Consider the following 142,476-nt stretch of genomic DNA (forward strand, 5'->3'; position numbering starts at 1 on the left):
TCAGAAACATCCCACCGGGTGTGTTTAAACACCCACCAGCCTCTCACAGACAGTGGGAAGGAGCCGACTGTGTAAAACATCAAATCGCTGTCGTTAGCACAGGCTGAAAAACCCCCTCCAGGAGCTAATGCAGGGGAAAAAGGAGCTAAGACAAGGAGAGAGTGGTGGCACATGTGACTGATAATCCCATCTGCCCGTTTCTCTCTCAGCCATAGGTCTTCATCCCTGCTGGCGTCGCTGAGATGTTGCAGGGTGGGAATATTTCCCTCTTCCCAAATCAACACCAGGCAAAGCGGGAATTTGCCAACATTCATCACGAAAATGCCCCCAAGAAGCAAAGAGGAGCGGGTGGGCTTTTTCTGCCTGACTTGCACCCTTCCTTGCTCTCCTTCCCTGCTGCCTGACCCACTGGAACATCTTCCATCCCTAAGTGATCACTGAGACCTGGGGATGAGGATGTTTGTCCTTGCAGAGGGGTGATCCATCCTCCATGTGGGACATGCATGGCTGGAGACATCAGGCATGTGGGGACCACAGCAAAGCCCCTGTTCCCAGAGCTGGTGTGGATAGCCCAGGCTGTGGGTGGCAGACTGGCGGTGACCCAAGGCTGTGTCCTTGAGAGGATGCAAGGATTCATGGCTTGTCCCGTTGCCTCCCCCCCATCACACCCTCTCTGCTCTCACTTCTGCTGCAGAAAGCAGCTGTAGCTATTCCTGCTGGGAGGTGTAAGACGAGGCTTTGCCAAGGGGCAGGGGAGGCTTTGCTAATTCACAGCTCCTTCGCACAGCTCACGCTGGTTTCCTAATGTGCTCCTGGCTGTTAAGGAGGTGAGACTTGCTGATACAGCACAATATCACATGCTGGAGGAAGAAGGGCTCAAGCTGGGACAGGTCCTTAAAAAATTATGGCTGTGTAAATGGGGTCCACCTTTTGATCAGTGAGAAGAACCTAAAAAAAAAAAGCTTGATTGCACTTTTTTCCCCCTAGAGTAAACTAGCAATGAAATAAAGATATTTTCAGGCCTCTGTCAACACTTCAGAGACCAAGGAAGTGGGCAGCTGGGAGTTGTTGCTCTGGCTGATGGTCCTGCACACTCCATCCCTTGCCCAGAGGACCCAGAGATGTGACACTGTTGTCCAAAGCCCAAATACCATAGGATTAACCTTTGATGGGAAATATAACCTTGGATTTATTTTCTTCTCTGTTCTTCCCCTTTTGGAAAGCGAAAAAACTCCTCACATCATTCGGGATGGCCATGATGTAGATCTGTGAAAATCAATCCGAAAATCACATCATCTATGGCAGATTGCTCCATAAATTGACTGACTGAGTCCCAGGGGAGCATGTGTGGGAGGGAGAGAGAGTCTAGCTTAGGCCTGGCTTTACAGAATAGCTATCCATCCTTAAACCTTATCACCAATCCCCTCTCCCTTGCACCCCAAGCATCACCACCACCTCTGCTGAAGTCTGCTGGAACAGCCTGCAAGGTGTGTTGCACCCACGCCAGGGTCTCTACAGCAGCTCCCTCGTGCACTGAAACGCTGCAGAGACACCCAGCTCAGCCCTGCCATGGCTTTGGGCTGAGCACATCAGGTGATTTTGGGTGATCTTGGCTGCAAATTGCCACTGCTGGGTTTCTGCCTACTCGCCCAGCTCCCCCAGCACCCGACTACCTGCTGCCAGGGACACCTGGAAAGCCCTGTTTTGGGGAGAGGGTGATATCAGCTGGGGAGGGAGAGCAATTAACATTTTTGTCATTCATTTAGAAGTCAGAATTGTGTTGATCTGTTGTGGTTTTTTTTAATTATCCACACAGAAATAGCAGAGGTAAATGAACAGTGGGCTCTTTCCTGCTCAGTGGCATTTAACCAGGAAATGGGATTGTGGGTACCAAGACAAGACAAGACCATGGGAAAGGCAGAGGTGAGACCAGCCCTGCCCATCCTCTTTCTCCCTGCTGCCTGTTAAAGCTGAAGGAGACACTAAACAGCTCCCAAGAACCTTGTGGGAGACAGTATGTACCAGCTGGCTCTCCTGTGCACTTGTAGGGACCAGTTTCCAGGGAAGTCCATGGTATTCCACCTGCTCGACAGACTCCTTGCTCGTGGAGTCTGACAAATACAGCCAATGTAGATGTGCAGCACTACATCACTGAGCAGAGCAGATCATTGTCAAGAGACATAAATAAATGAAAAGAAGAAAAAATAGAGGTGCTGAGCCAGGCCAGGATGTTCCAGCCCTTCGGGGAGGACAACCCTCGCGAGCACATCCCACTAACTTTGAAAGCCACGCTGGTTCTGGAAAGGAGTGAAGATTGTATGTGCTTGTTTGTCAGGGTGATCCTCACCTGTGGGGTGATGCTCACCCATGGAGGGATGCTGACCTATGGGGGAATGCTCGCCCATGGGGGGGATGCTCACTCGGGGAACTGCCGGTGCTGCCAGCCTGTGAGCCAGCAGCTCCACGTGGCTCCCAGCATGAGTAAGCACCAGCCCCACTTCAGAGCCCACACACATCCTTGGCACTGTGAAAACGTGCTTGTAAGTGCCACTGGAGGAACGAAAGGGAAGGAGGGGGATGAGAGCCACCCCAGCATTTCCCCTCTGAGCCATCAGCTGTGCCCCCTATCAGGAACAAACCCCTGCCCGCTCATCCTTGAACATATGGATTTTAAACACCTCACTGGGACTGAAGAAAGGAAGACAAAAGGTTTCATTCTTTCAAGACCCTGTCCCCTCCTGTTGTCCTTTCTACCCCCACAGGACTTGAGTTTGACTCCAGCATCTTCACATCCAAGTTTCCCTTGTTTTGTCAGAGGAGTGAGCATGGTCATCACCAGGCATTTGACTGAGGGTGTGTTTGAGTCCCAAGGACCAGAGCCTGGCTTCTCTTGCAAACTCCCAGAGGTGGACAATTGCTGACATCCTGCCCAGAAAGCCTTTAGGGAAGAGCCAGTGCCCACAGAGCTACAGATGCACCCAGTGCCACGGGCCTCCATTTGGCGTTGCAGGAGGAAAGCAGGGCAGAGACAGAGAGAAAAAAAATCTAATAAGATGAGGCTTCTTCCCAGGAAGGGTCTTTTCCCAGGAAAAAGAGCCAGGTTATGGGGGGATAATCTGCAGCAGTCCCAGAAAAAGGACTATTCACATCCTCCAGGTACCTGGATGCAAGACAAGCCATACACAACATTCTCTGCAATGCTGGTACCGAGGGGAGGGACTGCTTCCACATCCCGGGAGCCCATGAGCTGCCTGGGCAGCTCTGCCTGGGACCTGGGGCTGGAAGGGTCCTGGAGCACCCAGGGCAAGGTGAGGGGAGCACACACAGGCCAGGCTTTTGGGTTTCTAGTGAACCTGTCCCCCACAGCTCTGCAAGCGCCGGCGAGGAGGAGCAGCCCCAGCACTTCTGGCAGCCACACACACCAGCAGCATCTGTTTCTGGGGTACTTTTGTTCCCAATTTATCCCCTGTCTCCTGGAGCTATTATAAGCAGGTACAATCTGCATTGCCATTGTTATTCAGATGATGTACAGATAATTTTAACCTTTCTGTTCCATTTGTCAAGGGGCTTTTTTTAGCCTCTGCGCCTGCCAGGCAGAGTGCTGGCTCTCCGGCAGCGGAGGCTCCCCGTTTTGCAGCATCAGTTTCCCTTGCTGGGGTGAAGCTCTGTCTCTGTGCATTGCTCATGGGCGTCTTCATAGCCCCAGATATTTTGAGGGTTTGGGGGAAATGTGGTAGAGGTGGTTAAGCACTCAACTAGCTACATCCATCACTCTTCCTGGTACCAACCTCCCAAGCAGGGCTCCATGGGATGTCCATCAGAGACACCTGCATACTCCATCCTGCTTTCAAAGCCTTTGGAGCAGCTCATACTGAAGACAATCACTTCAAAGAATGTCAGTGCAGGACTCATGGCTCGCACAGGAGGAGGTCCTCTCCTCAAACTGCTTCCAGCACCAGTGCAAAGCCCTCATCACCACCCCACAGAGCCTTTCCTACAGTCAGGAGTGCAGAACATTTTCTTGGCTATAAAGTGGGAACTTACTTCCCAGCCTGAAAAAATGCTGGGCTGTCACTGCATCCATCGCCTCAGGAAGTGCTCTCAAAGCTGGGCCATCTCCTGGAACTGTACACTTCCCACTGAAAACATGCTTTTCATCACTTCATGAGCCAAAGAACTGAAAACTAAGCCTGTCAGCATTTGGGTTTCTGGTGACCCAACAGACAGAATAGAAAAAAGGGAAAGATGCACAAAGCAAAGAGCAAGACAAAGCCAATTCTTACAGGTCATGACATTTGAGCTTAGTCCAAGTTGGCACCCCAAAGAGAGGGACTGCAGCACATGGGAAACACACAGGATAAAGCTCATCTCAAAGTGGTCCAGACAAACAAGGCGACTGCTTTCAGCCTTCCCTGAGCTCTATTTGGCACCCTCCTGTCACTGGGAAGAAAAGGAGTCCTGTTGAAAAGCCATAAACCATCCCTGTCACCTGCGCTCAGCCTGGAGGCTGCCACAGGCTGCTGCCTCACCTCTGACTGCCTGAGAACTTTCTGTGCTTTAAACAGCTCTGCAAAAAAGAAATATAAAACATGATTTCAGCATCTTTGCTTGACAACTCACCCATGAGCTTTGGACCAGGCAACAGCATCAGCATCCACTTGACGTCTCCTGGGCGCAGGCATGGAGAGGTGGCCAAGGTGTTTGAATTCCCCAAAGCAGCGGCTCCCAGCAGGGTTTCCAAGCCCTCAGTTTCCAGGCTGATGGTCCCTTGCATTTCTTCAGCAATAAAATATCATCATGATGCTCTTGGCTTCCCCTGGAGGTTTGCTGTGGTGCCAGTGTTCACAGCTCCTCAAGCTCCTGGTCTTGGACCCCCAAGATGCCCAGTACCCCCCAGCTGGCATGTCTGGAAGCAGCCAGGCACAAGCCACAGCTCCCCCAGGATACCAACCCTTCTCAAACATCCTCCCCGCTTCTCTTCTTCACAGCTCCCCACCCTCCTTGGGGACATAGGGATGCCCACGCTGGGTAACACCCCATCCCATGTTGATGGGACTGCCAGCACAGGCTGTGTACCACCCCTTCCCTGCCTTGGGGACCTTTTGCAGAGGTTCATCATCTCACCCAGAGTCCCCATGACCCCACCAGCATGGGGGGGTGCCAATGAGACAGGGTCTACAGTGGTTCTTTACAACAAGGTTTTATTTTTCTTTCCTTTTGACAAAAAACATTGAAGTTGTACATTGTTTTCAATTGGTTCAGTTCCCTGTTTGGGTCCGAACGAGCATGTTATGTTACAACATCCCACCCCCGAGCCTGGGAGTGAAGGCAGAGCATCTCCCACCCACCCTCTCACAGCCCCAGGAGCCACCAGCCCCACACCTGGGGGGCTCTGCTGTCTGAGGCCTCGTGGCAGAACAGGAGGACGGTGCTGGGACAACCAGCCTGGAAGGGACAGCAGGGCCCTGTCCTCATCTCCCCACAAACCCACCACAGTCTCCACCCAGGAGCTTTGCAGGGCTTTGAGTCCAGTCCCAGCACCAAACTGGGAACCAGTTGCATGCTACTGGTGAACTCCTGCCTGGGCAGGGGCATGTCCTATGCAGGGAGAGGTTGAAATACATCCCCCGCTTCTCATCCTCCATGGTCAAGCATGGCCAGCAGCCACAGAAGGCGAGGGCATTGGCAGGTCCTTGGTGTCTGGGAGGAGAAGGGAATGTCCAGAAAGCCACAGATAAGAGATTGTACCACAGCAAAGCGAGTCCAGAGCCTTGGAAAGCAAGGCACAGGCTGCAATGGCGTCTTGGGGCTGGTTTTCCTTCCCCCTCAGCACAGTCCTTTCCGTGGTTCTCCTGGGGATTGTTTTTGGTTTCAGAGACGTGTTTTGGAGGTGCCGCCTTGTCCTCGTGGGTCCCTGCCTGTCCTCCCACCATGGGAGCAGGACTGTGGCTGTTTCAGGAGACACAGAAGCAGGGCATTTTTTGGGCCCTTTCAGGGTAAAAAGGGGCTCTGTTTTGTTTCACACAGTTTTTGTACGTTAGTTAAACGCGGGGCTGACATGCCAAGAAGTTCAGGTTTGGACACTGCAGCCCAGTGCCACCAGGGGTTGTGCCCCAGCCTGTACCACCACTGTAGAGCATCACCACACACTGCTCACCCGCCCCACTCCAGGGCTGAGGAAAGAAAAACGCTCAAAGCCTGAAATCCGTATGAAACGTGCCCCCGCTTTGAGAGCATCACTCCCTTCCTCCCACCCGCCAGGCAGAGACACAAAAAGCCGCCTCCTCCCCTCCCCGCGGGCTGTTACTCAGAGCCCGGTGCATTGTCAGACACCTTTCTGCATTTAGAAGGAGACGATACCACCACCTATATTTAGAGCAGGTACGGCATCGCCTCCCCCGGCCCTCGGCACCACCACGGCCCCGGTCCCGGATCCCACGCAATCCCACACTGCCCGTCAGACCCGGCTCCCCCAAATGCCGGCACAGGGAGCAATGCTCCCACAGCTTCAGGTTGAAGCCATGAACTGCTCAGGGATGGCTGGAAGGGGACAGGTGATGCCTACGCCCCCAGCCAGCACCAGGAACCTTCCCCACAGCTGAATGGGGCATGGTTTGTCCCCAAATGCCAAGATGGGGGATGCAGGATCTGAGCCAGAGGAATGGAAAGGGCTTCCTGGGGAATTTTTTGATCCTTTGGCAGGTGCTAGTGTCTGTTTGGGAAGCACAGGGCGAGCAGGGACAGCAGAGGTGCAACCCACTAGCAGGGACCAACGGAGGCAGGAGCAGCTTTGGGCCCCATAAGCAAACCTTCAGTGCACAGAGGGCAGTTTGACCACTAGAAGGAAGGATTTTGGTCCATGCCCAAGCCCTGGAGTAGGCAGCCTTTGGAAGTGGTGGGACTTGCTTCTCACAAAGCAGAGCTCCATCATGGGAGCTCACAAAGCAATCAGGGCAGGGACTGATCTGCACATGCAGGAGGGGGACACTTTGTGCCCATAGCATCTTTCAGTCAGGAGAAGACATGAGTTATCCAGGACCAAAGCAAACCTTGGCCAGAGCCACTGCTCTGCAGAAGAACAGCCTCAAGGACTCACACCACAACAACCTGCAGCACAGCACAGCCATGGGCAGGAGGAAGGGCAGGATGAGGACTGCACTGCCTCCCCCTGCCCATCTCCTCAAACACGGTCACGCCTGGTCCAAACGCACCGACCAGCCCCTGGCCCACAGAGCAAGCCCTTCCTGAGGCTCCAAAGGCACAGCACCCTCTGGATCCCCAGGACCACGCTCAGGCTGACGAGAGACACAACTCATAGCAGAAACACACCACTGATCACCAGGGCGAGCCACACATCACCACGAGGCCACCAGCACCTCCCTGGGCTGGCAGGCACAGTATTGCACCCACAGCCGAGGGTGTGCACGGATCCTTAAGAGCTGACAGCACATAATTATCAGCTAAGTTAATGACCAACACTGGAAGGTGGCCCTGTTCTGCATTTTCAGTGTTTGCAGGAGGGGTGAGCCACCCTGCTCACCCCCCAGGCCATGCTCCTCTCTCAAAGTTCCACCAGCTCTCAGACACCCACCTGCTCCGGCACTGGGGCCATGGGGTTTGCAAACCCAGCCCCCTCATGTGGCAGCCCCTCTCTCCAAAGGAGGTGCTAGGCCCCAGGAATGGGCAGGAGCCATGGCTGCAGGGGAAACTGAGGCAGGGGTGGTGCCAAAGTCGGGCTCCTCTCCCAGGAGGACAGATCTTAAGGCACCATCATGCATGCACATCATCTTCACTCCCCTGCAGACATGGATATCTTTCCCTGGGAAAACACAGCAAAGAGGCCTCTGAGAGGCTTGCTGTCACCATCTTGGCAGCGCTGGTGCCAAGTGAGCTGTACCCCCAGGAACAACCCCGTCCTCATCCCTTGGGCATCCCACTCCTGCAGGCACTGCCAGCAGCTGAGCTGCCCAAGGACCCTTTGCCACAGCCATCTCTAATGGAGAAAATGCAATTCCCACCACTGGAAGTGCCAGGAGCAGGGTGACATTCCCAGTGCTCTGCTACAGAGATGGGTGCACAGCAGCCCCCTGGGGAGGCTTGGTCCTGCCCCCACCAAAGGGGGTGCAGGCAGCAAAAGCCCCAAGGGGCTCCCCAGCATTGTCAGGTGACTTAAACAAATCCATGTATGTGTATATCTTTATATATACAGCATATAAATATATATACACACACACCCACCCGTATATACACACAGAGGCACACCTAGAGTTCTCTGTATATAAATAAATATATGTCGGTGGGAGACAGTAAACATTCGGCAGCACTGAGCCCCCCTGCCCCAGTACAAACCAGTTGGCTTCAGTTTTGCCCCCACTGGCAGACAGAGTTGCTCTGGTCTGTCTGGTGCACTCTTATCCCCTGCACCTCACCATCACACCTTGCCCCTTTTCCCGGCAGGCTGAGACCCCCAGGGAGGGTAATTCAAAGCCACAGCAGCACAAGCCCAAGCAATAGAGCAAAGGGGGCCCCTGGTACCCCCTTGCTGGGGCTCTCTGGCCTTGGGGAGCAGAAAACCATCAGGATGAGCCTTCCCGGGGGTCCCACTCGGGGCAGGGAGCTGGGCTGCGGCTGGGGGGGCTCCCCCTTGCCCCCCAGCGCGCACACCCGGCCGGGCCACTCCACCGCCCATTAAATGCTTCTCTGTGCAGAAAAAAAAGTGATAGTAATAAATGAAACTCGACAGATTTTAATTTTTTTTTTGCACAAAGACTTTTTTTTCTTTTTTCTCCTTTTTTTTTTTCTTTTTTATCCCCCCCCTCCGTTCCGGTCGGTTTTGATTTTCTCCTTTTTTTTTTTTTTTTTCCCCCTGCATTTGGTTTCGGTTTAAGTTTCATTCCCAGGCGTGGCAAAGAGCATGCATTGGAGGGGGGGGGTGGGGGGGCGAGGGCGGCGGGGCTGGTCGGGGGGCAACGGGGGAGGGGTTAGGGCAGCCGAGATGGGGTGCGGCGGGGGCAGCTTCTAGCACTTGTCGTCTTCCTCGGTGTCGCTGAGCACGTCGATGCTGGCCCCGCACATCACGCCCTGCCCTGCCCCTCGCCTCCGCCGCCGGTAGTGCCCGTTGGGCATCTGCCAGCTGTGCCGCAGCGGCGGCGCCGAGCCGATGGTGTTGGAGCGGCCGAGGCTGGTGGCGACGGCCGCCTCGAAGGTGAGCGTCTCCTCCTCACCGCAGTCTGAGGCGTGCGAGTCGTCGTGCAGGGCCAGGTAGGGCTCCGAGATGTAGCGCTGCGGGGTGGACTGCCGGCTCTGCTTCCCCGCCGGGGAGCTGGAAGACTCGGTCAGGCCGGCGGTGTTGGGATCCAGGGCGGAGGAGAGGAGCGGGGAGCCCCCCTCGCTCTCCTCGGCGGGCGGCGAGGCGTCCCCGGCGTGCCGGAGCATGGAGGCGTAGGACAGGAGGGGACGCGGTTTGGGGGGCACCGGCGGGAGCTGGCGGCGGCCTCGCCGGGGGGTGCTGGTGTCCGAGATGGAGGGGATGGAGCTTTCGCTCAGGGAGCCCATTCCCTGCAACGCACCGAGACGCGCCGGGGAATACAGAGGATACAGAGGCAACAGGGAGCACCGTGCACACATTTCCCCCTCCCCGCCCGAGCCTGGGCTTCCCGTAGAATCCTCCCTCTCGGATGGGGGCCCCGCTGTGCCTTTGCCTGCCCCATCCCTGCCTCGGGATCTGCTCCAGGGATGAGGATGATGCCTGCTGAGGGCAAACCTCATCGGGGTCTGCAGCTTCCTCACAAGGGGCAGGCACCAATCTCTGACCAGAGACAGGATCGGAAGGAACAGCATTAAGGTGTGTCAGGGGAGATTTAGGTTGGGTATTAGGAAATGGTTCTTCCCCAGGAAGGTGGCTGGACACTGGAATAGGCTCCCCAAGGAAGTGCTCACAGCACCAAGCCTGACAGAGCTCAAGGAGCATTTGGACAATGCTCTCAGCACATGGTGGGACTCCATGGCCAGGAGTTGGACTCAATGATCCTTGTGGGTCCCTTCCAACTCAGGATATTCTATGATTCTATGCTCTTGGTGGTCAAAAGCAAAAAGCACCCACAGACCCACTGCAGGAAGAGCTAATGGCTCGCCAGCTGCTGCATCTCCGTGGGCTTCAAGCTGACTCAAGCACTGGCAGCTCCAGGCTTGTGTAGCTGGGACACCTTGACCTTGGCAGGGAGCAGATGCCATAGCAGTGAGAGGACCAGTGTGAGATCCACCCCTCTTCCCAAATGCTCTGCAGGGTGCCCGAGCAGCCCCAACCTGCTCAGCTCTCAGGGGACACGGAGATGCCACCACAAGGAGGAGAGACAGTGCAGAGCTCCCACAGTGAGGGGCTTGTCTTCCCAGTTTTGGCTAGGAGCTTTTTTTATGCTTCCCTTTGTGCTTAGGGATGGGTTTTGTCACTCACCTGCCTGCTGGGCGTCTGTGACCTGCCCTCGCTGGGTGACCGGGACTCGCGCCGCCGCTCTGGCGACTCGTCCTGTGCCTGGGGACTCCTCTCCTCGGAGTTGCAGCGGGAGATGTCGGGGGACAGCAAGTGCTTGCGCTCTTTGGATCGGCCCCGCTCCCTGCCCGAGCGGTGCCCCTCGGACCGGTGGCCTGCGGGACATCCACATCAGTCCACACCATCCCCTTTGCAGGAGCAGGGAACGCTCACGCTGGAGGTTTTTTTGGGGATCTGGTGTGGAATGGGGCCACCTGCCCTTGCTCACCCGAGTCAGCGTTGAGGCGCCGGGCGGACAGCTGGAGCGAGGAGTGGTAGCTGCGCCGGCGGGACTTGTAGGTGTTCTCGCTGCTGCGCTCCATGGAGAACTCATCCAGCCAGGAGCTGTTGGGGCGCTTGTCCCGGATGGTGGAAAACGATCGCCGCATCGAGCTGGTGTCTGTCACCACCTGCAAGCAACCCCGGCCAGCCGGGGAGGGGATTAGCACCAGGCAGGGCTGGGGACCACGGCGGCCAAGAATTACCAGTTCACCCCCATCACTGGAATCACCAGCCCTGCAGGATGGGGAGATTTAGGGTGGGGAGCAGCCAGCCTGAGCACAGCCCCTCCATATGATCTCTGCACAAATCAGGGGTGGCAGGAAAGTGGCGTTCAGCCTTGGTGCTCGTGGGCTCCCCTTCCCCAGCCGGCTGGACCCGTTCTGCACAAGCCAAGCCGGCTGCCCCAATTCGAGCCAAGGTGCTGAGTGCTGGGGGGGGAAGGTGGTCAGCAGCATCTCCCCCAGCCATGGTGACATGGAGGGTACCAGACCATTTTCCCCAAGGCTGTCTCAGCATCCCTCCCCGCCTGAAAAACAGGGTCAAATGGAGCAAACATTGAAGAAATCATTGACAGAGAGGAGATTGTCCAGTGCCACCAATTTTCCAGACTTCTCCCTACTCTTCCTTTATTCCCACATCCTCATCCCTTTTCCCCTGCACTCATTCCCTCTCTCCCCACTGATGCTGTTGTTTTATCTTCCCTTTCCTTTTCTTTCTCTATCCTCTCCTTCTAGCTTGTGTTCTCACCATCACGGAGGAAACATCACCCCCTTCCATATTTCCTTTGCTTTATTCTAGCAGGTCTTTGCCTCTGCAGCCTCAGGCCATTCTTCATCTCATCTCCTTTCCTCTCACCTTTTTTGCTCCCATCCCCTCCTTCTAATCATCTCCTCCGCTGCTGAATGGTCAAGAAAGCCCATGAGGCTTCCCCGTCACACCACCCCAAAGTGCCAAAATGTGTCACACTGCCACCAACACCAGGACCCGGTGCCTGCACCAGCACCTCTGGGAGAAAGCAGACCCAGAGATTTCACAGCAACACCAAACCCCCTAAAAGCATCAGTTTCTTGGTGGAGGCTGAGCACAAGACATAACAACAGAGAAACCGGGCAGACAAATGAGGAGGTGAGATGTGGCCCGAGTTCCTCTGGACAGACAGAGAAGAACATGTGTTGGGACAATGGGAAAGGACGGAAAATGCATTTCATCACCTGTGAGACCATCTGAAGTGCCCGGAACCGGAGGAAAGGAGAGGTGTCCCACTGTGAGGAGACCCTCTCGGCACGGTCCTGCTCCACCATGGACCTCCCCCCATGAGCCAGGAGATCGATTCCCCAGGCTGCTCTCTGCTGCCAGTGTCCCCCATGTAGGGGAACAGCAGCTCTCCTACTTGTGCAGCACCCCAGAGAGGGGAGATGCTCCAGTATCGGGGTGTGGGGAAGCCACGGGGCTCAGCACAGAGAGAAGCCCCAGTGTTACCTGGCAGGCTTTGAATGGACCCAGCACCCCTGGGGGCTTTGTTTGGTTTTACCTGGGGATCCACAGTGAGACGAGGCATGGAGGAGGCCCTCCCAGAGACAGCGTGGTCCTGAGTGTCCACGGGAAGGTAGCTGCCACGGTTAGAGGGCTGCACTCTTTGAAACTCCCTAACCTCTGGCTCCTGGAAACAAACACACAGCCAAGCTCTTGGGATGGGGTTGGAGCAGGGCAGTGCGCTGCTTCTGCCCTGTTGGCAGGGGACAGCCCTGCTTGCTCAACCAGGGGGAGAATTTAAGTGGGACAAAAATGGGTGGTGAGACACCAGCACAGGTTGTCCAGAAAGGTGTGGATGCCTCGTCCCTGGAAACACTCAAAGGCAGGTTGGACAGGGCTCTGAGCAACCTGAGCAAGTTGAACTTGCAGGGGGGTTGGAACTAGGTGAGCTTTAAAAGTCCCTTCCAACCTGAACTATCCTATGATTCTATGAAAAACAGAGTCTAAGACTTTATAATTCACCATGTTGCCATCAAAAAATAATCTCCAGTTCACAATCCATTGCAGGTGAGCCTTGATGTGGTGCTTCAGGCTTGCCTGATGGCCAGTTCAACTTGTACCTCTTTCAGTGACAGTGGTAACCCTGGATCTGGTGATGACTTCCCACACTTGAACTCCTTCTTTTGCCACGAGGGGACAAATTTATGGGATTTTCTCTCTGACCATGCTTTAAAGGCTTCCTGGACACATCCTCATTAAAAGAACACATGCTGCCTACAGCACACTGCTTTATTCCCAGCTGAGAGGAGCCTTTGTACAGGATAAGGAGACGGGCAGGCAGTAACTCTGGAGAGATCTGCTATTAGGTGACTTAATGGGGAGGGGGAGAGTCTCATCTGCCACTTTCCCATGTGGTGGGGGTGGCTGGGGCAGGGGTACACAGCTCACACAGAGTGCTACAGACCCCAGGGACACGGACTGGGCTGGAGATGCACAGTGGTACAACACTGCATCCGACAGCGTCGGGTGGTGCACGAGGGCACACACAGACATGGAGAGATATATATAGATATGTATATATATACACACACAGACAGACAGGCCGGCATGTGTGTGGGGCCAGAGGGGTGTGCTCCCCTTGGAAACAGTCTGACAGCTTGGTTTGGGACTGGGGACACCAGCACTGACAACAAAATGAACATGAACCCGAAAACATCAGATACCATCACTCAGCATGGGGTAACCCACTGAAATGAGCGCTCAGTGGAAAAAAGAGCAGCCTGTGAAGAGAAGGACATTTTACTGCAGGACATCGGACTATGGTCACAGCTCTTGCCCCAAAAGCACTTGCTGCTGCCTGACCCCGCTGGCCAGGGCCGGTCCAGGGATGGCTGTGTCCCCAGTGCCAGAGGCGAGGGGCAGAGCACACCTGGGGACATTTATCCCGTGCTTTGGATCTGTGTATGACCCAGCAGCTGCCTTCCCTGTGCCGTGCCCATTCCCCACACCTCCCCGTGCCCACCAGTATCCGCGCCGGGACTGCAGGTGAGCGCCCGTCAGGCAGTGGGTGACTTTACCAGAGACTCGTGCTCCTGGAACTGCTCTTGGGCTGGATCCATGCAGGCCAGCTGGAAGATCTCCTGTGGTGAGAGCGGGCTCAGCGAGGGGAAACCACTTCGGCTGCTCCTGCAAAGACAGCCCAGCTTCAGGGAGGCCACAAGCCAGGTGCTGCCATCGCTGGGCATCGCCCCTCCAGTGGCTCAGAGCTGGGGAGCCCCCATGCTTGCCACCCAGGCCGTCAAGACCCCCAGGACAAACATCACGTTCTGTGGAGGGCTGGAGTGGTGCCAAGGCAGGAGAGGACACCAGTGCCTCGGGTCCCCCAGCAGCAGTGGGGACATACCAAGCTCAGTGCCAGCAATTCCCATCATCTCATTCCCACCAGCCTGGGTGCTGGGATGCCCCACTGACCCTGCACCATCCAGGGACCCACTGCTCAACTGCTCCCAGGGTTTAGGTCCATCCCAGACCCTCCTAGGTAGAAGTGCTGGCACTTGGTGCTGGGATGGTCCTGCAGCAAGAACGTCCATGCAGACCCTCGGCCATCCCTCTTTGCCACCTCTGCTGCTGTTGGTGATGCTGAGGCACACTGTCTACCTGGAATCCTGCAAAAGCTTTGTGCCCAGGACTGGGTTTTCCCTGCTCCCAGCAGCAATTTAACCCTCTGTGCATCCCAGTGCCAGCTCCAAGAACAAAACAAGCGCTGCAGGAACAGAAAAGAGCCAGGACTACCTCTCTTCTCAGGGCAATACTTACAGGCCCGAGAGGGTGTCCTGCTGGAGGTACGGCAGAGCCTTTGCGTTGGAGATGATTTCCTGTGGCAAGGAGGATGGCTCCATGCGCTGGAACATGGGGGCATTTTTCTGTATTGAAGAGAGGAAGAGACTGAGCCTGCGGGAAATGTAAATGGACATCCAGCACTTCACCAACCAAGCTCCCACCACTTGGGAAGGGGACATCATGCTGTGAGGGACCGAGGATACCAAGGCACATACACGTGCCCTGTAGTCGCCAAACCCCAACCTGTACCACCATCTTCATCCCCCAGCTGCATCCCACGCAGCTTGGTTGGGAGGTGGTGGGAAGCAGCAAGAGGGATCTGCCCACCTCATGCCCTCACTGAGCCTCACCTGCTCCTCCAGCTGCTGCCGCTGCTTCTTCGCTTTGCTCTGCTTGTAGTAATCCATGATCATCATGGCTGCATATATTTTCCCAACAGTCAGGTCAGAGGCTGAGAGCATAACAGGGAACAAAGTGGGAATGCTTGTGTTGTAACAGAAACAGCAGGTTTGAAGGCATCAGCATGGACCTCCGGAAGAGCCCTGCTGTGGGATACCCTGGTGACCCTCAGACTCTGCTCGCTGCTCCAAAAGAGAGAGCGCTGAACACCCAGACACTCCTCATAGAGATAAAATGAATGCAGATGGCTTGAAATCATCACCCTAAGCCACCAAGGCACACACCCTCATCACGTCATCAGACGTAACAGCACAAGTGATGCGCATCCTCCCTCCCTGATATGCTCCAGAGATGATTTACAGGACACTCTGGGTTTGGCAGGAGTAGATCCCTGCAAACTGGGTGATTTTTCAAGAGAGTTCCCAAGCAGCCAAGCAGATCAAGGGAGAAGCCAGCCTGTAGCAACGAACCCTTTCTCTACTTCTCCCCTAGCTGGGGATGGGTCTGAACAGTCCCCACCTCCCTTTGGGAAGAAGTTGCTGTGAGGATGACGGGAATTTGAAAACAATGACAGCCCCCGCAGAGACTCACTTTTTGGCATGGGTACCAACAGGTCAAGCATCTTCTGGGACAGGTGAGGCCAAATGGTCAGGATCTCCTTTTGAAGCTCAGAGTCCAACTGCTGCCAATCTGCACCACCTAGAACAACAGGGGGGAAAATGGCCCACACACATCAAGACGTGGCACCAGGGTCCAACTAATCCCCCCTCTCCCAGCCTGAAGGGAGGCTCACAAGCAGCAACCAGCTCTCTGGGCTGGGAGGGCCATCTTGCATCAGCAAGCCTGGTCTCCTGCTCTCACAGGGAAACTTTCAACAATCCCTTCCATATGTGCCTCCATCTCCCCATCCCCTGCCCTCCCACTCAAAGCTGCCACCTTCAAGCTTGCCTTGGGTCCGTCTCTGCAGCTCCAATCCTACTCCTGCCCACACACACCTGCTGCTGCCCCACTTTCCTGGTGAGTGGATCATGTGCTGGTGAAAGAGCAGCTCCACTTGGTAAATCTTTAAATGCTTAGTGAGGCTGTGCATGGAGAGCAGAGCTCTCTGGCCAGTGGTGAAGGGGGTTGCTGAGCTTAGGAAGACCCAAGCTCATCAGGAGCTGTCAACACGGATCAACCAGAGATACTCAAGCCCAGGGCAACTCGAGTGAGATGCAGGAGACTAAGGTTCAAACCTCTGCTTTATCTCAAGGGGCTTGAACCCATCATTTCAACATTCAAGGAGTTGTCTGAGGACTGGGCTTTGGCTGATATCTTGCCCTGGGTTGGGTTTTCTTCCAATAGCTGAGCTGTTCCCAGGAGATGTGTTATTGAAAATGCCATGTTTCTGCAGGAAGTTTTTGATCTGATGAATCACAGCCTTTCCAGTAACAACAACAAAGAAGGTTTTCCTGCTCTGAACGTTTTATCTTCCCTGAGAGAGAGATTTCTTTCCCCACAGCCTTCGGAAGCCAAGGACATTTTACCCCCCCTTGGTTTTGTTTTGCACATGGGGAGGAAGGGGAATTCTCTATCTCCTCTATTACACAGTGGACATCAAGCTGGTTTTACCCTCTAGAAACAGCTTCAAGCGAAAAACTGGCCACCTCTTCCCTAAAGAAATACATTTTTTTAGAGATAGTGGCAAAAATTTGCCCGTTCAAGGTAATTGCTGTCATCCATATGCCAGGTCGCCCAGAGAAGCTGTGGATGCCCCATCCCTGGAAGTGCTCAAGGCCAGGTTGGATGAGGCTTGGAGCAACTGGTCTAGTGGAAGGTATCAGGAGTTGGAACAAGATGACCTTTAAGGGTCCTTCCAACACAAACCACTGTGACAGGACGACAGTCACCCTGCAGCCCTCCTGGCTCTGTCCCCTCTCTCTGCCACCGACGTTACCTTTGGCAATTTTGATGTCCAAGGCCGTGCGTATCAGCGCCATCAAGGTGGAGGTGAAATGGACCGTCATGTCCTCGGCCACGGGCATGTTCATCAGCACCAGTCTCTGCGCAAGAGAGAGAAGAAAACAGCGGACGGAAAACAATATCGAAAAACACATCGACCAGGCTGGAGGAAAAGAAATTAAACATTAAACAAAAGGGAAAAAAAAAATAAAAATTAAAAAAAAAAATAAAAAGCAACAAAGAGTGTCAAAACAGCACAGCCAAAAAAGAAGGGCAAGGATCACCCCGCCAACCCACCCACCCACACCCCCGGCTCCTTCCACCCCAGGACACCGGCTCACTGCCTTCCAGGGCTCCTCCTGCACCCCAGGAATGGCCCCTGAGCCCCCCTCCCCATGGCACCGGGGCTGCCACAGCACCTCCCGGCACTTTTGGGAAGACACACCTGATCCATCAGGGATGCAGGCATGTGGGATGTGCGGGAAGGGGAGAGGGGGCTCAGGTTTCCGTTCCCAGGTGGTTTGGCTTTCCAACTCTCAACCCTTCCCACCTGGGGCAGGGGAGAGGAGGGTCCCTAACCTTCAGGGACTTCAGATCGGCTGGATTCCTCTAGCATGCTACATCCTGGCGCTCCCTTTTTGCGTCTTTCAGAGATGAAGTTTGCCAGCACATGCAGGGGGTCCAAATTATCCAGGGGTGGGGAAGGGAAGGCAAGGGAGGGTAGAAAAAGTGCAGAAGGAAAGAGAAAAGGGCAACCAAGGCAGGTTAGACACGCCATGCTCCTTCCCCACCCTGGGCAGGCGGGGTGCAAACCGAAGTGACCAGATCCACTTTCCCGAGAGTATATTTTGCTTTGTGAATACCTTGGGTCATCCCTTCCCTGCCCATTTCTTTTCTTTTTCGCATGGATTCTCATGTCCTTTCCCTGTCTTCAAGCCTCCCTTTTTCTCCTGGAAAACTGTGATGGTGGATGTATGCTTGTGTGAACAAACAAATGAGAGCTGGAGAGGGTGGAAGCGTGTTTGGAATTGTGCAGGAATCCCCTTGCACTAGCCCTGAACACTGCTGAAAGGGCTGTGGGCAGCAGCCCATGGCCAATAAAAGCTTCCATTTGCTCCACACCTGGACAACAAATCACTCCAAAGCTCTTGGTCTTGTCCTGGCAGATGATGCCCTCAGCAAAGCCATGCAGCTCCCATCCCACGTCCTTCAGGGCTTCCTGTGCTCCTGCTCCATGCCTGCACAGCTGGGAACACGCTGTGCCGGTGCCAGGAGCTGACTGAGAGCCACCACCCCAGGGGGGAAAACTCAGAGGCACCTTTGGAAGGCACCTGGCTTTGCCTTGCACAAGCCATCCTTGGGATAGCCCGTGCCAGTGCACCTGGCTCCTCTCACACAGCAGAGCTGCTTCTATGGGGTTTGTCCTTGCTGCCCACTTGCCTCCCATCTCCACGGGCTTTCTGAGCTGGCTGGGATGAGGGTGGTTCCAAACCCCGGGGATGAGCTCAGTTCAGCGAGCTCCTAAGGACATCTCACTCTCCTAACTGTACTACAGGGCTGCTCCTCACCTCATCCCCTGCAACCCTCCCACTTCCACACTACTGCTCATCCTGCCCCTCCTCTTCCGCTGGGGTCTTCCATCCCCGGGGCTCTGAGTGACCACGGCAGTGCCACGTGCGTGGGCAGTGGAGAGCAGCCATCGTGGCCAGGGCTCTTCTGAGCACACCAGGCTCCCCAGGGGCAAGCTAAACACATGTTGGACTCCCCAGTGCCTCCCCAGCTCCCCCAGTCCCACCTCCCGCAGGTCCCTTGAGCCCCAGCTCCTGCTCAGCTCTGACCCCCGTAGAAGGAAGGGTTGATCTACCTTATAGGCCACTTTGGAAGGACATCTCTTGCCGAGGCCTAGCGGTGGTGACATAAGAGTCAGCATTTCATACATCTCAGTGTAATGGATTCGGCCACTGCTCATGGAGGGGGAAGGGGAGGGAGGGAGATGCAGAGAGAGAGGAGGCATTCCCAGAGAGCAGAAAAACGTACAAACGAAAAATAGTACAGGAAAACAGGAGAGAAAAAAAACAAACGGACAAACAGGAAAAGAACAGGAAACCCGTTAATCAAGGCAAATCATACATGAGAGACTGTCCTGATGTGGATTTATAGCACTGCTCACACAGACCCAGGAATGCTGGCAGAAAGCAACTCACCCCTCTCCTCTCTGCTGCTGGCCTCAAGTGCCTGTCTCTCTACCATGCTGGGGCTCCTCCTCTGGTCTCAAACCCTTTCCTAAAGCCCTCCAGCAGCCCCCACCTTGTCCCACAGGTTCCAGGGCTGTGTGCGAGTGGTATAAATCAGATACACGGCACTCGAGCCATGGGTTATTTGAGGTCTCGGTGGTTTGCACCGCAGTGCTCTGTGGCCTCCGTAGCGTCTTCCCTCCCGGGGGGGGGGGCTGGGTATTGCTTTGCGTGGCCACCTAACCCATAGCCGGAAGGCTGTGTATCCCCAGCTCGTGGGGTCTATGCAATTGGGAGGCAGCATCTTGCATAGAAGGCAGTGGGCCAGGGTCACTTGTCAAAGGAAGATGCCCAGTTGCTTCCGTCTGGCTCTGCGGATGGACCACTTTCCCACCATGCACCAGTGCAAAAGGCATGCTGAAATCGGCTGAAAAAACAAAACCGGGAGGAAAAGTTGTACATGCCATGCTCCCGCCCTGGCTCTCTCCCACATGCGGCTGCAAGTTCCACCAGGTTGGAGTTTAAAGAGTCTCAGCAGAGGCAGCTGTTTGGGTCTTCCAACATTGGGGTTCGTTTGGGTTTCCCAAGGGAGGCAGGTATGGCAGGCCCCCACCTCGTGCTCCTCTGCTCCATGAGGACCTGCCTAGGACTGCTGCAGTGAGGAATGCTACTAACAACAGGCCACCTGGTGATGCCTTGAGCCCTCTGCCAGGCTGAGATATTTGGGCTGTGTCTCCCTCTCTCTGCACATTCACATTTCCCAGGGATCCTGGGCTCGGCCGCCTCTTCTTCCCCTTGTGCCAGGCTTCTGTCCTGCACTGCAAGGTTCAGGATGTTTAATGGGCAGGGGCAACCTCACAGTGACAAAGGCATGAACCCTTCCAGGTGGGCTGAGAGGATGCTGCTGGAGAGGATCACATCTCAGCCAGGGTGGCCTGGGAGAGAGGGCACTGTTGAAAAATTAAGCACCTCCACAGGATCTTTGCTTCTTCCCTAGAACGTGCTCAGAGCACTGTGGAAGAGGGAGAAGATATCTCCTCTTCTCAGGGAGTACCTCTGGTCTGGAAGCAGACTCCTGGCCAAAGAGGCCCCACCAAGATAAGTTCTGACAGTTCAAATGTGAAGCAGAGATGGTGATGTCCCTCAACAGGAGCTGTTTGAGGTACAGGCATAGAACAGGCTGGACCATCCTCTTTGAGACCTAACATACCTAAGTGGGTGGAAAAGAGGATTGATAACAACACTGCAGAACATTAAGTGGGATGATCAAGAGGAAATATCCAGATCCAGGAGTCTGTAAGCAGCGCCTTGGCAGAGCTGGATATGCACTGACTCAAGGTGTCTGAAGATGAGATGACTTGGAAATTTTCGTGCATTAATTTAGTGCTAAAAGGAAGCAAGACGGTGATCTTCCACCCACCCTTCCTGGTAGGGGGGATTTTAGGGTACCCAGCACATGACAGGCACTGTCTTTCATACTGAGGTTCTCTGCACAACGAAGGAGGAATAGATTCCTTTGACAGCAGTTTTGCATCGGTGACCAAGAAGGACTGCACGAGAACTGCACTTTGCTGCTCCTCACAGCAGAGACCTTAAAGGTTTCTGAGCAGCACAGCTGTGCCCAGAAACTACTTCCTCATGGAGTGAAGCACTGGCAGGCACATGGAATGACATCCATCTGAACAGGAAGGCTCCAAACAGCTGATCCAAGCACAGGAACATCCTCGATGCGAGAGCTGACCCATCTACCCACGTCTGGATGGAGATGTGACCCATGGCTACAGCACAAGGTGGCCTGTAAAACCAGCAGGGACTAATGGCTTAATCCTGGTCCTCAGAGAACCCTGTGAGTGACAGAGGAGGAAATCCGGGGGACCTCTCTCCTCCTGTGGTTAGGAAATAAGTACTGTGCCATAGCAGGCTGTTAGGAAAAGCAAGGGATGTGAGAGTAGATTCAGGAATAGGTGATGTCCACAGGGACATCATCTGTGGAGCATTCTCCCAGCAGGCAGGGCAGGCTCACTGAACTGAAAGGAGTGCAAATTGGGTTGGCATTCTGGGATCTGACAAAATGCAACAACCACGTGGGTTTTCTTTCATCAGCTGCCTTTTGGGAATTGTTCCAGGGCAGTCAGAATCCCTGAAAAGCTCTTGTGTCCTTGAAATACTTCAAGCACAGTGAGGAGAAGACCAAGGTAACACAAGGAAGAGATGGGGATGGTCTCCCTCACATGACAACAGAAGCTGTTCTCAGTACCCTTGGCTTCCACCTCACCTTGAGTTCATCCACCTGCACTGCTCTGCCCATCCACAGTCAGCAGAAATCCCAGATTGCTCCAGAGCTCCCTCTTCCTAGGAAGCATTACAGGCACCCCTTTAAGCACCAGGTGATCCAGCTTAGGAGAGCAGTGTCTGCCAGTGGAGCCCTGTTGATAACGAGAAAGACTAACAACTCCTCCCAAAGGTGTCTTCTGTCTGCAGGGACCTGGGCAAGTGTCCTCAGCAAAGGTGCCATCCTTTGCCAGGGATGCAACAGACAAGAGTGGAAAGACTTCAAGGAGCTCTTCCTGGAGCAGATGAGCCATCTGAGATTCTTGCAAGAAATTTTCTGTCCCTAAATACCTCTTTCTAATGACTGAGCATCCAGGCCTTGTCTTGCTTGCTCTGCTTTGCCTCTTTGGTGGTGCATCATCCCCACATCCAGATGTTGAGGGTGACAGACCTGTTCCAAGGATGCTGAGTGAAAGAAGCTTTTCTGATGTTTCGAGAAGGATGTGGCAACTACACTATGCTGCACCAAGGAATCCTCTTCTTCTGCAGAGCCAAGATCAAAGGCCAGAGGCATCTGAGCTTCCCTCGCACATCTCAGATGCTATGAGGGATGCAGAAGGAAGAGCAAGTTCTACGATTCATTCTTTCATGCCATGGCATAGGTCATGGCACTTCAGGGAAAGTGGCAGGTACAGGATTTTGCTCAGCTACCATCCCAAAGTAAAATTAAAAAAAAAAAGGTGCAGGTCAGTGAGACACATGGAGACCAAATCACTGCCGTGGACTCATGGCCAGCAGCTGGGAGCTTGGCTCAAGATAAGGGAGAGGAGCTGTTGAGCTCCAGAGATGTGCCCTGGTGTCACCACCTCCCAGGCAGATCCAGCAACCTGTGGGCAAGACTAGCAAAAGCCCTGCTCCCCAGACACATGGTTGGTTGTCTTCCAAAGTGCCACACTTGAGAAAGGGTCTGTTGGGTACAGCACAGCATCCCCCAGGGAGAGGGGTCACCCTGGCCTCCCCATCCTCCCCCCAGCCCTCACTCCCCAAAACAACAGCGAAGTCCCCAACATCCTCCAGCCTTCGCTCCCCCGCTTCCCTCCCCAGGAGCAAACCACATCTAAGCCCCGCAAAAAACTCCGTGTCCCACGTGAGGTACTTTGAGAAGCTGAGCAGGGATGGTGGCGTTTGGCCTGGCACCCTTCGGGGCTCTCTGCGCTGGTGGAACTGGGGTGGGGGGCTGGCTGGGGGACGCAAATTGTCAAAACCCACCCCAGGAGGCTCTGAGCCCCCCCGGCCCCGCTCATGCCTCCCCTCGAGGGGAACAGCTGCTGGCTCTGGGAGGCAGTGGACCTCTTTAAACTCGAAGGAAAGCAACGTCAGGGGTCCCTGGGGAGGCGCGGTGGCGGTGGAGCGGGGGGGAAGGAGGGGTGGATGGTGCGTCCCGTGGCCAGGTTGTGGCGGAGGACTGGGAGGCAAACCTTGCACGCCACCCTGTAGGGGCAGTTCTCTCCTAGGCCCAGAGGAGGCGAGATCACCCGTACTAATTTGTACATATCCTTATACGAGATCCTGCCGCTGCAAAGGAAGCACAGGTGGGTTAATAGGACACTGAGAGGGAGGAGGGGAGGATGGAGAGCTTAACCGGGGGATGCTGGGGCCATCTGTGGGGCAAGACCCCCAGGAGCACACGGCTCTTCTCCTTCGGGCTCTGTCAGACCCAGAGAGGGGAAAGCTGTGAGCATCAGCTACTGTCTACTCCACCATGAGAGTCAGCTCATATCTCCTCACACTGTCCCATCTTCACCCTGGAGAAGGACAGTTCTGGTGGTGAACACCACTCCATCACCCTTCCTCATCGTGCCCCTGACCCCTGTGCTTGGTGGGAGAGGGCTGGGATTTTAGACAGGATGAGCCTGCAGCTTGGCTGGGTCCTCGCCACCACAAGCCCTTCCGATGGAGTTGTGTCCCATCACATCAGCAGAGACCCTGCCCTCACACAGCCAACTCTCTGGGCCTCACAAGGTCCCAGGGAAGTTGGCAGCTGAGCCACTTGACTCCAATATCTGGGGAACCTGAGATGGGGAGAGATAATGTGACCAGCTGGTGGCTGTGGCACTAGCACCTGGGTCTCTCACGGTCCAGTACTGTGCTCCGACCACCAGACCATGCTCTGCCAAGGGTACACATTATTAGAAGCAAACCTTCCCCTGCACACACCCCTTCTTGCCCACAGAAGCACATCTCCCCAGTGCAGTTGTCGCAGGATACGGCCTGTATCCTCCTGCACCGCTGAAATATGGAAGCAGTTGTGGTAGAGAGCTGGCAGGAGAGGGTGCAGGGGCCGTTGGATGCTGAGCCTCCCACTCTACTCCAGACCAGAGCCCTTTGGGAAGCAGGACCCTGTGGGGTGGAAGTGCTGAGGTGCAGCGTGCTGCAGCCTCCCAGGCATCCTTGGACAAGCTTGGAGGGAAACCACGTGAGGAGGCAAAGAACAGCATTACCGCCCTACCCAGTGCCTTCGCCTCTGGTTTTCTCCTTGCTCGTCTCCCATCCCCTCCCCATTGCATGGAGAACCCAACCAGAACCCAACCATCTGGACAAAATCCATCCCTGAGCCCCCCTGGAGTTGGGTGTTCCCCCCATGAGACCTTCGTGGGATGGTCCCGGTGTCAGGAAGCAGAAGTGCTGCCCCACTCAGGCACTGGGACCCGTTTGGATGTACTCACCCGTTCCTCACCCAGCACTGGAGGCCAGGGCTGCCCCGGCAGGCCCTGCACCACCAGCTCCTGTGCACGTCCCCTAACCACTGGCTACGTACTATGACAAAAGAGCACAGCTTGCTCAGAAATCAGAGGGGCACATGGCTCAGACAGAACAGCCCAGATATGCTTTTACTGTGACACTCCTGGAGAATGAGGCCACAAATACGGGGGGCAGAAGTGAATAAAGTGCCTGGTGTGAAGAAACCCTTCCCAAGAGTCATGGTGAGATGCCCCACCCTGAGCAGCTGGGTGTTTCACTGCTCTCACCTGCTCTCCTTTCTCTAGGTGCAGCTGATATTAGGCATAAAAAAATATCTTGGCTGTGGCTGGTCTTTTGAGGGGCAGGACATTAACAGCGGAGGCAAAGAGTCTCCAAAGGGAGCGTGTGTGTTTGCCAAGGGCTCTCCACCTAAGATCACCCACGCTCTGCAGCAGCAGTGGTAGGTCATGGCTCCAAAGAGACTGTCCTTGGGCTGAGGGGGGAAGGAAGGGGCCACATAAGGCACCCTTGTGGTGTTGGGGCTGAGTGAAGGGCAAACATGCTCCCAGAGCTGCCAAGGGCTCCCCATTGCACTAGGGATGCTTGAGACCACCCTAGGAGGAGGAGGAGCGGACAGCAAGCCCCCTGTAGTAGCAGCAGCAAGAGCAGAGCCAAAGTCTGGCCACCCACGGTATGTACAGCCACTGTGAGCCCATCCTGTTGCTGGGAACAGGCTGCTGCCTGCAAACAGGAGCCCTGCTCACCAGGGTGAGGGGCTCACCAGCCCTGCTCATCAGCAAGGGCAGAAATGCAGGAAACAAAGTCCTCCCATCCCTAGAGGGGTGGGCTGGCCAACATGGGAACACAGTTCCCCAAACAAGGTCCTCCCCAGGTGGCTTGGCAGGAGCTCAGCAGACCCCCAGCATCTCTCCATGGCTGGGAACAATCCCTGCTTGGCCCTGCTCTGATGTGGAGCTGTGGGTGCTGGGGATCAAGAGATGGAGCCAGTCTCAGGGCAGAGGCACCCAGATGGTGCACAGGGAAAGGGAAGGAGGCTGAGAGGGATCTGCCCATTTGGGTAGGGAGGAGAGGAAGAGCAGGAACCTCCAGCTCTCAGGATAAACACCATGGCAAACCATGAACCAAGATGCCTGTGCCACCAGCCATTGTAGGAACCAGCTTCTGCCCTTGGGTGACAGCAGACCACCCCTGACCATCCCAGGCATCACTGATAGTTCCAGTAGTAGAACAGAGAGACGCTTATTTAAAACCAGCTCTGAGAGGTTGCTCAGGAGAGAAGGAGCTGGCTACATACCACGCTGCTCTGTCATACTCTGCCCAGATCCGGACAAACTCATCTAGATGGTGAGGTCCCAGGATGGAGGAATCCCTTGTCAGGTACTCAAAATTGTCCATGATGACTGCCACGAACAGGTTGAGCATCTAAATGGAAGGGAAAAAAAGCAGAGAGAAAGGAAAGTGGGGGGAGAGGGAGCAAAGAAGGGAAGGGAGAGAGAAGGAAGAGTGATTGTGGGAAGATGATGGAGATGACCCTGTGGCTGGGGTGCTGATGAGGGGGATCCCCAGGGCTCTTGGGGGGAGATACTAACCAGGAAGGAGCAGAAGAAGATGAAGGAGACGAAGTAAACGTAGGCCAGGTCGGTTCCACAGCGCTCATTCTCGCTCTGCCCGGATGTTGCCGTCGTGTCTGGCTCGCAGCCTTTGCCCTCCAGGCAGGACAGCATGATCTCCTGCCATGCCTCTCCTGTGGCACTCCTGTGCCCAACATAGCCATTCTCAGCAGCTCATGGTGGCACCGGATGGAGTCGGGGCAGGATGCCCCTGGGAGAAATCTCACAACCCCCTGCCCAAATTAAACACCTCTGGCATGTTCCATGTCTGCTTACCTGAAGAGGAGCATGAGGGAGCCCAGGAAGCTGCGGAAGTTGTTGTGTCGGTTGATGTGGCTTTCCTCATCTAGTTTGATATTGCCAAAAACCTACAGGAGGGAGAAAAATAGCTCAGCTCTTCAGGCAAGAACTCTTCTGCCAGGGAAGCAGCTTCACGTTCACATTCCCACGCCTGAAAACATTCAAGGCCAAGATGGACAGGGCTCTAACCTAGTTGAAGATGTCATTGCCATGGGGTTGGACAAGATGACCTTTACAGTCCCTTCCAACCCAAACCATCTAAGACTCTGATTCTACAAAAAGCACCCCAGCAAACACAGGCTGGTGCACAGCCAGCGCACCAAGGAGCTGGCACCAAGCAGCCATTGGGGAAGGACTCTCCTCTCCTTGGCAGGGATTTACAGTGGGTGGCAAAGGCTGCGAGAGGCTGAGCTACCATGGAAACAGGAGCACAGAGGACCTGGGATCAACCGAGTCCAACCACTCCACATCTACCCCTCTGCTGCACTACAAGTGGCCTCTGAGCACGGCACAGCACCCGGCGCTTCTGAGCGCACTGGAGGTGAAGGGACAAAGTCCCACCGCTGCGGGCAGGGGCCGGGTCGTGGTCCTGGGAACTCCCAGAAGCTTTTCCCTCGGTGAACAAATGGTCTGTGACGCTGGAGTCAGGCACAGCAGTGCAAACAAGGCAGGGAAGGGCTCAGGGAGGGCTCAGGGAGGGTGGGACAGACAGACTGCTAAGCCGCCACGGACAGCCAGACACTTGGCACTACCATTCCCAGGGCCAAGAGAGGCAACAAAGCCACAAACATGGACAATATTGTAATAATGACCCACAGCCAAGGCCATGGAAAGACATAACGAACATTCATAAAGTGCCTCAAACAGGAAAAATGTGCTGTTATTACTGTTAAATATTTATTCCCCTTTCCCTGAACCTAAAAATACACTAGCTGCAGAGTATTTTTTCCCTGTACAGGTTTTTTGGAATGTGTAATTGTAGAATATTTTCTGCCTCCAGCTATTTTGCTCAAATAACGCCCACAGACTTTACTGCTTGGGGATTTGTTCACAATGGTGTTAAGAAAAAAAAATAAAATAAATCAAATACTACCACATGGCGGGGGGAGGGGGGGGCTGAGTCAGATGGCGGCTGTTTAGCACGGAGAACACCTGGAGCTGGTGCCGAGATGTGTAGGGCAGAGCAGCAAAAACCAGCCACGGGACTCTCGGGGCGGGAGAGAGGGGGTGGAAGATCCTAAACACCAGCGCTGCCAAAAATCTGCCTGTCCTGGCAGCGCATGTCAGGCATTAGGTACTGCAGCAGCTCATCAGGCAGCTCCACAACCCAAGTGTTCGTCGTCAAAGGTGCTTTGTCAGATCCTCAGCGTGGGATTTAGTCACCGCACAAGTGAGGCGGCCCCGCGGCACGTGCAGAGCTGAGCATTTTAGCTCACGTGCTTCTTATTTACCAGTTGGAGCCTGGAAAGCTGCTGTCTCCCCATGCTCTGCAGCCCTCCCACCAGTTGGTGGGTCATCACAGGGCTCTAAGCAGAAGTGCCCAGGCAGCGGCACAGCTACAACATAAATCCTCTGCGGAGGGATGAGGTGGACAATTGGGCTGCAGGGATCACTGCTGTGATCCAGCCGTTCGGATGGGAAAGACAGAAGGCTGCTCACCGGGTCCCTCAGGCACGAAATCAGTCCCTGGGGGCTGTCTAGTCAGAGATTTAGTAGTTGCTAAACAAAGAGGTGGGGATTTTCCAGCAGCCACTACACAGGGTGCCCAACTGAGTCTGCAAGGCCACGTGTTTAAAGGTCCAAGTTGGGAAGGCAGCTGCAGAGCAAGACTGAACAAGCCCATGGCAGTTTCCCCAGGGCACGTGGCTCCGCAGCTCCCCAACAAGCTGTTCCACCCTCAGGACCTTCTCGGACACCGTGACCAAGTGAGGCAATGACAGGCAGGCACAAGGCTTGCTCCTGTGTGTACTGCTGAGGACGTGCCGGTGCAGGCTGTTTATGCCAGAGGGATGTCTGTGCTCACCTGCATCCCAATGATGGCATAGATGAAGAAAAGCATGGCGATCAGGAGGCAGACATAGGGGAGCGCCTGCAAGAGAAGCAGATGAGTCATCCCATCATTTATCACAGGTCCAGCTCCAGAGGAGTACACAAAGCACAGTGGGCAGGTAAGCTGTGCCCATCCATCTCTCCTAGGGGCCAACAAGATCATGGGAACAGCCTGCACTTGGGAGCAGCACCACATCACTGTGGCCTGGGTGGAGATCACGGCACATGAGACTTACCTTGAAGGACTGCACAAATGTCCAGAGGAGGATGCGGATGGTGTAACCCTGGCGGAGCAGCTTGATCAGCCGAGCAGCCCGGAAAAGCTTCAGGAAGCTCATGTTGAAACTGCTGGTGTTCACCAGCTGGGAGGAGATGAGAGAGTCAGAGGGAGGTGGGAACCCCCAGGGCCATGCTACACCCTGCTGCTCCCAGCCCCTGCCTCACCTTGGTGTCTGTCAGGATGATCTCCGTAATGCTGCCGATGACGGTGATGAAATCAAAGATGTTCCAGGTGTCCCGGAAATAATTCTGCAAAAGGAAGGAAAGAGGGAACGTGGATCTGAGCTCAGGGATGGCAGGTCTGAAAGGCACTGGGCCACAGGCCAAAGCTGCTCATGGACAACCATGGAGACCTTGCAGCCCATTTGTATGCAGTCAGGGTCCAGAATACCGTCCTTTGTCTGAGACAGTGGCAGACCTGAGCATGTCTGCAGCAAGCAGCTTCTCCTGGGAGATGATTCATACATCCAACAGGCCACCCTAGCAAATGGGAGCAGGAAAAGTAGCCACAGACAGTCTAGGTCAGGCTGTAACAGCTCATCATGCCAGCTCTCACAGCCAGGAGGCTGCTTTGCCCTCCTCTTCATGGGCACCTGGACCCACCTCAGCCCTGCTATTTGTGCAGCAGCTGGTGCAAGACCAAATGTGGCTGGTGAGACTGGGAGCAAGGAGGGTGGCTAGGAACCCTGCTGCTAGTGGACCTTATCTCCCATAAGCAGGAAAGCATAGGTGGAAGCAAGGCAGTCCATGGTTTCAAATCTTAAGTGAGCAGCTGGGGACTTGAGGACAGTGAATCAGGCAAGAAAGTTTCACTGATTCTCAGATCTGATCCAAATGATACAGCCCAAGGGCAGCAGTGCATCTCCTGACCCTCTGGGGACAAGGGACCACAGCCACCAGCACATGCAGCAGTTGGCCTAAACAGAGCCATGGTACAGCACATACACGGTCCAGGCACCAGAGTACACCAGAAACAAGGCAAGAAGTAAAGCAGCAGTGTGGCTTCACCCAGCAGCATCCATCAGTAGGAAGTGTAAGGAGAACCAAAGGAGCAAATCCACCCCAAAAGCAGCTCTCAGGCCAAGATCCAAAATAAGCAGCAAGAACTCCACATTATTAACACCTTCCCCCTGTGATCTGTGTGCTGCCAAAGTCCAAATTAACACCCTTGTAAAGAACAGGAGCAGCCACTTACCAGGAAGCCAAAAGCGATGATCTTGAGGACGCACTCCAAGGAAAACACCATGGTAAAGGCGATGTTCAGGTACTTCAGGGCCAGCTCATAGGTGTATGGAGCAGAGTAGTACTGATGGAAACAGAGAGACATTGCTAGCCAGGAGGGGGCCTGCCAGCCTCTTGTCTGATAGACCTGATGTGGTCACATTTATTGCCCTGGCTGCCTCAAGACTTCCTTTCTTTTTCCACCCAGGACAAATCTGTGGTGGCCCATGTTCCTTGCCCTGGGGGTCTCAAGAACATCTCCTCCTTACTTCTCTACCCCTCTCCCAGGAAAGCTGCCACTCCTTCTAAACAGGAGGCAGACAGTAAATTCAGATCTGTCTCCACTAGTTAAGAGGTCCAGATAGTTTGGGTCATCTCACTTAGAAAAGATGTCACCTCCAGTTTGGGGCATGTGGTGTTTCAAGTGCCTATGCCAAGGGAACACATGCTCAGACTCTGCCTCCAAGCACCTCCACGACCAAAACACACTCCGGTCTCACCCTGATTGACCCTCCTTCTCCCCACTGCTCCAACCAGGACAGGCTCACTCTGACCAGCTCACCTTCATCATCAGCACCACGGTGTTCAGCGCTATCATGGCCATGATGGTGTACTCGAAGGACGGGGACACCACGAAGTGCCAGACGCGGTACTGGAAGGTGTGTCGGTTCTGGGGCATGTACCGCGTCAGGGGCTTGGCACTGATGGCAAAGTCAATGCAGGCCCTCTGGAATAAAACAACGTGCATCACAACCTGGCTGATGGGAGACATGGGGGACAGTGGCTGCCACATTTCCTTCCTTCATGATCTGAGAAGGCACGTGGCCTGCGGGTTTCCTACACCTTTTCAATATCTGGGGAGCTCCAAGTTCCCAAACTGCAAAAAACCCACGGAAGCATCTTCTTCCCCCCTTCCAGACTGTACCTCATTCTTCTCCAGACTGCACTCCTCCATCATTTTGTCTCCTTGCTCTTGGAACGTAATGATGATGAGAGCCACGAAAATGTTGACGAAGAAGAAAGGGAAGACCACAAAATAGACGACATAAAAAATGGACATCTCCATGCGGTTGCTGCGGCTGGGCCCGCGGTCCTCCTCCGTCACGTCCACCGAATGCTGCAGCACCCTGTGGGCAGACAGGTGAAGAAAAGCAACCAGAGGTAGGTCCTTCAGGGCTGCCACCACGTGGCACTTCCAATGGGACTCGCTCTGTACAGCCAGCTCTGTCTGTCCCCCCTTGTGCAATGACAAGGTAAAGCTCTGTCCTAATCTGCTTTCAAGACCTTTCTAAGTAGCTACAGCTTGTTTTACGGTGTTTTGACTGTGCCTCTGATGGAAAATGGATTTTCCTGCGGTCTACACACAGAGAATAATACTGCCCAAGCTCACATGACCATGTACAGAGGTCTATTCCTATGGTCATCTCTAATATTGACCTAAAATGTATCGCAGGGCCATAGAGAAGGAAGGATTATCTGTTATTCACTCCTTAAGGAAGAAGCTAACTCCAGCCACGGCCCCAGCCTCATAGGGGAGCTAAAAGCCCTTTTGTCTTGATATAATTTCTCATTGTTCCTCTCCTCCTTCCTGTCCAGCAGTTCCTCTCTCAGTCCCACCTGGGATCCAATGGGGATGTGATCACCCCCGTTCAAGGGGACAGACAGAGAAGAATACTCACTGGGGCCAACCCTCGCCAGTGGAGACTGTGAACAGGGTGAGCAAAGCCCAGATGATATTGTCGTAGTGAAACTCATGGCGCTTCCATTCCCGGCATTTCACCTCCATCTTGTTCTTCTCATGGTCCACGTAGTTCCCTCTGCAAGGTTGGGAGAGAGCAATGACCTTGTTTTTTACACTGCCAGACTAAAGGATGGTGGGTGTAAACCCTGAGGGAAGCGTGTGTGCGCAGTGAGGGGCACCTCTCCTCCTGCAGGGGATGGAGGGAGAAATGGGGAGAAGCTGGATAACAACTGCGAGGAAGCAGAGAAGGGGAAGGCAAAACAGAAGAGAGAAGGAGGAAAGAGCAGGAGCAAAATAAGGGTCTCTGCATCCCATGGAAGGATATACAGTGCTGACAGAGCAATGGGGCAGGGCTCATCTCATGCCATCCAACCCAAGAGATACAGCCAAGAGCGAGTCATGACCAAGGACTTAACTGGGAACCACAGCAGACATTACCCAGAGGTGTCAAGCAGCATCAACAGGGAACCTACATGCAGTCCTTCTGTGTGTCCTTAGAGCTGTCAGTGCAGTAGAAAAACTTCCCCTTGAAGAGCTGGACAGCAATAACAGCAAAGATGAACATGAAGAGCTTGTAGACAATGAGGATGTTGAAGACGTTCTTGAGGGATGTCACGACGCAGTCAAAGACGGCCTGCAGGAGAGGGTAGAGCTCACCTTGGGGAACCCACAGTCCTGGCAAAGGGCAGGACCAAAACTAAGTTGTCATGTGGAAAGGCATTTCCCACTCCTGGTGGGGAAAGGAGGAAAAAAGCTGGGCCTTCTCCCAGGCAAAAAGCTATTTTATAAAGGAGGTTAACACCAGAGTACCCACAGCACACATGTATGCCCCATGCAGCCCTCAGAGCAGCACCAGGGATGGATGTTTGTATCCTCAGTGTTCTCTGCAACCAAGGTAGCAGACCAGACAGGGGACCATCCTAATGATGCAATTAGCAGCACTCAGGACTAATCAGTAAACACTTTGTTGTTTTGCATCACCCCAAATAACAAGGCAGAGCAAATATCTCTGCCTGCAGCAGCAGCACCTCCCTTAGTGCTCTCAGCCCTAGTTCTCATAGCACTTCATGTGAAAAACATCCATATCCCGGTTACATGGTGGAGACAGGCATTTCCAGAAATGAATTGACATGGGCTGAATCCATCCAGTGATCAGGGAGAAAAGCTGGGGTCAAACCCCATGTTATTGTGTTTCATTCATCAGACAAATAACCACATGTAAATAAAAAACAGGGCTGCCTTGGTCTCTTTCGCCTTTTCTGTCTCTATACCCCATCAACTAAGGTAAGGAAATCCATAATCCTACCTGTGCCACAGGAATAATCCCACTATTGAGATGGGAAATATCCCTCCAGTGCAACACCATGGCAGCATAGCACACAAAACCCCAAGTCCTTTGCAAGCTGCTCCGGAGAGAAAGATCATAAACTCCGGAAAGAGATTTGAGCTCTCCAAAACCAGGACAATCTACTTTTCAGGACAGCATCTGGGTTTTGCTGCCTTGCACCCACTTAAGCCCCACTGGCAGAGGAACTACCTCTGACACCTTGCAGAGGTCCGGGCTTGCTTTCAATAACTCATTGCATCTCCAGATATGAAGCAGCCTGAAGGGTGCTGTGGTTGAAAACAGGGCTCCTAAAGCACACCCAAAGCTTTGAAAACAACTTGTTCACCACCCACGAGCAAATCGATGTGCATGGTCCCTGACCCACCATTCCATGCAGGAGAAGAAGACAGGTGTAAGGCAGGAGATAGGAGTTGTTACCTTCAGCTTGGGCAGTCGCTTGATGGTTTTCAGAGGCCTCAAGACCCGCAGCACACGGAGAGACTTGATGGTCTTGATATCCCGGCCCTTGTTGGTCCTACCACGTCGGAGGGAGGCACACACACCCAAAAATGGAACGGAGAGACAATAACCTTGTAGACCTGGATGCTCTGGGGGTTTAAACTGCTGACAACACACACACCCCAGCACGTGTGAAGGTGGGAACAGGAGGGGCACAAACGTGCAACTGCTGAGTGCTCAGCCCACCTAAACACATCTCCTCCAACACCCGCACTGACAGCTGGCAGAGATGAAAAATGAAACAGTGCTCTCCTCCTCAGGATTAGCACCTTTCCCCTTCGCCAGGGAGCAGTGACCTTAACAAACCCCTCTGTGTGGGAAGCCAGGGCTGGGGCAGGCAATGCCAGACTTTCAGGGTAAAGGCAGTACAAGGAGCTTCCCTACTACAGGCGTGTGCCTTTTGCAGGTGGGGCTTGCACAAGGCCCCCACCATTGCAAATTGTCTTCTACCGTTACTACTAGTTGCAAGAAATTAATAATAAAATGAGGGAGATGTACTCAATGGGATCTACATTGCCAGAGAAACTGTGGATGCCCCATTCCTGGAGGTATTCTAGGCAAGGCTGGATGGGGCCCTGAGTAACCTGGTCTAGTAGAAGGTGTTCCTGCCCAAGGCAGCAGGGTTGGACCCTTGGAAGGGTCTCTAAGGTCTCCACTTGCCTCCATCCAAAGTCAGCTGAGGCAGAGCTTACTGGTAGAATTACTGAGGAAAGCGCACTCATGACCCTCATTTCTTGAATAGGATGATTATTCTCAACCACAATACCAGGGTTTTTTTCTTATGTTTTCACTGCCCACGGACTAGATCTCAGGATGGAGCAGAGATCCTGGTGAAGGTGGCACAGCTTGGATCCACCAGGCACCCTTGAAAAACATCAAGGAAATTACTTGCAACAACAGATGCTCCCAATTACACGGCTCCTCTGCTAGGGTTAATGCAACAGGGAGCACAATAATGGGCTTAATCGTTAAGAGATGTAAACAAAACCACTAATTAATAGCCCTCCCTGGGAGCACAGCCCCACACATGCATGGGAAGCAACTGTACAAATAGCCCTGGGACTCACTTTACACCTCCTGGTTCCTGTTTTGCTCATTATCAGGGGCCTGGGCATCTGACTCAGGGCTGGGGCGAAGATTTGGGGGCAGCGCTCAGCTGGTGCAAGCTGCCACCAAGGACAGCTCAACTGCAGTGATTAACATCTACTAAGGAGGGATCTCTTCAGACCTCAGGGGTGCCTGCACAGCAGTGTACTGCAGTCTCTGCAAATGCAGCTAAGGGTCAGCACTGGCACTGGACAGACCAACATCCATCTGCACCCGTCCCCCTGTGCTCCCCAGATCACCATCCCACAATATCCCAACCACCATAGTTACCCCAAAGCATTCCTGTCGGCGATCCAGCCCAGCAGCCACCAAAGAGCACCAGCAGAGAGAGGGAAAAAGAGAGAAAAGAGGAAGAAGGTAAGAAAAGCATCAGGGAAGCTGCACAGCGACGACTGCAGCCTCTCAGGTACGGGGACCCTGTGGCAGCTGTCCATCACTCCATGCTTAGGTTGAAAGGCACGATGAGTAGACCACACTGTGTCCTTCAGGATGGGGCATATTTCCAGGGAGAGACTCATCCAGCAAGCCAGGAGATCCTGCCCTCCCTGCTGGAGGTGTTGGGTTGGGGGCACATAGCAAAAGCTCTGCTGCAAGACAAACCTGCAGAGAGCAGGATACTGGGCAACAGCAGGTGGGTTCACGGTCCTCCTTAGCCAAGAGTTGAGGGGAGACCTCAAGAGTCAGCCCCAACCAGCCAAAGGTAAGTGCTTCCAAGGGAACCTACCTTCGAAGCCACAATAGTTCCCATCCAAATTCTGCCAAATCACCTCCATCGAGAAATCCACTGATTAAGAGCCTGAATCTCCTCCAACCCAGCAGGACACTCACTTGAACAAGCCAAGGTGGGCTACAAGGTCCTTAGTTGTAACCAAACCTCTGTCCCTGTTTGAGCTGAGTCCCTGCCACATGCACACAGAGCACTCAGCGCCGCAGGCAAAGCCTACAGGTAAAACATTTCTTAAAACACATAAAAGTAACCCCAGACCCTGGCTGCATGTTAGTCCAACAGGTGGAAGGTCTGTTGAAAAGGGGATAGTTTAACTTTGCAGCACTTCTCTGGTGGGACCTCTGTCCTGACCAGCCTCACACCAGGTTATTTTGCAGTATGTAGGGGTCCCTCTTTCTTCCAGACACTGATGTCAACGGGCAGAAGGAGATGCTGCTCTGCAAGGAAAGAGGCACCTCTGCTGGACACCTGCCCTTGCTCACCAGGTAAGATGAGGGCTACACACCGACCACTCAACCTCCCCACCACCTCTGGGCAGCTGTGCAGAGCCACGAGCAAGTACCACTCCACTGCACAGTGCCTCCTCAGAGGGTGCCACAGGAGGCATAAGTGAGCAGGGTCTTTAGTTATGGTTCTGGTTACTCCAGCTAACTGAATTTGAACTCTTTGGAGATTTACAGCTTTTTATTCAGGCTGTGTATGGATTGATGTATTAGCTTTCCATGTGGAGAGCTATGGATGAGCTGAGACGGCCTCTTGCTCAGGATGCACAGGCTCTGAGGGAGGAAGGGACAAGCCACGATGGCACAGGAAGAGATGGCTTTATGGGTGGGCTCTTGCTTACTGGTGATTTGGATGTGGCACCAACAGTCAGCAGATGATGTTGGCACCACCGGACCAGCTCAAAGACCTCCTGCTATGCCCACAGCCACAAAGGACCCCTGTGGGAAAACCAAATCACACAGGGGAGGCAAAATGGGGCAGAAAATCTCCATGGCACGTCCCAGCACTTCTACTGGGAAGTGCTGGACTCAGTCACCAGCTGCTCTCATCCAGGTAATCGCTGCAGCCACTCCATGGCCATCACTGCCAACCCAGCACCATGGAGGAGAGGAGAGGGAGTACAAGAAGGAGGACAATCACCCCACCCCGGACCCACATCAGAGAGCTCATGGAGGGACAAAAAAAGGAGATGGATTCAAACATCACCACCAGAGTTTTCCTGTCGAGACCAGGAGGGAGGGTGGGAGGGAGGGTGTCAGGCTGGGACACGTAGACCTGGTGAACATCCTGCAGCTCCTGGGGGTGTAGCAGTGATGGGCTGCCAAGAGGAGAGGCAGGTGTTCTTATAAATGCTTTATAATGTATAAACCCATCGGAAATCACCATGGATCATTTGTTCCCCTCACTCCCAAAGCCATGAGATCATCTCCTCCAGCGGGAGCCACCGTTGGAGGCGGGGAGATGGACAATCCTGCAGGTTTACATTATAAAGAGCCCCTGTCCACAACACAAGCAACTCAGTATCTACCCAGCTACGGCTACAAGAGTGAGCAGGCAACATCAATGCTTGTTGCAAACGGATGTGGAGATGCCAGGGCCTTCTCCATGGGAAGGGGTTCTGTGCCACAGCCCATGGCGGTGATCACCCTCGAGAATTCAGCTGCCCCATGCTCAGAGGGAATGTCCTTCCCTCCGGAGCATGGGTGGAGGCAGGCAGGTGACAAGCAGGGCTGGAAGGAACACAGCAGCTTCCCCACATGCTCAGTGCTGGACCCTGCTAGCTCCCAGGGCAATCCCAGGAGTTGTGCCACCTTTGTGGGGCGGGGGAAAGGGGACAGCAAACACAGATTACTGTACTGTGAGCACTGGTGAGGACACTCATCCACCCAGGAGCAGGCTGAGCCATCAACCTATGCTCCTTCAGCCATCAAAAGTCTTGATGGAAGGAAAAGGCTCCCTTGTCCTCCACTAAAGATCCTCAAACTATTCAGTGCATCTTCAGGCAGGTGATGCCCTTGAGCCCTGCCAGACATGCTCTGAGGGGCTGCCCTGGCAGAGGAGGGATCAGCCAGATCCCAAAGATGCCTGATCCACCCTTGTGGTGGCCCAGGTGGCCTCCCGGGGGCTCAGAGCATTGTCCCCAGCCAGCAAACTTGCCCCAGGCCCCTTACCCATGCCAGGGTCTGCAGTCATCCCCCTGCCCTGCCCAGGGGCTGGTTCATCCCTGGGCTGTGTGAGCTGAATTCTCCCATGCTCTTCCCGAGGAGAGAGCAGGGGCTGAAAGCACCGGGCAAGGAATGGGGTGAGGAGGGTGAGGAAGGCAAAAGCAACGAGCCAGGGAGGGTGCAAGTGGGCGAGAACCAGGAGAAGGAGCTGCCACCCAGTCTGAGGTGAGATGGGAGGGATGGATTACGGGCTGTAATCCATCGAGCGACCTCGGGGCTCCGACGCAGCCGCCCCGAGAGCCTCGCACGGTACCTGAGCTGTGGACAAGGACAAGGCTCCAGTCTGCGTGGCTGCCAGGCCCTCCCCTCTCACCAGCACTAACGCCACCGCCGCCAGTGTCAGAGGCACAAAGAGAGAACAACAGCATGACAAAGGAGCCCGAGCCTCTCCTCTCTTCTCCTCTCCCTCCTCAGGCACCAGCAGGGCACCACAGCAGCCCTGGGGCCTGCGAGCATCACCTTGGCACCACGCATCCCTCCCTGTGCTCACGCTGCATCACCTGCCCCAACCAGCAGCACACAGGAGGGCAGAGCAGCATGAAATTCATCCCTGGGTGCTCCTCCCCTCCAGGGCACAGGCACCACAGACATCCCAGTACCTGCAGGTGCCACGAGCTCCGTTCCAGAGCCCAACCACAAGGTGATGCTCAGCGAGGACACACTGCAGGCCAAGCACACAGCACCCTGCCCTGTGGTGGTGCTGCAGAGGCTGCTGGCACAAACCCCACCAGCCACATCCCCATCCCTGCAGGGCTCCAGAGCAACACTCCCCCTCAGAGCAGAGGAAAAGTCATCAGCCAGGAGGAACCATTTCCAGCACAAACGTGTTCAGAGGGCAGCTCCACCCTGCTGGCTACTGCTTCTGCTGTCTCTGTGCACTCCAAGATGCATAGCAGGTGTATAGCTCCAGCTCTGCCACCCTTATGTTTTCTCCCCTCTCTAACAGCCCCTTCTGCTCTGTTTCAAATCTACTTTCACCGTCAACCTCTTCCTAGCACTGCCAGCTCGCCTTGCCTTGCTCCCTGCCTGCTTGCTCACCACCATTTGACAAACAAGGAGAAATAACATCTCTGGAGCAGCCCCACACCACTGCCAGGAGCCATCCCAGAAGCAGAGCAGAAGGGTACAGAGAAATAAAAAAAACAAAGTCAGGGTCTAGTAGCCATAAGACAGCTGCATTCTTTTCCCACCACAGCCAAGGGAAGGCAGGGAGTGACAAGGATGGCGGCCACTTACGCCAAGGCAAAAGCCACCAGTGCTCCCACCACAACGATGAAATCCAGGATGTTCCAGAGGTCTCGGAAGTAGGAGCCATCCTGCAGGATCAAGCCTTGATCAATCATCTGGAGGGGAGAAACAGAGAGAAAAACAGGCAAGGGATGAGCAGCTCATACATCAAGTGGAAGCAGCCACTGGCAGGACAAGCTGGGGGACAGGGACACTGCTGGGGAGTAGCAGACTCATCCCTGTGTCCTGGGTATAGGTCAAGGAGCATCATATTTGTGTGGAAGCCTGGAGGCTGATAAAACTGGTGCTGAGCACTCTGGACTTCCATTGCTGAGAACCAAACTTTAGGGTCTCTGCCACCCAGATTTAGGACCAGAGCTGAAAAACTGAGCTATTTCCCACCCCCTGCAAGGATGCTGCCAGTCTAAGCACCCACAGCCTGCAAGGGCTCTTACCTTGATAACCATCTCAAAGGTGAAGACGCCAGTGAAGACATAGTCAAAATACCTCAGGACCTGCAGAGAGAGGTCACGGGTGCTCTGCAGCTGCTGTCAAGCAAACAGGCCCACTTGTACCCACCCAGAACCCACTACCACCCCACACTGTGGCTCGCCTGGCTCAGGTACAGACAGAGGGTTGGTTTCCTTGCCCCAAACCCAGCCTGTTCCCTAAGAGTTCAGTACAGTCATAAACCCAGCCTGTGTAGGCAGGAGGGAATAATTTCCTGTGCATGGCGCAAGTGGCTTGGGACTCATGCTGTGAGCTGGAATTGTGCGTCTCCACGCCAGTGCCTGTGAACACCAGCATCTAAAGTAGTTTAAGCTACTTTACTGCTGACAAGGTGCCCTGGTCTGCAGCCCGGGCTCTAAACCCCTCGTGTGGGAAGCTGGGGTTTACAAAGGAAGGTGATAAGGAAGAAGCCAGACTCCATGGCACAGTGTGGGTGCTGCCACCAGCTGCCCTGATTCCCTGTCCCACACGTGCCCCACCACAGAAGCTAAAATTCTACAGGACCTCTGCCTGCACTGCCCTGCGGGACCCGGGGAGCGGGAGAGGGTTGCAATCACTTTGTTGCGGTCGGAGTTGGTGAGGACGGGATCCTCGGCCGCCAGGGCGATGCTGCTGGCGGCGATCACCAGGAGGATGCACATCTCGAAGTAGCGCAGGTTCACGATGTAGTGGCAGGCCCTCCGCACCCTGTGGGGACACAGCCCGACACCCCGACCTGTGAGCCCCCGGCAGGCCCCAGCCACGGCCCAGGCGCAAAACCCACCCCACGTCACCGCCTTCCAGGGCGAAAAGATGGGCAGCAAAGTCTGAGGAGCAAGAGATGGGAGCCCAGGGTGAATTTGGGCTTGCTGACCCCTTTGCTTGGCTGTCCCATCCAACCAGTCACCCCACAACCAGGAGGGGAAAGTCTCTGAGAAACTGGGGTGCTTATTCTTCCAGGCTGTTGGAGCTGGAGAAGAGCTACAGGGGAGTATAAAACTGCAGATAAATACAACAAGTAATGAATAAAAATCCCAACTAGCCATCAGCAGTTGGGAGAGAGAGCCAAGAGTGTGGTTGGCACAGAGGGAGAGCATTGTGGGGCCTGGGGAACACCACAGCTGGTTATCAAGACTGTTTGGGAGATATTCAGACTCCCTCCCACGGGGATTCCCTGGTTTTGGTGATGTCAAGGGGTCTTTCCCCTTGCAGCCCTCCCCAGCCCTGGGGCTCCTGTGATCCAAAAAATGTCTCACGGGTTGGTGGTGCTGAAGATGAACATGGAGCTGTGCGGCACCATCGCTTTGCCTGTCTCGCTTTTTTCCTTCTTCCGCTTCTTCTTCTCCATTTCCTCCTCATCCTCTTTGGTCTCGGCCTCCTTTAAGGGGCTGGCTTCACCATCTGTCTTGTTGCTAACTGCAGGAAAGCGAGAGCCTTTGCCCGGCCTTGCACCCAGACAGCACCCTGGGGTGTCCCTGCCACATGCAGGCACATGCAAACCCCCTGACTCCCACTTTAAATCCCTGTGCTGTTATAGGGAGAGGGACCCCCCCTCTCAGATGGAAATAAAAAGAGACGAGCTGCTGGGATGAAGCAGATGAAATGGGGTTTAACAAGGCCAGTTTTCACCATGCTGTTTAATTAATAACACTGTTTAAAGCAGTTCACCTTGACAGCGAGAATGTTGTTAAGGTGTTTGAGAGGTAGCAAGCTGGTGGAGGCTGTGCACGTGTCAGGAAAAACAGGGAATGCAAGTGTTTTGCCCAGGCGGAGAGGAAAGGGGAATGAGGAATCAGATGAAGGGGTGGATGGGAAGAAGGTGAGGAAGGGACATGGTCCCCAGGGGATGGTGGTACATCAGCATTACATTTGGGGCTACCCTGCGAAACTGGGGTGCTGGAGGGAGGTGCTGCAAGGAGCAGCAAAGAAATCCCCCCCTCCAGTTGATGGATGTGGACAGGAAAAGCCATGCAAGCGGCTTTCCATCCCCACAGGGTCCCCGAGGGCTGGGACAGGGGCTCAGGAAAGAGAGATGGGTCCTCACTCTGTACCACAGCGGAGTCGTGGACATCGATCATGATGGTGGTGCTCTCCGTGGCCTTCTCGGTGTTGGGGGTGATGGAGGAGAGGTCGGGCTCGCTCCGGCTGACGGTGCGACTGCCCTGCAGCAGTGCCTGCTCGCTGGTGTCCGGGCTGCTGCAGTCCTGCTCCGTCAGGTTGCCTGTCTTACCCCCGTGGGGCTCGGGGGCTGCATGTGGGGGGCTCCCCTTCTTGGCAGTCCCAATCAGATCAGCATCGCCAGCAGGGACCCCGTTTGTCCTGCAGGAGGGATGTGAGAGAAAACAAGGTGTGAGAGGATAGGGAGAGAGGATGAGGAGCTGTGGGAACGGCAAGATGCCCTCCCCAGTTACCAACCTGATGGACTCTCCGCTCGCCTCTGGCTCCCCCTGAATCAGCGCCTCAGCTGCAGCCACGTCCCCACGCCGGTCCCCATCCTGTGCCCCCTCCATGGTGCTGGCCTCCTCCAGACCCATCTCCTGGCTGGCTGAGCGGCTCCCCAGGATGCCAGCTTGCTCCTTCCCCTCCATCCGGGCTCTGCGGTGCCGGCTGCGCCGCTGGCTCTGCCTCATCCTGGCCCTATCCTCGACGCTGCCGCCTGCCCCGTCCTGCTCGCCCGGCTCACAGTTCCCATGGCACGATTTCTGCTGCCACATATCCTTGTCCCGCTTGGCCCGGGGCGATGGGCTCCTCCTGTCCTCACCGCCGCCGGGGTTGGCTCCCGGGACAGGCTGCTCCGGTCCCTCAGCCAGCGGCCGCTCGCCCTTGCCCTGCTCCTCGGCGCATTTCTCCAGGGTGACGCCATCCCCTGGTTTCTTCCTGCGGAAGATGCTGGCGTGGGGGTTGATGAGGGGCGGCTCGTCCTTGTTGATGCCCTCCTGGCTGGACATCTGCATGTGCCGGCGCAGCTGGCTGGTGCGCTGCTCCCACACCGACATGTGGTGCCGCCGCCGCCGCTCCCGCCTGCGACGGGGCACAGCAAGGGGTCAGCATCCTGGCTGACCCCACCTCCCACCAGGTGAAACACCCGCCCTGGATTTAATCTGGGAATCCCAGGGAAGAGGGAAATGCCACCACCAGGGTTACAGGCTGCGCTAAGACTTCGTCAGCATCCCTCTGGTGCTGGCAGGGGCTGGAAACAGGGCTGAGACTGTACTTCTGGCCCCTTCACAAGGCATCGGGCTGATGGATGACCAGCCCCAGCAGCCTCACTGCTGCCCTGAAGCTTTCTTGTCCAGCTTGTAGGAGCAGACAGCACCCTGGCTTGCCCTATCCCAGACAGGCCGGGACCACCTTCCTCTTGTGTGATTGCCTGGAGCCACCTTAAATATGGGCCAAGCCCTCTCGCTGCATACAGGGACCCTTTTTTGCCTCTCGCCAGTACATCCCGGGTAGGAAGCCTGCCCCGAGGCTTGGGGAGCAGCAATTTTGAGTGTCTGCAGGGGAAGGAGCTGTACTGGGCTTCTCTGTGTGGAGGACTAGGCTATGCCACGAAAACCTTAGCAGTGTCGTAAGTTCGCCGGCAAACACCCTGGAGCAGACAGACGTGCCCTTCCCGACACACCTAAGGCACAGGGAAACACCCACGAGCACATACACCGCTCACACACCGCGCACGGCACATCCACGGGCGGCGACACGCACGTACGGCACAGCACCACACACGGGGGGTCCGGCACACGCCCAACCACACGCACGCACGAACGGGGTGCACGGGAGCACACGGATACAGGCACACACACGCGGCCACCCCCTCCCCGCCCTGCCGAGGAGGCCGGAGGGGAGCGGGGTGTGCCCCGGCCCCGCGGACGCACAGACAGCACAGGAGCCACAGACGGACACGCGCCCCCGCGGCCCACATACAGGTGGCTGCTGCGTGGCTCCCACATCGACATGTGGTGTCTCCTCCGCCTGTCTCTTCTGGGGAGGAAAAATAAACGGGTTCAATCCCCCTCTTCGCCCCTCCTTCCACTCCTGTGGGCAGCGCAGAGGCGTCCCCCCACCCCGGGCAGCCAGCATTTCTTCGCCGAGCGGCTGCTGGGCAGTGAGTCCCTGCATGTGCACAGTGAAGCCCCACTTGCACAACAGCAGTGGGCTGCCCACAATCCCACTGACACGCTGTGATCCATTCCGTGGGGGCCACGGAGCCCTCCCCACACCACGCAAGGGGAGAGCAGTCCTTCAGAAGCCTTCATACGTCCTTGGATATTTAACAGCTGTTTCGAACTGCTCCAAATTCACTTTTCCCAAGAAAAACGTGGCAATTGGAAAGAGGAAGGATTGCATCAGGCCAGCCCCAAGCTGCTCAGAGCTGTCACCATGCTGCCCTAGGACTACCGAGGGGAACATGAAGCTCCCCAGCAAATGCAAGGTACAAGCCCAGGGTGAGATGCCACAGAGCTCCTGTCACTTGAGCAGCCCCCACACAGAGAAGATTAACAGGGCTGGCAGTGTCCTTCACCCCCACCAGCAGCTGGGGAGATTCCACGCTTTAACCTTCATATCAACACAGAAAAGATTCAGATAAGCACAGCTCCAACCAAACTGCCCCAAGCAGATGCAGTCATAGAATCACAGAATCCCTGAAGTTGGAATGGATCTACAAGGATCGTTGAGTCCAACCCTTGACACTGCACAAGACAACCCCAAGAATCACACCACGTGCCTGAGAGCATTGTCCAAATGCTTCTTGAGCTCTGGCAGGCTCAAGACCACTCCCTAAGAGTTTAAAGACATTCCCCGTTGTCCTACCACTTGTCAAAAAAACACATTGTCAAAAGTCCCTCTCCAGCTCTCTTACAGCCCCTTTAGGTACTAGAAGGTGCTTTAAGGTCTCCCTGGAGCTTCCTCTTCTCCAGGCTGAACAACCTTAACTCTCTCAGCCTGTCCCCACAGGGGAGGCGCTCTGGTCACGCTGGTCCTTACAGCATGTGAACAGCCCAGTGCCACGCTCAAGGCAGGGATCGAGTTGCAGGCACCCGCCACCGTCCCCACAGCAAGTGCCCGAGCCTCCGAACGCATCCACGCACCACGCTGGGCACCAGCACATGACAGCACCCGCACGCGTCCATCTGGCCGCCCACTCGCCGAACGGCCCCGCGCCATCTGCACGTACGAACACAACACCCCGACCGGCACCGCGGCCGCCCGCGCCAGCCCGGCCATGTGGGAGCGCTCATCCCGTGGGAGCACTCATCCCGTGGGAGCGCTCGTCCCCGCGCGCCGCCGGACCCCTCTGCAGGCAGGAATGCTGTACCGACCTGCCCGCGCTGGGTACCCACCGAGGAGTGAAGCCACCCGTGCCTGTGCACACTCAAAGGCAGAGGCCAGCTCTGCTCTGGCTTGTCCCTTGCTGTGCCGTCCCCACTGTCCCTCCCTGGCTGCTGGCATCAGTGCAGCACCACCAAAAGCGCATCAGAGCCGATGCTCGCAACACACCCCACCACGGCATCACACTACCTGCCCCAAACCCTATCCATCCTCATGAGTGGGAGAAGCTGGAAAAAAAAGACCTGTGAATGTCAATACCTCTCATTTCAATGCCATGAGAACAATAAAGGAAAGGTTAGAGACTGTTTTCCCAACCAGCTCTACCTCACAATGACCAGAAAGCTTTACCAGGGATGTGCAGTGTGGGCAAATCCTTTACTGCCCTAATATATTCCACCTCCCCCTCTTCCTCTCTTCTATCTGTCCATTCTTCATTCTTTCCTGCAGCATAAATCCCTCTATTTCCTCACTTTATCCAACACATTCCCATTGGTAGCCAGAAACAGTCAGGACATACAGATTCCACCATCTTTCCCATTATCCCCCCAGGTACTTGGCCAGACACAGATTTATTATTATGAACATCCCATCACCCCCAAAACAAGGTGAAATCTGTGGCTGCTGGGAGGGCAGGCAGGGCTCACAAGTACCCCTGGTTCCTGCTCCCCCTAAAACCATGAGTGGGGAGACCATCAGCTCCCACCACTGCCAAAACAGGGAGGGGGCTGTTGCCAATGCTACCTCCGACCCCCCCAGATCAGCACTGAAAACAGCAGTTTCTCTCAGCAAATCTGCAAGAGATTCTGCCGTGTACGAGCTTGGCTGGGTTTCAAAGCATAACGAAACCTTAAAATTCCCTGGGAAGGGATTCTATAAAAAAAAAAAAAAAAAAAGGGGGGGAGAAAAAAAATAATCCCTTCAGCTGTACTGAAATGTACTGTTTTGGGAAACAAATCAAAACGCCTCGTTCCAATGTTGACTTTGAAAGTTTTATGTGATTTAGACCATATGACACTGCAAAATAAAGAGAAAAAAGGCATCTAGAAAGGAAAAAAACAGAATTTTCTCCTGCTGAAACACAGAGACAAGGCTCCTTAACACCATGCTGCAGGTTTACGTAGTTTGAGGCTTTTTCTCCTTGCTCAAATCAAATTTCTGTACAATCAAATGTTGTTTCACAAGCCTGCTCCATCTCTCCTAACTGCATTCACTCCCAAGGAAGGAGCCTGGGGGAGATTTGTGACACTGCTGCTCCCTTCTCCCCCAGCCCTGGCTGCTCTCTTGCAGCTCTGCCACAAAGAAATGCTCCCCAGGAACAAATATCACCTCTCCTCAAGAATAGCTTGAGATACCTTCCTCCTCCCCAGCCTCCTTGCCCACCCTTAGCATCAGCCCTGAGTGTTTGAGCTCATATTTGGGGCAGAAAACCCTTTTTAGCATATTTCTGCCATGCCCAAGCACTGGGTCTGCTGCTTGGGGTAGGGTCTAGCAACTTAAGGTCCTCCAGGGTGACCTGGTCCCTGTGCTGCCACCTCTCCAAAGGCACTGCTGCTCATAGGGAGCACAGTCCTAGATCTCAATCCATCCATCCATCCATCCATCCATCCTCAGGAAGACACCCAGAGAGGGTCACCCCATGTAGGGACCTCTTTTTTTTTGTGGAAGCCCCCACAACCAGCCATACCAGGCTCTGCTGCAGCTCTGTGCCCTTCTAAGAAGCCTGGCTGGGCTCAGGGGTTCACTGGGGTAGCAGTGGTGGTGGGGAGGGGGTCACTCACTCGATAGCTGGCATGTTTGGGGCAGACATGGGGCTGACTTCTTTGGCTTTCTGAAGGGCGTGCTTCTGGTTAAAGGCCTCCTCTTCCTCCTGCTCATCCTGCAGAGAAAAGAGGGGCATTGCTTAGTGGGATGATGGGATTTCAAGGGAAGGTGCAGCCATGCGAAGAATCTGCAGGGCTACCCTACATGCCAAAGCATGAGGGACAAAGGGGGGGGGGCTGTATTTCCAGAAACAGCCTTTATTTTCGTTGTGCTGTAGGGATGCAACTTCCCCACTACACCAGATCTTACTGAAGGCGTGAGCTCTACTTAAATAAGTGAACCCAGCCCACTCCAGGCAAGAGCTAGAACAGCCCCAGACAGCGTAGACAAGCTCAGCCCTCCCTTCTTCACAGCCACAGGGGCTACACAGGCATCCCCCTAACAGAGTGGGAGGTAAGGCATCCATGAATGACCCCGGCAGAGACCGGATTGATTTAATGAGTATGGTTGTGTCTCCGGAGCAAAAAATGTCATTAGGAGTCATTAGCGAGCATTCAGCCTTTTCAGAAACTCGGCACTCTCCTAATTGATGCTGCTGGCACTCCGTGGGGCTCTCCCATCCCTCTCACCCCAAAGGCAGCCAGCAGCCCCTGGAAGTGCCATCTGCACCCACTGTGGGAGGACAGGGACCCCCCCCCCCAAGCACCCCTCAGGCAAACCAGCACCATGCTCCATTTCGGGTCAGATTTACACCAGCGCAGAAGCCTCGCAGTGAGCCCCAAGGACATAAATAACAGGCATGGGCTCTACAAAAATCTGGTCCCCACGGGATCACTGGTCTACTCCAAAGAGCGACAATGACCCTTGCAGCTCTCTCCTATTCACAGTTATCCAGACGGTGCTCCAACAATTTAGCATTCCCCAAATATTTCCCAGCATGGTCTTAAAAACAGGTAAGCCCAATAACCTTCTTAAGCACCAGTCTAAATTGCATCCTAAATCACATTCACTGCCCTGCGGGCAGATGGAGACTAAATAGTGACACCACTGGAAAGTGCTTCCCACTCCACATCTCCAGAGTGCTCCAGAAAATAACAGTCCCCACACCAGACCCCATCTGACAGACGAGGGTTATCTCAATCTGACTGGAAGCAAACAGAACTGGGGAGCTTAAATGGAGAAACAGTTAAAGCCACACTTGAAGTGTGGGTGTTCCTGAAGAGATCAGCAGGTTTAAGCACTTTCCTAAATCAAAGTCTAAATGGCTTTGCCCCCACTCCCTTCACAAAAGAAGGAAAAGGAGCAGCAGGAAGGTACCTTGGTGAGCTCCTGGGCGTTGGCCAGGTTGTCCACGGCAATGGCCAAGAAGACGTTCAGCAGAGTATCTGTGAGCAGCTAAGGATGCACAAGCCGTGTGTTAAGGACATGCCTGTCTGCAGCTACCAAGGGAGGGTGGCCCTGATGGCTCCTCGTCAGCACAGTGAGGAGCAGCCAAAGGCATAAACTCCTCACCCATCCCATTTAAACAGCCCTCAGTGCACCTCCAGACAGCTGCTCCTCTGCACTTGGGATACCCAGCACTGCCCTGTGTGTGGTGGGTCTTTCCCAGTTGGGAGAGAAGGAAGGAGCAGTGGGTGGGGAGGGGAATGCCCCCAGAGAGGGTGATAAGATGGGGTTGTCACCACTCAAAGCATAGCAGCCATGTGGATACAGTTTCCAAACAAGGTGAGGACGATGAAGTAGATGGAGGACCACATCCCTGAGCGAACACCTCCCTGGGAGCGGATGCCATTGTACATCACCTCGTTCCAGTCCTCACCAGTCAGGATCTGCAGGAAAGCAACACAGCATCTCTGTCACCTGCACCTTCTTGTCACCTGGATCTCTCCCACCAATACACAGGAGCCAAGTACAGAGACCCTGTGCAGTGGATAACCCAGCTCCTGAGCATCAGCACCTGAGGGAGATCACACTGGACATTGCTGAGGATTCATGTCTCCTCAGAAGAGTTTTGAAACTCTTCATCTTCTGTAACAGAGGTGGAAGAGTTTCTATCTCTTGCCATCCACTTTGTTATACAGGAGAGGGAGGAAGCAAGTTATATCCTAACAGCTGATAGAGGGGAGCCTGTTTGGTTTAAAGAGCCCCTTCCAGCCATGGGGGAGTGAGTCCCAAGTCCCTTCAGTTGTGTTCCCTTGCAGTCCAGCTCCTACCTGAAACACTGTCATGATGGCCGCAGGGAAAGTGTCGAAGTTGGCTGATGGAGTTCCATCCATGAAGTTAAACCTGGAAAGGGGAACCAGAACATAAACAGGATGAAATACCAAGGTCAACAAACCCCTGAATGCTATGCTATCAGCTCTCTTGTGCTTAGGACCTTTCCCCAGTCCAAAAAAGGTCTCCTGAATATTTGGTGCGAGAAACCAAAAAGTCTCCTGGCTAGAACGACCCTCCACAGCCCAAAGGTACCCCCTGAGCAGGGACTTTTGTGTGGGAGAAGTACCACTGTTAGGAGCAGACTGAGTGGGAGGGCTTACAGTCTTCCAAGGCACCTAAAGAGGGTGTCATCACTTGGTTTTAACACCAAGAAATTCCTATTCCTCAGACTTGAAACAACCTACCTGCCTCCAAACAGCTGCATTCCCAGCAGGGCAAAGACCACAATGAAGAGGAAGAGGAGGAAGAGAAGACTGATAATAGACTTCATGGAGCTCATCAGTGAGACCACCAAATTTCTCAGGGATGCCCAATACCTAGAAAAGAGAGACATTGCTGGAGCACTCACAGTGATGCTGACCTCACCAGCAGGAGAGCAGGAGTGACTGGATCTGGGCTGCAGCCCCAGTCTGAGATGGAGACTGACAGGTTCTGATGGTTGGTACGCACTTGGTTATTTTAAATATCCGCAGGAGACGAAGGGCTCGCAGGACACTGATCCCAAAAGAGGTTCCTGGTCTGAATATAGCCCAAACCACTTCAAAGATGCTTCCCACTGTGACCTGAGAAACAGACACAGCCACAAGTCAAAGACAGGCTCAGGAAAGGCTGTTGCAGGAAAACATAACGTGCCTAAAGATGAGGCATCCACCACCCTGCCCAAGACCTGGTGTCTCAGGATGGCACAGGGAGGCTGCCCCAGCAGAAAGGGCTCCCCTGCCCACTGTGAGGGCCATCCCATTCTCCTCCTTGGTGCCTTATGTTGCATCTCCCCCCACACCCACAGCATCTCCAGGCCTGCTTACCCCACAGTCAAAGCAGTTGAAGGAAGAATGGAAATAAAGGCGTGGCCCCATCCCGTACATCTTCAAGGACATCTCCAGCAGAAAAAGACCAAGAAACAGGAACTCTGCATAGTCTAAAAGAGAAAACCCAAACATGCTACCCTGGGGACAGTGCATGCACCCACCTGTCACCATACAGCACACCACAGAAATGGGACAAATCAAGGACCACACTGCATCCTCAGGATCTCAGAGTCTGGGATGAGGGAAGCTTGTCTGTGAGGAGCTAAATTGTACGTAACAGAGCATCAACCCCATGGTTTAATTGTTCAGGGTAGATACACCGGTGTCCCAGGGGTTTGGGAGGACCAGGGATGGCCAGCACAGAGCAGAGCAGCTCTTCAGCATGATTTGACTGTGGTTGAGGCATATGCAAAGGCATCAACCACATGACACTATAGGGGAATATTAGCAACCTGGATTTAAATCATTCCACGGCTGGAACTTGGCCAGAGAAACCAAGCCGAACAGCCAAGAGCCAGTGAAAAGCTTCTCCAGCTATTTCCTGAACGTTTAGCAGGCAAGAACCTGGCTCTTCCCCTTGTCCAGAAGATGCTTCTCACCAGGACCAGCTGCCGTACCACACCATGGCATGCTGGGATCCCGGCAGGCCCGAGCACACCATTGCAGATTTGGGTAGACACGGTGGTTGACAGGGACATTTTCAAGGTAAGAATAACAAGCAGCACTACTGCAGCAGCAGCAGCAGCTCAGGAGTAACACACGACTGTTGTGGGGCTGACCACACTGCTCTGTACTTTGTCCACGCTAGGATAGACATGGGTGTAGTGCCTTTGAGACCTGACCTTGTACCATGGCCCACGGGCTGAGGGATGCTCCTGTAACTGGAAGCTTGGAATGCCCATGCCATGCTCTGCACCAAAATTTTGACTCCATGACCAGTCTCGTCCCTGCAAACTCACACCTTTCAGCAATTGCTTGTGGGCATTCAAAGATGTGTCTCCAGCAAGATTTCCGTCACCACTGGTCACAATTTTAGGATAAATCCCACCAAGACCCACAGTCTATTTCTCTCTGTTGACAAACGCATCGGACCTGAAGGACACGAGGCCGGTACAATCCCTCCACATTTGTTCACGGGGCTGAGACAGCCCTCAGTGGCCACAGGGCCAAGGGCAAAGCTAAATTCTGTGGCTGTACACACTCCTTTGTTATCAACAGTGAATGTAATTCAGGTTATTCCCCACCCAGCTCCATACCAGCATGGTTCTGGTGGGGTTCATCCCCACGTGCCCTGAGGCAAGGAGCGAGGGAGTGCTGCAACCTCCAGCTACCAGAGACAAGAAAGTTTTGCCCACCCGGGCAGAGTTCTCACACCTACACAAAGCCCAGGGACTCACAGAGGAAGTGGGTGAGCCAGGCTGGCTGGTTGTGATGGACGATGGCCACACAGGCAGTGTTGAGAGCCACCAGGCTCAGGACGATCCAGTAGAAGACCTGGGATTTCACCATGTGGCGGACGGAGATGCGCAGGAGTCGCTCCTTGTGTCGTAAGTAGGAGGCACTGTCCATTCTGGCACCTTTGAGGCCAGACTGACTCAAGGGGTTACCTAAAGGAAAAGAGCAGGGACAAGGAGTTGGGTGCTTCAGTCAAGGTGAGAGAAGGACTTGGATGCTCCAGCCTTCCCTGCAACATGAGACAGGACAGGCGGCTCACGGACATTGCTCTTAAGGGACACAACTTATCCAAATGGTTATTAAGTGGCACAGGCGACAGCAGCCGAACTAGCAGAGAGGGCTGATCTGTGACAGCCTCCACCTGATGAGTGTGACCCTGGCAACTCAATAAGCTGGCAGAGGTTTTGGGGAAGCAAGCTGCAAACTGCACTGACCCAAGGTTGGATGAAGAGGTCTTCTCTGTGCCAGCCTCCGCTCACCCACGGAGGAGATATCGACGCAGTGCTCGTCACTCGAGCCCATGGCATCTGTCCGGTTCCTTTTGATGGTGGCTCGCCTGAGCACTGGGAAGGGAAGAGGAATGGGTGTTGGACAGTGGCAAAATTCTGCCAGCAGCCAGCTCATTAACCAGGAGCTGGTGACCAGTGCTTAGGTCTGGCAAGAGGGGTTAAGCTCAGGGGTTAAGCTGTCAATCCATCTCCCCACACCCCCTCATGGGCTGCAGATTCCACTGAGGCACCCCCAGACCTCCTGTTTCAACGGGGCAGGCAGAAAGAAAAGCAGGCAGATTTTAAGGGCGTTGCTTGTCTTACCGTCTAAGGCTGAGGTCCCAGAATTTTTGTTCTCTTCAGCCAGCATGACTTCCTCTATGCAAAACACACAGTTCAGCATCAGGATATGAGACACCATCAGACATCACCGCCTTGTACCTAATCACCTTTCCTAGCCCAGAGACTGGCTCTAGGTTGCAAACTCTTTATCAAGTATTGGTTAGGAGGGTAGCAAGTGGCAGCTACCACACACTGGGTCAGAAAGAAAAATTACTTGCAATCGTCCCTTCTCCTTCCACTGTCATTAACATCACCATGAAGCTGAACATTGTAGTCAGGTCAGGGGCTCTACAATCCAACCCAGAGCCAAAACTAAGGCCTGGGGCTCAGGGCTCATTTCGAGATACCCATATTTTACAAGTCTGAATGCTAGATGAAAGTGTAAATCTTCCCTTCACAGAGCTCAACGCACTGACCTGATTCCTATGAGGAGCAAGCAAGGACATGGGCTGTGGCAACACCCACAGGCTGTCACACTTGGCTGGGTGTCAGCAGGAAGCCTGGAACCTCCACCACCCCAAGCCCTTGCTCGGGTCCCCGAGCCCCAAGGCAGGAACCAGTAAGTGCATCCCCTCCAGACGGCTCCAGGAGGAGATTTAACTGGAAAACCAGTCTCACCGTTTACTGCTCTACATTCCCACTGCCCACCACTGCAGGGGACTCCAGCAAACGTCAAGAGAAAGGAAACCACTGCAGAGCAAAGCTGACAGCTGTGTTGTTCGCAGCCTCCCCTGGAGATGTAGCAAGCCTCGTGTTCAGAACATGACAGTTTCATGCCACAGAACAAGAGGTTTCATCAGCGGTTGGTGATGTCCTTGTTTGCAGCCTGGCCGGGCTGTCACACCGAGCTCACCCAACATCACCACGGGAGCACCTGAGCCACTTCGGGGTTGCACTGGATGTCGCTCAGAGATTCCCTTCCAGCCCCACCACCCCACATGACCAGCAGTCTGTGGTGCCCGTAGTGCCCTCAGAGCCCCCCGGCCCACCAGCCTTTACCCGCTTTGTCTATCCATGCCCGGTATCCGTTGAGCTCCCGCTCGATCTGCTGCTGGCGCCGCAGCTTCATGAAGGCTCGGCGGTTCTCCACTCGCTCGCGCTCTTTGGCAAACTCCCTGGGGAAGGGCAGAAGGGAGTGGTGAGAGCAGGTCCAAGGGGTGGCAGGACGTGCAGGGGGCTGGAGAACCACGGGGATGGCAGGGACCAAGGGTTTGCCAAGGTGATTGCTGGGGAGATGCACAGCCATCTCTGGCCAAAGCACGGCCAGGGGATGGGTGAACAATCAGGGGGAGAAAAGGAGGCGTGGATGGACACGAGCAAACCCCCTGCTTGACTGCTGAGTCCTGCATGCCCCAGCTGGGAGCTGCCACCATTCAGGGAGGATGCTCCCAGTGCCACCCAACTCCAGAACAAGCTCAGCTTCTGTGTGTCCCTTCAGGGAATAAAAACCAGGCGGTGGGAAGAGACAGTGAGGGGATGGAGCACGGCAGGTCATGTCCCCTGCCTTTACCTCCTCCTCTGAATTCCTTTTCTTTCCAGTTTCTCACTGGATTATTTTCCCAGGACTTGAGACATCCCTGTTGTCCTCCTCTGGATTTCAGTGTCTCACAAGAACTGTCCAAGTGTGATGACCAGCCCAGAAGAGGACAACAGCTTGGGGCATCTCTGCAATGGGTAGGAGGTCAGGAAGCACCACAGGGGCTCTGTGCAGACTGGGGCATATCAAACACTGAGCAACACTGGCCAGAACTAATGCTGTGCCTGCTGCAGCCTCCAACATACGTGGTGCACAGAGGCAGTAGCAACCACGTGCTCACATGCACCCCTAAGCACACAGATAAACACACTCCTCAGTACACAAGACAGGATTTCACCTATAGCCCAGCCCAAAGCTGTGTGATAAGACACCCCCATTTGCAAAGTACATCAAACACAAACAGAAAAATGGAAATACTTGGCAGGGAACACAGGAGTGGCAATGCAGGCAATCTCCACCCACACCAGGGGCCGTATGTAAGATGACACGGCCAGACTTGCTTCTAGGAGGTCCCACAGCCCATGTCTGCACACACCATATACCTGGGGTACCCTGACCCGAAAGTTACACCTCCACTGATGATCACATTTGCCACACGGGGAGCATCCCTAATACCAGACATCCCCCCAGCACACCCTTCCTTCCTTGCCACAACATCAGGGGGTCACAATCTGCTGGCTGCAGCTCCCTGTTCCATCCCCAAGTCCCAGTATCCACAGAAGTCCAGTCTGTGCCCTCATTCCCCCCTCCTGGTCCCAGGGTGCCCTGAGGGAAGCATGATTACAAAGAACAAATGGCACTGTTCTCTCTGGAAGATGAACATCTCTCTCCCCAGAGACTAGCAGCAATCTCAAGCCTCGAAAAATAAAATATGTTCAAAAGAATTGAAAGGACTGGTCTGTCTGCTGCAGTGAGAGTTCAAGTGCATTACCCCAGCTGAGCTATTACACCCCTGACGCCGTGTGGGCTCTCACGTGTGTGTGTGTGCATGTGTTTGTGTGGAAAGCCCTGAATGTTCCCTGCAATCTCTTGTTTAAGGTCCCCAGACAATTCAAGCGTTTTTAATTCCACCCCAGGAAGGTGAAGTTTCCTGCCGCTCTGGCATTAAGCACCAAATGGCTCTCCCCCTCCAGCACTGGCTTTCAGACTGAAATGAAACTTTCTTCCCAGGGCAGGGAAGGGGAAGAGAACAAAAGGCAAGGAAGAGAAAAGCAGCCTAAGTGAAGGCAAGGAGGGTGGGAGGAGATGGGGGAGAAGGAAGGAGTTCCCACAGCCAACAGTGAAATGCACTTTCAGTTTTGGGCATGCCATGCCAAAAACCCTCCTTGCCCTATCTGGAGGAAAGGCAGGAGCATTTGGCTGTGCTATCATTCCTCACTAGCCTTTGTTTGCAAATTTGGGATGTCAAAAAATGAGAAGATGCCATTTGCAGTCTGAGTTAGTGGGGAAGTTCCTGTCTTCCTGTGATTTGGTCCTCTGGTCCTCCCAAGGCCTGAACCTCTGCCCCACAGGCCATAACCCCATGTCAGCCAGCACCTTGGCAGCACTTTTCCCAGCCAGACCCTGTCCATATAGAATCCTAGAATGATTTGGATTGGAAGAGATCTTAAAGACCATCTCATTCCTTGCCATAGGCAGGGAAACCTTCCACTAGACCAGGATGCTTCAAGCCTCCTCCAACCAGGCCTTGAACACTTCCAGGGATGGGGCAGCCACAGCTTCTCTGAGCAACCTGTGCCAGGGCCTCACCACCCTCACAGGGAAGAATTTCTTCCTAATATGTGACCTAACCCTGCCCTCTATCAGTTTGAAGTCATTCCCCCATGTCCTGTCACTCCAGGCCCTAGTCAAAAATCCCTTCTCCAAATCTCTTGTGGCCCTTTAGGCACTGGAAGGGGCTCTAAGATCTCCCCCAGAGCCTTTTCCACTCCAGGCTGAACAACCCCAGCTCTCTCAGCTTGCCTGCAACTGGGAGCACTTGGTAAGCTTCCCCTGCTTTACACCAGCTGGGAATCAGGCCACTCTGCCACCTCCTGCTTTGCCATCCCTGTCTTCCAGCTCCTCCTCTGCTGAGGCTGGTGCCTCCTCTTGCTGCACGGCGAGAGAAGCCACCCAGCTGAGCCTCAAGTCACCTTTTGCTGAAGAAGGGAATGGGAGCACCTTTTCCAGAGCCCACCTCATCAAGCATTTTCCCTCTACCCAACCATTTGCCCACAGAGCACTACTTTGCAGGGAGCTGGTGCCACACGCCTTCAGGGACAAGGTCCGTGCAGCTGCGGCAGCGTCTCGGAGGGAGTCGCTTCCCACACACTTGATCCCTAATGGATCTTAATTGCTTTTGTCCATTAGAAGCAGGAAGGGGTGGCAGAAAGGGGAGGGGGGGAAAAAAAAAGTTAATCTCAACTTAATGAATTATTACATTTCAGAGAGACACGTTACCGAGCAGGGCAGCAGCGGGGGCTGGTGACATCTGAGAGTGGGTAGGCGATGCTGACAGATCAAGGATTGCTCAGAGCCAATTTGCAGCAGCGGGTAGAGATAATACTGTGTGTGAGTGAGAACAGGGCCAGCAATGGTGACTGACAGCCGCTTGGGAAGGCTCCAAGTCACAGGCAGGGCAGCATCCCATCACCAAGAGAGCAGGTTCCTGCCTCCCATCGAAGGGCTCTGCTCCCAGTGTGTTTGGGTTACATTGCCAGGGATGGCCCAGTTTTGCCTCGCAAAGAACCCAGGGCTTGCTGCCCCACGGGGTCCCTGCAAGGGGGTTCAAGGGAGCCCAGCAGATTGCACAGTCTCCACCAGCAACACCTCTGCTTGTCCACCTGGGTCTCCAGGCCCTAAATCCTGATGGCTCCAGCATGAAAACATCCACCCATGATGGCCGAGCTCCACACGTGCCAATCCTGTGTCATTGCAGCCCTTCTCTGGCCACTCTCATGAAGCTGAAGGTGCTCACAGAGCTTTAGAGGTCAGAGTGCTGAGGGTCATGGTGGGATCTGGGGAGCAGTGTGTGCCATCTGTCCTCCTGCACACAAGGGCACCATCCATCCACACACCATGCCCAGCCTGCCGGGGCGATCAGAGCACAGATGGTTTGCTCCTCCTCTGCCTGCAAATTCTCCTCTACAGCCTTGGCGTTCCCCTCATGCAGCCTGGGAGCACCTCTGCCCCTGGTAGGAGACCTTAGGGGACACCACCATGCTCAGCCACCTTCATCTCCACGTCCCCACATCCTCTCCCACACCAGGGCAGTGATGGTTTTACTGCAACGTTGTGTTCTGCTCTAACTGGAGAGCTCAGGTCGGGTTTTAATGGGAGAACCACGCATGTGGAAGCATCTAGCTTGAAAATGGCTCCCCTTTTTTGAAAAACAAACAAACAAACAAACAAACAAACAAAACACCCAAACACTAAAACACAAGAAAACAGAAAAACCCCCAACAACAACCAACCACAAAAAAAACCAACAACCAAAAACCAGCTAAGAAAAAAGAATATCATAGATACTGCAATCCACTTTTCTACTTTCTGGACCATCTTTGAGTCCAGAGCAGGTATATAGTGCTGGTCACCTCAGTATTGTGGGCTCCATGCTTTGAAACAACAAGCCAACTATCTTCAAACCCATCAATTCACCACCCTTTGCAACCATTAAAGTTTCTTCCAGCAAACCAGTTACCAAACAGGTCTTAAAACCACATAAGGCAGCAGAAAGGATGGGATGGGAAGCAAAAAAAATACTGGATTACACACTGAGGTGAGACAGCAGTACTATGCTGCTATGAAAAAAAAAAAAAACAAATATAATGGCATGCATACCAAGGAAGACCATCTGTAAGACATCAGGTAATACTGCTGCTCTCCTCAGGTCTCAGCTCATGGCTCCACTTCAGGTTTGAGCACCACAGTCTGAGGGAAAACTGCCTTTAAGACTCCAGGAGGGTGTCAGAGAAGGTTATGGGACAGAACTGACAACAGACGGTGTGGGAAACACAGCTGAGACAGTTGCAAACCAGGGGGATCAGATGGTATTTACCCAAGAGGTGTAAAGGAACTGAAGTAAGAGTGTTGAACTGACTGTGCAGTCTGTAACCTGGAGCTTCAACTCAAACAGACGGTGACAAGCAGCACAGCAAAACTGGCACTGCAGACCAGGATTACTGCACTGAACCGACAGCAAGGGCAGGAGCAGGGTGCCCAAAAGGTGCAAAAACCTCTGCAAAGGGAAGATGTGCTTCGTAGACCTGCTTTGTAAGAGGAAATAAGTTTTTTGGCTACGGGAAATTGTTTGATTTAAGTTCAGTTGAACTGCCAGAAGTCGGAGAAGATTCAAGGCCAGGCTGGATGGGGCTCTGAGCAACCTGGTCTAGTGGAAGGTGTCTCTGTCCATGGCAGGAGGGTTGGAATGAGAAGATCTTTAAGGTCTCTTCCAACCCAGGCCGTTCTGTTATTCTCTGAATCAACAAGGATAACTGTAAGGTCTTGCACACAGGACAACATAATCCAGGAGGGCAGCACAGCCTAGGATCTACCCAGCTGGGAAGCAGCTCTGTGGAAAGGGGCCCTTGGGTCCCAGTGACAAGCTCAGTGCAAACAAAGAGTGTACTGCTGCAGCAAAGGAAGCCAGCAGGATGCTGGGCTGCATCAATGAGAGTATCACCAGCAGATAAGAGGGCCACCAACATTCCGGTTGTAGACTCCCAATTTCAACATTTTTCCAAGGGTAACAACGCTGAGGTTTGTATTGCTGTCCCCATTGCCCAGAGAACTTCGTGTGCAATCATGCAGCAAATGCAGCAATAGGACAGTCAGCTCATGCTGCAAGGAAGCTGCAGAAGGGTGGTGGAGGGTCTGGAAGCCCCACCAGCCAGAAGCAGAGTTGGAAGCTCTAGATTGCATTTCACTCTTATCAGGCAGGGCTGGCATAAGCAGCACAGCTTCACTGCTTTAAGAGCCCCGGGCTTTGTTCACAATCACTCCCACTGGCTCATGCAGTGCTGGAAAAATGTCACTCCTCCCCTTCCCTCCTATGCTCCAGTTTTTATCCTCTTTAAGCAGAGAACAGTTTTACGGTCACCCTTTGCAAGCAACAGTGATCTGCAGATGAAAGGTGCATGGCCGGTACTGCAGGTGAGTTACAGCACGGGGAAAAAAAATAACCAGTTTCCAACATTTCACCATGTTAACTTCCCAGGAGCTTCCAAGCACTCTAATTGATGCCTTCAACACACAGATACAATGAATTCAGAACCAGCCATCAAGTGTGAAACCTGCAATACAACTACTAGATGTGCCAGTCCACTGCTGCAAACCAAACAGCAGCCTATGATGCACAAAGGACAGATAATTCTATGGATGTCATTTGGGGTGTCCCGTCAGCTTCACCCAACAGCAGTGCCCAGCACCACCTTACAAGGGTGGAGCTGATCCTGGAGGAACTGGGCATCTCCAAAGCCATCCACCAAGTCAAAGAGCTGCAGCCATGGCCATTCTATTGCTGTCATCAACCAGGATCACAGAAATTACGATAATCTGGAACAAACAACTCCAAAAGCAATCTATAAGCACAAATATCTGCCTAGTGCTTTATCAAGAGGACCAAAAAACTGAGCTTTTCACCCGCAGTCTGCAGAACACGGGCAATCCACAGAGCAGGTTTGCAAGGAGGCACGAACAAGACCAATTTTGAAGCAATTGAGACACGCTGGCAAATAATTTGCCAGGAGAAATCAAAGGGGAAAGTCACCGAGTCATCTTTTTGTTGTGGATTTTTTTTTTTTTAATCTCGTCCAGCTGGCTGTAAGAAGAGTCATTATTCCCCTGTAACACTGGAGGATATGGCACACCAGACACGCACATCCCTTGTCAGGCAGCTTGTTTGCATAGGGCTTGGAGGCCCTCTGCAGCAAGATGGTACAGCAGAGCATGGCAAAGAGGCTCTCATTGAATATGGATGGCCACCTGCCTGCTGAATTGAGATGAAGGTCTCAGAGGCTCCTTTGCTTCACTCATGTTCAAATACCACGTCGATGACAAAGAGCCTCCCCAGAACAAAGTGACGAGCGTGGACGTTTCTCGCCAAATGTGGCCCAACCAACGTGCAGCCCATGGGGGTGCCATGGGACCTGGCAGGAGGCATCACAGCCCACCCTCCTCATCACACCCACACCTCCACTCAAAAGTGGCTTCAACCAGTGAGTCCCCAAACACACAACAAGCGCAGACATTTCACATCTCATCCGGGCCGCTCCCAGAGATCCTACAACCAGTAAAGTGAAAAAACAACACGACGCTTCCAAGCTTTCAAGTTTCCAACTAAGTATTTCTTGGGCATAGAAGCACAGAGTTATTAAGGTTGGAAAAGCCCTCTAAGATCCTCAAATCCAGCACCACCCTGTTCACCACTAAACTGTCCCCAGGTACCATATCCACTTGTGTTTTGAATGCTTCCAGGGATGGTGATTCCACCACTACCCCAGGGCAGCCTGTTCCAACACCTGACCACCCTTTCAGCAAAGAAATTTGTTTGTTGACACCTTGTTCTCAACTCATGATCCCCACACAAGCCTTCCTGCGTTGTGGCAACGTGTCTCCCCACATCCCCCTCCATGAACTGCCTACCTCCAAGATACTAATCCTCTTCCCAGAGTTTTTCACTTCAAACCATCTGATCCTGCTCAAACTCATGGGGGCTCAGATTTTTGTGGAGAGCCAGTGAAAAGAAGTCCATCTCCATCGAAAATGTACACTTGTTCCCTCAACACCTTTATTATTAATTGCTATAAAACTTAATTTTATTCATAGTTCGTTATGCCTCCAAACTGGATGGGAAAAAAATTCAAATTAAGCAAAGTGAAAAGATTTCAGAGATGGTACAGAAGGCTCCTGAAGGAACTGAAGAAAACTCTCCGGAGACTGGGAATGTAGTGCTAACCCAACCTGAAAGAAAGATCTTAAGACAAAGAAATCTTGCCAAATTGATCCTTTAATTATAACATTAGTCGTTTCTTTCAAAGGCTTAGTGCAAGAGCTGGGGGTGGGGGGCAGAAAAGACTTAAAGGGAGAAAAGACTTAACATCACCAGGATGAGTGGAAGCAATTAGGAGGATTTAAATTACTCTCTTGTTTAGTACAAGGCAGATGGATTTCATTTTTATTGCCATTGTGCTCGACTTCTTCCTCTGTGATCAGCTTCCAAAGGTCTTCTCCTTGGCTGGCCTGAGGATCCAGCCTTCCCAGGTCAGGCAGCATCCACTGTGCACCCACTCAGCTGTTGCTGAAGACCACAAATACCAGCGATTATAGCAACTTCGTTACCCTGGAAAGGGGCTGGAAGTACGAGACTGGATAGGGGAATGGAGTCTACCAGCCCTCAAGAGGAGGATGATGCTGCAATGAATGGAGGGGTGTGACTGCAAAGCAGATCTGCAGAAGTTGGGGAAAGGGAGGTGGAAAAGAGTGAGAATGTAGCCTGTCTGGTATTGGGAACTCTGCATGAGTTCTCAGTGCTATTCCTCCAAGCATGACTTTTTTTAATCTTCGCTCTTTCACCCTCTTGCTCCCAGGGGCAAACTAGACATAAACCATCTTCTTGCCAGGAGTGGCAGAGCAGGGTGGGGTTCACAGTGGCTGGGAGAGGACCAGTGGTGAGCTGTGGTCACTTCTGGGGTGGCATTACTGCTGCTGGAAGCAGGGATAGGAGACAGCACAGCTCTCATCATGTCTCTGCTGCTCTGAAGACACAGTCTGAACACACACATCCAAATTGTTTTACACAAAGAACAGCTGAGGAGAAAAAAACCAAACCAAAACTCAGCAATTTCACTAAAAAAAGGAGAGGAAATCTTTGCAAATCTCCAGCATGGGGCATGTGCAACTTCTCAGGCCACAAGACAGCATCAAGCAATACTTGATATGAGTCTCAGCATCTTCCCAAGCTCCCAAATCCACCAGCTGCCACATGGCAGAAAACAGGGCATTTCAATGGATGCTCCATCCTCGCTCGCTCCCACTGACTCTCTTCTGCCAGGATTATTTCAGTAGCTTGTGTAGCTTTAAAAGCTGAGCAGTCACATCTCCTTGGGCTTCGTACCTGCTCTCAAAGAGGAACAGGGCCAAGTTTGTTTTTTTTTCTTCTTTCCTGCTTTCAGTTGAAATTAATTGATCTGTAATTGCACCCATAGAGGGGGAAAGTTAATAGACACAGTAATAAATGCCAAAGCCACAGAAGAACTGGCTCTCCAAGCCCCTGCCTGGAGCAGCTCCATCTCCTCTTAATAGCGTCGCACGCAATTCCAGTGCATGTGTGCCCGTTAGTATTTAGGGAGAGAAATCAAGGAGCCTTGGTATGATGATTTCTTTTCCTCTCCCACATACTTTGTGCTTAAGGAGCAGATGGATCCAGGCTGTTTACATCACGGAGGTCATGCCTCAGCTTAACAGTTGGGGAACTGACTGTTGGGAGAGATGCTCATCGCAACCAGAAGATTGCTAAATCTGGGCTCCAGCAAGCTTCTGCTGGTGGCAAATTAAACATACAAATGTCCTCCTGCAGCCTCTTTGCATTCGGGACCTACCCCGGGTGTTTGACTGTTGCCCCAAAGAAAACCCCTGCCAAGATGAGGTGAGGGCAGAGGTAGCTCTGCAGCAGCTCCTGAACGCCAACTTGGAGGACAAGTCTGGAAGTCCCGAGCAGACCTTGTTATTCACCAAAGCAGATGGAGCAGTTTGCAAGCAACACAGGTCCAGACTTCTGCAAGCAGGTTACCAGGGCTGAACACTCACCAGTGTGCCCCATGTTAACTGAGTGACCATGATTTCAGCCAGCTGGGAACAGTCTGTCTCCCTCCAAAGCAGTGATGTAATGCCAGGGAAGGAATTCCTTTGAGTGGAGGTGTAGCTTATTCCCAAAGTGACCATCTCCTCTCAGCTCAGCCCAGCCACAGGGCACACCAGCGTATCCAGACCCTGCCTGTTCATCCAGCTCAGAGCTGGGCAATGGAAAGGTCACCCTTCCCCTCCTGCAGCAGAGCCAAGTGCTCTCTTCCAGCACAAGAGGATTGCGGTAAGTGTTAAAAACAATAAAAACTAAGCAAACAGAGCAAGGAACAAAGCTCTTCTTGCTGTGCTCAAGAACATTCATTGTTTGCCTGCAGAAGTACCTTCTCCTGCCGGCAGCAGCTTCGGATGCTTCACCCCCACTGAGGTACTGCATCCATGGAGCTGCAGAGGATGTGGCCGTGTCACACACGGTGGCCTTGCTATCGAGTGGCAGAGCCCAGCTCGCCACCTCCGCTCACCTCGCTCAGCCCTCCGGGAAGCTGAGCAGTCCTGCTTTTCCCTAGATATCTGGCACACCACGAGAGCATCTCCATTGCCAATTAGGCCACCCACCCACTTGCATCCTTCCCCAATACAAACCCTATTAGCAATAAACAAACAGTCGAAATGCCAGCCAGTGCCTGGGAAGAGCCCTAGACAACTGTATCCAATTCAGCGGGTATGGAAACAGCTGCCTTGTGCAGGCCCGGTGAGGAAAGCACCAAGAGGGACCAGGGCATGGCCAGGCATCCCATGAGCCCCCCTCTGGTCCTCTGGCCAGTGTCTGGCTTGCAGGCCAGAGCAGTGCTGCCTTGCTGTGCCCCCAAGCTGCTCACCAGAACCAAAAGCCCCCAAGTCCACACAACACACTACACTGACACAATTCAACATTCTAACAAGGGGGTTTCCCAGCTACCTAGCCCTGAGCTTCCTAACTTTCCTTCTTTAGGCTTTTGCAGGAAAGCTCCTGCTTGACACACCCAGTTGGACTTTGCTCAAATGCCCAAGCTGGATGTGACATAAGAAATACAAAAGCCACCCAACACTGCTTGGATATCTTAATCCCCTATAAGAATTCCCTCCCTGCAAGGCAATGTGAAGCCTTGCTTGTAGCCTGTCCCCAAAGCCCCTGGACTCAGATCCCAGAATGAGATTTAGGGAAATTCAACCCACCAACAGACTCTGAAGAAGCCCAAACTGTTGCTCCAGAAATTCCTGAAACCACCACCATCACACCTGAGCTCACACGACAGGGACAGAAATGACCAGGGCCATTCTCTACCTTGATCCCTTCATCTAAGGGCTTTCCACCTGGCCAAAACAGTGTTACAAAAGCTTTTGCTTTTTGGCACGGTGAGAAATTAGCTAAAAAGTTACCTGCTTCAGTAAGGGCAGAGGAGCCCACGTCCCCTTCCCATTGCAGGAGAGGACATGCTCTCCCCATGCACCAACCCCTGCCAGCGGTTGAGGATGTTGCTGATGCAACCACAGTTCATTGTCATGGAGACAAGACTTTTTCTCTCTAAACCCAGTTTAATGGCTTGGATTAAAACCGCCTTTCCCCTGGGAAGTGCAGAACAGGAACAACTGCATTGTCCCTACATCTCTGGCTTGTCCACATGCGCCCCAGGCACTCCTACTCTCACCAGTGTGCATCCCCCACCAGCGCTGGGCACATCCCCCTGGGCACAGCCTGCACAGCATGGAGGTGCCCTGCATCACTTCCCAACCCATGCCCACCGTATTCCATCAGCCAGCAAATCCACACCCCACTACAAACCCATCCTGGACTCAAATGCATTTCCATAAGACCCCCCCCATGTCTCTCCCCTCTGGCAGGTCCCAAGCAGCCAGAAATCCCCACTGACCATCGATTACAGGTGACCAAAACCACGAGCTCTTCAGCCACGCAAAACAGCAAGAAAGCATCACCAAGGCTGCCCCTTTCCCAGCTCCCAGGGAGAGAGAGCCAAGCATAGCCAGGGAACAATCCCTTGCTGGGGTCCTGGGGGACGCAGCAGCACCAGGGGCCATCCTGGGGGCTCTGAAACATGCAATGGGCACAGCCCAGAGGGGAAGGACCACGTCTCACTTACCCTGACAGGACTCCCAGGACAAGGTTGAGGACAAAGAAGGATCCAATGATGATGAGGGGGATGAAGTACAGCCAGTTCCAGGTGGCTCCTAAGGCATCATTGGTCTGGAGGGGAAAGAAAAAACATGTGTGATGTTACCTTCAGTAGCAGCAACACGTGGTGGCGATTCTCCTTCCAGGCTGACCACACTGGGCTCCTCAGGATAACGTGACCATGTCTGCCAAGAATTGGTGGGCACCCTGCAGAGGAACTACCCACCAGCAGAGCCCTGATGCCCCTTGTCATCCTGCCCCAGCCATACTCCCCCCAGTCTCCAGCCCTCATAGGCCAGGACCGCTTTCCTCCACCTCATCTGCCCACCCCTGCAAGGACACGGGCTGTTAAGGCAATGGTATAGTCAGAAGTGCAGGGTCCTGCAGCCCAAAATCAGGGTGTTGAGGGCAAGAGGGCCACCCTTGGCACGTTTTCCCCAGCAGCTTGACCCACTGCTCCCCTGCACATCCCACCAAGATGGGGTGAAGCAGCCCCAGAGCAGCAGTGCCTGCTGAGCACAGATTTATAAGGCACCGTAAGACCAGAGAAGCTGGTGTCTAAAGAAGGGGCAGTCAATGTTTGTCCTTTAATGCACAGTTGGATATCTTCAAATGGGCATTTTGCTGCTGGCATCATTACTAATTCCTCGCAGACACCCTCCCACCCTGGATACCTTACCCCAAATCTGAGGAGCTGAGATCAGAGGGGAGCTCTAACCACAGGGTACAGCCCGGCGGCTATAAAGGCTCCTGACGAGCCCTGCTCAATACCTCCAGACATTAATTCACCGAGGGTTTTAATAAAGCAGTGCCCCTCTGTCCCTGTTTCCCAGGCCCCATTTGTCCTCCGGTGTCAGGCACGGTGCACATGACGCCGGGCTGGAGGGTGATGCGGCAGAACGTGACTGTCTGGGGGAGGTGGTATCAATCTTGTTGCGATGAAAGACTCTTTCTCTTTTCTCTCTCTTCCCCCCTCCTCTCCCTGTGCTAATTAAGCCCTCATCTTCATCTGAGTCATTGGCACCACGTCTCCCGGTCAGCCAGTGCAGGAGCTCAGGCGAGGCTCTGCAAGAGGAGAAGCGTGTCTCCAAGGGGGAAAGAAAGCCACCGCGCTGGAGTCTTCCTCCAGTGACTGAGGCACCAGTGTGAACTTCAGCTGGGTGTCCCCACCACCCTGACGCTGATTCCAATGAAGGACTGGTAACACCAGCATGCCCCAATGCACTGGGACAAGGATGCTGTAGGCAGAGACCTCAGTGACAAGGCCGGGGAAAGCATCTGGAAGGACTCACCGCCCTCCTCCTTTGGCACTGGGGAAACCACACACATCTTCCCAAGATCTTGCACTTTCAAGAGCCCCAGTCCACCTCCAGCCCCTTTCTTCAGAGCAATGGGAGAAGCGAGTGCAGGGATGAAGGAATGAAGCACAGGAATTCCGTGCATTCAGTGTTCATCACAGCCCTCCAGAGACACTCAGGCCACTCTGCTCTGCTCTAACACCACCACTGGCCATGGCATTAGTCTTCAAGGCACCATGTAGCCTTCAGCTCAAGCTTGGCTGGGCTTCAGCTCCCTGCTGAGATGCCTCTGTGTACCTGCCACCCATGCTAGGATTGCTTGCATTTGAAACAGGCCCCCGCCTAAAAATCACAGGCTTTCCCAGAGGTCCTTGTTATGGAGAATGGAAAACAGATGAGCTCCTTTCCTATAGGAGAATGAGACAAGGAAAAGCTGAGGCAGGGGCTTGGCAGGATCCCAACAGGACAGGCTGTCTGCAGTCCTGACCTCTATGTTCATTTGGGCACCCAGATCCCACGGAGGTGGAGGCAAAGGGGATTAGAGAGATTTTTTAAGGAGGTTTTGGAGGTTACATGTCCAGCACCACTAGCAGCCAGCAGCTCCAGGAGGGACACTTCTGAGGCAAAGGAGGGGATGGTCATGGACCCACACACTCAAGGACACACCACTGACACAGCGAGCTCAGGGAGGGTCCGAGCCACCCAGGCTCATGACAGCAGCCCCAGGAACAGCACTGCCCCCAGCAGCCTCCTGGCTGGTGCCAGCTTTGCTGGGATCCCCCACCCCAAAATAAAATTTCCCGGGGGACATCCCAACGCTCCCTACAAACCCAGGAGCTGGTGATGCCCAGTCAGGATGCAATGGCTCCAGACTGTCACCTGGTACATGCTCAGCCACTCTGACTGCCAAAAACTAAGTATCCCCACTGGAAGGCTCCTCAGGCGGATGCTCCAATGGCTGCTGTAATTCTCAGCCTAAATTTATTTGTGGTCATTTTATATACCACTCTATTCTTTTGCCAGCATTGGCCTTGGGCTGAAATAGCTCTTTTCCTTCCCATTTCCCATCCTGATCTATTTATAGACAGCAATCATGGCCATCTCCAGCCTCTGCTTTGCTAGCCAAAGCAAGGTTCTTCCAGTTCTCTCTTGCATGACTGGCTCTCCTGCCCTATTTACCAAGTAGCCCCTTCCCTCCTCCTGTCCAGGCTCAGTCCATCTTCCCTGGACACAGGAGATCTGAGTGATTCGATGGGTCCCACTCCATCCCTTCATGATGCTACAGAGATTTTGCCATCCCGCCTTCAATCCTCTCTCCTCCTCCACGGCACTGCTGCCCTGTGGTCACCTCATGGTCACCCTGATGTCACCCACACTCATCCTCTCCTCCTCCACACTGCTGCTTCCCAATCAGCAAGACCTAAGCTCCAAGGAGATATCTTTGCTGCTCCTCAACAAGCACATGGCTTTCCATTTCTCACTGCATCCCACATCTCTTCCTCCAGCCCTCAAATGCCTCCAGCCCAGAGTAGCAGTCTCCATCCCTCCACCTCCAGGAAGCCAGTCGATGCTGGAAGCAGGAAAGCCCATGACTCATCCCCAAGGACTCCACTGGTTGCTGACATCCTCTGTATCCCCTCAACACCACTCAGGATCATCCCAGTACTACCTGCTTTCCTGCTCCTCATCCCCTTCCCCTCTTCTCTGCTTCATTAACACTCTCCCATAGCAAAAGCTTTACTACAAAGAGCAGCTCTACAACATTTCCAGGTCTCCGATGCCAGGTTAGCCCGGAGTGACCTACCTTTGGCAAACCCATGATTCATTTTCCTCTCCTGCCTTCCAAATCTGTTCCGAAATGGCATGCGATCAAGGTCAGGCTTACAGTCCTATTCCTGCCTGCCTTACTTTTCTTCCCCTCCTCCCCCCACTTTTAAATATAGGCATCGCATTCGCTATTCTCCAGTCAGATGGTGCCTCCCCCAACTCGATGGAGTTGTTAAAAATACTTGTTACCAGACCTGCCATTTCATGTGCCAGCTCCCTCCAAGCATGGGGGGGAAGCCATCCCGAGGGCCTGGCTGATGGGTGCCATGGTCTCCATGTTTGGTTTTCCACATTGGCCACGCTCATGGACGTGTCCTCGTTCCCGCTATCCAGCCTTTTGTTGCTTTGTGTTGACCAAAAGCTGGGGTGAAATATCCATCCATGCCCAAATGTCCCCAGACATCATTTCACTGTGCCTTGCTTCCATCTGCAGAGGTGGGGAACCGCTCACTGCTCCTTTGAGCATCCTCCATGAGGTCTGTGTCAACATGACCTTTGGTGGCTCTCACAGCGTTTCCCAACTAATTTTAGCACCAAGAAGTAGTTGTCTTGACTGAGCAGCTCCTTTTCCCGTTCCTTTGGGGCATCATTTGCTCTTAGGCAGTGGTTTATCACCTTGGTCCACTGTGCCTTCCCACAGTTTTTTTTCCCCCTTTGCTGAAGGTACCAGGAAGTTGTCATGTGCAGAATTTAGGGTAGACACAAGGAGTTTAATCCCCAAATTACACCAGTGCTGTAACTCCTTTAATGAAGAAACTCCTGGTTCCTGCCCCAGCTCTCAGTGCAGCAGGCCAAGTCCCAACACTCATTCAAGCTCTTGGGGAAATGTAGGAGCTGCCCGATCTTTGCTGCTTCTTCCCTTCCCTTTAAGACAACCACCTTCCCATTATGCACCCCACAGCCTAAACCAGCACCTCTCAAACTCTCCCGTGGCCACCAGACCAAAAAACATTTCCTGCTGCCTCCAGGCACACCTCAGACACCAACACAACCAGCATGAGCTTGTCACAGCTTCTTCCCCAAGGGACCACACACCCAAGGGTGTTTCCCATACCAAGGCTTTGGTGGAGACTCCCAGCCTGAGCTGAACCACCACACTCACATCTTGGCACAACCAACTCTGCTGCCAGCAAAACCCTCTGAGCCTATAAATGACACCACCAGGGTGTGGGAGCAGGATCCTCACAAGAAAACAGAGCCAGTACAGTGGACCCCAACCCAGAGCAGGAACCCCCACCAACCTCTGCTTCTCAACCCCCCAAGCACCAGTTTATTCTTTAGGCAGCTCTTGTGTTGTTGTGGGTTTTTTGGTGTTTTTTTGTTGGTTTTTTTTTTCCAAAGGGCAGGAAAAGGCACAGGGAGCTGCAAAAGCAGGTCTCACTCAGGGGGCCAGAAATCTAAAGAAATCTAAATATATACTCAAGTCGAATGCAAAGCACAAGCGCGCAGCCCACACGTACCCTCCCTCGGGCTGCGGCGCATGGGAAACTTTAGGATTTCTTTGCTACAGGGGAAGGGGAGGGGAAAAAAAAAAACCCTCAATAAACCCCTCAGTCTCTCCTAGCTAAAAATAAACAGAGAGCATGTACTGTCTGCGCAGGGTGCCTTAGTGGCCACTCATTGCTCACCAGCGCAGGGAGGGGAACTGGGGACCGAGGGTCCGGGCACCCAGCTCATCTGGGGAGCAGCAGGACACGGGGAGCCACTGGGTTTCATTCACACAGGGATTATAGAATCCTAGAACATTCTGGGTTGGAAGGAACATTAAAGATCACTTAGTTCCAACCCCTCTGCCATGGGCAGGGACACCTTCCACTAGACCAGAGTGCCCAGAGCCCCATCCAACCTGGCCTTGAGCACTTCCAGGGACGGGGCAGCCACAGCTTCTCTGGGCAACCTGTACCAGTGTCTCACCACCCTCACAGGGAAGAATTTATAATGTAAATCTAATCTCTTTCAGTTTAAAGCCATTCCCCTTTGCCCTATCAAGATCCATCCTCATTGATTCTCCAGTGTCTCGTAACAGGGCTGGGCTCCCACTTGAGGCTTTCCTTAAGGGGCAGGGGAGTCTTCTGCCTTTTCCCAGCAGATGTGTCCTGGAGACCTCCACATCCAGCGTGACCAACACCAGCAGCACACCCCAATGCAATGCCCTGTACACAGTCAGGTCCCCTCTCAAAATCCATCTGCACTAGGAAAAAGCTTCTGTGTTTCTGTTCGAATCTGGACTGAAACGGCACATAATTAGACTGGGGTAATGCACATTCATTAATGTATGGACTGGCTGTGGTGTGCTTGGAAGATATGGCACCTACAGGGAGGTTGGAGGGAAGCTATGGGATCTCCAGCAGCATAGGTGGCAGCACCCTGTTCTTGTGGCTGTTCTCTGCCAGGGATTTCCTGCCCCACAGAGAGCTCCCATAGGGAACCAGAGTTCTGACTGCATTGCTGGGCAGGGATAGGGTGACCAAACTGTGGCTGGGCAGGATGGGTCTGTCAGTCCACACTGGTTGCAATCCTAGTGAGGGAGTTTGATGGGGAAAGCCAGGATCTCAAGGGGCTTTTTGCCTTGGGCAAACTGTGCCTGCCTTCACCAGCCTTTCTCAGGTGCTTGCAGAGTGAGACAGCGGGTGCGAAACCAACACAGCTTCCATGGTTTGTACTCCAAACCCTTGGCTCAGCAACTCCTGATGGTCTTTGTCTGGTGGTGACACTCAGCACGCCCCTGCCATGGCTGATGGCATCCCCTCAGCATCACCTCTGTAGCCCCCAACATGCTCCTCCCTGCAAATGACAGCTGCATCCAGCTGAGAAAGACATATAGGTCAGCAGCCACAGCCTCAAAATCTCCATAACCCAGCAAAAAGGGGAGAAAAATAACTAAAAAAATATCTTATAGCAGATTCCTTGGCCTAACCAGTTCCCTCCAGACCTTGACACCCACTGCTGCTCTCCCCAGTACAGTAACAGATCTCTTTCTTCCCTTTAATAGTGGTAATTTAATCTCCTGCATGCAGGGCCATGCTTCACTCCCCGCCAGCCCTGCCTGGGATCCATCAGCAACCCCGGCACTGGACAAGATCTGAATGGAAATGCTTTGCTTTTCCAAATCAGGTTAATGAGGAAATTGGTACATTTCCTCTGCAAGGCCAGGACTGACCCATGGCAGGACACATCCTGCGCTTGTAACAGCCCCGGGATGCTCTTGGATGCCCAGGGCAAGCAAGAGTCCTGGCAGAAGGGGACACAAAGATCAGCACGGCCCACATCATGTGGGCATGTTTTTGTTTGTGCATGTGCGGGGAAGGAGTGGGGAAACAGGAAAAAAAACCCACAACATATTTCATTTTTCCCTTTTCTAAATGGAATGCAAAAAATGCATTGCTCAAAGCATCACTGAAAATCAAGCGTTCAAAATATTTGAGATAGGCATGAAGACCAGTTTTGGTTCTGTTCTTACCAACCCACCAAGAAATTGCACCCAGATGCCCCAGCATTGATCTCCAAACCTTGTCTCCATGTGTGCCTCCTCCTCTGCCTCTCCCCACAGTCATCCCTCACTGTGATCCCTCACCTACCCCCACTTTTGCTCCCAGATCCCACCTTTCCCCTTGCCCAGACCCCTCCTGCACCTTCCCCAGCACCCTCCTAAGTGCCCCACAGGCAGGATGAATTTTTCCTGATGGAGCATTTGCAAAGCTTCACAGCCTTCATTAGACCCCTCTCTTAGCTAAGGCAGTGCCAGTGTTTCCAGTGCAGATCCACATGCCAGTGCCACTGCCCCTTCAGCTGGACTCAGACCCTGGATGCTGCAGCAGGCACGGCTTCCATGGGATCAGCTTTGGGGCTGTTTTCCCATGGGGCTTGGTTATTTCCAGCCTGGATCCCTGCTTTATTTTGGGCACATTTTAAGCCCAGAGAAGCAGCTCAGGCCTCATGATATGCTGTCCCAAAATATGATTTTCATAGTTGTATGACATTCTTAGATGCAGGAACATCCCCAACTCCAGCTGCAAGGCTTTGGGGCAACAGACCCATGCACAACCTCACTCATGGACCCCCATAACCCAATCCTGATGCACAGCAGCACATTGACCAAGAACCACGAAAACAGCTTTCCAACACCTCACCAACACAATTTCCAGCACCAAACCTGCTAATGGACTTACAAGTCCTGGGCTTTAAAAAGACGAGCAATGGGGGACCAGACAGCACTGAACCCCCTTCCACCTCCTATCCTTGAGCCTGGAGCTGCTGGGGAGTGCCAGAGCATCCATGCTGGAGCACTGGTGCTTCCACCAGCCCCTCAGCTCCTCCAGTGCTGCCAGGAGTGAGACTTTCCCGCGCGGGCAGGGAGCAGGGTGTGGGCAGGGAGCTTTTGATAGAACATGCCTGAAAGCTGGGATCCAGCAGACACAGTTTGTTTCTTGCTGTGTCATTTCAGCACATACACACACAGAGAGGGAAAAAGGGGATTAAAAAAAAAAAAAAAAAAAGGCAGGAACATTTGGCAAGCTGGCGAGGGTCTGGCTTTGCTGAGTGCGGAGAAAGAGTCGTTTTTTCCAAAGGGGGGAGAGGGGAGAGCAGGCTGGCTGCTGCACATGTGCCTGGCAGGGACGGGCTCCAGCACGGGCACCAACTGGAGCCATTTGGGGAGAAACAGCTCACTTTGTTAAGTTAGGAAGCGTTTGAACCTTCGAGGTGGAATTTGACATCTCCTCTCTTAACTCCTCTTTAATTTCACCATATTTAAAACACTCGGCGTTTAACATTTTGGAGGAAGGAGGAGGAAGGGGCTCTGTCCTGCGGTGCCACGAGTGTGGGGGACTTTTTGGCAGCCCCTGCTCCCCCCAGCACAGAGCCCATCCCGCTGTTCCCGCACGGCCGGGAGCCGCCAGGAATAGCTGCAGAGGCATTACGGGCTGTGCTCGCTGCCGAGCTGCTCAGAGCTCTGGGTGCTGATTAAATTTTCATACCTCCCCGACAGGATATTTTGTGTGCGCTGTGTTTTAATTTAAAACACATAAGAAGGGACTCCTGTTCCCTTTCCAACCGTTCCGGCTTGAGAGCCTGGCGTCCTCCCAGGGCACAGAGGGCTAAAAAGCCAAGTGGTTTCCCTCTTTTGCCATCCCTCCCACCTCCCCCGCTCTCCAGCCTCTCTTCCTCCTCCTCCTCCTTTCCCCAGAGATCATCTCTAGCCAGCACTGCTCCTTGCTGGGAGAACTGTTATCCATCACACTCCCAGAATCCACGGTACCCAAAGAGGCAGCAGGGCAGGCTCAGCCCCCAGCTCTGGGATCACTGCCCTACTGAGCTCCTCCCGTGCTCTGCGCCTCACCATGGTGTGAGGACAGGAGCTGTTTTGGGGATCTTTGCATCACAAGCCCTTGCTGCAGAAACCCTGCAACCCTTGGCACATGGTTGGTGCTGCTGCAGCTCCTGCCCTGGGACCAGGTATCCCAGGAAACAGATATCAATGTCCAGAGGAACTGCAGCAGTTCCTGGAAGCGCTGGGGCTCAGGTTTCCCAGCTCGTGTCAGGTGTGAGCAAACTCCAAAAAGAGGAAAATCCTCTCTGGAGAGGTCATTGATTTTGCTGCCTCCTTGCTGCTCCATGGAAAGGCAGGCAATGTCCTCACTCTGAAAGGCAAAAGGAGGAACCTACCCAGATCTGCATGATTCTCAGTTCCCACTCACACTGTTCACACAAAGGTGCTTCAGGGAGAGCAACTGAGTGCTGAGCAACCCAAGGGACAACTGTGACACCCCAGGAATTTGTGCCAACATGCAAATTTTGTACACACACACATGGAAAAATAACTGTTTTGCAACAGATTCCTCCTCTGGCCTCCTCCAGGGTCGACAAGGGCAAAGTCAAGCCCCGCTCTCCTTTCTGATCCATGTGCTCCAGCATGGCCAGTGAGATAATACACCTCTCCTTCCCAGGACCCCAAATCAGGGCTGCCTGAACAGTCTCTGTTTCAAAAAGGATGGATGTGTCACCACATTTGAAAACCAGGCTCCAGCAGATCTCAGAAGATCTTCAGTACTTAAAGGGGGCTTGTAGTGAAAATGAGGACAAATATTTTAGGAGGGCGTGTTGTGATAGGACAAGGGGTAGCAGTTTTAAATAGAAGGAGAGTCAATTTAAATTAGATATAAGGAAGGATTTTTATACAGTGAGAGTGATGAGGCCCTGGCACAGGTTGCCCAGAGAAGCTGTGGCTGCCCCTGGATCCCTGGAAGTGTCCAAGGCCAGGTTGGACGGGACTTGGAGCAGCCTGGTCTAGTGGATGGTGTCCCTGCCCATGGCAGGGGGTGGGAACGAGATGATCTTAAAAAGGACCCTTCCAACCCAAACCTCTCTGTGGTTCTGTGATCTCAGGTTTGGTCCTTCACAAACAAAACCAGCCTCGTGCCCACCAGCACAAAACCTCAACTTCTGCACGCAGCGAGATTCATCAAAACCCTTCTGCACCCCACTTACAGAGGAGATGCCAAACACTGGGATGTCCTCCCCTCACACCCTCCTGGCCCCAGCACCTCCAGCATGCTGTGAGCACATGGTGGTTGAGTCACACTTGCTGCAAACCCCCGTCCTTGCAGCAGCTCCCGTTTTACAGCCGCTCTTGCAGCGTCTCAGCTGCCGTCTCTGCACACACAGCTCACACTTCACACCTAACCAGCGCCTCTGCAGCCGCCTGGCTCTCTGCAGCAGCTGTTCAGCTCTGCATGGGGATAGGAGACCTACAGCTCTGCCCACCACCACTGCATTTTGGTAGGTGTTTTGGAAGCTGCCAAGGACTTGGTGTTCTTTCCTCCAGAAAACACTCTCCTCCTGCTGCAAAAGCTCCTGACACTCAGCCCTGGCATCTCCTAAGGCTCCCTGTACAGTTTTGCCCTCGTGCTTCCCTGTGGTCCCAATCCCTGGTGCCACAAGAGGAGGAGGAGTGCAAGCTGACAGCCAGATCCATGCAGGAAAACATGCAACAGGAATCATAGAATTACAGAACTGTTTAGTTTGCAGAGGTCCTTTAAGATCATTCAGTCCAGCCATTAACCCAGCATTCTGTGTTCACCATTAAACCACGTCCTCGAATCCCTTTCAAATCCCTTCAGAGATGGTGACTCCACCACTTCCCTGGGCAGTCTGCTCCAATGCTTGACAACATTTTTGGAGAAGGAATTTTTCCTGATACACAATCTAGATCTCCCCCTGGTGCAACTTGAAACCATTTCTTCTCATCCTGTCACCTGTTACCCAGCAGAAGAGCCGTACCCCCAGCTGGCTACACCCCCCTATCAGGGAGTTGTAGAGAGTGAGAAGGTCCCCCTGAGCCTTCTTTTCTCCAGACTGAGCTGCCCCTGCAAAGCCCCATCAGCTGCTCCTTATCTGACTTGTGCTCCAGACCTGCTCTAGGAGGGGCAGGGAGCCCTGGGTTCCCTGGCTGCATGTCTCCATGTTGGCATTGCTCCCACAGCTATAAACACCAGCTTTCTCCTCACACTTGTGTTGCCAGTTGTCCAAACACTAAATCCCAGCCAGGGGCTGTGGTGCCCAGAACTGGTGTGAGTGGAGAGCACAGAGCAGTGCTCTGGGCAAAGGAGCACACGAGCCTGGCAGGGCTGTCCCCTCTCCCTGCAGAGCCCACCTGCCCAGAGCCCCAGCACACCAGTGTTTTTCTTCCCATCTCAGTTCCTGGCAGCGTGGGGGGAAAAGGAGAGTGGCAGATCCCATCAAGCCAGGCTCCTCCTCGCTACCTGCAAGCACAGCAGCTGAGCAATTTCAAACGGGAAGGCAAATAAACAATTGCAGTGAATAAATACAGCCTCCCGAGCTGGCGTTCTGGAGGAAATATTGATTTCAAACTCCTGTCCAGTTTGCTTTCTGGGACCTTGGGAGCTGGGCTGGGCTTCCAAAGCCACCAGCATCACCATGTGCCTGTGATGTGTCAGGCCAGTCCCATGGCACACAGTGGCAGCCCCTCACCAGCCCCACCACCCCCACAGAATCACCATTTAATGACAAAACTGCAACCCAGCCCCTGCCCCATGCCAGCACGGCTGCAGAGGCGGAGAATTAGGACAGTGAGCCTCTTTGCCAGCACTGTATTTCCCTCTGGTCCCTACAGAAATCAGGTTTGGTCTCAAGCCAGCCCAGGGAAGGGGCATATGCTCCAGTATAAGAAGAAAAGCAAAATATTCCTTAGCCCATTTCAGACCACAGAGGCAGCTACAAAGCCAAAACTCCCCTCTAAAAGAAATCAGTGTCCACCAGGCTCCTGGGGACAGGAGCTGGGAAAGCTATAACACCCCCTCAATCTGAGGCTTTTTCTTCTATTTTTAACCCATACTGTGATTTCTACCTTCATAGAGGCAAGGCTGATGAAAAGAAGGCAAAAAGCAAACACATAGATGAAACAACACACGTGGAAAGTACCATGGGGCTGATTAGCTTTTCGTGATGCTGCCTACAAATTCCGGGAGCTACGCTCCTAGAGCCGGTAAAATTGTGGAAAAATGGATCTTAAAATCATGATACAGTTACACAGGGGAATATTATAGTAAGCAATTTCTTTGAGAGGTTGCTAAAGTGGTTTTCCTGCCATCTCCCTCTCCCCTGCAGTGTTAATCTGCAAGGACACAGCCTCCCGTTGCTTTACCCCAGTGGGAGAGCAGAGTCCCCCACCAAGTCCCCCAGACCTGGGGCATGTGCTGGGCAAGGTCCACGCTGGTTAGCAGCAGGAGCCCCCTCTGGTTCGCTCCAAGTGATGAAGTTGTTGGCAGAGTACTCCTGTGTTTCCCAGCCCTCTTCCTGCATCCCCCCAGGGACCATATCTCCCCACGGGCCTCTCTCATTTTTTATTTAAAAAAAAAAAAAAAAAAAGGCAGAAATCCATTTTTCTTTCTCCAAGCAGCAAAAGGACAGAGCACCCATAACCTCTGCACTCTGAGAGACAGCCTGTGTCCCTGGGGAGGGCAGGAGGTACTGCCCAGTAGTGCCAGAAACATCATCCCTTGCCACCCCCCAAAGTGAATCAGCAGCATTTTACCATACCAAGGCCCAAATCCTCATTCAATTATAAGCCAAGGAAGGTCCCTGATCCTTTCCATTATAGGTCAGTAATAGCTGGTTCTTTGCAGAGGAGCGGGAAAGGGAGGCACCTTATTTATGGTCCCAGCCATCGGCAACACGGTGACAGAGCACGTTTGCCCAGCATTGCAACTGGTGCCGGGAAGGTTACTTGGATACCAGGGCTGTGGCTGCCCCAGGGGCTCTAGAGACACCCCAATTTATCAGCTGTGCTGGTAAACAGGGGGATTCTGTAGGGTAGGTCCTGTGGAGCATAGTTTTCAGTGCTCCCAGCAGCATCTCCCATCCTTACCCTCCAGTAAGACCCAGCTGATGAATCAGTAAATCTCAGACACTGAACTGATCAGTTCCAGCCTTCCCAGCAAAGACATCCCAAGCAACAGGAGACCAGACTTACTCAAACAAACCCTTGAAGTGGATCAGACCACAAATTGCCTGTCTGTGTAGTTCACCATCTCCTCACACACCGCCACTGGGGCTCTCGCACAGGGAGCGCTGCTGCTAATTGCTGCAGGCACCAAAGGATGAGAAGGAGACACGGGGAGCCCTGATGAGAGCCGTTGTGCAGAGAGACAGTCATTAACACAAGAACAAGGTGCAGGGAAGGTTGCTGGCACCAGCCACAGGCAGGCACGGGCTGTGTATGGCAGAGGGAGCAGGCAGCAGCTGCCCAGGGCACTGGAAAATCACCTTCCCTGCTCCACTCCATTATGCCTGGGCAATAGGTGCTGTAGTTAAGTCTCTAATCCCATTGACACACCAGAAGCAGACAAGAAATCGACTTTTTTTGGTCTGAACACTCAGGTGGTTCAATCCTGCTTAATTCCCCCACTGAAGCAGCGGGATTCCGACACCACCATCTCCTTTAGGAAGAAGAAAACCAAATCCTCATGGTAAGGTCAAGCCTTTGCCATAAACTCTCTCTTTCCTACTCCAGTCTAGGTTTCACAATCCATCTCTCCACACACACCATCCTGCAACCCCAGAAGTACCCTGGGATGGACTGAGCGGGAGGAAGGGACCCAACACCGGCAGCCTGGTACCTTGGCCTACCTTGGGGTTAAAAAGCAGCCTTTCCATCAATGACAGAGCCACCACTGAGCCACGTTTCCCCATCACATGCCATCCAATTTGCCTCCCGCAGAGCAATGCCACTCTACAAAACTCCGGGCGTTATGGGAACCAGGGTATAAAAACATTCCCGGTGCAATGACGCCAAAATTGATGCTGAAATTAGGCTGGGAACAGAACAGGCACGGTTGCTTCAAGCCCACAAACTCAAACATACTTATATGGCCAGTCGCCCACAACGATGTTGCACTTTGTGATTGCTTGCAGCTTTTCTTTCTGCTTCCAGCTTTGCCCTCAAGTCACTCTCTGGGCACCCCAAGAGTTTGGCCATCAGCAACTTCAAGCAGCTGCAAACCACAGTAACCCAGCCCAGACATTCCCTGCTCCATCGGCACAAATATCAAAGATCCCAACTCCCTGCCGGACACTGAAATGTCCTGGACCCCCCAGGGCAGGGGGTCCAAGCCTAGCTCCAGGGCTTTCCCAGGCCACCATGGGGATGCAGGCACATCTGCTGCCTGGTGTACAGGGAGAGCACATATGCAGTGCCCAGAAAACATGTCCCCTCTCATGGAGCTGCCCTGGGGAGCACAGGAGGAGTAAGATGGAAGGAAGGATGCCTCCCCAGGGACAGCCCTCAAGCAGGAGGATTGTTGCAGCCCAAGCTCACATTGCTCTCTGCAATGGGCAGCACTACCCAGAGTTGGGGACCAATCCCTTAGAGCTCCCTTTGTCTGGAGGAATGTAACACATGCCTCTATCCACCATCTCCTGTCCAAATGGGAAGGACCAACTCCATTCCCATCACAAAGGAAACTCAGGATCTTACAAGTTTCCAGCACACAGAAATGCTGCCTCCAGCTCCCCCACCCCTATGCCCAGCTGCCCAAAGAGACCCCAGAGCAACTCTACTCACATTGTACAGGACTGTGGTCCACCCTTCCATGGTGATGCACTGGAAGACGGTCAACACAGCAAAGAGGATGTTGTCGAACTGCGTGATCCCGTCGTTGGGACCGATCCACTCCCGGCACTCATAGCCTGGGGGGCAACCCTGCACCCCACATGGATGGGGAGGGTCCAGCTCCTCTAGTTCACCTGAGAGCACACAGCGGGGAGGCAAAGGAGGCAGAGGTAAGGGAGAGGAAGCAGACAGCTCTTCCCAGCTTTTTACCACCCAAAGGACGCAAAGTGGGTGCAGAGCCCTTCTCCTCACCTGAATTGTTTGTGTAGCAGGCTCGGTGCAGCTTCCCACTGTAGAACTCCAGGCCAATGATGGCAAACATGAGGATAGCAAAAAAGAGCAGCAAGCCAATCTGGAGAAGAGGCACCATGGCCTTCATGATGGATTTCAAGACAATCTGCAAGCCTGGGAGAGGAAAGAAAGGCACAGCTCAAAACAGTGATGCAAACCCACTACCTGAAGCACATCTGTGTCATATTTGGCAAGAGGAGGACAGGGAGCAGAGAGGAAGGACAGTCATCCTCAGAGAGATGCAAGAAGCTAGCAGAGCCTGGAGGATCCCTTTAGGCAGGAGGACCATGGACAAAAGCACCATCCCAAGGGAAGGAGGGCCAGGCCACAGAGGAAGGCTCCAGGAGGGGTTGTTTTTGGAGCTGGTCCCCACTCTAGTGTCCTAGCTGTCTTTGTCCCACCTGAACTTGGTGGGACATGACTAGTGCAGCTCCATCCCCCTCACTGCCCACAAGGCACAGATCCAGCACACTGTCCTGCTGGTGCCCAGGGCAGGAGGGATGGGAAGACTGGAGCGAACAGTAGCCTAGTTTCTTTATTTATCCCCATGTCAACAGATGAAATCTTGCAACAAAAAAAAAAAAAAAAAAAAAAGTAATCTCCCCCGAATAAACCCCAGTCCTGAAAGGATCCACCCACTGCCTTCTGGCCAGGGAAGCAGAGCTGCCAGCAGGCTCCACCAAGCCCAGCCTTGTGCCAGTACAGGGAGGGCTGGGCAGGGGGCAATGCCACCTGGGGACACCAAATGCTGCCACCCTAGAGTTCCCACTACATCAGGAGGTTTGTCCCCTCTTCCTTGATTTCACCCCTCTCCCTCTGAAGGACATCAGGGACAGATGCAGACACCCTCAGAGGAGGACCAGGAGCATCCAACTTACTGGGAATGCCCGAGACGAGCTTCAGAGGCCTGAGCACGCGCACGGCCCGCAGCGTCCGCAGGTCCACGTGGGTGTTGAAGTGTGTCCCAGCAGTGGCGAGGATGCTGTGGGCAGACAGGGAGAGAGCAGAGTTATCCCAGGCAACGCCCTCGGCCACCTCAGTGCCAAAAGCCACATTCTCATGCCAGGCTGGGTGAAGACACAGGGAAGACTGTGCCCCTGGGCAGGTACAGAGATTCAACACCCCCCAAAGGCCCGCACATCAGTCAGCCCCATTTGATGCTGGCACCAAAGCTCATGGGCCACTGTGATCACCCAAAGTGACCCAGGGGCCCCCTCAGCCCCAGCAGTCCCCCACTGATGCCCCCTATATGCCAGGATGGCTGGGGGCAGCCCCACATCACCCGTGCTGTACAACTGCACTCAGGGGTCTCAACACTGCCGACATCGAGCTCGTCCTGGCTGCGAGGGGTTAACCTCCCTTCCAGGCAGGTGGCACGTGGAGCAGAGATGGGGCCCTAGAAATGTGGGTCACTCCCCTGATGGTCACCCATGTTCCCCTGGCAGCACCTCCAGCCGTTAGCTGCTCTGGCTTTTTCCACACATGGAGCTTCCTTAGAGTCCCACCTCTGGGATTGCCGAAAAGGAGCCGAGAACCTCATGTACATTCAAAAATCTACAGTAATGAAAGCTTGATGACCTTGGAAGGCAACCGGCAAGCACCCGAAGAACTCCAGAGATTTTCTTTTAAAACAAAGATTTTTTTTTCAAGCCCATCTCCAGAAAACAAATTGGGGCAGGAGGGGGGTGGTACATACTGAGTCTGGCAGTGGAAATACTCAGGGCCCCTGCACCTGCTCTTGGAACTGGAAAGCTGTGCCTTAGGGGTACTAGCAGAACCCTCTCCCATCCAAGCTTGGTCTCCAGGTGCTGGGTGAGGAGGAGGAGGAGGGAAGATGCAGTAGAGCAGCAGGAGATGGGAGAGGAGGGGATGGGGAGGAGAACGGGACAGAGGGAGGCAGCAACCTCAGGGTTGTTTGCAGCAATCCAAAAACCCAGGGAAATTGGGTCATTGTTCCACTAATTCATCTAATTACAGGCCAGAGCAGCTCTCTGGCGCGCTGAGCAATTAGCACTCTTTCTCTCCCCCTCTCCCCGAGGTACGGCAGGTACCAACCTGTCCCTCCAGAAAGGCAGCTGGGTTTCCTAGGATACCCTGGCAGCAGAAACGCTCTCACATCTGCAAACCAGGTTGTTTCAGCTCCTTTTCCCAGTCTCATCTTCCTCCCTGCCCCAGCACAAAGGGTCAGCTGCAAAGCCTGGCCTCAGCAGCAGGCTGAGGGTGCATCACCCACAACTCCCTGTGTATCACACCGCTCGTCCCATACATATACAGGGATCTTTTACCCTTCATGGCACTTTCTCTTTCCCCCGAGCCCTTTCAACACAATCTCCCTGCCCCAGCCCATGACCAGCCACCCCTACCCACAGGGCTGATGGGAGAGCAGAAAAGGGACTTAATTAAGTCAGAAGCACCCAGGGGGCTGGGGAGAGCTGCACTGTTAAATTGGTTGTAAGATCAAAATCAATAAGTATGATAAAGCACGGCCACTCAGCAGCACGAGGGAAAGAGAAGAGCACCGGCACTTTTATCCCTTTCACACAACCTGCCAGTGAGAGCAGGGTAACCCAGCACTCCTCAAAATGCCAGCGTAGAGGACACGCTGTGCCAACGTCATGCTGGAGACCTCGAGACCCTTCTTCAGCTTTTGCTCCCCACGTCCCAACACCTGGTGTGCCACCAAACCTCCCAAAGGGGCATGTGCAGCCCCTGCTCTGACTCCAGCCAGGACTGAGCATCTCCAGGAGGCCAGGGATGCCCCTGGGCTGGACGCAGGCTCCAGCCCTTCTCCTGAGGGCTTGCCAATGCAAGCCCAGCTGGAAAGCTCCTGGCAGCAGAGCAGGATGGGGATCGACAGCTCTCTCCTCTCACCACAGATCAGCGTGAGCCGTGGTCCTACCCAGCTGGATGGAGCGATGGAGGTGGAGCCATCACCTCTCCCAGCTCCACCAGCACACATCCCCTCCCCAGGGCCAGAGCAGCACCTGGGAGCGCCCTGGCTGCAAAGTCCTCCGCTAACCCAGATTTGTTTGAAGGGCTCCGGAGCCGTCGCGCTCCAGGCAAAGTTCAGGCGATTCCAGGGCACTACTTCCCAGCGCTCTAAATTAGCTGCTAAGAATGGGACTCCTCTGTGGCAAGGTGACATGCTCCTTGTCCTCGCTGGGGGACGAGGGACATCACGAGCTGTTTCGGAAGGAGGTTTGGACAGATCACCAGAGCAAGGCAGTTGCACTCAGACCTGTCTCCTGACCGATGACAAAAGCAGGACCCAGCACAACGAAATAGGTGCCTGCACATCCTTCTGCAGGCACAGCCACGGCTCACAATGACAGCGGATGGCACTGGGAGCACACACTGCTGGACCTGCTCCCAGCAAACCCCGCCATCCCAGAGCCTCCCAGCAGGGTCTCAGCAGCCCTGGCACCACCTTTTGACCTATTAAAGAAGCTGGAAAAAGCTAATCAAGCTTCCAGGCACACAAGCCTGGCTGCTGACTGCTTTTCCCAAGCCCTTCCACAGCTCTAAGTAACAGACACAACCTTTCCCCAATAACCAGCCTTTGCTGGCACACACAGACACCACTATCACATTACTGCTAATAATAAATACAACATTCAGAACACACCTTGCTGCTTCGGACTTCAGCATTGCACCACCTGTCAATTATTATTAACCCTTATTATTAACCCTCTAATAACACCTACTGTTAATTTTTTTTAAACTGTATCACCCAATTAAGGTTTGTTATAGCTCCCGAGGATGCACAGCCCAGAGGTGGGATCGGGCTGTGACAGACCTTTATGCTGATACAGGGTGGCAGCTCCGGTATCTGTAGAACAATTTAAACCCTTTTTGATCACTTACAATATCCACGTCTGATGTGCTAATAATTATTCTTTATTTTTAGGCAAGGACCCAAACTAAAATTACATCTCACCATCCAAGTTATTTGAAAAAAGCTGCCAGATTTAGGCTAAAAAAATCCCAATGATCTCATACTTTTCATCATATGTACCGGAGGAAAAAAAGAAGGGGAGAAAAAAAAAAGTGAAGGCGTTTTTATAGGTCACCCAGGCAAAGGGGTTAGTTTTACTTCTTTGGAGAAAAAGGGGAAGAGAGACTTCAGGTGGAGAAAAGAGCAGAGAGGAGCTTTTGGAGGGATGCAAATGAGAGAAGAGGCAGGATGGGAAATATATGCTAATCCCCCCAAAGTATAATTGAATAGTGAGCAATCATCGGCAGACAAAAACACTCTTTCAGGGGAGGAAAAAAAAATAATAATCCGATGCTTTGTGTTTGCAAGCAGGATGATTATTTTATTTTATTTATTTTCGAGGCTCCCACTGGGGCTGACACACCTGCAGGCTTTGGGGCCAGCTGCTGGCACAGCCACGCTCAGCCCTCGGCACCGCTCCAGCTCCCAGCAGCTGAGCAGAACACACGCCCTCGCCTCCAGCAGAAGACCTGCACCTATGGATTTCTTCACCCAGGGGTGCAAGAAAAGGTAAAAAGAAAGAATACTCGTGTTTTAAACGACTCCCTGGTCTTCAGGACTGCGCAGAATAAACCACGAGTGAAGCTCGATGACCCTACCTACACAAAGTCATCACTGAACTCAGGCACTGTCCCACAGTACAGCACCCATTGTGCCTCCTCTGCCTGTGCCAGGGGATGTTCACTGCTGGGCTCCCATCCCCACCAGCCCAGCCCAGCCCACCAGCAGCCCTCAGGTATAGCACACACAGCTCAGGGGATGCTGAAAAGGGCTTCACACCGGGGATCCCAAGCAAAGGCTGAACACCCAAATGATCAGATTGGCCCTCGATTCATCCCCCCACCCCAAACTGAGTATCCCTCAACCATCTCCCTCAGGGACCACTGCTGAGGCACACACAGACAAGCTGTCCCAGCAAAGGGTGTGCAGGGTGGAGAGGGGGATCGGTTGAGGCAGACTAATCTCAGCCCAAAATCTGGGGCAGGGAGGGTGCTGGCTGGCTGGCTGACGTGCAAATTAATATTTATAATTAAGTGGAAAGGCCCCTGAAGGCTTGCACTGCCACCTGACTCTACAGGGGAGACTACTTCATAATTAATACACTGGTCAAACAGCTCACAGAAAGTAAATTACCTGATGAATTTACCCCATTCTTGCCCTGTTCTGAGGGTGAATCAATCCCTCCCCTCTCTGCAGACAGCACCATACATAGCAGGATGTTCTCAACACTCTTGGGTCCAAACCTGGCTCAAGGCAGGGCCAGTGGGATCAGGTCACCCACCCTGAGGATGCTCCAGCAGAGTGCAGTGACTGCTTTGGGGATACCAAGGGATGGGGATACCAAGGGACAGGGACACCAAGTCCAAGTCCTGCCCTCAGCACAGTTCAGAGCAACGTCAAAGCCTCCATCACCTCAGCCTGCTCTTTCTGGGTTTCGGGGCCATGACACAAGTGGATTGCCCTGGTGCCAAGCTGCTGCTCCCACCCTTCCCAGCAGCTTTGAGGGCCCTTAACTGGACACCAGCAACTCCCTGCAAGGTGTGACAAGGCTGAATGACAAAATCTGCCTTCACCAGCCTTTGATGTGGGGGATGAAATAATTCCTCAAGGCCACCTCTCCCTGGAACAGCCCTCAGGATTTGGTGCATGAGGGAATATCCTGCTCTGGACCCTGAGAGCTGCCTCCGGTCCCTGCATTGCTTCTTGGCGGATATAGGATTTGGCAGGGAGAGATGATGCTGGTAAAACTGCATTTGCACACACAGGACCTGGTGGAAACTTAAAGTCATTGACAGGAGGCAGGAGAGCCCGTCCTGCAAGAGAAATATAGTACAGACAAGCTTGTACCACAGCAGGACCTTTCTGAACTCATGCCAAGGGAGAGGCCCAAGATCCCAGGGACATGCAGGGGTGCAGGGACATGCACCTGGGTGATCTCACGTCCCCACATGAAGATGTGGGGGAAATAACCCACTGTCCTTTCCCTCAAGCAGGCTTCTACCCTCCAACTCGACTCCCAGAGCGAGGTCCATGGCAGCACAAAGAAACAGGGACTTTGCCCAAGGCTTTATCCCCACAGGAAGAACAGGAGCTTCACCTCAGACCAGGATGTCCGGGGGCAGAAGGGGATCACACGGGGTGGAGGGGTGCCTATGAGGGGAGGCAATGCCCCCGGGGACCAGCAGCCACGTGGGAGGGACTGACTTACTCTGCGGCTGCAGGAAACCAACCGCCGGGGAAGAGGAGCCGGGAAGGATGGAGCAAAGCACGTGAGTGGCACACGGGATGGATCCTGCACTGGGGGAAGGCAGGATGCCTGTCTCCCCCAAAGCCAGAGCCATAGTTATGACTGCCCATGGGTCCCCCCACCAACCATCTCAGCAGTATGAAGCCTTTTCCCTCATCACCCACCCTCTCCCCCTCAGCGAGCTGGGGAAACGTTGCAGCCCTTTGTAGAGGTGCTGGTGTCGGGCACGTCCCACCACCGTGGCATATGGCACATGAAACATTCACAAAGCTGGGAAATCAATTATTCATCCAAATGAAAGACAAAACACCTTACTAATTGTCCTGGAAGGAAAGAGCCGGGGAAGGGGTGGGAGATGGGGCAGGCATCATTCATGACAGGAAACAAAGTAAAGAGAAGAAAAAAAGTCCTGTCTGGTGTGATCAAAGCATTGCTCAGCTTTCGGACCCCGGGGTTGTCTCTTTACTACAGGACAACACTCCTTGCAATGGTTGAGGCTCCAGCGGGATAACCACATCGGGATGCTGCCCTTGTACTCTGATTTAGTGCTTCTTCTCCAAGCCTCATATCCACTCCCCCAAGCTTCCTTGCCTAGAATTGCACTATATTCCCTTGGTTAGGAAAACACAGGTGTGGGTGCTGGGGGAAGAGCCTGTTCCTAGCCCAGGTGTGGCAAGTTTGTGCTCTCACACATGCTTGGTATGCAAGGCACGCTGCTGGGGGCCAGCACCCCAAACCATGAGGGGATGCAGCATATGAATATTCCCAGACAGATCTGCTGCCAGCCCCTGTTCCCCCTCCAATTCTGGAACTCCAAGATCAAGAAGATCACCTGAACACACAGAATTTGCACAAGGTGTACTAAATACCAGGAGGCAAAGCATCCCTGCCTCTGCCATGGAGGAGGATCAGGAGGAAGTGTGAAAAGGAACTTTCCAGGACAGTCATCCCAAAATTCAGACAGCACCACAAGGAGCAAAAGTGCCCTCCTCATCCCTGGGCTCACACTGCAGCCCTGCAGCATGGCAGGAAGCAACCTCCTCGGAAAGAAACGCTCTGCCCTGCTTCACACCAGCCACATCAGGAAATCAGGGCACAGGTATGTGCAGGATTGCCCTGGAAGGTCAGAGGGAGGGGCCTGGCTCACGGCTGCCACTTGGCTTTGCAGGGAGAGGACACTGGTCTTTGGGACAGGACTTGGAAGAGCCAAGCTTTCCTCCTCCAGCACAGCTGGTGCCCATCCGGTTGGCTCCGGGCTTGCTAAGGGCATGGCAAGCACCGCCAGCAATCTTTCAGTCCTGCCCTTCCTTGGCCACTCTCCACCCCACAAAATCCTTTAATGGAAACCACCATGCCCAAGGGCTTCACAAAAGGCACCCAGGTGCAGCAGCTGTTATTAAACCCTCTGAAAAACCCTGACACCAGCTCTTCCTTTTAGTGACCCCAGTATATTTATTCTGGTTTTACAGCAGCTGCTTCCCCGGCTCCCGAGCAGCACAACTTCACAAGGGCCCTTTGATTCCCATTTTGCTTTTTTTCCCCATTGTTAGCAGTGTTCCCCCACTCCTTCACCGCTCACATGTTATTGTATTACTGCTATAAAAAAAGCCAATGGTGTGATGATGCTCAGGCACTGGAGTGTGTGAAGCACACACCCACCTGGATATTTGCAGAGGGAGTTTAACCCTTCTTATTCCACGAGCACCTTCAAATACAGTGTAGCACAAAGCAGGCAACTGCAGGGTCCTTGTTCTCTCTTCCTAATGGCACCCAGGGAGCAGGGAGCTAATGCTCCAGTTCCTGATGGCTGAAGCTCCTTCAACCTCACCCTCTCAGGACCACCAATTAAGAGGTCACCAACCTCCCACTGCCCTTTCTGACCCATTTTCTCCTTTTTTGGTCCTGGTCACACTGCATCAAGTAGGTCACAAGTCCAGCTTCAGCAGCTGGCCAGCTCTGGTCCATGCACAAAGGTGAGCATCCCCAGTCCCCAGGGGAAACACAGATGTTCCCCACCCTGTCTCTGCCTCAGAACGAGTAAAGGTATTTTATGCACGCTTTCAGATAAAATTATTTTTAGCTGGGGGAGAACAGGCTGTTTTTTCAGGCAGCAATGAAGATTTGGAAACCACAGGTTATAAACAGAGCAGGTTTACAAATGTGACTATTAGTTCCCCGGTGGAAGCATTAGCATCAGGGAGCTTTAGGTGGGCGTTGATTTCCACTGAGATGAAAAAAACTGGATTTATTGACACAAGAAGCAAACACAGGTTGAACCCTAGTCAGTGCCATCCATTCCTGCAGAGGGTCCCAGGAGGCTGCTCGCAGGAGAAGCCCCTCATTAGGCTAATTTACACCAGGGAGAGCATGCAGAAAATCCCACTTCTCATGGAAATCCTAATGTGGTGTCTGGGACCATGATGCCACCTACACTAAGGACCTCTCCCATCAGATATATGGCAAAAAATAAGTCCAGAAAGGAAGAGTAATATCCTGCATCACATTTGGAGGGACAAAGGCCAGAGAGCATGATGCTGGGTCCCTTTGGTATGGATCCTGGGGTGGTTTCTGCTCACACAGATATCCTCTCTGGTCCATCAGCCTCCCAAATGGGTCAGCACATCCCGAGGCAAGCGGGCAACCCTACACCTCTGATGCTCACAACATCCCCTCCACCACACCACTGCCTCTTGGTAAGCGGCAAGAACATCCCCAAGAAGTACTTCCCACAAATCTCTGTCCAGACACTCGCATATTCATCAAGTGGAAAGTTTTAGTCCGCAGAGCCGATCCCGAACCCGCCGGTCGCCCGCACACGTCCCTCGTGCAGGCTTCACCACCCGCCTTACGCAACCGACACAGAACCAACCGCCAAGTGCAAATCTTCTCCCACAAGCTGTTTGCAAGTCATTTGCCAGCCAAGGATTATTTGCTGCAGAAATTTGCCAATAATTCAGCAGATCAAACAGGCAAGAGTTTCTTGCAAGGGAGGTGCAACCATGGCACCAAGGAACAGCAGCTTTGTCGGCACCACACAGCAAAAGCAAGAGCTGAACAGCACAGAGGAGCCCAGTGACCTGGTCCAGCTGATCCCAGTGACCCCATCCTCCCCAAAACCAGTCCAGGATGAAAATCTGTGTGTTGCCTCCTCCACCCATCACAGCACTGATTTTGCCCTGAAAGATCAGTGAGGCCATGCCAGCAGGCACCAGCACTGATGGAATGAAGCCAGTAGATAACCAGGGGTTTCTTGGGAAGGGTTTCCACTCCGCTGGAGGAAACATCAGGACACAAGGCAGGTGATGGTGGTGAAGCAGATGCTGGAGGGCTCTGCCCCAAAACCAGCAGTGCCAGGAGGACCCAGGTACCTCCTGTCAGGGCAGCCGACACGGAGCTCACAGCCCTTCATGGACAATTGATTCCCTGGCACGGGGCCCGGGCCGGCGCGCCACTGAAAGGAGCTGGCGAGGCTTTTGCGAGTAATTGCCGAGCGCTGACTCAGCACCGGCTCGGTTACAGTCAGCTCACCCCGAGCAGCGGGGAGGGCGGGGACGGGTCCACAGCAAACTCCCCCCTCCCAGCCCAGTGCTTCCCCTTGGCCCACGCCCCAAAGGATGCCCGGGCCGGGAGACGGCCAAAGGGCATTTCCCATCCACCCGCCCGCTTCCTGCGCGCTCAGCCCTGCACCGCGGCTGCATGGTGAGGCTGAGAGCCCCTCTTGTTGCTACCAGGGGTGACGCGTGTCCCGTGCTGTCCCCAGAGGTGTGACCAGCGATTTGAGCAACTTTTCCCAGCCCAGGAGCCGCAGAGTCCTTCCCAGGAGTCACTCGGCAGGGGCAGGAGAGCAGCAGCTTCCTGTGCGACTGCACCACCCGCAGGTAGCCGGTTTGCTGCCCCCACCAGAGGCATCACCCCACCACCAGCACACCCTGCCTTCTCAGGCAGACATGGTCCCACACCTCAGCGAGGCCATCCAGGTCCCGACTGGACAAAGGGAGTCAAAATGTCCCAGACCACGTTCTCCTCAAGACTCCTCTCAAGCACAGTCTCAACCTGCACCTCTCCACCATGGACAAGCAGCACCCATCACCACACCCCTGGCAGCACCAGGCTCAGCATCCAAATTTCCTCCTCTGAACACCCAAAAGGGAGTCACATCCCATGTGGTACCACCACCTTGCAAGCCAAGAGACAGGACTGTGCAGCAAACAGCTCTGTAGAGACTCCAGGCATCTCACCTGGCTCCTGTGCCTCAGTTTCCCCCACAACCCTGCCACTGGCTCTGCACCCAACAAAGCCTGCGAAGTGCTCAGAGACCCACACAAACCATCTGTTTGTACACATCAAACCAGCTCCTCTGAACGTGACGTTTCCATCAGCATGCAAAAAGAAATAGGCACAACCCCAGCACCGCTTCCCTGGAGCCCCTCAGTAGCTGCAGGCACCCACCTGCCCTGCACACAGCGAGGGGAGTCACCTCGGGAGGCTTTTGCTCAAGCCATTGCCACTGTCAGCTAACACAAGCCCAAATGCCCCTGCTCATTTCTGTCACCAACACAGCCCATCACACTGCAAGCAGGACTCAAATCTGGGCCATGTCCCCAGCAGGTGACACCACCAGTGACACACGAGCAGCACCCGTGAAGCTCTGTGTGCTGCCACCCCCAGCATCACTGCTGCATGCTGGCATGCTGAGCAGGCATCACCTGGGAACATGACCCCACCCAGACCTCATTCCCAAGCCCCCAGCACCAGGCCAACCCTAGAAAGTGCTTCAAAAGGCAAAAGGACAAGAGATTTTCCTCCTCCCCACACAGTGTCTGAACAAAACCTCTCCCAGAACACATCCAGTTGCTTATCAGGCCATTCTCCTCATCTTCACCTCACCCCGTGCCCAGATGGGTCACAGATGTCAGGACACCGAGGAAAGCGAGACATGGTGCCCTCAGAGCCAGCCATCCTAGCCTGATGGGGACCCTTGTCCCACCCTTAGCTACCCACACAGCAAATCCAACACAGGAGCCTCCAGCACAAGGAATCGTCCTCCCCTTCTTCCAAGCTGGGATGAAGAACCACCACAAACAACAGCAAACCAGGGCCTTGCCCCACATCCTGCAGTTCATGTCCCCACCAGGACGAGCCCCCATGCCCAGCTGCCCAACCAACCCCCCAACCCCACCGCACTCACCCGCTGAGGACCACGATGAAGTCCATGACATTCCAGCCGTTGCGCAGGTACGAGCCCTTGTGGAAAACGAACCCCAGAGCCACGATCTTAATCCCAGCCTCAAAGCAGAATATCCCAATGAAGTAAGGCTCCGTCTTCTCCTGCCAGAGGGAAGTCAGTGATGCAGTGAGAGGGGGGGACTGAGCAAACACAGCACCAGATGTTTCACATTGGCCCAACTCATGTCCCATCCCACTTTCCCCAGCCCCATCCTCTCCTCTGGGAGCTTTTCCAGCCCTTCCTCAGCCACATCAACTTTGGGGAAAAAAGATGGTGGCTATAAGCCACCCACAGTTGCCCAGTCCTTCCCCACCCCATTTTTGAAGGGCTTAAGCCTTCCTGAACCCTCTCCATAGAGGAGGAATATGTTGCAGCAGCCCCAGAAAGGCCAGAGGATCTGGTCTCAGAGGAAACCTCCTGCCCTACCACCCTGAAACCAGAAGCCTGGCAGGATTGAATATCTCCCCTTAGCTGATGCCTCTGCTCACCCACCAGCCCACCCAATGCAGGGCAGAGAGGGATGGACACAGGGTACTTACTAATCTCCGTGACATGGGTGTCTTGTCATCCTCAGGGAGGTGCTGCTCGAGGGCCAGCACGATGCAGTTGGCAATGATGGTCGCCAGGATCATGTACTCAAAGGGAGTGGAGGGGAGTTAAGGAGCAGACAAGAGGTGGATGACATTCCCAACCCACCAGCCCCCCCTGCATTTCACCTGCTTGTTAGACACCACCACCACTCTCCCCAGTGGAACATGCACACACATAGCCTGGCTTTCACCTCCTGCTGCTCCCAGGCAGGTGGTTGAAGCCCACCTTGGTGTTGTTTGGAAATGGGAGGGGTGACAAGAGAACTGAGAGCCCCAAAGACCTTCCTCACCTCATCACCTCCCTCCTGAGCTCATGTGTCATTAACCAACAGCCTTTGCTGGGCTGGGAACTCCCCTGGGAGAGAGATGGTGTTTGTGGTGGTAGCCCAGAAGATGGGCAGAAGTCTGAAGGGGGACAGCCAGGCTCTGATCAGGTTGGGCTTTCTCTGGAAGAGGGTTTCCATGGTCCCTGGCAGTGTTAGGGAGGCTCTCCCTGGTATGATACATTGCTGGCCAGGGCTGCTTTCCTTCTCTTTTCATCACAAAGCAACAGGAGATGGGGGTCAGGGCTCGGAGAGGGAAGGTGTCACAGGCTATCAGCAGCCCTGGTCCTAAAGCATCCCCATGAGAGGGACCACCTGCACTGCCTGGGTAGGATAGGGCAACCCTTGCAGGTCCTGGGAATCTGATGTGGATCCATCCTCCCTGTGCTGGCAAGGTGGACATGCCCTTGCCAAGCACCCTGTGGGCAGCAGGATGAGCCCAGGGGGCACTGGGAGCTGCAGAGCATGTGGCTGAGCTTTCACAGCTCAAGACACTGATGGCAGCTGAGGCTGAGCTTCAGTTCAGGCAAGGTGGAAACTCCCTGTGGAAACATCCCAGCTCAGCAAGACTCCAAGGGGTAGCAGCACCTTGTCAACAGGGCCTGGTTGGACACTTAAAAGCTTCCTAAATCCTACAGACATGTCTAGGTCTTACACACCCTTCTCCAGGAGCAACCCTGAGCCTGGACAAAAGGCAGCAGGTGCTGGCTTCTGAGGACCTGAGTGGGAGGGGAAGGAAAGGGCACGATGACACCCAGGAAAGCACCCCAAACTCAGCTCCCTCCTGCCCTTTGATTCATGGGCTCAAGGCAGGGACAGGGAGCTCCCTCCTCCTGCCTGGCCCAGTGCCGAGCCCTGAAAACAAAGCACTTCCAAGTGACAGGATGGCCATATCTTTCCAACTTCCCATCCATCTTTCCCACATCTTCGCAATAAAAGCCCTGTTGTCCTCAATAACAAAACGTGGAGCGATTCATCAGCAGGCAGCACACCCCTGCTCCACTCCCTCCATGCCAAAAACCCACAGCTCAATTACTGTCACCACTGGCATCAGCAGCCACCCCAGGAGGGGACTGCCACCTTCCCAGAGCTCGTCTCTGTGGAAAGAGGATGTGATCCCACCAGGGATGGATTTGCCTGTAAAGAAATCATCCACACTCCCACCAATCCCAAGCTACCACAGAGCTCAGCCCCCTGGCTGAGCCTTTCCCCACCACACCAGGCTTCTCCAGACCCAATGCCTTCAGGTTCACAGCTCTCAGACCAGGAGGTGCCCAATGCTCGTGACATCAACCCCGGGAAAAGGGGTGATTTTGTCTTTTGCAACATTGCAACATTTTGGCCACTAACTACAGTGTAATGCTTTAAACCAGTGGCCCTGAGCCCATGGACAAGAGAAGATACCCCAGTGCTGGCCACAAGCACGGAAAACAGGGAAGCATGAAGTGACCCTGGCGGGAGCAATGCTGCAGCAGCTAGCAAGGTGGGAGCAGGGATGGGCATCAGCAGGTCCCCAGAGAGCTGACCAGGAGGCACAGCCAAGGAGAGCCTGCAGGAGCTGGGAGGTATTTAGCCCAGCAGGAAGAAGAGCCAGGAAAGATTCAGCCAAGGCATTTAAAAGGCCACTCAGTGAAATTAATGGTCGCTAAGTTAGAGGCAAACCCAAAGAGAGATGCTGCAGAGCTCACTGCTGCCGGCTCGCACCACGCTGCCAGCCAGGCACGAAGCATGAGCAGCTCCCTGTGCCTGGGGAGGGGGAGGCCAAACCCCAAAAGTTTTCCTCTGAGGATTAACTCAAGTGGGGATTTCACAGCATGGCTCCTGCGAAAGCCACGTCCCCTCCCTGCCTCCCACCCCGGCCGCACGCTCCAGCCGACGGGCAGACCGCGGCGCTTGGCCCCGAGCCACCAGCCTGTTTGGGATCTTTTTGTATCATTTTCCTGAAAGTCTGCGAGCAATTAGCACCGGCTTAAAAGGAAAACAGCGCGTTAGTGGGGCGGCGCAGCCAGCTCCCCAGGCACCAGGCACATTTGCCTAGATGAGAAGTGTGGGAACTGCTCGGCGAGTCCGTCTGTCCGCCCCGGCACGGCTAAACCTGCCAAGCATCCTGCATTCCTCCCCACCACAGCCACTGCTCCCATGGGGGAAACACCCAGGTGGGAAAAACCCAACTTCTCCAAAAGCAGCAGTGCCTGGGGGGCTCAGGACCACCTCTAGCGGCTCAGCTCGCCCCTATGTTTCCTTGAGGGCCCCAACATCTGGTTCAAGCGCACAGAGACAGTGCACACCTACCCCAGCACAGAATCACATCCCTGCTCCACCCTCCAGCAAGTGCATGGCATGTGGGTGAAGAGATATCACAGAATCAAGGAACGTTTGGGGTTGGAAGAATCTTAAAGACCATCTCATTCCAATCCCCCTGCTGTGAGCAGGGACACCTCTCACTAGACCACATTGCTCAGAGCCCCATCCAACCTGGCCGAGTCTGAAAGGGCAATTGCTTCCCTAAGCACTGACCTAAGCATGAGGTCACTGCCAAAAGTGACTCTCCAAACCCCCATGGCCCACTTTTCTAAGGAGCTGAGCCTGGGTTATCACATCCAGAGCTGTGTGAGAGCTGCAAGACATCAACCCCGTGGAAATCAGCTCCCATAGCTCCAGCTGTGCCAGGTTTTGAGAGGCCAAGGGTAAGAAAAGCCTCCCAAGGGACAGCAGGAACATCTGGCTGAACCAAGGGATATTTTATCCCCACACTTCATGTCTGTCAAACAAGTATCCTCCCAGCTCAGGGCTGAAGCCCACCAGACAATGCTCTGTCACTGCTTTGTTCTCTCTCACATTAGATGTCTAATTACACAACCTTCCAGCCATCCAAAATGCAGAGTAGCCCTAGCCTCCCTCCAAGCCTGGTAACGAAAGCCCATCTCTCTCCAGCCTTGTCCTACTCCTCCTTCGTCTGGTTTCTCCTGGAAGATCATTAGGGAGCCGATAAAAATAGGTTTTCTTATTGATTTATCTCCTTTACCCAATGCTCTCTCCCCTGAACCGTTGACTTGTTTCCTTAGCAACTCGGCCGATCCCTGTGCACGCCACACCTGCAGCTCCATGCTTCCCATCCAAAGCCTTTGAGGTGGGAACAGTGACCCCAGGCCATACAGGCATCTCCCTGAGCCATGACCCAGACCACCTGGAGCAGGCACTAACCCCAAGCCTGGAGTTGGAGCACCCTGGTGGGTCTGTAAGGGAGATGTTCGGCCACCAGCAGATCCTTTCTTCCAGCTGCGACCTTCCTCTTCACCTTCCTCCCCAGACAGAAGCCCAAACCGGCCTGCCCAGGACATCTGTATTGCTAAGGCAGGGAGTGTTCCCAGCTCCCATCCCCAAAGATAGATTTATGGAGCTGATGGTACATTGATGCAATCTCCACAAGAGGCTGGGTACGAGACAAATCCCTCCCCGGATGCGGGCAAGGGATGGGAGCTATGGAGAGCTCCACTCCATCCCTCCATTTCTCAGTGCCTTCTCCCACTCTCCCACTCCTGGTCAGGCAAGTGGGGAAGCAGCAGAAGATCCAGAGGAGTGAGGTCACGGGGGCCTTGGGGAATCCTACTTTCAAGTGCCAGCAAGAAGAGCAGGAGCAATTCAACCCCTTAATCTGCATCATCCAGCCCAGTTCCAACACCTCGTAGAAACTCATATCTCCATTTCCCCACCTCTCCCCAGGCTTTCCCAAGGACCTGCTGCTCTGAGGGGCTTTCCCTGCTTCCCAGATGTCAGTGAGAATGAACTTCAGTTTCTACACACATGAACTTCATCTTCCTGGTCCCAACCCCAGCACTGCTGCCTGTCCCACACAGACATGGTGAGACAGAAAGAAAAACCCATCTCTTCAACACTCCCCTCCCTAGGACTCCAATGCCCCTCCTCTCAGCTCCACACTCCAGCAGGAAAGAGAGCACCTCCTCTCCAAGGCTGTTTTCACAGAATCACAGAACGGTTTGGATTGGAAGGGACATTAAAGATCATCTCATTCAAATCCCCTGTCGTGGGCAGAGACATCTACTAGACCAGGTTGCTCAGAGCCCCATCCAACCTGGTCTTGAACACTTCCAGGGATGGGGAGTCCACAACCTCTCTGGGAAAGAGAGGTTTTTTGTTTCCAGGAAAAAACAGAAGTGCCAAGTAGAGCAAAGCCTCTGAGTAGTCCTAATTCAACTCTGGGATTCCCCAGCCCCACAACACTTCCCTGGCTTGTCCCTGAGGACAAAAGGGATCTTCCCCCACCTACAAGACTATCCAGTGCCCTCAAGTAGCCGTAGAGCTATGACCCCTCATGGCTGTCCCTATCCCTGCATCCCAACACCCGTAACTCCCTGCCCATCTGTGCTGTGCTCGGGGTTGACAGAAACCGGACCCCAAATCCTCCCACTACCCTTTAAACACGAGCCAGCTCCTATGTGCCTGTTACACACAGGGTCAGGAGAGAGAGTGTAGGCTTGAGGTTGTGCTTGTGTCCCTGCACAGCTGGCAGGGGGCACCCAGCCTGCCTAAATCCCACTGCACAGACATGCTCACTCTCTGCAGTCACAGACATTGCTGCTTATGACTCCAAAATGTGCTGGTTTGGTTTCCATCAGGGGTTAAACAGAAGGCAGTGACAGCCAGGAGTCCAACGGGGCAGAGCTGCCCACACTGCTACTGCTCCTGTAAGGATTCAGGATGTGGGATGCGGGGTCTGCCTGACACGTGCAAACAGCTCCATGGAGAAGCGTCTCCTTCTCCCCCACCTCACCCTGGAAATCAAATCTCTCTCCTCTCCTCCTCCTTTTCTTTTTTTTTTTTTAAACAAAAAAGAACCACATCATGTGATTTTCCTGCCTTAACATCAGTTTTTTAACTTTGGTTGCCACAGCAACAGGATGCAACTTGGTGTCACCATGACAACAGCTGCCTCTGTTTAAATTCACCATCTGACAGGCAGCCTCGCTCTCCCCGGCTGTCAAAAAGATGGACCTGCCATTACACCTACTCGCCCCTCCCAAAAAAAAAAAAAAAATCTAAAATCTGATGAATGAAGGGCACAGAAAACAGCCTGGGAGGGGAGAAAAAAAAAAAATAATAAAAAATACGTTCTTGGGGAGCGTAAGGAGCGGAGCTGCCCAAGGATGGCACGACATGGCGCAGCTCTTCCCTAGGGAAAGCGAGACCTGCCGGAATCTTGGCTGGGGAAAAGCAAAGGTACAGAAGATGCTTGGCCAGGTGACACTGCCAGGGTCCCTGAGGGGCACTGCCCACACAGTGTCAGGTCTAAGCGAGACTCATCACGAGCAAAACAATTCAGGCACACACGGGCATGCTTCCCACGGAACAAAATCCCCATGACTGTTGGATTGGGAATGCACCCTGGGGCCCTGCAGGCACTCAGGCTGCTCTTGGCCAGCCCAACACCAGATTTGGTCCTCCAAGGGGCCGAGATAGGAGAAACCTCTCACCACAGGGAACTAGATCCTGATGGACATCCCTCTTCCCTGCCGAACTCAGGGACAGGTGGAGTGGCCAGGGTGCGCCTGCAGAAAGATGCTGTCCTTGGGGACGCAGCCAGAGCCACACAATGTCATCTGGCCTTTCTGAGGCGGGAGAGGGATCTTATCCAGGTCAAATGTGATTAGGTGGATGAGGAACGGAGCAGATATGGATGAGCTGCAGCCCATCTCATGTGCTAACTGAATTGCAGCTTTCCAGGCAGCCAAACAAATGAAATCAGGGCGAAAGGCCTGGCCATCAGCAGGAGGAGAGCAGGCAGGACGAGGCTGTGTTTCTCAAGGAGAAGAGGAGGAGATGTTCCTACAGCCAAAACAGCAGCTGCCTCACATTCTGGGCAGGACGGGCTAAAAGAGCAGCTCCAGTGGAGGTAACGCACTGGGCTTCCAAGCAAGGAAGTCAGCAAAGACCTGCCTCCCCATGGAGCTGCATCCCAATCCCAGTTGCTCCTGTTTCTCCTCCTTCCCCTCCATGCATCATCCCTATTTACACTGGGAAGCCAAACTGCAGAGGCTGCTGGTTATAATTACACAGTTACCCAGCAGATATCCAGGCCTGAATCACCAGATATTTTTAGCCCTATTACCTAGTCAACTGGAGCTGGATGAAGAAGAGCCTTCACTCCTCCCTGCGCTCCACTCCAGCCCCCTTGGCTGTCCTCGGTGCTGTGCCCACTCCAACCCACAGCACAGGGACTGGCCCATCACCCTCCCAAAGCCTGCAGCTCTCATTGACCATGGCCAAGATCCAACACTCACCTCCCCAGACTACCCTCATCCAGGAGCAATGCCATGGGCTGCAGGCCAGGCAGCTGAGGTTTTCCTGGCCCTACCAAAAGGCATTGGCTGCCTGTGCCAGGCTACAGCTACAAAGACAGGAACAACTTGCCAGGCCAAGCTAACCAAAACTCATCACTAAGAGGCCTTGCCCATTCCCAACCCCTCAAAACTCCAGTGGTGCAGAGGAACTCAAGGGTGGATGAGTTTCTAGGAAAGAGATGGCAGCCAGGAGGAGGACAGGCAGGAACGCTCAGCTCTCGCACCTGGAGCACGCCCGTTCCCAGCACTCACACGGGAATATGTCACTTACTTCTGGAAAAAAAATATAAAATGAGCCCATCTCCCTCATGCATTGCAAATTCCAGGAGAGAATAATGCCGGGGAGTTTTTATCGCGTGGTCGTGGAGCTCCAGTCTCTAGGAGACAGCGGCTGCCTGGAGATGAGACATCACGCCGGCACGGGACCCCAGCCCACGCCAGGAGTGCCAGGCCAGCAGCAGCACCCCAGCTCCTTCTCGCTTTAAAGGAGAGCCGAAGGGGCGAGGGCCCTCCCACACCCCGCTGAAAAAGCACATGAATAATTTGGCATATTCTGGAAAAGCAGGCAGCCAGCCGGGCCGCTGCCCTGCAGGGCTCCGTGCTGAGCCGCCACCTCCCTGTCCTCGCCACCGCACCAACGCTCCTGCAGCCACCCACCCAGTGGGTGCTGCCAGGAGGGGCAGATTTAGGGATGCCACAGGGAATTCAGGGCCCCTCTAAGCTGGCCCTGCACGCCCAGGTCACGCCCTCAAGCCTGGACACATTGCAGTTCCCCAACCAGGACGAGTTCCTGCTTTGCAGAGGTTTGACCTGACATGTCGGAGCTGCAAAGGGACATTTCCCAAGCAACGCTCAGCAGGGTGGGTGACCTGTCCTGCATCCCTATGCCTTACCAGAGGCCTTTCCCCAAGGTACCTGTTGCACCAAACCAAGGCACTGCTGCCTGGCACCAAGGAAAGCCCTCCCATGCCCGCTGGAGGAGCCGGTAACTCAACCAACAAGTTGCGGGGAGAGAAAGCGGGAGAGGCGAGAGCTGCATGGAATGACTGCTGCAGAACGTGGCACAGGGAGGGTCCTACAGCCAAAGCTTGGCCACACTGAAGTTTTCAGGCTCAGGTCCTCCATGGGGACAAAGCCCAGGAGGGGTCTCAGGGGGCAGCAGGGCACTGAGCCCAGGCTGATGAGGGGATGAGTGCTGCGGTGCTGGGCACCAGCCAAGGCACCCGGGGGGCACCCACAGGGAGGGTGGGAGGAGAGAGAAGTGCGTGGGGATGTATGAAAGGATGGAGGAGCCGGGGAAGAAGGGGGGATATCCGCACCCGCCACCCAGCTCTGCGAGAGGGGGGAACCCTGGCATAAAATCACAGATCCCCGTGCCAGCTTCTCCAAAAGGGCCACGGGGCACAGACAGAGGTTTTCAGCATCCTTCCCTCTGCCGCAGGGAGGGGGCAGCCAGTTCCCAGAGCTGCCGTGGGGGGCCGGGGGCTGCAGGGCGAGGATGGCTGTGCCCCTGCCAGGAGTGATCTGCAGCAAATAGAGCACAAACAGGAGCGACAGGGCCGCCACCCAGAAGCAACTGGAGATTCATGGGCTCCCAGGGAGCTGTCCCCAACGGGATGGGTGGCTCCACGTGGGGTGGGGTGACAAAACTCCAGCAAGGCATCAAGGCACACAGGAAAGGCCACGACACCACCACCACCCCCTCTCCAGGAACACGCACAGAGCATCCCAAAGCACGCAGGGTTAAACTGGGATCAGAGCACCCCTGCTCACCAGCATGGGGGGCTACCAAATCCAAGCCTGAGGAGGGGCTGGGGGGCTCCCTGCAGAGAGAAAGAGCTCAGCTCCAGTCAGGCACAGAGCAGAGGACAGGAGGGGAAGCAGCAACAGGGCGAGGAGAGCATCCCCGGGGGACGGGGCACCCCTCTCCGCACGCCTTACCTGCCGTTAGCGCCACACGCACGTGTCCTGGGCGGCCACCGAGGCAAATCCAGGGAGCAAGGGGGGCACGCAGGGGGAGCAGAAAGGATATGGCCAGTCAATGAGCTTCTTGGCATATTTCCTGACTATGTTCTCTTCCCCAAAGAGGAAGAGCGATCTGTTGACGGTGAAGCAGTTCTGCCGGACGGGGATGGGGTTGTACAGAGCCATAGTCCGGGCTCTCTGCGCTTTGGTTTGCTTGAAGGCTCCCGGGCTCCCTCCTGCAGGGGCAGGAGCTCCTTGCCGGCTCCGGTTCTGGTCGGAGCCCCCATCTCCAGAGCCCAGCCTGCCAGCCACTGCCTCCCCAAAGCGAGCCATCCTGGAAGAAAACACACAGGTGAGCCAAAGCAGCAGCACCGAGGCGGCGGGGGGGTGGGAGAGAAGAGGGAGGGGGTTGCGGGGCGCAGTCCCAACCACAGCCCCCTCCTCCTCTCCGGGCGATGCTCAGCTCCGTCTCTCCTCCATCCCTCCAGGAGAGCAGGGACTCGCGTGGAGGAGAAGCGGCAAGGCACGGCACCGGCTCAGTGCCTCCGGCACGGCATGAGGGGCACCCCGCTGCTTCCAGCCCCCCCAGAACGGCCACTCGGGCAGCAGGGAGGGCAGCGAGCCCTCCTTCCTGCTCGCCAGAGGCCGCAGCGGCTCAGTCCCTAAGCACCTTTCACCACGAAGCAAGGGGTTAAACCCAGCCACATCCTTCCCACCGCTCTGCCTGCAAGCCCAAACCAGCCCCTTTTAACCCCCCCGCTTCAAGGCAAGCAGAGATCAGGCAGGGAAAGGGCTGGGATCCAAGTCCTTCTATCCACCCGATCGCAAAGGAAGACAATTCGGTACAGCACCCAGCGCAGCAGCCGAGGCCAGGGGAACAGGTTGCAGCGTGGTCCGGCTCAGTTGGAGCCAAGTGTCCAACTCCTTCCTCCCGACTCCATCTTCAGCATCCTGTGGGAGCCCGACCACCCATCTGCTGGCTCCCCGGGGCAGCGGGCAGGGATGGAGGGCAGAGCCCCCAGGCAGGCACCAGGGATGCTCAGCCCTTCGCTGCCAGGGCAGGAGCGCGTAAGGCGGCGTCGGCTTCCCGCAGGAGCCGGGCTACGAAATTAAAGGCTGCCGCGCCTCTGCAGCTCGGGGACAGCTCGCTTTAATGAAGTCAGTGGCAACACAGGCGCACACAAGCGCGCACACACGCACAACACGCCCGGCTCGCTCCCTCGCTCCATCCAGTGCGTTCTTTTGGCAAGCACGGGAGCTGCCGCAAAGGAAATTCAGAGTCGAGGGGTGGGTCTGAAGGGAACAAAGGCAATGGGGGAGCCCTCACCCTGCCAGAAGCACCCCTCCCGCCCTGGCTGCAGTGGGCTTTCCAGCACACGGGTGCTCCTAGGTGAGTGGCTAAACTGGGGGGCAAGGGAGGCTCCCCTGCCTGCAGCCTCCCCACCGCATCTCAGCCCGCACCGAGAATCTCTCCGGCCACATGCACTGTCGTTCCCCCCCCATCCCTGGGACACTTCGAGGCTCCCGGCTCCCCGCCGGAGCCGCCCCGTCGCCAGCGGGTGCCCGGGGAGAGCCCTCCTGCTCACTCGCATACAGATCAGCCTTCTTTACATCCCTCCCCCCCACCTCGGTATTTTCTGTTTGACACATGATGTTGGCCAGAAGCAGCAGCAGCTCATCGGAGAGGTGTAAACAGCCCGGGCTGGATCTGTCCCTGCAGCAGCTGCCACGGGGAGGGGGGGCTCTGACCCTGCTCCCCACCCAGCCAACCCATTATGGGCAGAGGACTGGGGACGCTGCTGGTGCTGAACCTCTGCATGTGCCAAGGTCACCCAGGGGTGCCCAGGGTCCCCTGGGCTGGGCTGTGCCCTGGTCCAGGGACTACCTTGCCCACTCACCTTTGGGGAACCCCCCCTGCCCTCCTGGCACCCACAGGGTACACCCAAAGATCCGCAGGGACATCCCCAAGTCCTCTGTACCCACCAGGCAGGGCACAGCCTTACTGCTCAGCACACCCTGGGAGCTGTTCACACACAGGATCCCCCACCCCTCCCACTGAACCCCGAGGTCAAAGAGCTCCCCAGGGCCTTCAACACTTGCTGCCTGCCTTTGCCTCAAGCAGAGCACCCAGAGCTCCAGCTGGTGTCACAAGACACCCTGTGCCCCCACAATGCTCTTCCCCTGTCCACAACACCACCACCAAAGTGCTCTGCAAACACAGTGGCTGCTGCCCTATCCCTCACACCTGCTGTGGGGCAGCCAGGAACACCTGAGGCATTTAAATTTAAAAAAAAAAAAAATCAAGCCCTTAATAACATAAATTGTTAACTCATTTGGGCAAGGGCTTCTCCCTTGGTGCAGCCTGGCAGCACTTCACCAGGCACTTCTCCACCCTGCAGGCACTACTGTGACCAAAGGGCCACAGGGTGTGCTTTTTGTCCCAGGCTCTCATGGGTGCATTGCCAGGAGGCCTTGGGCTGACTGGGTGAGGAAGAGGAAGGATCAGGTCCTCCTCAGCAAGATAACAGAGGAATGTTTGCAAAACAGACTGTGGGATCATTGCCCCAGACAGGCACTAAGACCCTACCAGCTCACCACAATGCCTATCTGCTGCATCCCTATTAACTCTGTGCCTCCAATTAGCCTTATAACCAAAATGGGTGTCATTTTGGGGGGTTTCAGCAAGTCCCCAGCTACATCACCACTACGCTGCAGCACAGAGTAGAGCAGGGGTGGGCAGATTCCTCCCAAAACACTTCCCAGGCCACCAGCCAGCCAGAGTGACCCTGGGCTTCCCTTCCACTAACAGCAGGCAGTGAGGTGGCCACACCAGTTACCATCTAATTACAGTCCCTTCAGTTCAGTCAAGATACTGCCCTAAACAAATCAATTATAATTTGTGGCTCATCCCCTTTTCCTCCTCCTCCCCACCACCAACGCAGCATCAGAAGCGATGCCACTCTTCCCACCTTTCAATCCTGTAAGTCACTGTTAATTAAACCTGAGCCTGGGCCGATAGCCAGGAGCAGATCCTCAGCCTTGCAGAGCTCCTGCTTTGGCTCCTCCTGGCCCCCCAAGGCTTCTCCAACCCCCTAAGCCTGCACTGCAAGACCCCACCCAGCCTAAATGCTCAGGCTGCATGTGGTACTCAGAGGCTGAGGAGAACGGACCCAGCACTGCCTCTGCATCCCCTGCCTGGCTCAGAGCAAGGGGGCTGAGGGGGAGGAAGGCAGCCTTCCTCCTCCTGGCCCCTCAAAGCAGAAATACACACCTTACCTGGACACTTCTGCAGGAATACACACCTTACCTGGACACTTCTGCAGGAATACACACCTTACCTGGACACTTCTGCTGGGGCAGTGGGCTATTCCCTCAACCCGGGGTTCACACTTACCTCTGCATTTGCTGCTGCAGAGCAGAGCACAGGATGGCCCTGATGGGAGCCTCTCTCCTGCTCAGACAGTGCTAAAGGATGGGATATTTATGAGAAAGCAGCTCCTTAAGAGAAGATTGAAAGCCAAAAGGAAAAAAAAAAAAAGTCTCCAGCTATGCCAAGAGATGCAAGCTCGGTTTCCCAGGATGTTTATTGCTGTTCTCATCTTGACCCTCACCCAGCACACTGGGATCCGATCCGTGAGTCAGGAAGAAGGGTGGCTGATGCCCGCATGATTCAACAAGGCACAGGGATCCAGAGCCAGATATAGGGGGCTGTTTGGGTTTTTGTGAATGAAGGAAATCCAAGAAGAGAGGGGAACAGGCGGTGCCAGGACAGGAAGGCGCTTGAGATGCGCTTGGTTTTGTGGAGACAGGCTAACACTCCTCCAGTCTGGAGCACAAGGCTGATGAGGGGGCTGGGGGTGTTCAGGCTGGAGAAAAGGAGGCTCAGGAGGGACCTTCCCGCTCTCTACAGCTACCTGAAAGGAGGCTGTAGCCAGGTGGGGGTTGGTCTCTTCTCTCAGGCAACAAGCGGGGGGGGGACAAGAGGAAACGGCTTCAAGTTGCACCAAGGCAGGTTTAGATGGGATATTGGAGAAAAAATATCTTCACCAAAAGGGTTGTCAAGCCCTGGAACAAGCTGCCCAGGGAAGTGGTGGAGTCACCATCCATGGAGGGATTTGTAAGACATATAGATATGGCACCTGGGGACATGGCTGAGTGGTGGGCTTGTCAGTGCTGGGTTAGCAGTTGGACTTAATGAGCTTAGAGGTTTTTTCCAACCTAAATGATTCCATGGTTCTATGATTCTCACGTTGATATCGCCATCCAAGCCTTCTCCTTGCTTTTCCCCCACCACTCCCAGCCATGCCACCACCCCTGCAGGGCAGGGCATCACCAGAGACACGGGGCTGCCCCTTCTCGGGTGAGCCCGAGGCCCCCCATCAACCCCCGCCCGTGGCGGGGCCGCTGCCGCCGCTCCGGCATTGCCATCTAGTGGCAGCTGTCCCCTCCCTGCATCCCCCAGCCTCAGACAGCAGCCAGGGCTTCGTCTGGGCTCCCCCCGGATGACCCCCTTCCCGAAGGATGCTCAGAAGCAGAAGCAAACCCCCCACGCAGTTACCGCACAGCCCCCTGGAGCAGCCTCTGGCTCAGCCCAGGCACCTCGAAGTCTCCCACTTGTGCATTCCTGGGTACAGGCACCCAAAAAACTGGGAAATAACATTATCCTCTGCCAAGCCCCGGGTTGCTCAGAAAGCCAAAAGCTACTCCTCTGCTCGGGGAAAGCATCAGGCAAGTCCCTGAAGATATTCGGAGTTGGGGGTGTTCAGCCTGGGGAAGAGAAGTCTCCAGTGAGACCTTAGAGCCCCTTCCAGTGCCTAAAGGGGCTCCAAGACAGCTGGAGGGGGACTATGGACAAGGGCCTGGAGTGACAGGAAAAGGGGAAATGGCTTCAAAATGACAGAGGGCAAAGTTAGATTAGATATTAGGAAGAAATTCTTCCCTATGAGGGTGGTGAGGCCCTGGCACTGATTGCCCAGAGAAGCTGTGGCTGCCCCATCCCTGGAAGTATCCAAGGCCAGGTTGGATGGAGCTTGGAGCAGCCTGGTCTAGTGGAAGGTGTCCCTGCCCATGGCAAGGGTTTGGAGCTAAATCATCTTTAAGGTGCCTTCAACACCAAACCATTCTGTGATTCTAATGCAGCCCAGGCAGGGTCTAGAAAGGGGGGAGAAGCTCCTCTTCCATGACTGATATTCCCAGGAGCTGTGATGGACTGCACTCATCTTAGAAAGTGGCTTTTGGCAACCTTATTTGAATTTATTTTTGAAATATGGCTATGCTGGGAAAAAAAAAAAAAAGGATCAAATGAGAATCATCTACAGTGGTGCTCTGGCCAAATTTCAAATTGGGACTGAGTAGCTGTGACTCAGAAGCATGTTTATAACCATGCAGGAATGCAAGGATTTTTTCCAGGAACAGATTCATTACCTGCTGGATTAGGAAGACGATGTTCTCCCCATTTGCAAAGGGTAAGTTCTGCTGAGCTAAGCACAAAATTCCCAGGCTGGTGCAGCTCACCCAGGGATGTGGGGGGAGAAGGTCCAAGCAGCTCCAGGATGGCATCTCCAGAGGAGGGCACCACACCAGCATCTGCCTGATGTTCATTTGTGCAGATATTGGCAGCTGTGGCACAGGCCAGGACAGCCCTGTTGGCGTCTCTCCTGCCAACAAAGCCCCAGGCTGAGCACAGCAGAGGCTCTGGGCCACCCCAGAGCAAGGCAACCCTCACCCAAACCGGGGGGTTCCCTCTCTGCCATCTGCTCACTCTTTTCCCCAACAACCTCACCCGACTCACAGCACTGCCCATCCCACCAGGACATGCCTTCCCCAGCACTCAGAGAGATGAGTAACATCACCTTCACAACCCCCAGGACACGTTCCCAACGCCAACCCACAGGGCTGACTTTGCAGGGTCAGCACTTCTGTTTATTCACAGAGGAATCAGACAACTGGAAGAACTAGTGAAAGCCAGCAAATCTCACACCAAGCTAGAGACTCTGCCTCCAGATTTAAGTGACTGCCACTACTCCACCAACCCCTCCCAGTCACTGGGCTGCAGCAGCCACACCAAGTGTCACACAGCAGCAGCAGCGGGAGGAAAACTTGCATCTGCTTGAAGCTGAAAGTGTAATTGGCTGCCATAAAACACCCCCCTGTTCACAGACACTGCTGGTTTTAATTACCAAGGCCCATGAGTCCAACATCCAGCCTTGGCATCTTTAAAATCAATAGGAAAACAATCTTGTAAAAGCTCTCTTTGCTGGGATGGGGCAATAACCTTCTGGAAACTAAGATTTTGGTCGTCATACAGCCCCAGCAACCAGCTCTTGCAAGTGGTGGTGGTGCAGAAGGAGCAGCTCTCACCCAGCCCTCCTCCTGCAGACCCTTCCCAAGACCCCAGCGCAGCACACCTTGTATTCCTACCCCAGGGATCCCTTTTCCTAACCCCTCTGCAAGTGATTGCTTAAGAGAATCCAGCCTGGAACATCTTTGGCCCCATTTTTTAAGGTGCCTGCAAGTTCTCAGCTGCCAAGCAGAACACAACACAAACCTAAAGCAAAATGCCACACAAACACGAATGTAGCTCCCACCAGGTCCCACTCGAGGTTCCCAAACCCACAATGTCCCACCACACCCCAGCAGGGCCCACCAGCCTCCAGCTTCTCTAGGGGTAAGATGTCAGGACTGATGGCATGCATCAGCCATGGCATTTTAGGGAGCTCCAGGCAGAGCCTGGAGGAAACTCTGAGAGCCTCCACCCTTTTTCCTCCTCCCCTACATGCAGATGCTTCCCAGTGGCTGATCTGTTGTGACATTCTTTTGTGCAAGCAAAGGGGAGACACGTTAAAGGTGTCTCTGCAAGTCAGGTGGGATGTCAGAACAGGGATCAGGAGCTGTGTATAATCTGCTTTTTATCCTTCCCCAAGTGTTCTTCAGCACGAGGCAGGCATGGCAAGATGCCAACACCACAGCCTAGCACCAGGTCCTGATCAGATGGCCCAAGACCCACAGTGCCCTGGGATCACATACACTCCAAGCTAAACTCCTCACACACCTCCTGAAGCCAGAAAAGTGCCCAAACATACCACAGAGCCTTCAAGTTGGCTGTGCCCCCACACTGCATTGCTGTGGGACTGGAATTGCTCATATATCAGCACTACTGATAAAGCAGAAGGATATTGCCCCTTGGATCAAAGGGGGATTCAGCAACCAAATCATGGAATCATAGAACAGTTTGGGTGGGAAGGGACCTTTAATGTCATCTAGTCCAAACCCCTGCCAAGTACAGGGACATCTTCAACCTGATCAGGTTGCTCAGAGCCTTGTTCAACCTGGTCTTGAAATGATGTCAGTCTGGAAGAGCTGAGAGAGGCTTAAAGGACAGCCAAGAAACCTGGGCATTTATGGGGACACTCCAGGGATGTGCATCCAGCACCACCAAACTGGTTTTGGTGCTTGGTCTCACTCTGCCACTGTGAAGCTCAGTGCCTGCACTCGTCCACCTCCCACAGGCTGCTCAGGGCTTTGTACTCCCCAAAAACACCAAACCCCACACCAACAGCCCCATTTGTGGGTGCACATGCCACCTGAATAAGCACAAGGGTGTCTGCTGACACCTCAAGCAGAGACAGGTGAGACCCCATAACCCCTAAACCACCACAGATGAGGGACAGCATTACTTGGCCCCAGTGCTGGCTGCAGTGATGCCACACAGCAGGGAAGGATCTTGTCACTGCCTGCTCTCCCATTTCTTACCTAAACACCCCACTCAAGTGTTCCTGGTGACACAGCTCTCCTTGGTCTAACTCTCTGCCTTAGGCCAGGAGGTTTTATGGCTCAACTGAAGAGCCCTGAAATAATCACCCATTAGTAAATTGCCTGGAGTGCCCTGCTGCTTTATTTAGCCTTGAGAGTTGGGCTTTAATTAGCACTTCCAGTTGCATCCTGTCTGCTCTGGGCAGGCATGCAGCAATCCCACCTCTCAGAACAGTTATCCGCCTTCTCCTGCTCTTCCATCAGATTAAAGTAAATTTCCTTCCCTGCTTCCAACTCCCAAATCCCTCTACACAAACTCTCCCCTCAGCCAAAAGCTGTGGAGCATCCCAGCCTCATACTAACCAAGCTGGCAGGAGGTGAGATCACACTTCTCCATCCTCCTCCATCTCAGATGGGTCCAGTTTTGGGCAATGCATTTCTAGAGGGGCCCCCGTGAGAGGATCCAATGGGGGAAATAATATGAATATTTGAAATTTACCCTGCCCAAGAGACCAAGACTGGGCAGAATGGATAAAGGGAGACCACAGAAAGGAGGAAGGGAAAGAGCCCAGCCCCAGAAGGATATTCCCCTTCTTGCCACCCAAGACCCGCAAGAGCCAAACACCAAGCTGCCAAACTTGGTGTGTGGGAACGAGATCAGAAAAAACATCCCCAGGGCCATCCATAAACAGCCAGCAAAAGAAAACTTATTTCTAGCCTGTCAAAAGGTTGGAGAGGGATTCTGAAATGTATTTTTTTCAAGTGCTACACTACCCAAAGCAGAATAAATCCCTCTTTCTCCTTCAGCATCCTCATGACCCCTTTGGCGCAGCAGCGTTAGCTCCTGTCAAAGCCAGCAGGAGATTTTCTTCTCCCTTAGATCTCCTCTTCGCCCCCACAAGAGGCAGGTCCATGCCTGAGGACCATCCCATGCTTTCTCTGATCCTCTGCCTGCCCTGCAAGGCCCAAGTCAGATAAACACAGCAAAACACACGGTACCAGCGAGTGGGATGACAGAGGAGCCTCCTTTCTGCCTTTGGGCTGTAAATACCCCTGGAAACAAAAAGAAAGCCAGACCAGAAACCCATCAACTCCATCCCCAACCTAATGAAGCCAAACTCACAGTCTCAGCTTTCTTCAAAGCAACCTGCTGGCAATCAGGGTGGCTTTGACAAAATTACATTGTCAGGACAAGCGCCAGGAGAAGATGGAGCTGTTGAAAAATTTTTTCCACCAAGTCTGAACTGGCAGTGAGCAGCTGATGCTCAAGACAGCCAGAGAAGCCCCATCCCTGGAGCGCAGCCAGGAAGGAGATGCTGCTCCCATCTTCCAAACCTGTGAAAGAGAAAAGGCCAAAGAGCAAAACCTCTCTCCGAAAGCTACTCAGTGCTGGGAGGTGCGAAGAAACCGTCCCCCTTGCTGCGTCGGCAGGGACTCATCAGCTCAGCAGCCTCTGCGAAGGCAAACACCCTCACCCAGCCCCAGCAGAACATGGCTTCCGTGGTTCCTCAATGGGAAAAAGTCCATTGAAGAATTTTTAGGCCTATTTCCACTCGAGTGAATGCACGGAAAAGAGTTACAGCACATCAGATGCCGGTTTACTTTTCGGGAGCTGCAGCGGGAGAAAAGTGACCCCTGTGAAGTTTCTCTGACGACAAATAAAGGACTTGTGGTTTGTATCAGAGCCCATGGAGACATCATGTGTTACGTTACGGCATCATCCACCACGGTGCCATGCTGCAAGCTTGCAGGAAAGCTACGTCCCACCAAACAACCCTCAGGCAGCTGGTTAGAATCATCCATGAAAGATGAGACAACACCAGCTCTTTCAGGTGCGTTTTGGGAAGGACAATACCACGCTGACCTCCTTCCCCACAGCTGGGGATAAGCACCAGTCCGTTTTCCCCAGTTAAAAAGCAAGATCCTTGCCGAGGTGTGTAGCACCAGCCCAAAAGCGGCCAAACAACAGAAACATGACATGTTTTTGATGACACACACACACATAATCCTGTGCTGAAGGATCAGAGCAGCCTTTCCCATGGAGCATGAAAAAGGTAAGTGGAGACAAGAAGAGCATCTCTCCTCTGTTTTTCTAAGAAAGGTCTCAATGTTTCACAAGCCACTTTGGGAAATCAAGAGTCACCTTTTGAAAGCTGCGTTAGTAGAATTTCAGGGACCTTCCCAGCCTTTTACAGAATCCTAGAATGGTTTGTGTTGGAAGGATCCTTAAAGATCATCTCATCCCAACCCCCTGCCACAGGCAGGGCCACCTGTCACTATCCCAGGTTGCTCCCAGTCTGGCCTTGAACATTTCCAGGGATGGGACATCCACAGCTTCTCTGGGCAACCTGTGCCAGGGCCTCACCACCCTCTCAGTCAAGAAAATGCCATTTGGGGCACATGCAATTAGACATGCACTGTGTTTTAAAATGCAAAACGTTGAGTTACCTTAAAAATAAACAATTGTCTGATTGGACTAGATATCTCCTGAGGTCCCTGAATTCCACCCTGAATTAACTTATTACCTCACCATCTCTGAAATACAAATAGTATGGGGGGGGCAGGGTGTACTACACCTTAGAAACAGAGTAATAAATAACATCAGCTGTACACAGTGGAGAGGCTGGAAAACACCTCTCCCACAAACCTCTCCCAGCCAGCAGACAGCCCCCTCATCAGGATCACATAGGGTTGCCTGGGAGAGGGGAAGAGGTTGAATTATTCCATGGGAGGGAAAGGATGAGGGTGCAAACGAGCACTGAATATCAGAAGTTTCACTGCTTGCACACTGCACTGAACCATGCTCACAGATGCTCTAACCAGAGGCTGCTAAAGCAGAGGGCTGTGCTGCCATCCAGAGGGATTTCAGCAGCCTGGAGAAACAGGCAGTGGAGCAGCCTGGAGTTCAGCTTCATGGCAAACACCAAGCCCTGCACCTGTGGAAGAACAGCCTGGCTGGGGAGGAGCTTGGCAGGGAAAGCCTCGAGAGACCTCCTGGACACTGAGCTGACCCCGAGCCAGCCATGTGCTCTTCCTAAAAGGGGCCAACAGCCTCCTGGGGTTGTGTTAGGCAAAGCCAGTGGGTTCAGGAGGTGACCCATCCCCTTTGTGCAGCCCTGGTGAGGTACATCCAGAGTGCTGTGCCCCCAGGACAGGAGACACAGACTTACTGGAGCAAATCCAGCAAAGGTGACTAAGGGAGAGAAGCTGGGAGAGCTGGTACTGCTCAACCTGGCTGGAAGAGGCTCAAAACAGATCTGATCAATGCATAAAATACCTGACAGTGCAAGAAGGCAGAGCCAGGCTCCTCTCTGTGGCACCCAGTGACTGGACAAGAGGCAGTGGGCACAAACAGCAATAAAACAAACTCTGCTTATACATAGGAATAAACTTTTTCAGTGTGAGGGGTCAGTTTGGGTCAAGCTGCCCAGAGAGGTCTGGAGTCTCCAGTCTTGGAGATACTCAAAACCCATCTGGACACAATCCTGGGCAGTCTGCCCTAGGTGGCCCTGCCTCCCAGAAATTCAGCATTTCTGAGCCATGGCCAGGCCAAGGGGGAAGCTCCCTCCGAAGGCTTGTTCCTGAGAAACACAACCAGCCACGGTATGGTGCACAGCCTCAACGTTGCCCCAAGATGTGCTAATAAAGCTTCCCAACACCTGCAGCTGAGATTCCAGCGAGGGAAGTAGGAATTGGCAGGACGTGGCGGCAAAACACGAGGCAGCAGCTCCTGAGCAGACGCATCTGCTGGGAGCCACCTTGTCTTCCACATTCAGCAGCCAGCTCCGAAGGAGCCCAGCTCCCTGGAAGAGTGGGCTCTGCTGTGCAGGAAGGCTGGGACTGTCCCTGAAGTGCCCATCTCCCTGGCAGCCCTTGGGAGGCTTTGCAGTCACCTGAATTCGTTCAGAGAGGGAATTCCTCCAGGGTGTGCCAGAAACCCAGACTTTGAGGCAGTTCAGTGAAAGATGCTGCTATTTCCATGCTGTTGCCAGGATATTCAGTGGAACTCAGGTTCATCCCAGGTCAGAAAAGGAACTCCTCCCCAGGGATCCAAACCTTGGTCTGCACTAAAGGGAAGCAGGGAGAGCACAGGGAAGTCCAGGTCAGATACTTTTGGGAGAGATGCTTCCCTGGTGCTCAAGGCCAAGTTACCATGACAAAAGCCCTATTTCATTGTCCCCATTCCCAGGTTTAGCATATCCACAGTCCTTTCTACCACCTGTATTACTCCTTGTGCAGGGTAAAACATAAGCAGAGAGAATCACCTTAACCAAGGCACTCATTAGGCTTTCAGAGAGGTTAATTGCTTTGCCCCGGGTTGCAGAGGACTTGCATAGGAATCATGGGTACATCTACATGAAGGATGCTCCCAGCTACATAACCCCAGGATCACCTGCCACCAACATCTCAGGGTTTTCACCTGCAGAGCCCCCACAGCTCCTGAGCTGCCCCAACATTTCTGCCCAGCCCTCCCAAGCTCCTGGACACATGGCAGCAGAAGTCTGAACAGGAGCCCATGGCGGAGAAGGACATGGCTAAGCTGCCTCTGACAGTTACTGACACTGCAAAAGTGCTGGAGGAAGAAAGTCATGTACCCACCCCCCAGGGCAGGGTCGGGAGGGAGACCTGAGGAGGGGTGACAGGCACTGGACACTGGTGTCAGAGCTGAGACCTGGATGGGATGCTGGGACACCTTCTCCCTTCCCCAGCAGCACACAAGGGGAGCAAGGGCTGCTGTTCCACAGATCCTCTCAATGCTGATGCTGCAGCCAAGGGCCAGCACCCTCCTCCAGCTCCTTGCCCCCAGAACAGCACAGAGCAGCCCCCACAGAGCCCACTCGGGTGGGAGCAGGGCTGCTGCCCACAGCACAGCAGCTACACCCACTACATCAAACACCTCTCCCAAAACCATGCCACAAAGCTACCTCGCATCAGTGGCAGCAACCCAGAGCCACCTAGGGCTTGTCCCTTCCCTGCAGAGCCAAGGAGGGACAGGGTAGTGAGAGCTGAAACAGCTGCCAAAACAGCCCCAGCGCCCAGGGGCATTTCCCAGACAAGAGGCAGTGCCACCCCATGCACACTCCTGCCCTCTCCCCACCACTGCAGCCAATTAAACCCAGATGGTGCTGGGGAATATGCTGGGAAGCATCGATTGAGCTGCCAGCCCAACACACACCAAGGGGGCCCTTTGTCTCATTCAGCACGAGTAAAAAAAAAAAAAAAAAAAAAATTTAAAAAAAAAAAAAAGCCAGCTTCATTTGTAATCTGGGATGCAGAGCGTGCACATAACCAGACAGAGGCTGCCAAGTCATAAAAAGCCACTGAGATCTGTTAGCAACACCCTGTGCGTTTTCAGCTTTTTTTTTTTTTCTGAGACATTATTTTATGTGAGGGTTGGTGCCCTTTGTCTCATTCAGCACGAGTAAAAAAAAAAAAAAAATAAGGATTTAAAAAAAAAAAAAAGCCAGCTTCATTTGTAATCTGGGATGCAGAGCGTGCACATAACCAGACAGAGGCTGCCAAGTCATAAAAAGCCACTGAGATCTGTTAGCAACACCCTGTGCGTTTTCAGCTTGTTCTGTTCTCTCCCTGCTTCCCATAAAACGGCACAAAGACAGAGCTGCAGTAACAACACGCTCCAGCCCAAAAGGCTCCCCACGGTCTGCACTGCAGGTACAGATCCGAGGGAGCAGCAGGAAGCTCTCCTATCCTGCAGCTCCGTGAACCAGATCGTACCCTGCAAGGGAGACCTCACAGACTCATGGCATCAGAGGCATTAACTCAAAACAGGAGATCACTTCTAATTACCTTATTCTTTAGGATCACTGTCCTATGCTGTGGGCAGAGTGCATCCCTTCCCTGGGACACTGAAACCTGCCACCCATCACTCAGGTACTCCAGTGCTGAATTACAGCATCCCACCTTCACACTGTACCACCATCCTGGTGATTTCCCTCCAGCCTCCTCTGCTCCCATGCTCCCTGCCCGGCATCCGGGAATCAGGCTTTTCCATGCATCCTTGTTGCAAGTATCATTCCAAAATGAGAGCACAGCTTGCATTCCCCAAATATCACAAGCTAAGCTTAACAAATTCCCATGCACACTTGGGTTTGTGGCCATGCAAAAGCAGGTTTGGGTCCTGTCCGCTTCCAATTCAGCTTGAAGGTTCTCTGGGATGTTCCCTGTGTGGCTCTGCCTGTCCTTACCATCAGCTAAGGAAGCAGCTGCTCAGCCCGGAGAAGCCACAGGAGGTTCCCCGTTTGCTTGTTTTGACAAGGAGCTTCTCTTTTGAGCTGTCTCTAAGCCAAACATTACCCAAATGATGCTGCCAGACATACAGAGCAAAGACAGCAGCGATTCAGCCATGACCACTCCATGCAGCAGCACACCCAGCCTTGGAGCACAGCAGACCTCTCCACATACTTCCATCCCAGCACCTAAACAGAGGGATGGAGGGTGAGGCATCAGGCTGGGACTCTGGAAAACAGGGTTTAGCGTTTGCCTTAGGCTTAAATCCCTCAGACAAGAGCCAGGTGGGCTGGTACATGCACCTTTCACCATAAAGTTAAAGCCTCCCACAGAGCCACTGCTCCACAGGCACTTAGACAGTGTTTGCTGTTCTCTGCCTCAGCTTACTCATGGAAAAAAAATTTAAAAAATAAAAAAAAATAAAAACAAACAAACAAACAAACAAACAAAAAACAAACACCACCACCACCCCCAAAAAAAAAAAAAACAACCAAAAAAAAGAGAATTTTATCCTTCCTATTCTTATTCCACTTATGGGGTTGTTTCACTGGGAAAAGGGGAAAAGGTAGCAGAGGTGGAGTCTTGGTAAGGGTTGGACCTGCCAATGCTAGTAGAAAAAAACCTTTGCTTCTCTTCCCTCACTGCAACTCAGATCAAGAGCACCTAAACACCAACATCTGGCTGCACACCAGGAATGCCACATCTGCAAAGACAGAGAGCTAATCCAGGGGAGCAGAGGTCTCACGCAGCAGCAGAGAGGCACATGTTGTACTCTCTCCCTGTGCCCACCACACCACAGACCACCCAGCCAGAGCTGGCAAACAGGAGTACAAGGAGACCTCCTGCAAATATCCAGCCATTTTTCCACATTCTTCATGTTCCATTTAATGTCCACTGCCAGTGGGGAAAACACACCCCCCCCATTGCTCAGCAGAGCCAGACCGCCCAGGCGAGAGCCCCCAGGGTGATTCAAGGCATGTGAGATGAGCCCTTCTGAAAATTAAATCACAAGAAAATTGCATTATTACTAATAAAATTACGCACAAGGAAATTAATTTGCTTTTTCTCCCCCACATGCTATCAATCTTTTCCCAGAGAGCATCCATGGTGCTACAGTTACCAGCTCTGCACACCAGTCTGGGCTTTTGCAAAGCTTTTGGGGAAAACCTTACTGGTTTATCCTAGAAAGACTGGTTTGGGTTGGAAGGGACCATAAAGACCATCTCATTCCAACTCCCTGCCATGGGCTGAGACACCTTCCGCCAGACCAGGTTGCTCAGAGCCCCGTCCAACCTAGTTTCGGACACTTCCAGGGATGGGGCAGTCACAGCTTCTCTGAGCAACCTGTGCCAGGGCCTCACCACCCTCACAGGGAAGAATTTTTCCTAATCTTAAACCCATTCACTTTCAGTTTAAAGCCATTCTCCCTTGTTCTGTCACTACATGCCCTTAATCAAAAGTCCCTCTCCCGGCATTTATGAGTCTGATGTTAAAGCAGGAGCCTCTGGCATGCGGTTTTTGCAGGCTGAGGGGGTATCAGGGCACCTAACTTTGGGAAAGGAACAGATCAAACTCCCTGGTGCTCAGCAACTTCCCAAGAGGGGACCTGGCAGAGACAGGCAGTGGGGCTCTCAGGTCCTCAGTGGCACATGAGGTCTGCAAAGCCCAAGAGCTGCCATCAGTGCCAGAGCCCAGTGTCCACCCCACACGAGAGACTTCCCACAAAACCACCGTGAAATGGGATGACATCACAAACCCAAGCATCCAGGAGCTGGGAAACGCAAAGTTTGGACCCTACCAGCCTGGGGAAACATCCTATTAACCACATCAGGATGGCAACAGCCGGCACGGCCGCCGGTGTATTCCCAATGTGTTAAAGACAGAAATACTGGGCTTTGTGTTTGATTTACTGCTGGATGGAGCAACTGAGGGTGGCCGAAGGGGCACATCCCACGCAGTGTGAGCGGGAAGGGCTCCGGCTTCATCTCCCTGCCACCAAAGAGAGCTGTAGGATCCAGGCAGTTAATTAGCGAGCAGCCGTTCTAGGGACTCACTCCGCCAGCCGACAATTAACGAGGCCATCCCTCTGCTTCCTGCCCGGCCATGATTTATTCATCTGGCATCCCCAGTGGGATGCAAAAGATAACAAGGCACCGAGTGCTTGCCGAGCCCATATGTCAATTTATTTTCCCAGTGCGGGACTGCCTGAGTCACCGGCCAGGAGGTTCCCTGGGCACACAGGGATGAACAAGGAGCTGAAAGGGCCAGGGAGAGCCTGCCTCAACACTGGGCTGCTCTCCAAAAAAAGCAGGAGCAGCCTCAGTGTTATCACAAGCTGTTTTATCATGGAAGCCATCCCAAAGAAACCTTACCAGCTTCACGCTGACCTGGATCTCGCCAAAGCAACGTGCCACATCTAATTAATACAGGGGCTCCCAGCTCCTTCGGGTGTTTTATTAAACATTATTCCCCAGATGAAGTGCCTAAGGCAGGGAGCTGCTCTGGACCAGTGACACTGGAGCAGAATGTGCTGCAACAGCTTCTCCCAAGCAATTCTGCTGAGCAGACACAGGGAGGGGGAGCTTGTAATTTAAATGCAGGACTGAAGCACATGGCTGCAGCCTTGGTCACACAGTGAGTGCCAGGTGGGAGAAACTAATCCAGGACCTGGAGCCGGGGTTTTCTCACAGCACCAAGGCAAACTATGGGAATAACTTAATTAAAGGAAAACAGTAAGTAAAACCAGTGGGTTCTAGCTCTGCCAAGCACTTCTGTTTTGTCAAGTTTGTTAATCTCTCCAACTTTCTCTGACTCAGACTTGAACACTTTTTGGAGCTAAATACAAACCACAGAATCATTTGGGTTGGAAAAGACATCTAAGATCATCAAGGCAACCATTAACCCAGCACTGCCAAGTCCCACTAAACCATGTCCCCAAGTGACGCATCTGTACAATGCCCTCGCAGCAGGGCTCGAGCCACAGCAAAAGCAGAAGGCAATGACCCCAAACGCATTCAAAACTCACTCGGCATCCAAGGAAAACTATCTTGGGAACTTCCAAGTTTCCTCTACGTCCCTCGAACCACCTCACAACTTAAGGGACCTCCACCCAAAGTGCACCGTTTCCATGGAATGCCACCCTCCAGCTTGGAGCTGAGCAGCCCAGCTCAGGAGGTACAGGAGATGGAGCACAGTGGGTGGCAGCTGCACCACAGGGATGATGCCACCAACATGACACCCCCCAGACTCTCCCGCCAGCCCCAAAGAGGACAGGGAACACTCCCGCTCCCCCCGGCTGCCCACCTGGGCTGGGGGCTCTCCGGTACTTACTCCCACTCCTTCCTCCGTGCCTGTGGCGTGCTCTGCATCTTGTGTGCCTCGTGTGCCTTGATAATGTCCCTCTGCTCGATCAGCCCGCCCCGCCGGCGCTTGATGACGTCCGGGCTCACGGGCACGTACTGGCCCAGCCCCAGGTCGAAGGCGCTGCCGGTGTCCGCGTCGGCATCCCGGGAGCGGGGCTCGTAGAGGGCGTCAAAGCTGGCAGCCCTCGAGACCAGGGCCTCGGCCAGGCCCTCGGGCTCCAGCAGGTTGCAGGACTGGGTGGTTTGCATCAAGCCGAGCCGGTGCTTTCGCCACGTCTCCTCCTCGGGCAGGGCCAGGACGTAGCGGGGGGAGGCACCGTCCAGCTCAGCCCCCCTGCCCGGCGCGCCCATGGAGCACGTGCCAAATCCCAGCATCTTGGGTGCTGTTGCGGCTCATCACTCTGGAGGGGAACAAGACAGAGAGGACAGGCTCAGGGGTTTGCTCTGTTTGCACCACAATTCCCTCCCTTCCCCCCATGTCAACCAAAAGTCCCAGTTCTCCAAGGTTTGTTGGATTAGACTGTCTCCAACCAGGCACAGCACACACAAATCACCGGGCCCCCAAGGTTAGGGCAAGGGGTACCACTGCCTGCCTTGGTGCTCTCCTCATCTCTCCCAAACTGGGCACCCCTGCACCTCTTGAACCTGCAGCTCTCTGACCCTGCAGCCAGCTCTCCCTGGAGCAGCAGAGCTTCCCATAGATGAATCACAGCAAAATTACAGGGGAGGAGCCTTGGGGCACCCAGGTCAGATCACCCCTGCACTCCTTCCATTTGGTTGGGTTTTCTCTATGGGGCATGTCTGGTTGGATCATCCATATCCCACTCCAGCCCCACATTCATGGGATGACAGACAGGCAGAGACAGGCAGCACTTCATGAAGCTGGATGTGGAAATATCACTGTGACTTTGAGTCAGGAGCTACACACGGGAGCAAAAGGCACAGGAACACTGTCAGGAACACCTTGCCATGTAATTCTCCTTTGCTAAGCAAAGCAGATGATGCCCTATAGACAGGAGATGCTTGTGTCTGAGAATCTACCCAAAGCCTTGTCATGGTGAAACACTGTATTCTCATTTTGGAATTGCTCCAGGAAGGCCTTTGCTCCATCAGTCCCTGAGATTCCTCTCCCAGTGTTTGCCTGTGATGGAGGTGAAAGAAGGGACAAGGGAGCTGGGGCTGTTGCTCCCTTCTTAACTACATCCCTGATACAGGAGAAAATAACCCAGCAAGGAAAAGGAGGATTTAAATCCCCCAATAATGCAGCATACTGAGCACATCATCACTTTAACCCCTCCTCCAGAACAAACAGGGAGGTGAAAACAGAGGTTGGGATAAAGGCTGGGAAACAGCACACCAGGAGAAAAAATAATATAGAAAAAAAAAATCAACAGTAACTGGAGGGACAACATAGAGCATGGCCCTTCATCCTCATCAAAATAAGCCTGACATCTCCCTGCTGCAGGGGAAGGGATGGACAGCCCAGGGGAGCATCCTATCTCCTTCAGGTCTGTGGTGATGCACTGTAAATAGAATGTATCTAAAATCACCCCCAAATTTAAACCTGCCTAGCCCAAGGGATACTCAGCCCTTGGCAAGCTCTCCAGAAAGGAAAAGGCAACTGCCAGCAAGAGCCTCAGCAAATTAATTAGCACATTGATAAGATGAGTTGGCTGCTCCCACTGAAAGCTATAAACAGATCCTTCACTCCACTACTTTGCTTACCCATGCGACTTTTTTTAGGAGCATTAATTACTTTTTCAAGTCAGTTCTGGACACCTTTATAAGATCTCATTTTCCCCAACTTCTGCTTTTCCTTTTCATCTCGCTGTGCTCGTTTTCAACCCTCCCTTGCTAAAGTTTAACTCCTTGTTTTACTCCAGGTTTCCTTGAGGCTTTTTTTCTTTTGTATTTCTGGTTTGGGTGGGTTTGTTTATTTATTTTTTTTTCTGTAGCTGGTGAGATTTTTGTTTTGGTTTTTTGTTTGGTTAGTGTTGTTTTTGTTTTACTTTTTTTTTTTTTTTTTCAAAAAACTGTTGTTCTGAGGCCCTGTTCCTTTCCTAAACATTTCCTTGGCAAGGACAGGAGGCGTTCAGGCACACCAAGCATGAACACTCCAGGTTTTCAGCGATGCTGTGGCTGCAGCAGAGCCCTGAGGACAATTAGCCAAGAGCAAATGAGGACACAACCCAAGGGCAGGTCCAGCATCCATACAGAGAGTGGCTCTCCTGATGCCTACCAATGCACCTCCCACCAGGCTGGCTGCTCCAGGGACACTGGTGACTCCCAGGCTTGGAGACAAGCAGGAAAGCTCAAGCAGAGACCTCAAACGAAACACCAAGAAAGTTTGAGGAAATAAATAGAAATAATTAGCTTTGCCTCCGCCTCAGCAAACAGGGCTCACGCTGCCAGCGGAACAAGCCACGTTCCCTCTGGAGAAGTGACAAGGAGAGAAGGGAGGATGCCAGAACATTTTGTGAAGGGAAGCTGACTAGGCTTACGTGCTAACGAGGGCGCTCGCGGGGTACCGAGCACCCGGCACCGGGGCATCCCGTCCTCTGGCCTCTGGTCCCCTCCTTACACGGAAAACAAACACACTTTATTTCCACACTAAATCTGAATTGGTGGGGAACAAAACACCACGTTTGCTCATCACGTAATTCGGCTTCTGCGCTGTTTAAATGCCAGCCCTGCCTCTGTCAGCGGGAAACAACTCGGTATGTGCAGGAAATGGACCGTGGACAGAGCTGGGACCACGGAGGCAGCCAGCAGCCCAACTTCCGTGCTGGGTTTGCTTAATAACATATAGCTTGAGTGCATATCATAGAACGGCCTGGGTTGCAAAAGACCTTGAAGATCATCTCATTCCAAACCCTCCGCCATGGATTCCTTTTACTAGACCAGGTTGTTCAGAGCTCCATCTAACCTGGCCGTGAACACTTCCAGGGGTGAGGCAGCCACAATTTCTCTGGGCAATGTATGCCAGTGGCTCACCACCCTCACAGGGAAGAATTCTTTCCCAATATCTAATCTAAATATACTCTCTTTTCAGTTTGAAGCCATTCTCCCCTTTGTCCTGTCACTCCATGCCTCTATAAATAGACTGTATCCATCTTTCTAATAGGCTTCAGGTATTGGTGCCTCTGAGCCCTTCCAGCTGCAAATCAGTCTTTTCCTGGGAATAAACCTAGGCTGCCACACAGCTCCCTGGTAACAGCTGGACAGAATATGGCTTCACAGCTCCATTAATGACAGTTACTAGTTAAAAAAGCAAAGGAACATAGCATATCCACCTGTACAACCCCCCCTATAGTCCCACATGTGGTTTCCCACAGGTGACCCCAGCTCATACTTGCTGTCCATATCCCTGGTTGCACGACTGGGATGCAGTAAGAGCATAGGACAGACCTGCACAGGACTCCAAGCAGCCTCTGCCACCCCAGCCTCCACAGGACAGGGGGACATTACTGCCCAGCAATGGTACATTTGATGTACCATTGATACAGGAGAGCTAAGGAACTGCTGTGCTGTGACACATCGCAGGCTTTCAACACCTGAAAATGAAGTCTCTACAGGCTCTTATCTCCCAAACTTCAGTCTCAAAGTAATAAAAGTCAGGAAATTTACTGTTTGCTCCTGCTGCGGAGAAATCATCCAGATAAAACCATGGCCACGGGGCCAAACTGAATTAGAGAGGGGATATTCACCTGCAAACACATGGGCACTTGTGCTTTCACCTGCACAGTTGCTGGGAGCAGAATGACACTCCCAGCTCAGCCCAGGGCATATCTGTGGACACAAACCACCCAGCTGTGTTGACACAGCTGGAGCTCAGCCCATCTAATGGGGATCTCATTAGAGAGACTGCATCCAGCATCCCTCCAGCCCCTCCTGCACGGGATTGCCATGGCCAAACAGGGACAGAATAGTGAGCAGCTCTGGCCCCTTAGTCTGTGCATCAGTGTGGGCTGAAATGGGACACAAGCACCCAAAGGCAGCATCCCACCCCACAAATCACTGAGAAGAGCCTTTTCAAGCACCAGAGCACATGTGACAGAAGAAAAAACAAACAGATCCTCTCTGCAGCATCCTCAAGAGGTGCTACACACTGCCAAGAGACCCAGCCCCGTCATCCCAACCCCAACCGTGTGCCACAGCCAAGGAATGCAGCCCCAGCAGGCAGGAGGCCCTGGAATCTCACAACATACTTCATTTTTTTCCTCTAGCAGCTGATTAACTAATAAAGAGCTGCTGTGAGAAGTGGGTTCCCAGCAGCACCACTGACCTACAAAGAGGAAATTCCTTTTAGGGGTTTTCTCTGCCTGTGTTTGTGTTACAATGGCAGCAATCATGTCTTTAGCCAAGTAACTGTGTATTACCATAATAAGTACACTCAGCACTTAAGGCACTGGGTGAGCTCTTTGCTTCCTTTATCTGAATAAACTTCACCAAAACCATTGGAGTTAAAGCAGAAAGGCTTAATGCTGTGCTGGTCCAGGGGGGCTGATCTTCCCCAGGCAGCACAAGGGTCCAGCACCACAATGCTGAGCTCCAGCACTGCCATGAGCCCCGGGCGAGCAGGGAGGCAGAGATCCCTCCCTGGAGAGGGAGTAATGGACAAGCCCTGGCTACTGTATATTCAACAGGCAACAAAGCTGCTGGAGTCCTCCAACCATGGTCCAGCACCCCAGCAGGCTTCCCTGGGGATTTGGGGGGTGATTTTGACAGCAGCACCAGAGCAAGACGCTGTTAAATATATATATAGAATTTATAAGATATTGTGTATATATATAAAATATAAACCTACATGAGAGCATCTAGGATGCTGCTCCCAAGCATCTTGGGGACACCCCAAGCCAGGCAGGGGTTTTCTGCTTCACCAGCCCACAGGACATGTCTCCTTCCCAAACTTGGCTGTTCTGCCTGGGAACTCACCTGCTTAGATATGCTGGCCTAGGTTCCATCCTTCTGGGGGCACAGGGATGCTCCAAATCCATCCCCTGCTGCCCCTTCCCTCCGACTCACTAACCTGCTTCTCCCAGGCCACGGGGGCCACTTGATTTTCAAGATGATCAAATGCCATCTGCCTCTCTGTGCTCAGCCATGCTTGCCCTGAGCTGCTAATTATTAGTCCTTGCTCAAGGGGAGGAGGAGAGCTCACGCAGAGTGGATCAGGAGAGCACTAAAGCTCGGAGTGCTCAGAAGAATTTCAGCGTGGGGCCCTTCCAAACAGAGACAGATGGGCTGCGAGAGCGGCTGATTCATCCTCGTGGCCTTTTCCTCTCCTGCCACGTGCACTTCCCCTCACAGTGGCATGGATGCCGTGGTGGGTGAGCCCTGCTTGGGTCAGCTCCGGACTCCCCCCCAGGTCCTGCAGCTTTTCTGGCCGGGTCTGTGCAGGGCACTGGCTGCAGGAGCCAGCTGGAGAGGGTGTTTTTTTTCAGTTGAGTCATTTGATACCGGGGAAAAATTTGTTGGATCAAACCCTCCTCTCACAGCCCCCGCCACTGGCAGGTTTGCAGCAGCTCTGCTGGGAAGGATAGATCCCAGCATCCTTGGTACCCATGAGAGCCAGGGCTGCATCCTGTGCTTGGGAGCTTTGTATGACAACAGGAACAGAGAGACACTTAAGCAAGGTGGGGAAGAAAGCAAGAAAGGAGACATTTACGGGCAAAGGCTCCTTGCACAGAGGTAGTCCTACATTCAGCAGAAGGGGGAGGTGAGAGGACCAGGTCACATGTCCCAACACAGGAGAGCCAGGGAAGGCAGCACCTCATGCACCAGCATGTTCAGGGCAGAGGGACATGCTGAAATCAGAGACAGACCACTTGGCTCATTTCTTAAGAAACATTCATCACCCGTTCATATCTAAAACTCACTATTTTTTAGGCCTTCACAGCTCCAAAACAACACAACAAAGACCCCTGGAACACCTACAAAGATCAGATAGAGGAAAGAGCACAGCTTAGAATACCCAGGGGCTGCTTCAGGCTGGGAGATGCTCTGGCACCAGACGTCAGACAACCTTTTGTCTGGGAAACAGCTTTTGTTCTGCCATGCCAGGGTTTTTACAGCTGGAGTGACGCTCCAGCAGCAGAGCCCACTCCTCAGGGCTCGGCACTGCTTCCTAGGAAAAGCTGCACTGAGTCCAGATGGAGCCAGGCTGCTGCTCAGGCCCCATCCCAACAAGGAGGCATCTCTGAGTCCAGCAAGACCTCAGTGAGTGTAAGGGCTCACCTGTGCCAGCAGTGGGGTAGCACAGCCCTGGATACGAGAGCCCTCCTTCAGAGCACCACTCCCAGGGGGATCAGCTTTAGGAATATCAAAACACGAAATTATCTCATCTCTCCTCTAAGATCAACTGTTAAACAACCCCATTATTATTTATATAAATAAATGTACATCAAATAAATCAGCCCTCCATCTCCATCACGGAGAGCTAGGAGAGACAGAGACTACCAGGCAGTGAGCCCCAGCCCTGGGGACACTTTCAGTGCGTGGGAAGGCATGGCATTGCTGGGGTGGCACTGGGAGACAGGGCTCTATCTGGCCTGACACAGGGGTAGCACAAGGCATGGACAGCAGGGTGTCACAGTGATTGAGAACACCCATCCTGACAAACAACCCAGTGCCCAAATTTCTTCCAGCAGCACCTTTGAGACAGTCTCATCTCATCACCTCTCCCTGCATCCCTTGCTGCAGGGCAGGCAGGTGTCTCTGCAGCTCAAGGCAACGCACCCCTCATCACACATCCATCACATCTACAACCTGCCACCCCCCAATTCCAGCCCCACACTAGTAACCCAGATCCCCGGGAAGGCAGAGGAAACGCAGACAGACAGACCTGAGGGGGTGTGTTCCATCAGCCGTGGGCAGGGAAGGGGGACGTGGGACAATGCCTGGCACAGCTCAGTGTTCCCCTTCAAGCTCTTCCATCCAGCAGGGCCAAGGGGAGAGGTATTGCTCCAGTGGGAACCGTGCTCTGCAAACAGCACGGACCAAGCTTGGCAACAGAAATAATCCAGGATGGAAAAGCAAGCGTGATTTGTGCAACAGCAGCATCCAGAACCCAGCAGTGCTTTAAGCTGTACGTAGCCAGGGAGCGTGCCCTTAGGAGTTTGCTTTCCAAAGAAGGGCAGAGCCGGGACTTCTTAAGATAATTTCCAGGCCACCCTCCAGGAATTAACTCTGCTCCTGCACAAGAGCATAGGCTGTCACCCCTATGGAGCTACGCTGCCCTTCTCCCTCCACTCCCACAACAAGGAGGTTCTCCTTGGAAAAGCCCAACGACCCTTCTGACTGCTTGTCATTCCCCAAAATGCAGAGCAGGCAGCCAGAGACAACGTAAAGCACACCTATGGAAACTGCCCCCAGCTCATGGTCCTTTAAACTGTCCCCTCACCCACCCATGGGCAGGGGGAGAGTGACATCTCCATGTCCCAGCCCACCATTCCCTGAATATTTGGCGATCCAAGAGCCAGTGCACACGGGTAGTCATGGACAGAGCCCCACCACCCCGAGGAAAGCCTGAATTTACACTTTATTTAGCACACAGCAGCAGCAGTGCTGGCTCTGCACGTCACACCTCGGCTGCTCCCGCACCCAAGGAATGGGAAGATGGGAAGCAGTGCTGCCAAGCCTGGTAACTCAGCCTGAGCTGGCACATTTCAAAAGGGGACAAGTGGCCCCAAGTGACATCAGGGTTCAGCATCAGTCCCCATCTGCCTCAGTCCAAAAGCAGCTGAAGAATTGCCAAGGTATAGAGAGGAACAGGAGTTGCCAGCAAGAGCCAGGATGTGTTAGAAGTTGCTGTGCGACAGAGAAAGAAAATGCTTTTAAAAATAAATAGAGCAGATTCTGGGATGCACTGCTGGCAGAAGGCAGCCAGCCCTGGCTCCTCGCTCCAGAGCACCTGAAATACAGCAGCAGCAGAAGAAAGGGCTGAGAACAGGGTATTGCTGCTGATGTAGGACATCAGAAACCCAGGTCAGCTTGAAAACAGAGATGTAAAGAGGATTTGATGTAGATAGAGAAGGAAAAACATGGAGCCATGCATGAAGCATTCAGGTCCTTCTGGGCACTGCTCTGGGAAAAGTTTGTACCCCCATGTCAAAGCAGGCTGAACATACGTGGCCCCAAAATCATAGAATTGTGGAATGGGTTGGTTGGAAAGTACTTGAAAGCTGATTTGGTTCCAATACCACTTGCCATGGGCAGAGACACCTTCCACCACACCAGATTGCTCAGAGCCCCATCCAGCCTGGCCTTGAACACTTCCAGGGATGGGGCAGCCACAGCTTCTCTGGGCAACCTGTGCCAGTGTCTCACCACCTCAGTTTCTTCCCACCAGCTAATCTAACCTGCCCTCTGTCAGTTTGAAGCCATTTCCCCTTGTCCTGTCACTCCAGGCCCTTGTTGAAAGCCCCTCTCCAGCCCTCTTGTAGCCCCTTCAGGCACTGGAAAGGGCTCTAAGGTCTCCCCAGAGCCTTCCCCTCTCCAGGCTGAACCCCAGCTCTCTCAGACAGTTTTCATAGGAGAGGTGGCCATGAGACCCAGGAGCTGCTCAGTCTGGGCTCCCAAGAGGGTTGTCCTGGGTCTGAGCAGCATCCCATGCATCACCAGCACATGTCCCAGTTCTGGCTTCATGCTCCAACTTTCAGCTTCTCCAAAAACACCTGTGTTAGCCAGGAGCTGCCTGCTGGGATGTGGCAGGAAGGTCTCACACACACACCTTGGACTACAGCAATGCAGGAGGATGGCATCCTGTGGCCACAAAATTAATGTTTAACCTGGCAAAGCCAGGGAGAACAAGTTCTCATTTCCAGCAGTGCCTTCACTGAGGTGACTCACAAACCACATCGTGTGTCACTGCTTAATAGACCCGCAAAGGTAATTTTACCATCATGCAAACATCAGATTCCTGGCACAAGGAGTCACAGCACCCCTGAGAGGGTAAAACAAAGGGATGCTGTAAAGGTGAGAGACAGCAGGCTTTATTCTTCTTTGACTTCTGTTCCCATTATGTAGAAAGACTCAGCAAAAAGGTCTTCTTGTTTGTGCAAAAATGAAGACAATCTCTTGCGCAAATTGCACGGTGAAGAAGGGAAGGGGATAGAGAATAAGTCTACCCTGCCATGCTGGGGGAAGAAATTCTTCCCTGTGAGGGTTGTGAGGCCCTGGCACAGGTTGCCCAGAGAGGCTGTGGATGTCCCATCCCTGGAAATGTTCAAGGCCAGGCTGGATAGGGCTCAGAGCAACCTGGTCTAGTGGAAGGTGACCCTGCCCATAGCAGGGGGAGTGGAACAAGATGATCTTTAAGGTCCCTTCCAACCCAAACCACTCCAGTATCATATGAAGATCATGCTATCCCAGCAGCTACAGCCACAAGGACAGGGCAGAGCCCCAAATCACTGGTAAACAGACCAAAACCTTCCTGATTCCACCCTAAAGGAGGAAAAACAGTTTTTCCTTTTGCTCCTTCATGCAGGTCTTCCATAACCAGTCCCTGTTCACCCTACACACTGCAGAGAACTGACTGGATTTGCCTTATCTTATCCTTTTACCTTATCCTGGCTTGAGCAGGGTTGGGACAAATGGATAACAAAAAGGAATTTCTTGCCTGTTAACATAACAGATGCACTAATCAGGCCCTGAGGACCTTTCAGCAAGCAACCAGCTTCCCTGCTGATTAGGAAAGCATGTCCCAGGACACTCGGCTGCTCAGGGGCAAAAGCCTGGACCAGCCACTCTCCTTCCTCCCATTCCACACCTGTCCCTGTCATCCTCAGCCACTCCAAGTTGCCACACACCCCCCCAGAGCTCATCCTCCAAGGCCAGTTTCTCTCTGGGGAGACAGGAGCAAAACAAATAAATGTTACTGTAGAGCTAAAAAGAACATTTCGGCAATCCTGCTTTTTTCCACCAGGACTAATAACCTGGCTCAGCAAGCACCGAGTCCTCACCTCCCACCCAACGCACACACTCCCAGGAAGTCTCAGGGGCTTCTCTCCTGCCCAGGGGAGATCACCAAGACCCTCAGGAAAGCTTGCCTGCTTTCTTCTGGCTCCCAAAGACAGCGATACTGGTGGACTAAGGACTGGTGGGCTAAGCCAGCCTAAGCATGAACACAATCACTTCGCTAAGATGCCAAGAGATGGGTTTGAGCTTCTGGAAACCATCCAGGCAAGAGGACAGGCACAAAGCATGGCATCTTTAGGCATTGCTCTTTTGGATAACACCCAGTTGGACCCCAGCCACTGTGAGTGGCCTCCTCTCCCTCCAGCAACACAGGAATGCCCCTAATTCCCAGTGCCAGTTCCCCCTCCAAACCACAGCCACAGTGGTGCTGATCGCCCACCGTCTGCCTTGTTTCCTTACAGCCAGCAATTCCAGCACCTCCCTTTGGACCAAAGCCACTGCCTTGTCGTTGGGCTCCCTCTCCTCCTCAAAATGTTTCTTCTTACCAGGAGAGCTCATCCAGCTCCGCTTTCCCTTCTTTTATCCGTTTGCTACAATTGCTGGCATCGAGCCCCAACTGCCTTCCCTCCTTCTCCTCTTTATTTGTGGCACTATTTCATCTCTGCTGTTTCATCCCTCTGAAGCACGTTTCACGGAATAATTTACACCAAAGCAACCTTCCTGCCAGATAGCTGCTTTGTGGGACACTTGAGCACGGTGAAAATGAGCTCAAATTAAGGATGAGACTAATTCACAGAGAAGAGGAGGGCAAGCACAGCCAGGAATAACAGCCAAGCCCCAATCTCCAGGCTCTGTGCTGCTGATAGCTGGAGCCTGGGAAGATCCAGGAGGAAAAGAGCAACATACATCCCATAAAATATAAATAATGGTGTGAGAAATAAGATGCACACCAGTCCAGCCCAGCATCCTCCACAGTCCTGGCTGAGCAGTCAGTCCAGGCATGGAGCTAGAAGGAGTTTTGCTCCAACCCAAGCCGACTGCTCCACTCATCAGCCCCATCTCCCTACTGAAATGATGCCCAAAGGCTCAATTAGCTCATGACAATTTACTCATGAAATCATCCCTTTTACAGCAGCTTGGACTTCACCACATTTCCGAACATCAGCGCTCACATGGCGACGACACGCAAACGGCTACTCATCAGTGGCACCTCCATCCATCCCTCTCCGTCTCCAGGAAGGCAGACAAGGCTCCTCCACAGGCAACACACAGCTCTTTTTACACTGGGGAACTGCCATCTGTAATTTTTAGACACCTCGAGGATGGCTGAGGACCGGCAGTGCGAGACTGACAGCGTATGTCACTCAGCCTGCAGACACCTGGGGGGTTCTCCTCCAGCGTGGCACAGCCACCCAGCACTGCCAGGTTATCCAGCACGGCCCCCTCACTCACCACCAGCCCTGTGCTTGCTCACACTGGACACCAGCAGAGCCCATTTGCTTCCAGACCTTTGGCAACTCATAAATGGGCAGTGCTATTTCTGGCAGCATCACTCCCCCTCTCTCTCCTCTTGCCCACTCGCTCCTTCCTAAATAGTTTAACGCCACTGATTTTCCCCTGCCAGCCATCCACCGTCTGCCAGCAGGCTTTGGAGCACCGGCAAGATGTTTGAGCAAGCTGGAGAGAACCAAGCAATCATCCCTCACAGTCCCCAGCCCCCCCCCCCCCGCATACCTACAAGTGGCAGCAACCAAAATTCATCCCTCTCAGGAGGGTACCACACTGACACATCCACCCTTTCCCACGCTGGCAGGCACTGATACATGATTCCCATCCAGCATTTCAGGTTTAAACCAGGTCATTTTCTTGCTTTAAACCTTGTTTGTGTGTTAGCTGCCAACTGAACCATTTGTGAGGGCTCCAGTCTTCCTCCAGTGCTTCTTGGTCTGTCTAGGGCACCTTAAAACTCCACCATGGTAGCACAGAATCACCATTTGGGAATACAACATTCATGTCTGCTTGGATTTTACACCCTTCTTCCTGTCTGAAATGAACTGGACAACCCCTACTAACAGGGCCAGCAATTTGTCACAGTCCCAAGCTGAAAACAGAAGGTGCTCAAAGCCTGCAAGCACCCAGATGGGATCCTCCATCTCAGAGGGCACCCGGCACAGGGTCCACAGGAGCCAGCACTGCAGCCAGGACCAGGGCTCTCCAGGAAACCTGAGGCTTCCCCTAAAACAGTGGTTGCCAGGGCCAAGCCTCCTCCAGCTCCAAGAGCTGCTCCCAGGCTCTGCCCCAGAGCTCCACAACACTGTCACCTGGCCTTGAACACTTCTAGGAGTGAAGCAGCCATGGGTCCAGGAAAATAGGTGAAGGCAACTGGTCTGTCCTGGTCCTTTTTCTTGCCTAAAGTCTCAGAGTGAAACAACTCTAGGATCCTGACAGGGAGAAAGCAGGCTTTGTGTCCAGCACTTTGCTGTTCCCTCCTCCCCTGCCCCTTCCCATTCTTGGACACAATCCCTTATTGAGGAAGCACCAGGTGGACACTAAGACATAAGCCTGCCCCATCTCCTCCAAAAACACCCTTGAGCCAGAGTACTGGGCACCCTTAGGCTAAGACTAGCCCTACACATGAACCATGCCCTTTGCCAGCCAAATACAGACCAGAGCAGACCCCTCACATATGACCAACCTCCCAGATGCATCCTGCACCACCTTGGGATGTCTCTCCATCCATCCCCAGCCTTGCACACACAGACTGTGTCTTGGCTTGTTTCCACCATGCTCCGGTTTATTTTGCACAGAAAACCTGGCCCCAGAAATTCAGCAGCAAAGCTTGTTAACACCAGCAAGTGCCCAAAGAAGGTGTCAAGCTGCCTGCAAAGAGCTTCCCAAGCTGTCAGCATCCCTGTGGCGTTGGGAGGCAAGGCTGGGATTCTAGGCACAAGACTCAACACAGCCCTCAGCATCCAAGTTACACCTCGGAGGCAAGAACAGTCCACAGTGTTTTTAGGCTCTTTCCAGCCACTTTGGATCTCCAAAATGTTGAATCACCCATATCTTGGAATGGATCCAAGAGCAAACCTCACGTATTCACCTCACTTCCAAGAGCAAGGGGGGTTCCACACTGCCCAGTGAACAGCCAGGAGCCAAGCCAACACCTCTGGGTCAAGCTCCCTCCCCCCTACACTCTTCCCCATTCTGTCTGAAAAACCAAGTGAGCAACACAGATGAGGACCAGAGCACGACTATGGTGCACTGCTTGGTCCAGATGTGGCCCAGCACATCTGGAGCCCTGGAAGCAGCACTACAGACACAGGCCCCACTGCCCAGCCTGACCCTCCAAATAAGCTTTGAACCAAGGATGCTACACACCAAGCAATGCATCCTCTAAAAAGAGGTTTGGGTGCTTCCCACACCCCACAGGAGCTGTAACACGAGGCCAATGCAGAGTGTTTCTAAAAATCCCAGCCTGCTGCGGAGCCCCGCGCACGTACAGCCCGCTTGAAACGGCTAACGGATTGCATTTATTCCAAGCCTGCTACTTCCATATGCCAGGGGGAAAAAATAATAAAAAAAAGAAAAAAAAAGAAAAGCCCAAAACCAAAGCAGTGATAAATTTCTAAAGCTACTGTAGCAAGGGAGGAAAAAAAAAAAAAAACCACACAAAACCCATAGTAGAAGCAGCTTCGTGGCATCTCCCAGAAACTCCCCTGTGCTGCAAATGCCAAATTATTAAGTGAAAAGGAAGGAGGGGGGACAAAAAAAAAGCCCACACTTCCATAACAGATTGGTATTGTGTACAAAAGGACAACAATAACCATGGTCTCTCTCACTGCTGCTGTCGTATTCAGCATCCGCTGCAGCAGCTTGTTTGAGAAGTAAAACCTGCGCCTTCATCCCCAGGTCTGAAGGAAGACACGGAAACACAGGCTGCCTTGGGAGAGTGGGAGAGTCCAGACACCAGGCTGTGATCTAAAAGCACTTAACCAGGAGTGGCAGGAGGAACAAGAGTTCACCCTGAACCAAACAGAACTGGCCCGATTTCACACCCTTGTTGCTTGGCTTTCCCCAGGGCGATGCCCAGGGATGCTCAGAGCTCAGACAGCTCCTGTGCAAAGTGTCACAGAGGTGTCTGGCAGTGAACAAGGGGCTCAGTCCCCCAGCCAAACCCGCACAGAGCTCCTCAGCAATCCCAGGGCCAGTTCCGACCCAGCCATAAGCTTTCCATCCAGGAAAGCCTCAGGCAACAAGCCCCTCACCCCCGCTGGCCCTCACAGCAGCTGCACAGTGCCAGCACACTCACAGGGTGCAGGAGGGTAAGCTGAGGGTGCTCATCTTGGGCTGCACCACCCACAGCTATGGCAGCTCCTTCCGTGGCTCACCCGACCACCGTGGTGTCCTGGGACCCTGCACCACACCGGAACCAATTAGTCCCCTCTGGATCCAAAGTGATCCTTGTTAAAAACAGGCTCCACACCTCTGACTCTCCCAGCCCACACGGGCATCATCACCTTGGCCCCATCATGCCTAATGCCAGTGGCACGTGACAAACACCTTATCTCATGCTGGGGAGGGAGAAAACCCCCAGTAGCCCAGGAAGGAACGAGTGGGCAGAAGAGCTGCAGCACCGTGGCTGGAGCAAGCTCTCCTTCCTCTTCCCTGTAGGATTTCTCCATGCATTTTGCCAGCGTGCACCATCCCAGGCTGGGAGAGGGTTATGGTGGTGCCGCCCACCACCTTTCTCCTTCCTATCTGCAGCATCCAAATAAGTCCAGCCCCAGCGCAGGGATGCTCTGGATGAAGCTCAGCCCTCTCCACATCCTGCCACAGAGCTAAGAACATGGAGCCATCCCAATCCGCTGCAGTGTGCTCAAGGGATCCTGCAAATCTAATGATATTTTGGTTATTTATGAAACCCTGGGGTCTGGAGGCAGGAAACCAGGGAAAATTCAGCTCACTCCAGAGGAAGAACCAGCCCAGCCCAACACACCATGCTGTGGAGATGCAATCCTGGCTCAGAACTAAACGAGCAGCAGTGCCTGACAATTCCCAAAGCGCCCACAGCCACTGAGGCTTCAGGGAAAACACACATCAAGCAAGCTGCTGATTTACCAAAGAGCCCAGAAAACAAGCATGATGTGGAAAACCATGAGTTTGGAGAAAAGATGAGAAGTACAATTGTTTGGCATTAAGAAGATGAAATAAAGGAAACAGCACCTTCAACCCCACCAAGCATCACTGAGAGGTCTCAGTGTTCCCCAGCCAAAACAGGACTAGATCAGAAGTCCCTCCCAGCCCTCACTCCTTGGCAACAGTGTTTCAGAAAACAGACAGACCTGAAAAAGTTAGGACAAAAAGCACCAATATTTTTTAGCTCGTTTTTTAAGATCACAAGCTAAAAGCATTACATGTTTCTATACCCCAACGTGATGTTTATATCTCCTTGGCCGGAGGAAAGAGCCCGATACAGCAGCCTGCAGCATTCAACCCTTGAATCCACAAACCTACAGACCCCTCCAAAAAAAGGGGGAGAAAAGGGATTAAAAACCCAAACAAAGACATCTAAGGCAACCGGCACACAAGGAGACCTTTTCAAGTCACTCATACCCTCCAGCCCTTTGGAAACACATTAAACACTCCGGGACAGCTTTTATATATTGTGCTGGGAACCACGAAGGGCTGGAGGGAGGTGATTTGTCTTCTCCTCACAGTGATGCACAGCAATAGCCACCGGCAGCCCGGGGGATTTCCCAGCGGCGGCACAGGACGTGCAGGAAGGCATCACACAGGCAGCACCTGTGCCTCTGGACCACATCCACTCGGTCCAGCCTCAGCTAGAGGGGCCCCACATCAAGGCAGGGGATGGGAAGGTCCTTCCCACCCCATCGTGCCACTGTGAGTAAGACCATCACAGCAAAGCAACATCCCCTAGGCTGGAAGCATTTCCCAATGCAATTCCGTTAAACAACAATAATACTGATGTGCTACAAGGGCAAGAGATGGGGTGATCAATTCCTGGTGTGGGGTACTCGTATTTTCTAATGGCAAGAATCCAATATCACCTGGAAGGAAGATCTGTCAAGCCTCAGTACTTACTCTGTAGCTCCAGGAGCCATATTCCACTTATTTTCCAAGTCTAGTCTCCTCTAATATATTAAAAAAAAGCCCACCTGAATTATTAAGGGAACTGATGAATAACAGAGTGAGATGAAAACACTGTAAGTTGCTCTCTTCATTCTATCCAACCTGATTTTTTAAAGCATTTAAATTCTCACTTCAACTCTGCTCCTGCTGCTGGGCACTCAAACCACAGTGCAAGCCTTTATTAATAAAATACATATTTGATCCATCAGAGCAGCTTCAGCTTTTCTTCTCATTGCCTCAGCCCAGCTCTCTTCCACGGGCACTGCAGGTAGGACACTCCCCTGAGGATGACAAGGCTGGACTATCACACATACATGTACACTCTCCCCCTTTTCCAAACACGGAGAAACATGCAGCAGAATCCCAGAGCCCCCTCCCATGTCCATGTTCCCCCGTGGCAGGAGGAGCACAGCACTGCTGAGAACTGACCCTGCTCCTTGCTTCGGTGCAGGAGTGACAGTGGGAATTGCCCCCATCCTCAGCACCCTGCATGCCATTCCCTGAGGCGTGAAGCACCCCAGCAGCACCCACACCCCCAGCAGCAAGCAACACCTTCAAGATGCCGAGGTGAAAGCATCACACCCTCCTCCGTCACCTGCGCTCCTGGGAGAAGCTGCTTTGGAGATTCACAGCACGGGATCTCCCCAGCTCATTACCCAACGCCTCTTCTGAAAACCCGGGCCAAGAAATCCGCTTGTTTTCGAGCACCAGTGGGATGGGTGCCTGAGCCTGCTCTCCAGGAGCAGCTCCACAGCCCCGGCAGCAGTTCCTGTTCCTGCCAGGGAAAGCATCCCATGCCTGCGGCTCACTTCCCAGGGTGAGCTGCACGGCACGGATGATGGGAGCAGGAGAAGAGCAAGATCGCATGCAAGAGCTTTACAAATTAAAAACAAAGAGCCTATGTCAGCCTTTGGGGAAGAGACCAACATAATTAAAACATTAATTCAGCTTTTGCTCCAAGCGAGCTCTAGTCACCCAAAAATCCCAACAATGGATAGCATCGGGTCTGAGCCCAGCTCTGAGCCACAGCCCCATCCCCAGGCACACAAAAAGCCCTCTCCACCACCCCATCAACCCCTCTCCGGGGCAGAAGCTGTAAAACCACCTTCCTCCAGAGGGAATCACAGGGAAAACAAGTTCCAGCTCTCAAGGAGCGAAGAGAAAATTAAATACCTGGAATAACAAGTAGGAAATAGGTGACAGCTCCGGGGCTAATAAACCCTCCAAGCGACACTAACAGCTTTCTGCCTGAGCAAAACAGATAAAGTGACTAAAACAAAGTCACGACAGTCACAGGCAAGTCGAGTGAGACATGAAAACAACTGAGTAAGTTTTGGCAGCTGGCTGGAAACAGGCACTGGAACAGAAAGCAGGCAGAGCATCCCCGCTGCCCAGCTCCACAGCCAGCTGTAAAACTTGGCCGTGCAGTGCTGGGAGAAGAACAACGTCACTCCAAAGGTCTGACACAAGAACCTGGACCATAACTCAGTGGGAGAATGATAAAATCCTGCACCAGAGTGAGAAATTCTCTCTCTGAGACCTTTAATAACACACACAAGGGCTCACAGCCCAGAGTGTGGGGACATGGCTGGGTATGGGGCAGGAGAAACCTGCTGAGCAAAGAGTGTAGGCTCCAGGAGTTGCTGGGGGAAAAAACTGCAAAGAAAGGGGGGGAGAAGAAAAAAATTCAGTTTATCTGGTGGAAAATGTCTACTCCAACACAGCAGACACGCTTCATTTCAATTCTGCTTTTTATATCACATCCACCAGAGGAAAAACAGCACCAGATTTAAAAGATGGCTTTCAAACCTAAAGCCTCCAAACCTTCAACTTCCTATTCCAACATGCAACATCATATTTGGCCATTTTTAAAGATTCTACTCTCTCCTCACCCCTCTGACTGGTTCTCATGAATTTGCCTGGTGCAAACCAGTTTCACTCCATAAAGGCATTTCGACTTCAACCAAACTGCTGCCTCTGGTGACACTTCTGTGCATGGTTACCAGACCACACCCTGGTCCATCATGCAGGATGCCCTTGGACTCCCTGGATCACCACACTGCACCTTGAGGAGCTGTTTTCCTCCTCTCCTTGCTCAGCATCAGCCCAACACACAAGAAGGCATTTCTGGGCAACCCCCATCCCCTGGGACACTGGCAAGTGTTCCAAGACCCAGCAGCACTTTTGATGCCCCAGGAGCTACAGAGGGGATGGTCCTGGGACAGTTTCAGGGGTGACAACTCTGGGAAAAGTCAGGCTGGAAGGGGAAGCAGCCTCTCCCAGAGCTCAGCACCCAGGGAAAGGGAGCAGGAGAGGGTTTACAAGAGAACAGGCAGTAGGCTGGGGTTAAGTTATAGGATGCAAGATCAGTGGGGTCAGAAGCAGGTTGGAAGGGGATAAAGGAGCTGCACAGGCAGGTATGAAGGTAAATGCGGATGAAGCAATGCTCTCCTGCCAGGACCAGCTTCCCACAGCCATTGGGCTCCATCAGCACAGGATCACTGCACCCATCCAGCCTCAGGGCAGCTGGGAAGGGAGCAAGGCTGACATCCAACCCATTCCTGCTGACTGTCTATCCCAACACTTGACCCTGGAGATAGTCCAGCTGCTCCAGGGCAAGGAAAAGGACTGGAAAGGCAGGCAGGGCTGCACCACAGTCAGCCCTGGCAGAGAGACCAGGGACCTGAAGCATCCTCCAGGGAAGCACCAGGCACTAAAGATGGAGTGGGGAAGCAGGAATATCACTGAACACAGAGCAAGGAGGACCAGGAGAAAGGCACAAAAAGGATCCATAAATCCCCACGTAGACGTGGAAGAGCCACGTGAGCACTGTCTCACCAGAAGACAATGGTGAAAGCAGCAGCCACCATACACCAGCAGAGAGCAAGAGATCACCCCAGTCCCCTTTTCCTCCTCCTCCTCCCAGGAATCTGCCACCCTGGCAAAACCTGCCCAGCTTTTGCATTCCTGCAAACCTCAGCTCTAAAAATAACGCTCGGTGCAAGTGACACATTTCGAGCGGAGCCGGCAAGTGGCAGCCCACAGAACCAGACTCACTTCGCATTGGGGATGTGTTTTGTAAACAGGGCTTTTTTTAAGGTTGCTTAGTAAGCCGTGATCAAACATCCAAAGCCACCATCTGATGGGGCAGAACTGAAGGGGGTACCCAATGAGAGGGAAAAATTCCCACTGAGGAGGACAGGTGGGGAAAACTCAAGGGCTGGACCCCGTTTCCCAACACGTCCCACTCACACTTTTAAGATTTTTAAGACGGAGTTTCTCACCCTGTAGCTTCTTGCAGGAGGGGTCCCAGCTCCAGCCATAACCACAGCACCAATACTCCCCTCACCAGCTGCTTCCAGAGAGAAAAATCCCCAATTTATAAGGAAAGCAGAGGTGCAGTGATGGCCAGAGAGACCACCCCACTACTGGGGGGCTGCGCACCACCTCCTGACCCCCCAGGTAAGCAGGGTGTGATCCTTCCCTGGCTGCTGCAGCCACTCCCCCGAGGGTCTAGGATGAGTGGCAGAGCAGGAGGAAGAGTCACCCAACCTGTTGCTCAGTTAATCACAGTAATTAGCCACCATCTTGAGTGACTCCCATTAGTTACAGCCTGATTTTCTCAGGCACAGTCAGCGCACGAGGTTTCAATCAAAACACATCACACAGCCAACTTGAAAGTACCACCCTGGCACACCAAAGGGCTCATCCAGGACACAACAACATATACAAGAGGTGCTCCTTTCCTTGAAGGACCCAGTTTAGTTAATTTTAAACCAGGTATGATTTCCCAGCCCTACTTGGGAAGCCTCAGCAAGCACACAGTGGCTTTGGAGAACAGATGCTGGAGGGCAGGAGAGGTTTGCATTTTTCCCATCCAATGTCAGGACTGGATCCATGCCCTGAGTGCAGACAAGATGGAATTTCTCTCTGGAGCAATGACCACATGCTCTCATTATCCCACCTTCCCCCTCAAGACCCACATCCCACAGAAAGCAGCTTCCTGCACCCTGCCCAGGTTTTTGGGAGCAGGATCACTGCCTGCACCCTCTCAGGGCTCTTTGCTAATAATGCCAGGTTGCACAGAGCCCCCCGCCCTCCCACACTGACCTCTAAAAATCACACATGATGCCTCAGCACCAAACAGGCTGCCCAGCACAGACCAATTTGCTAAAAACACTCACACTGGTCCCAGCTGGAGGGCACAAAGCAGATGTTACCCCAGGGTAACAAGGGGTTAAAGCACACCTTCTGCCTGCAGCTTGGAAAAAAAAAAAAAAACAAGGCAAGAGGAATGTAAATGCTTTGCTGAACCAGAAGGCTTCACAAAAATATTAGCCACAGCTTAAAGGGTGCTCTCTGGGGATGTGCTCGCAGGGGTAAGGCTCAGCACCACCCAAGCCTGCCTACACCCCTGCACTTTGAGGCACCTTTCCAGCTGGTTTGTGCTTATTTATAGGCAGCAGTCCTCAGAGAATAATGAGAGGAGATAAAGCTCAACCCCTTCCCCTTGACAACTTTGAGCTTTCTGCTGCCTTTTCTTCAGAAATCAGGCTCTGCCATCTCTAGCATCTTGCCAGTGCTGGGAGACAGGCTGTACACCAGGAGCTCGGTGTATTTTTAACAGGATCCCCCATTGCCTGCTTGCTAAATGAAAGGAAATAGAATGTTTTGTCACTAAAGAAATAGAACAATAAACCTGAGCCAGGCTGGGGAGCACAGATGCTTGTGGAGGGCAAACTGGGCAGCAGGGCTCTGTGCCTCCGCAGGGAATGGGTGTTTCAGTACCCGAACTGCTTTGTTTAAACAACAGCCTGGAAAACCCAATATTTGATTTAAATCCACAAGAGGCGGCTTCTGAGGCAGGGAGCATGTATCCCAGCGTGAAAAAACACTAAAGATAATGCCTCTCTGCTGAAGAGGAGAAAAACAACCCTTCTGAGTCAATAACTAACACAGCTGGACGTGGTTGGAGGGTCCCCTTGGCCTTGGAATGGGATTCAAGGGGAGAACCCCACCCAGCAAAACTGAGGGGGACCCAGCCCCTCTTTTTTCAGATGCCACGTCCCATCATCACAGGGGAATTGTGAAATAATGGATGCCAGGGAACCTCTGACCTCACCTGCTGCTCAGAGCAAAGCTGGGATGATGCCAGAGATACTGGAAAAGGGAGAAAGCCCAAAATCTTCACTCCCCGAGCCCCCTGGCTCCCACCTGCCCTGCTCATTTATCAGCCTGACAGAGCTCAGCAGCCTCTCCCCAGGCACGAGGGCTCACGCCTGTGACTAATGGTGTGTTTTGACATCCCTGAAATACTCCAGCACTTCATTTCAGCCACGGGGAGCAGGAAGGAAGGAGGGGACACGCTGGTGGGGAGCCGGCACTGGGAGGGAAGGGCAGGAAGAGCTTTTGCAAGAGCAACAGGCAGGGATAAAGCAAAGCAGCATGGAAAAGATGCGGGAGATAGCCAAGGGGCGGGTTGGGATCTGGAAGGCACCTGGGAAGCCTATCTGATCCTTGCCTGTGACTTCTCTGGAGCTGCAAGGCACTGGATTTATTTATCACCTCTCCTCCTAAACACACTGCTTGAGTGGGGACACAGGGGTGCACCACTAAACCCCAGCAAGCCTGTACCTGGTGCTGAGGGATGCAGGATCACCTGGACCCCATCCTCCTCCCTTGGACTCTCTCCAGCAGAGCCAGGAAGGTGACAAACAGAGATCCCTGGGGAGGGTAATTACCGAGCATCTTCCCTGTGTTAGAAACAGTCACCTCCGGCCCCTGGGGAGCCAGCAGAGACACAGCCCCAGTGTCTGGCAGGAGAGCAAAGAGCATCCCAGCCACCAGCCGAGCTGCTGGCCAGGACCATCTGCCAACCAGCAGCACCAGGGAGAGGAGCAGCCGAAGCCACGGGGGGGAAACTGGCTCTTTTCCTGAGAGCTCTTGCTCGTCACCAGATGCTCACACTGGGGCTCAGACAGTCCTGCTGCACCCCAGCAGGCTGGGGAGAGGGAAGAGAGCAGTCTGGACAGGGCTCCACATCAGCACACGCAGTCCCCAGAGAGAATGAAGTGGAGAGTGGAACAGCCTTGGGAAAATTTGCCCAAACTGTGCCCTGCTCTGAGGAAAGTGGCTCAGAACACCACCAGACTCACCCAAATCTAGTGAGCAGAGCCCCCTTAACACTAAGGCAAAAGAGCCATCCCCCAGACTGTGTCACCCTGGTGTTCACCCGTCCATTCCAGCCATGAGCATCCTCAGTGGCATCCATGGGTCAACCCAAGCACAGGATGCAGGAAGTGAGCAGAAACTCCAGCTGCCATCACCAGAGTGCCACTCGCAGAAGTTTCCTCAGGTCACTGTGAGCAAGGAGCCCAGCTGGCAGCAGTAGTGATGTTGGGGGACAGTTTGGGGGGACTGTTTTCTCTTTTCAGCTGTCACTAAAGTCATCAGTGTGGCTGTGTGTGAGTGATTCACACCAGTGTATGAAAAGTCTGAGTCACACACTGGATGCAGTGGGTGGGTGCATTGACTCAGCCACACCGGGGATGGGGCACGGGGGGCTGCAGCCTCACACGGCCACGGGGACAGCCCTGTTCACACGGGGTCAAAGGCACCACTGCCAGGAGGTGCCACACACACGCTCAGACCCCCACCAGAGCCCTCAGCACCATGGGTGAACCCAAGGGAGAGTGTGCCTCAGCATCAGCCTGTCACCTGTCCAAAAGAGCTGCCAAGGTGCAGTGGGGACAGGCCACGCTCTCCCTCATCCTTTCACTGGGAAAAGGTTTACACTGCCCTGTGTGACAGCAGAGGAGGAGGAAACCTCTGGGCATTCAGGGGACACAAATGCATCCCAAGCTACAGAGAACAAACTTTCCAGGTACTCCAGGAATACCAAGGAGTGAGGAAACTCAGCCAGGCAGCAGCAAAGACCAGAGGGGAGCTCAGTCCTAGGGGACAGCCTGATGCCACCACCACCTCCCAGTCCTATAGTTCCTATATCTAGTCCCCACATACAGGAGAGCTCAGCCCAGCAGCACAGAGACCTGAAGTGCTGCATAAACACTTTGGGGAGAGGGAGCTGAAGGCAACCCCTCCAAAACACACTCCCATTTGGATGGCACTTGGTCTCCAGGTACTCAATGGGTGGCAGCCATGCCCCAGCCTTGCCAAGGCTGCCAGCAGCAGCAGCAGCCAAGGCTGCAAACGTGTGGCTCATCTCGCCGACAGCGCCTTCCGTAACGCTGTGCCTCATCTGCCAAACAACCCCAGCCATGGATCTGGACCAGCTGAGAGTGTCACCACATCCCACGGCATCCTGGGTCCAGAAGCCCCCATCTGCAGCACAGACCAAGCCCAGGGAGCAGCATGAGATCACCCACGTGGAGGGGGGACATGGCCCATGGAGGAGAGCAGGGTGGTCCAGGGTACAAGTGACACTTTCTCTGGGATCACTGAGGAAGAGTTATCCCTGGCCCTGCTCCAGCTGTGCAAAGAGGCAGCAGGAGCCACGAGCACCAAAACACACATGCTCTGCAATGCAAGAGCAGCCACGAGAGCTGGAGGAACCAGACAAACAAACCCTGATTTAGGGGACCGCTCATTCATCACAGCCACAAATAGCACCCAGGCAGGGACCAAACTCAGGAGCAGCACCCAGACCCATGGAATGTGGGGACTGGGTACAGGGAGATGACACGAAACAAAGCACTGGGTGCCCAGGGCAGGAAGAGGAAAGGAGAAAAGACATTCTGCACATTTGGGAAGCCTGGGGCTGGCAGAGGAGGAGAACCGGCACTGAAGGAGACCACTGTTGTCCTGCATCCCAGGGAGGGCTCCCCAGAGCACCCAAGGCAGGGAAAGACAGGGGGCTGACACCCCAATCCGGCTTCATCCACCCACCCACGGGGGCACGAGGCTGGGCAGCCCCTCGGAACGGGCCCACACACACAAGCTCCTTCCCGAGGGTGGCGGGACCCCCGGGATCCCCAGCCCCCCAAACCACCTTAAACACAGAGGCAGGGCTCCCTTCGCACAAACTTTATGAGAGCCGATCCCCGCGTCCCAGAAGGCCTGGGAATGAGAAAAACCAGGAGCCGGGCTTCAAAACTTGGGGTGCCGTCCCAAAGCGCTGCTGGAGCCCCCCGGGACCCCCCCCCAGTCACAACCCACCTCTGGCCGCTGGCTGCCGCCGGCTCCTTCCCCCGCGCTCCATCCCCGGAGCCCCGCGCATCCCGGCGAGCAGGAGAGACAGAAGGGAGGGGAGGAGGTGTCCACCGGGAATCGCTCAGAGAGAGGAGGAGGAGGATGGAGACAGCCCCAACTGCTGTCTCCCGGCCGTCCCCAACAGGTAGCAGCGAGCGGGGGGGAGACGACACACGATGTCCCCACGGACTTTGGGAGAGCCAGCGGGAGCTGCTGCCCAGGGCCACCATCCCGCTGGGCATCGCTTACCTGGGGAGAGAGGCATGGATCCGGCCGGGGGTTATTCCAGAGACATGATTTGTAATGGAAAAGGGAGGAAAAGAGCCGCGGGGAGGGAGGGAAAAAAAGGGAGGGAGGGGAAGGGAAGGGGGGAGGGAGAGACGAGAGGAGCAGGGAAGGAGGGAAAGGGGGAGGGGGGATAAAACGAAATTAAAAAAAAAAAAAAAAAAAAAAGGGGAGAAAATAGAGACAGCTAAAATCTGTCTCCTGCCCACACAGTGGAAAAGAAATTTCTGACAATCGGAGGAAGGGAACTCGCACATAAAGCAGAGGAGGCAGACGGGGGATAACAAAGGAGGGAACGAGCCCAGACAAAACACAGCGGCAACTGTTCGGGCACACACCCCCTTGCACACACGCCCCGGGTTAAGGACGGGGCACACAGCCTCCTCTCTGCCCACACAGGTCACCCCGGCACCAGCCACCTGCCCAGCAGCAGCCAGAAACCTGCACCCCGACTGGCTTGATTCCACAACTGGGGCTGGGACTGCTGGCGAAGGACCCCCCACATTGCCCCACCAGCCCGCGTCGGTGCTCCCCAACCCCTGTTTCGCAGCCCGGGTCCCCTTTCTGCACACACCAGGGTATGGCGACCTTAACAACCAGCCAAAACAACGGCAGCTGTGGGGACCAGGAACATGGATGCACATGCCTCCCTCCAGACCAGCCAGTAGCTGATCCCATGGCATCTGAGAGCTGCCGGTAGGCAGGGGTTGCATTCCAGGCCTCCTCCTAAATCACTTTTTCAGCCCAGTTTGCAGAGGTGCATCCCCACTGCTTCTCTGCTTGGGCTCTATTTTGCTTTCCCAGGCAGCATCCACAGAAAACCGGACCTGAAGGCACAAGGTGGACAAGCTAGAGCTGATTCAGGCTCTCTGCACTTCAGTCACACTGTCACAGTGATGCTGCTGGTCCAAGGCAGCACACAATTCTTCTTATACTGCCCCTTAGCACAGGCAGAGAGGAGAAACCCTGGCATGGCACAGCTCAGCATGAGCCCAGCTGGTTTGCACAGAAGCCCCTGAAGACTTGGCACTGCTGGCTTTTCCGGGAGACCACCCACTGCAGCCTTGGCCAGAGGGTCGTTTGGGTGGGCAGGATGTCCCCACACTCCAACGCCCCTCAAGCTTCTTCCTTCTACCAACTGCA

The 142,476-nt window shown here is 53.7% G+C and overlaps 1 protein-coding gene across 8 annotated transcripts; it reads right to left on the reverse strand.

Moving 5' to 3' along the window:
• Positions 1-9,018: 9,018 nt before the first annotated feature.
• Positions 9,019-116,847, reverse strand: CACNA1E (calcium voltage-gated channel subunit alpha1 E). 8 transcript variants are annotated; one of them, XM_017815852.1, is made up of 49 exons: positions 116,741-116,847; positions 99,477-99,743; positions 90,712-90,817; positions 90,134-90,273; positions 79,582-79,685; positions 78,665-78,817; positions 78,365-78,546; positions 64,128-64,231; positions 52,674-52,789; positions 51,657-51,710; positions 51,279-51,407; positions 50,787-50,996; positions 49,387-49,499; positions 49,031-49,143; positions 48,766-48,897; positions 48,358-48,430; positions 47,856-47,973; positions 47,462-47,529; positions 46,162-46,259; positions 42,977-43,033; positions 41,471-42,076; positions 41,100-41,374; positions 40,312-40,471; positions 39,634-39,763; positions 39,022-39,081; positions 38,576-38,682; positions 34,655-34,666; positions 33,197-33,293; positions 31,905-32,065; positions 31,370-31,507; positions 30,616-30,817; positions 30,253-30,417; positions 29,665-29,775; positions 28,635-28,718; positions 28,427-28,552; positions 28,165-28,230; positions 26,118-26,209; positions 25,821-25,986; positions 25,526-25,653; positions 18,828-18,924; positions 16,959-17,064; positions 15,614-15,721; positions 14,974-15,074; positions 14,600-14,706; positions 13,861-13,969; positions 12,342-12,470; positions 10,758-10,938; positions 10,454-10,644; positions 9,019-9,558 (listed from the first exon to the last, which is right to left on the reverse strand). In XM_017815852.1, the coding sequence occupies exons 1-49, from the start codon at positions 116,776-116,778 to the stop codon at positions 9,019-9,021; spliced, it is 6,930 nt and encodes a 2,309-aa protein (XP_017671341.1). In that variant the 5' UTR covers positions 116,779-116,847. The 8 variants fall into 8 exon arrangements, with proteins under 8 accessions (XP_017671341.1, XP_017671342.1, XP_017671343.1 ...); XM_017815853.1 differs by lacking the exon at positions 116,741-116,847 and adding an exon at positions 100,261-100,610; XM_017815854.1 differs by lacking the exon at positions 116,741-116,847 and adding an exon at positions 100,080-100,114.
• Between the last annotated feature and the right edge of the window lie 25,629 nt (positions 116,848-142,476).

The sequence above is a fragment of the Lepidothrix coronata genome, unplaced genomic scaffold (genome assembly GCF_001604755.1).
Source record: "Lepidothrix coronata isolate B3197 unplaced genomic scaffold, Lepidothrix_coronata-1.0 Scaffold52, whole genome shotgun sequence".
Lineage (NCBI taxonomy): Eukaryota > Metazoa > Chordata > Aves > Passeriformes > Pipridae > Lepidothrix > Lepidothrix coronata.

Excerpts from the sequence above, each read along its gene's own strand:
- CACNA1E (XM_017815852.1), bottom strand. The coding sequence starts at position 116,778 with ATGCAGAGCACGCCACAGGCACGGAGGAAGGAGTGGGA. Across the intron at positions 90,274-90,711 it reads CACCCATGTCACGGAGATTA|GAGAAGACGGAGCCTTACTT; the intron begins GTAAGTACCCTG and ends TCCCTCTGGCAG. Across the intron at positions 46,260-47,461 it reads ACGCCCAGGAGCTCACCAAG|GATGAGCAGGAGGAAGAGGA; the intron begins GTACCTTCCTGC and ends TTTTCTCTGCAG.